General features: G+C 46.5%; 1 protein-coding gene and 1 long non-coding RNA gene across 3 annotated transcripts; both read right to left on the bottom strand.

Moving 5' to 3' along the window:
* Positions 1-59,625: 59,625 nt before the first annotated feature.
* ANKRD10 (ankyrin repeat domain 10) lies at positions 59,626-92,383 on the bottom strand. Of its 2 annotated transcripts, none has more exons than XM_082675508.1 (6): positions 92,144-92,383; positions 88,565-88,717; positions 84,739-84,830; positions 73,028-73,263; positions 64,393-64,633; positions 59,626-61,242 (listed from the first exon to the last, which is right to left on the bottom strand). In XM_082675508.1, exons 1-6 carry the CDS (start codon positions 92,351-92,353, stop codon positions 60,783-60,785), a joined length of 1,392 nt encoding a protein of 463 aa, XP_082531634.1. In that variant the 5' UTR covers positions 92,354-92,383; the 3' UTR covers positions 59,626-60,782. The 2 variants fall into 2 exon arrangements, with proteins under 2 accessions (XP_082531634.1, XP_082531633.1); XM_082675507.1 differs by having other exon boundaries at positions 59,626-61,258; positions 64,544-64,633.
* Positions 92,384-102,775: 10,392 nt separating this feature from the next.
* Positions 102,776-116,585, bottom strand: LOC309836027. Its single transcript, XR_014298085.1, has 4 exons — positions 116,345-116,585; positions 112,868-112,969; positions 111,903-111,998; positions 102,776-102,991 (listed from the first exon to the last, which is right to left on the bottom strand). It is a non-coding gene; the product is annotated as an uncharacterized lncRNA (long non-coding RNA).
* Between the last annotated feature and the right edge of the window lie 10,489 nt (positions 116,586-127,074).

Below are 127,074 nucleotides of genomic sequence, written 5' to 3'. Positions count from 1 at the left end.
TTCACTACTGTGAATAAAGCTGCAATGAACATGGAGGTGCAGATATCTTTTTGAGATACTGGCTTCATTTCCTTCACATATATGCCCAGGAGTGGAATTGCTGGATCATATGGTAGTTCTATTTTTTAATTTTTTGAGGAAACTCCATATTGTTTTCCATAAGGGCTGTACCAGTTTACATTCCCACCAACAGTACACAAGGATTCCCTTTACTCCACACCCAAGCTACCATTTATCATTTGTATTTTTGAGAATAGCCATCCTAACAGGTGTGAGGTTGTATCTCATTGTGGTTTTAATTTGCATTTCCTGGATGATTAGTGATGTCGAGTACCTTTTCCCGGATGATTTCCCAGATGATTAATGACGTCAATGTACCTGTTGGACATTTCTGTGTCTTCATTGGGAAAATGCCCAATTGAGGTCCTTTGCCCATTTTAAAATTAGGTTATTTGTCTTTTGCTATTGAGCTGTAGGATTTCCTTGTGTATTTCCTTATCATATATAGGGTTTGCAAATATAGTCTCCCATTCTTTAGATTGCCTTTTCATTTTGTTGTTTATTTCCCTTGCTGTGCAAAAACTTTTTAGTTTGGTGTAGTCCCATTTGTTTATTTTTACTTTTGTTTCCTGTGATTTTGGTGTCATATCTAAAAAATTATTACCAAGACCAATGTCAAGGAGTTATGCACTCTCTGTGTTCTTTTAGTAGTTACTCTAGACTTTTCACCTACATACCTAGCAAGTCCTGAAATTAACTTTTTTGCCCTCCTCCCCAACAATATAAAGATCAATTTATATACATTGTTGTCCGGTATTTCAGTATTATTTTTCCTCACAAATCAGACATTACCATGATTGTTTTATAGAGCCAGTATTTGTTTACTGTCTTTGCTTATCACACTCCTGCATCTCAGACGTTCTCTTTGGGATTTTTTTTCCTTCCTTAAATTCTGACTTTAGGGATTTCCTTTAATGAGAATATGTAAGTGGTTTGCTCTTTCCAGTTGAGTCTAAGAATACTGAAAGTACATTTGACTCTCAATTTCATAAGGCAGTTACTCAGGGCAGAGAATTCTAGAGTGGCAGATTTTGCTCTCAACTCCTGGAGACAGGCTTCCTGACTTTTGTTTTTCTTTTTTTTTTTTTTTTGCGATACGCGGGCCTCTCACTGTTGTGGCCTCTCCTGCCGCGGAGCACAGGCTCCGGACGCGCAGGCTCAGCGGTCATGGCTCACGGGCCCAGCCGCTCCGCGGCATGTGGGATCCTTCCGGACCAGGGCACAAACCCGCGTCCCCTGCATCGGCAGGCGGACTCTCAACCGCTGCGCCACCAGGGACAGGCTTCCTGACTTTTGGCTTCTCTTGCTGCTGCACAGACATCAATCCTGTGTCTAACTGCCCTTCCTCTGTGGTGATCTATCTTTCCCTTCTGGCAGCTTTTAAGGTCTTTTTTTCTTTTGAATTCTGCAAGTTTACTTTTGTCTGTCCAGTTTTGTTTTCTAATTTTTCTTAGGATCCACCTAGCTTCATTGATCTGAATATTGGTAGCTTTGAACAGAATTAAAAATAGTTAATATCTATTATCTTTTCTAATTTATCTCATCCCTGTTCTCCTTGTTATAGCCATCTGGACCTCCAGTTACGTACGCATCATAATTCTCATTCTATTCTTCATTCTCTTCATCTCACTACGAAGTATATTTTCTTTCTTTGTCTCTACACATTACACTCTTTGGCTCTATCTTCCAAGTAATGAATTCTCTCTACAGTAATATCTAATCTATTTATTCTGTACATTAATTTCTAATTTCACTAACATTTTTCATTTCTAAAACTTCTACTTGGTTATTTAAAATTTTTCCTTGTTCTTTGATCCTCTTATTGAGATTCTTTTATTTTCAAATCATTTTAAACAGTTATTTTATAATGTTTGTGTGATATTGCTAATCTCTGAAGTCTTTGAGGATTTTATTTTGCTGTCTGTAATTCTCAGTTCTGGTACCTTGTTTCCTTCTCATTTTATTTATTTATTTACTTACTTACTTCTTTTTACTGTGGGACAGCTAATCTGTTTGGAATTTTACCTGTAGAAATTCTTGAGGCCTCAGTTGAAGGTGAGCTCCTCCATTGAGGAGTTGCTTTTTCCTCTGCCAACACGCTCACAACCTGGAAACCAAGTAAAATTAACATCCCAGCTTGTGGGTTTTCAAACCATGCAACTAGGAGAAATTCACACCACAAACACACATGAAAGCTGGCTTGTGTTTTCAAATCTCCCCCCTTCACACAGCACCAAGGTGAAGAAAGACAACTTTCCCTGTTGTCCTGTTCTGCAGGGCAAATTTATTTCTCATTCTAGCTTTTTGAGAACGGACTACTGGCTTTCCCACTGGGCTGGGTTCTGGGCCACAGCGAGACCTGAGAAAGGTCGGGGAGTTCTGCCCCAGAATGTGTTCCCCCTGCACCTTGGGTCCCACACAGCCCTCTGGGAAGAAGCCAGGACTCCAGGGTTTGGCCTAAGGGGAAAGACGTTTTTCTCACTGGCAAGGATTTCTGCTTTCTTTTAGGTTTTGGCCTCTGTGGATTTTTTTTTCAATCTCATGCCATCTCAGCAATGCATTTAATAAATATTTTTTTAACATATTAATCACTTCAATCTGAGGGTGTTCAGGATATCTAGCCTGCCGTATTGCTGGTGATAGAAGCCTTTTATCAAATCCCTCTGCCCAGTAAACATTGAGTTACTGGAGACCAGGAACCATGACTGACACATTTTTCTATCCTGGGACCTGCCACCATTGCTGTATGCACAGAAGTGTTATTTGAATGAATACCAAAGACAGTCATTTCAAGTTCAAGTAATTGGCTTGAAATTCTAAGTACCATCAAGGCAGTTTTTCTCCTGAAAACTTTTTTTTTTTTCGGCCGTGCCTCGTGGCTTATGGGATCTTAGTTCCCCGACCAGGGATCAAACCTGGGTCCCCCGCAGTGAAAGCGCTGAGTCCCACTGGACCGCCAGGGAACTCCCCCTGAAAACTCTTAAGGCTGTAACTAAACACCACAATATGGATTAGAGAATTCCTTGGGAAGTTGGCTATCCACACGAATGTTCTCTTTTAATCAAATTAACTGGGAAGTTGCCCAATTGTATTTTAATTTGGGTCACATGAGTTCGATACAATAGGCCAGCAGAGGGGTCTGTGTTGCAGACAAATTGCACAATTATGGGGATCAGGTTGCAAAGGTTTAGAAAAATATTTTCAGCATAAAATTTTGCAGCTTCTGCTGCTTTCCAATGACGTTTCACATTCCCTCGCTGGTATCGATGTTTGCCAAGATCACTGGATTATCTCACTGCCCCCTCCTTCCTCACTCAGGATGCATCTTCTCAGTCAGCTTCTTGGGGTGCGTGGCCCATGCACTGTGGTGAACACAGGCTGCAAAGAAGGCGTGTTCCTGCCTCTGTGTCCTCCCAGTCAGAGACTCACGCTAATCAATGCAATGGAGTAAGAGATAAACCACAGTAGAAGCAGCATCGGGCAGGCAGTAGCACAGAGGGTGAGGCACTGTTTTGGAGCAGCTGGGACCGTTTTCCTGGAGAGGAGGCTGCTGGGTGGAGAACAGAATGGAGGAGAAGGTAAGGGGTGTGGGTCAGGGGCAGGAAGCAGTATGTGACCCTGTCGCCCGGGGTCGGAGTCCCAGGCTGCCCTCCTGTTATGGGCAAAGCTTCATAAAGCCCCTGCGGGCTCAGATTTTAATGCCTCCACCCACCCCGCCCAAGACTCTCAATGTTTATTGCTGCCGGCACTGTGCTCACCGGCCCTTCCAAGGTGACCCCTGACCAGATGGCCTTGCTCCCCGTCCCCACTCTTCCGAGGTGACGCCCCCAATGCCTTTGCCTCACCTCTGCCTCCCTCCCTCCCTCTCTTTCTTAATGTTCTACAGGATTTTCATTTGTTCTTTACCATAGCTCTCTTCCTATAGGAACTAAGTTGAAGTTTAACTTTTTTTTTTTTTTTTTTTGCCGTGCTGCATAGCACGCAGGATCTTAGTTCCCTGACCTGGGATAGAACCTGTGCCCCCTGCAGTGGACGCGCGGAGTCCTAACCACTGGACCGCCAGGGAAGTCCCTGAAATTTAACATTTTAACTAAATGCAAACTTGAAGCGCCATGGTCTCGATTTAGAGACGTGAGTGATAACATCGAATACAAACCAAGAGAAAACACAGCCGGAATAGCCAGAACACAACGCCTGTCCCTCAGGAGCACCTTCTCATGTGGTTATTTATTCTTCCTCTTTCTTCAACGGGCATTTCTTGCATTCTGAATTGAAATACAGGCTGAATATATTTTTTATTAATTCCTTTACTAGTTCAGTCAACTCCAAAGTGCATTGTGACCCCCAGGAGCTGCCCAAAATTGTAGCATACTTATAATTTATTTTATGTTATCCTTTAAAATTTTCTAGTTTTAGGGACTTCCCTGGCGGTCCAGTGGTTAGGACTCTGAGCTCTCACTGCTGAGGGCCCGGATTCAATCCCTGGTCGGGGAACTAAGATCCCGCAAGCCACGTGGCTCGGCCACAAAAAAAAAAAAAAAAAAAAATTATCTTTTTTGGGGCTTCCCTGGTGGCGCAGTGGTTGAGAGCCCGCCTGCCGATGCAGGGTACGCGGGTTCGTGCCCCGGTCCGGGAAGATCCCACATGCCGCGGAGCGGCTGGGCCCGTAAGCCGTGGCCGCTGAGCCTGCGCGTCCGGAGCCTGCGCTCCGCAACGGGAGAGGCCACAGCAGTGAGAGGCCCGCGTACCGCAAAAAAAAAAATTCTATTTTTATGTTTTATAATATATATTAGCATGTTTCACGTAACTTATAGATATGCATAGACTGAGGTGCATGCTCCAGCATCATTTGTTAATGGGGTGAGCAATGAAGACAATTTGGAGAACAGTGGTTTAATGCTTTTCTCAAGCAAAATGCTTCTGGTTTTAAAGCATATTCTCCCAGGCTTCCTCATCTACTGCGAGTTCTGCTACCATGAGATTTAAAGAGTGGAACATCTAAGTGATAAGAGTCTTGCTGTCTTTCTGAATTTGTTTTCCACCGCCAAGAACTTCTGAGCTGCTTTGTAAAGATGGAGGTTCCTGGCAGGTGGCGAGGGAGATGCCCCAAGAAAAGTATGAATTGGCAGCTCCTCCGTCAAATCACATTAGAGAAGCTCAGACTGGGGTGGGCTCCAAGTGGCTTTCCTGCCCCCCAGACCTTAGGGCTGAAGCTTCTCTGTTTTGCTGCTTCGTTCTGCCTCATTTGAAAACCTCATAAATGCCTATACTATCGGTTCATAGACTCAGAGGTTTTAAAATCCCACCTCTACTTAAAAAAAAAAAAATGAAATTCTGTTCTTCTTTGCCAGTTCAGTGAGAAATACACGACCACATTTGACACGTTTGATTTCAAGCTTGATTTCTTCTTTTGTTGTTTTTTTAAAATTTAAATTAACTGTTTTCTTTTTAAAAACCTTTGTGTCTTTTAAGCCTGATTTCTGTATTTTGCATACTTGCTTCATGATTCAAAATTAATATCACGGCCCCTGCTGTTATATTCTAGTGTTGGTAATCTAGGTTTTTCATTCTATTTAAAGAGTAATGTGATTGTGTGTGATAAAGTATCTTCTCAAGTTCCAGAAAGGGTTAATGAGATTCTCTTCATCATTTTAAAATGTACTTAAAACAGAGATGTCTGCTTAAGGCCGTCTCCCTGCTGTTCCATGGAAAAGACATTTTGGAATCTAGACCCTTTGATAATTTGTGGTTTAAGATTTGTATCAAATGAGGAAAATGTAGTTCCTTAGTCCAGGTGCCTTTCGAACACAGGTCATTCCTAAGTAAGTTTTTTGGTCTTTCAAACATAGCTTGAATGTTGCCAGGTTTTATCTGACGAGTAATCAAGTGTGGCCCTGAAGGCCCTAGGCATAGACCCTAAGGCACGTGTGACCCCTCGGTGCCCCTGCCCCCTTGCCCCGCCTCCCTGGTCCCCACCCACCCCCTTGCAGACATCTAGGGGGACCAGCACACCTCTGGGAATCTCTCCTCCTACCGTCTTGCTGGGTCCTTCTTCAGTGAAGTTGGTGCAGTTTTCAGTCAACCAACAGATGCTCACCAGACCCAGACATAGGGGCCCAACCCTTGGGTAAGAGTGAGTTCTCCGACAGTGGGGCTCCAGCCAAGGAAAAGCTGACTCAGCAGCAGCATAACTGGCCAGACTGCGAGTCCTCCAGCAGACCCACCAGGAGGTGGGCTTCCGGGCAGTCGCCTTTCTGCAAAGAATCGCAGCATGGTGTCCGAGACAGCCCGGCGGGGTTCCTCACCAGAGACTTGGCGTTTTCATCTGAAAATGGGGAGAGTGGATACTATCACCTGCCCCGCTTAATCTGATGGGGTTATTGTGAAAACCAAATAAAGAAATGGGAGCAAATACCTGCACTTTGTAAGTTGCAAAGCTTATCCGCTCAAGTTATTGCTCCGCGTCTAGGTGGACTCCTCTCCCAGCCCCTCCCTGTCAACCCAATGCTGGCTGGCTTGGGTGGCACCTCATCTTGGGTGTTTATGAAGCCGACCTACCCAGGGCTCTCACCTCCTTACTCTCTCCTAGTTTTTCCCGACGCCCCGAGCAGGGACCTCCAGGTTCCTGGTCACCATGTGGTTTCCACCCACACCTCCCAGCAGTGCACTCCCTCGTCCCTCCCAGCCCTCCCCTCTCTCCCCCATGAAAAAACTCATCATTCTCAATATCTTTTCCTTATGGTCTTACTTTCAGATTTTTCATCCAAAGAGCTCATTTAGATGCAATGGATTTCTAGATCAGTGAGGAGACACCTTTGAACTTGGGGGAGAGGATCTGACCTTTCAGTGACCTCCAGATGACCCTGCATCGGCTGCATTAGCCCTTGGATTTCAAGTGTCCCCTGGATCCACAGTTAGCAAAATCCTGTGTAGCCAGAATCCTATTTAGGATTTAGTTTGCTAAATCCTGGTTTGCTAAATCCTTCGCTAGAATTCTATTTTAACGAGCTCCAAGAAACTTCCCAGGTACTTCTCTGAAGGCACCCTCCTCTGAGGGGGGCGGGAGGTGGTAAGGGGGTGTAATCGGCAGACAGGGCGAGTGCCTTGTGTGCGAGACCTGTAGGGTGCGCTTCCTGACTGTCCCACAGCATCACTTCCAAACACAGTCTCAAGGAAATAATCAGACGTGTCTGGAAAAATTGACATAGGAAGATATACATGGCAGATTTAGTTGTAATTTAGGTTACTATTTATAATTATTTTAGATAAAAGTTATAAACAACCGAATTATTTAGTAATAGGAAAATGATGTAAATATGTATGCTTGGCTGGATAGTGGGAACACAGTGCAGCCATTGAGAATTTCTGTTTGGAGAACACTTAAAGGATGAAAAAAATGACAAAACATTATATAAACATTTTTGTTCCAAGATGAAACTTTCTGTTTGTGTGTCTTTCTCTCCTTTCTCCTGAAGACCAGTTTAAATGACCAAAGAAACATGAAAATAAAATTTTAACTATCGTACGTACAAGTGACCCTAAAGCAAAAAAACGTGTGAGAGCTTAACCTCCCCCCTCCCACCTTGAGGGTGGACAGGACTTAGCCACTTGCTTCCACACAACAGAGTCTGGAAACGGGACAAAGGTAACTTCACAGTGAAGACGTCCTATACCCCAGTATGACATGGGGAGAAAGAAGGCGCCTTCCATATTCTTCCAGAAAACCCATAACCCTCGTCTAAACACAATGAAAACAGAGAAACCCACGCTAAGGGACACTCTACAAATTCCTGTCACCAAACTGCTCACCAAACTGTCAAGATCGCAAGAGACAAAGGAAGACTGCAGACCTGCACAGACCAGAGGACACCTAGGGGCTATGGTGACCAGATGGCAGTGTGGGGTCCTGGACCGGATCCTGACACAGAAAAAGGTTGTTCACAGAAAAACTGGTGAGATCCAAATGAAACCTAGAACTTAGTTAACAGTAAGGTACCAACATTAAGCTCCTAATTTTGACAAATGTACCATAGTTATGTTAGAGAAACTGGGGGAGGGGTATATGGGACTCGCCTATCTTTGCAACTCTTTCTGCGAATCTAAAATTATTCCAGGAGTTCCCTGGTGGTGCAGTGGTTAAGAATCCGTCTGTCAATGCAGGGGTCACCGGTTCGAGCCCTGGTCCGGGAAGATCCCACATACCGTGGAGCAACTAAGCCCGTGCGCCACAGCTACTGAGCCTGCGCTCTAGAGCCCGCGAGTCACAACCACTGAGCCCGTGTGCCGTAACTACCGAAGCCCGTGCGTCTAGAGCCTGTGCTCCACAACAAGGAAGCCATCGCAATGAGAAGCCCACGCACCGCAATGAAGAGTAGCCCCCGCTCTCTGCAACTAGAGAAAGCCTGCATGCAGCAGTGAAGGCCCAATGCAGCCAAAAAAATTAATTAATTAATTAATTAAAGTAAATAAAAATATTTTCCAAAATAATAAATTGCTTAAAAATGTAAATCTTAATTTAAGACAACATTGAATTCATTTTATTTATTTATTGTTTTAAAAAATTTGTTTGGCCAAGCCGCGGCTTGTGGTATCTTAGTTCCCCAACCAGGGATCGAACCTGGGTCGCCTGCAGTGAAAGTGCTGAGTCCTAACCTCTGGACCACCAGGGCATTCCCAAACATTGAATTCAGAATAAAAAGAATTACACAAGTTAAAGTGTGGTGCTTTATAATTATAATGGGAGCAATATCTGATGAAGATATAACAGTTGTCAATAAAGCAAAAACACAGCATCTCCCTTGCCCTTCTCCTGGGTCAGTGGCAAGGATCGGCTGGTGTGACTAGTGCATTTGGTGACGCTGGGGGCTGAGAATTCAGTGGCTCAACCAGCAAGTTTGGCAGGACTGGGCTGGGGAGGGCGTCTGTGTGGTTGGCCCGGCAGTCTTGATGCCAAATACGTGGTCTGAATGGCCAGAAGTTTTGCCTTATAGGCAACTGAGCAAATAGGTAAATGCATTGTGGATAAGCAGAGCCATGTTCCAAACACTTGGAAGATTACGAATATGGAAAGGGGGAAGCTTGAATGATCTCTGTTGTATTGAATTAGAATTAGTCATGTCCATAGGAACTCACGGCCTCTAATATGTATCGATAGGGAAATCGATACAGATGTGCGTGTTCATGCATATATGTTTCCTAGTTCTGCCCACTAAAGGGCTTAGAAGCAATGGCAGTCCAGTGGCAATGAGCACACACAGCACCCAGATCTTGGTTTCTAATACCATTGTCCACTGAAAGGAACTGGGGCTTCCAGAAAAATGGCTGATTCCAGCCTGCACAGGGAAAATACAGCTGAGCCTGGAATGCCTTGGGTCAGAAAGTAAGAAAGATGTTGGGAACGCGTCAAAACAACACAGGAGCCATCTTGAAGGAGCTTCTGTGGGCCAAGTCCAAGCATCAAAATAAATAAGGATCATAAGAGATTATGACCCACTGAATAGTAAGAATCCATGGATCCCTTCTGACATAAATAAATAAATGAGTAAGTATATAAATAAATGTCAACCAGTAGAAGTAGAATGAGTGATGGAATTAGAAAATCAACATTTGGCATTCGTCGTGGTAATACTTCAGGCAAGATTCATCACTGACGTGGAAGAGGATAGATACATCATTTCAGAGTATCTACCCCCAAGCTGTTACCTTCACAGCAGAGCAGCCTGGCAACCTCTTAACCAAGGGATGGAAGTTAATTTCACTAGCAATGAGACAAATTGACACAGGCAACCCTGAAGAGCAGCATTAGTGAAGTAGGTCTAATTGCTATATATCAAACTTTGCATCTTGAAACGAAATACACCTTCCTTTTTAGTGTCTAGTGCTTGTGTTATATATTAGTTATATATTAGTCCACAAAGAAAACGCCAGTAGAATAAGTATAGTTGATGATTGTTTATTTCTGTGAACAGATGCAGTTTTGAATAAATGGGTTTTAATATCAGTGCTATCAACCAATTTGGGCCCCTTAAGCTGGTGGGCTACAAGCATTTTTTAGCTTCAGAGTATTTTGTCTCTGAAATAATGCAGAGATGGGCAGCCCTGTGTTTATCCAAAAGCCACTTTCTTTCAAGTGCTGTTCAGATGTCCAGGGGCGCACAGTGTCAGATTGCTCGCAGAAGATGCCTCATTACATTCCATGCCCTTGTGCTGGCTAAGTGGAGGGTCATTAGTTTTCATTTTCACTTGTGTGTTGGTGTTTCTTTTGTGAATGTCGTGAGTGTTTTAAAAGTGTATTTGCTGGTTCTTCTTAACATTTAAAAAATACAGTATCTATAATATTTTTATAAAAGGTAAACGTCTACTTTGTCATTTTCTATTTTTAGTTGCCTACAAAATATTACTAATTAATATATATGTTACTTTTATAATGAGAAACAATAATTATGTTTTTAAGTCATTTTCTTAACCTTCTGTAAGTTCGTCCATTACAAGGTGAGGCTGCAGGAACCTTGAGGGATGGGGGTTGGGATGATTTGAACAGTAAGTTCAGTGAGTGAGAAGGTTATTCTTGTCGATGGTAGAGGGAGGGGCCGTCTTTTCGACCCTTAGAGGCCAGACTCCTCCACAGCCATGGTCCTCGCAGCTTCTGAAGGACGTGTTGCTTGCTCTCCACCGGGAGGGATGCTCTCAGGTGAGTCTGAGAGCCGGCGGGAGGCCTCAGATCTGTGATCGAATATTGCCTGTTCCAGGCTTTCAAAATGGGTTAAGAATCAATTGAGAGTTACTCTTATGGGAAAAGGTTAATAGAAATTTTAATGAAAAATTTGACTTTGACGGGATTGGAACTCAGTGGCTTTGAAGTTTGAAACAAAGCCTTTTCCCGTAAGACTGTGGAGTCTCAGGTCAGTTGCTGTCCAAACTGTCACGTGAGAAAGCGCCCCAGGAGGCACCAGGTTGGTCCCTGGATGCCGGCAATCATACTGAGCACGACGGGGTTGGGGGCAGGGGATTAAGGGCTGTGTGCCCTGGAAACCAGAGGACACTTCGTACACGGTCATATCCGGAGACTTCCCAAAGGTCGGCTCCATAGGAGAATTTCCCAAACGCTGGACTCAGCATCACAGCCCAGCCGGGCTCCATGCCGCCGCATCAATGCCCTTCCTTCCGGAAGTGCTCTTTTCTGCTCACATCTCCCTGCCTGGGGGCCTGGACAGCAGCCCACAGCCCCGTGGGGACAGCACAGCCTCCTCCGGCCGCTGGGGCCTCGTCAGCCCCACGCGCCCGCCTGCAGAGCCGGGGCTCTGCCACACCCTGGTGGGCCTCCCATCGCTGGAGAGAAACACACAGCTGATTCCTTTTTTGCATGACCCCAATTTCAGCATCCCCCTGCCACTTTGCAGTTGCCTCCCTCTAGGATGTCCTGGGAGAAAGGAGGGCTCTCACCCCACCTGAGTCAGCACTGTCAGCCACAGCTGCCTCTGCTGTGCCATGCACACGCCGTGTCCTCACCCGACGGGCCTGCGCACCCCTGCGCATCTCACCCTGCCTCAGCATCTGGTCTCACCCCCACCTGCGTGGGCCCTCTCCCCCACACCTTGCTGACGAGTCCTGAATTACAGGCTGCAGAACTTGGGGGCTTCTTGCTTTAGAGAACCAGGCGGTGATGCTGGCGGCGGCACAGGAGGGTCCACGTGTGCTCTGGGCGGGTCAGCCTCCCAGGCTTGGCCTGTGTCCGGGAGGCAAGCTGCCTGGAGGGAACCAGGAGTCTTGGTTGACCTGAGGGCTCAGAGGGGTTCAGGGGCTTAGAACAGGAGCAAGGAAAGGTGAGAGGCACTAAGCACAAAGGTACAGGGGCCCAGCGGGGCCTTCGGTGGTGGGGCCTCAGCAGAGCACAGAACACTGACCTCTGCTTGGAAGCTAACTCCCCGGGGGTGCACAGGGAGTGAGGTGCTGCTGAGACAGAGAGGCTCGGGGAAAGGCCGCTTGTGGAAGCCTCCTGAGCCTGGTCTGCCCACACCAAGGTGGTGGGGAAATGAGAGGTGTGGACGATGCTGTGTTGCCCCTGGACCTGCAGGCGGTGGTGGGCAGCCACTGCTGGGGACGGTCCTTTTCCCTGGGCACTGGGTTAGTTGCGGACACTTGGGGAGGAGCCAAGGAGGGGATTCAGGGGGAGAGGGACTTTTTAAAAAAATTTATTTAAATTTAGTTTTGGCTGTGTTGGGTCTTCGTTGCTGTGTGCGGGTTTTCTCTAGTTGCAGCGAGCAGGGGCTACTCTTCATTGTGGTGCGCAGGCTTCTCATTGTGGTGACTTCTCTTGTTGCAGAGCACAGGCTCTAGGCGCGCGGGCTTCAGTAGTTGTGGCTCGCGGGCTTAGTTGCTCCATGGCATGTGGGATCTTCCTGGACCAGGGCTTGAACTCGTGTCCCCTGCATTGGCAGGTGGATTCCTAACCACTGCACCACCAGGAAAGTCCGTACTATTTGATTTCAAACACTAAAATATTTTATAGGCAAGTCTATTCTTTTCACTTTTACCCCAACATTTCTTTATTTATTTCATACAAGTCTTTGATTTTTAACTCTTTATTAAAAAGTGCCTATTTTCTATTTCTGCGTATGTCAAAATATACTTTTCCTTCCTTTGACCTGGGCTTACTTTCTCCATTTATATTTAACTAAATTTGATCTCTTTCTCTCCTCTAATAAGATACATTTGTCTCAGTTTAAAATTGCCAATTCAATTTTTTTTTTCTGATATTTTTTCTTTCACATCTTCCTCTGTAGGAAGTTTTTGTTTTTTACCTGTGTCTTCTTAGGATTCTATCTCTTTGGAGAAAGAGCCCTTTTGAGGTGCTTGTTTCAGTCCCCCCTTCACAGTTGAGGGGTTCTTTCATGGTGGTTAAGAGGGTGGGATTTAGAATTCTTCAGCCCTGCTCCCAGAGCACATGAGGGGATGGGGGCAGAGGGGCCGTGTGCTGGGCGTGGTGGTGAGATGTGCAGTCTCTGAGTGGAAATCGGGGTTATGAGTCCCCAGGGTACCCCAGACCAAGACAGCCCTGCAGTCATGAAGAGGACGTGCTCTTAGAATAGATGCAACTGTGAGATTCAGAAATCAGGTTTGGAGTTATTGTAGAAAATTCTTCAGAATACTTCTTAACATCAAAATGCGGTAGACACCCAAATTACATCTGGAACTGGAGGTGGGTACAGCAGAAGATAGTGGTCCACAGCTCCAATCGGCACGTTTTTAAAGACTGAAATATCCAGCACTCAGATAAAGAGGCCCTTTCCAAAAAAGGTAAGTTGGTTTAAAATTTTCCCTAGAAAAACTTAGGTATACATTTCAAAAGCCAAAAACTACGCTCATCACTTCACTCAGCAGCTCCGTATCAGACATTTATCTCAATAATAATAACAGCCAGTGTTTATGGAGGCCTGTGAGCGCTGTTGGGATTGCTTTACGTGTATTTGTTAATTTAATTGAAAAGAAACACCGTGAGGTAGAAATTTTTATTACCCCCATTTCCTGGTGAGGAAACAGAAGCCCAGAGCAGCCGGGCACTGGAAAGAAGTAACGGGTCAGGGTGCCCGAACATGATGGAGTGTGGAAAGTGGGAAACTTCTGAGGCTCCAGCGTCACGTGTCTGTGGGTGGGACCGCAGTGAGTGGGAGTCACTTCCTCCTGGCTGTGCGCCAGCGCCTGACGGGTGGGCACATGAGCAGAAGCTGTGGCCGGCCTAGCCGTGTGTCCTTGGCCTGTAATGAAATGCAGACTCCCTGTCAGACGTGGTCCATGAAGTGCTTTCTGGTTCTCGTGGTTGAATCAGAGACAACATTTATACACTGAAGATTTTCCCTAGGGGATTCGTGAATTCAGTTGTCACCGAATGGGGATGTTCTTTTGTTTTTGTTTGCTTTTCATTTAAAACCTTGCTCCGAAGTGTTAGTTTTCTGCCGCCAGCTCTAATTTTACAAAAAAGATTTACTGGTTTGCAGCAAAATTTTGGATCTTCAGTTAACTGACTGGCCCAAGGCCGCCAGTTCCTAGCAGAGGCTGAGGAATAGACATCCGGGATCTGATTCTGAGTGTCATGCTTTATTCACTGAGGAGTGAGCTCTATTTTAAAAAGGTGTTTTTCTTTAATAGCACTTTAAAGTGCATATTTGCCCTGAGGACAACAGAGAGTTAAAGCTTAACGAGCCGTTCAGCTCCGGCATAATAACAGGGAGAATTTCAGAAAGAAACCAGCCATCATGCATGTTCTGGGTTTGCTTCCGCCTCCGTTGTTAGTCTGAGGACAGTGTCTGCCTTCTGCTCCCAGATTCCCAGCTCAGGGCACCTGTCAGTGTCAAGCGGTGACTCTTCAAGGTGCCCCTTGGCCCAGAGACATACCTGGCAACCCTGTTTATTAAGTGGTAGCGTCCAAACAAGTATTTGTATCCTCACAAGCAGGTAATTGTTTGAAAAAATAGTACACATGCATCAAAATTAAAAACAATATTTCAGTCATCCTTCCATAAGAACAATTCCCAGCTAATGGGCGAGCACACCTAGTCGTTACCCCTCAGCTTCTCTGTCCTTGGGGAACCACCACCCTCATTATCGTGGGGCGCTGCCACCCCCATTTCCTGGTCCACGTTGATTTTTGCCTGGTCCTTGCTTCTTAGCACAGCAGCTGAAGGAAACCCAGCTCCACAAAGGCACGGAGCTGCTCTCTGATGTGAAGTTGTGGACTCCTTCAAGCTCGTTGTTCCCCGGAACATTACTGAGTATCCTTGGAGGTATAAAGCATCCCGTGCCGCACTGGGGGTTGTGGTGCCCCCAGGGTTCCTTGGCACACAGCCTGGGAACCACTGGCATAAGCTCAGTTTCAAATTTGCAGCCACTGATTCAGGAAATGTACAGGCGTGAAATCGGCCCCAGGAAGTCTCCTTGTCCGATATTCTGTGACTGTAAAAAATTTGTGTATTTGTGAAAAACACTTCTCAGTGGCAACAGAGGTCAGTCAAAATTCTTCACTCCTTCCTTTGTATGAGCGCACATAATGTGAGTTACTCTTCCAGGCCTTCCTTTTGGGTGAAGAAGGCCAAGTAAGAATGAAAACAATATTCTGAGCGTCTTCTTCCTTTTTCTTCTTTTTTTGGCTGCGCTGCACGGCTTGTGGGATCTTAGTTCCCCAACCAGGGGTTGAACCTGGGCCACAGCAGTGAAAGAGCAGAGTCCTAACCACTGGACGGCCAGGGAATTCCCTATTCTGAGCTTCTTAGCTGCATTTTCCTGTGTCTAGCTGGTCCTGAAAATCATCCTCCAGTTTTCTTCCTTTTCTGAAGATGGCTCAGGCCCAGCGACGGGACCTGACAACTAAACCCCGACAGTGAGAACTGGACAAGACAGGAGGAGTCTAGGACCCCAGGCTGGGCAGTGAGCATGAGAGTGTCCCCTACACTAATGACAGGTCAGTCTTCCCCGAGTTCTCGAGAGCACCGTGACCAAGTTCCTATGCCTGTTGATATGGTGGGAAGTTATCAAGCGGTAAAGGAAATGGACTCTATAGAAAGCCCTATTCATATTTTTCTTGACTGAAAATGCAAATGGGCCCCTGAGGGACTAAAGTTCCCGGAGCTGCAAAGATTTGATCATGTGTAGAAGACGGTCTATGTGAAAAAAAATACCTGAATTCCTCGCCTGGGTTTTATAAAAGGAGATTCAGACAGACAGGGCTCCCTCTCTCATATTCTCACTTGGGGAAAGAATTGATATTATTTAAATGAATGAAGCCTCAACTGGTTATAAATCTCTCTTAATCCATGTCCTTAATTTGAACTTTGTATTATTCACCAGATTTTTTAGCCTTTTTCAATTTTAGAAACCCTTCCTCTAATGGCCCAATGCTCCGTGATCTTGTATAAGTGTTTCTGCCCCCTTCCCCCAAGCTGGGAATTCAGAGCTCACCAGTGTGAGCGAGAAGGAGATTAATCTACGTACACGTGTGGCACATCCCTTCTGCAAGGCACATATTCACGGTGGTGCCCAAATGCGAGATGACGAATGCATTTCCATGAAACCCCATTTAGTACGTGACCCATGATGTTGGCAAAGATGGAGAGGGAAGAAAACATCTCAAGTTAAACCCAAAGGCAATGGCCAATTATATACAAAGGGATTCTCTTTAAACTGTTCTTAAAATGAACTTTTTTTTTTTTTCGGTTTGCAGGCCTCTCACTGTTGTGGCCTCTCCCATTGCTCTGGACGCGCAGGCTCAGCGGCCATGGCTCACGGGCCCAGCCGCTCCGCGGCACGTGGGATCCTCTCGGACCGGGGCACGAACCCGTGTCCCCTGCATGGGCAGGCGGACTCTCAACCACTGCGCCACCAGGGAAGCCCGGAAGTGACCCTCTTTCTGGCTTTCTACATCCCCAAGCAGAAACCAGAATAACATTATAGTTTTGGAATCTGTTCCTGCTCTTGAGTGGATCGTGTAGACTGAACATGAGATCTAGTCATATTTACATGGACGTCGAGTTTATTTATTTTAATGGCTGTACAGCATTCCATGTTATGGTCATGCGACTATTTATCTTTTTTTCTATTACAACTGCGCTTGTATGCATTTCTTTGTGTAAACTCTGAGTGTTGGTTGGAGTAGATCTCAGTGGACTGATTGCTCGGTTTTAGGACAAAAGCATTTTTATTTCACTACCGTCTGCAACTCCCTGCCCAAAGCGGTTCCTCACGTTTATACTCCCACCAGCGGCGTGAAAGTTCTTTCGAACCATGTTCTTGCTAACAGTTAATATGGTCAGGCCCCAAATCGTTTGCTAAAATCTGATGGAATGATATCCTGTCATTTTACTTTTCCATCCCTGATTACTAGTGAGATTAGGCATCTGTTCAGATTTTTATTGGCCTTTCAGAATTTTTCTTTCTACCAGCCTGGGTGCTAAAAAGGTGCCTTTTATACACAGAATATCTCTAGAAAGACATACAAAACATTAATATGGGTGCTGGAGGAGGGGGCTAGGGGCTGGAGTCAGACAGGAGACTCTTTAATGCACCCCTTTCTGATTTTCTTAAAACATCATGTGCATGAACTGCTATTTCAGGGAGTCCATTAGTACTTTAAAACAGCGATAAGTGAGAATCAGACATTCGCACACAGTCCCCTCAGTAAGAAGACGCAGGCTCGGGGAGAGGGTCCTGTCCGTCCCTACAGGAGGAGCGCGTGACCAGCAGAGAACAGAGTCTGTGGAAGCAGATGTAGCAAGAGCCAAGGGCCAGCGTTCAGTGCCTGGGGTGGCGCCCCTCCACCTTCCTCTGAGGCCAGTCCCCTTCTTTTTTCTTCTCATTCTCTCCTTTCTTTCCTTTTCCCTTCTGTTTAGATCTTTTTAGCCTCAAAATAAATCCCAGTCTTTTTTTTTTAAGTAACAACAAACATTTATTGAGCACTTATGTGCCAGGGAGGTTTCTTTTTTTGGCCTCGTACCTTGTGGGATCTCAGATCCCCGACCAGGGATCGAACTCAGGGCATGGCAAAGAAAGCCCAGAATCCCAACCACTGGGCCGCCGGGGAACTCCCAACACATCCCACTGTGATTTAAGCTGGCCTGAGTTCCTGTTGCTCATGGTAAAAGTACTGGACTGTTACATCACACTGGGAGACAGGAGAGTGAGGCCTGGCATCACCAGGCCTGGGTCCCAGCCCCGGCTGTCCACTTCCTAGAGGTGTCACTGTCACCTTTCTGCCTCACTGATGGATAGTATTTCATTGTATGCATCCATCCTCCCATAGATGGGCCTTTGGGTAACTTCCAGGTTTACTATTACAAACAAAGCTATTGTGAACATTTCAGCACATGTCTTTGCTGGGCACGTGTCTATCTGTTGGCTATAAATCAGAAATAGATTCGCTTGTTTTAGGGGAGGCGTTTGTTTAGCTTTGTAGAGACCGCAGTGCACATTCTGAGAGTCGTTTCACCAACCTGGGCTCCACCAGCAGCGCGAGAGTTCCAGCGATCCGTGTTCTCAACAACACTTGGTGTTGTCCCTCTTTTCATGTTGGTGTCGGGCTTACTGCATTTTTAAAGAGTTGCTGGCCTGGAAGTTTACAGCAAGAAAATGTGAGCGATGCTCACCCAGCTCTTGCCCCGGGGATGAGGGTGTCAGGAAAGTGACCGGCAAGAGAGGGGCTTTGCCGGCAGGAATGAGCCTCTGGGAAAATGGCATTTCTAGCCACAAATTAGCAAATCGGCGTCACTGTTTTATGGTCTTGGTTAACGTGACCTTGTCCTGAGGGCTCAGCTGCCCACAGTGAGCGCCTGGCTCATGGGAAGAATCAGTGTTTCCAGAAATCAGAACAGAGGTTGCCTCTGGCGGTGGGATGCATGATGGACCAGGAGGGTGTGTGACGGAAATTTTCTGGTGCTAAGAATGTTGTAGATCTTGTCCTGGTGAGTCTACATGGAAAAAAATCATCGAGCTGTACCCGTAAGATTAGTACACTCTGCGGATTATACTGTGTGTATGTAGACCCCTGTTAAAAAAAAAGAAAGTAACTAAGTTCCTTCTCTTCCTCTATTGGACAAAGGAAGAGCTCTGTCAGCCTGGCCCCTGTGATTTTGACCAAGGAAAGGCAATGTGGCATCAGGACAGAGAGGAGATGGCCTGCCAGCTCTGTCTGGGAGAGGGGACAGGCCTGCATGGAAGGTTCTTCCTCTGAGCCGGTGGGAAACCCAGCTAATGCTAAGGGTCGTCAGAGGACCAGGCGTCGAGGGGAAAATACAAGTCTGTTTTCCCACATGTCAGTAGAAGGAAAAAGTTAAGGAAAAGGTGTTACCTTCAAATTTACAATGCTGGGTTTGCCAGTAGAAGAAAACCTAGTTGCTCAGCCAGACTTAGAAAAATATTATTTGGTCCCTGAGTGAAAACAGATGCTGTTTCCCATTACGCCCTCGGGCATCCACCAGCAGCAAGGCTACGTGCCTGATCAGATGCACGAGACTAGCGAAAACGAAAGGAATTCCCACTTCATCATCTCCACCTTCTTCATCACTTGTCGCATCTGCCTGGTGACAAGTGGGCAGGGAGACTGTTCTCCCACTCAAGTGTATCTCCTTGTGCGGTTTCTCTCGTCCTCCCATCACGGCTGGACACGCAGGGACTGTGCATCCCCACTCACCTCTCCTGGCCCCTCGGAGCGGGATTCCAGGGAAGGACTTTCTTTTTCATCGGGTCTAGGGTTTGGGCTGCTGGTTGACTGATTGCTTCCTCGGCCCCCACTGATTGAATTTTTCCAGCTTTAGAAAGTGGCGTTTGCCTCCTGGCCCAGGCAAACAATAATTTAGGCTGCGAACACAGGTCAGCATATGACAATTGAATCCTTTCAGGCACCTGTGGGGCTTCCTGTGTGGCCAGCCCTTGGCTAAGCTGCAAGCGGGCTGAGTATCTGGCCTCAGCCCGCCCATCGCCCTCGGTTCTCTGTACCTGCCCCCCTTCTTCCTTCCAGGATCTCCTACCTGCAGCCGTGCCAGCTCACGCTGTCATTCACCATCATGTGGACTCGGTCACACCTGCTAAAGGATCTTCAGCCAGGACTGGATTTCTCTGACACCTTAAGCAGCTGCTCCATGGTAAGCCACAGGACAAATAGTACTCGCTCTGTTTTCACAGCCTGAGATATTATTTTGCTTGATTTATGGGGAATGAGACTCAAGGAAGATGTTGGTCTTTTCAGATGTTGCTAAGTGCACGCTGATGCCCTTGGGGTCAGGAGGGAGCTCGGGCCCTGCTCGGCTCTCACAGCCCAGCAGGGTTCACAGGGCCTGGCAGCTGCCGGGACGGAGCAAAGAGGTGAAGGAGGGCAGGGAGTGCATCGGCGCGGGGGACCCCCAACCTGGACTGGCTCTGGGCCGTGCCAGTGGCCCTTTAGTCCCTGCCAGGGCTCAATGCCCAGTGGATCGCTGGCGTCTCTCTGAAGCGACGAGTTCACAAGGCAGCCCACCGGAGCATCACTGCCTAGCAGAACTGGCCACATTCTCTGTCTGCTCTTTGCAGTGTGGTCACCTTTGCCCACTGAGCGCTTGAGATATGGCTCGTGAAATACATTTTAATTTCATTTACCTTCCATTAATTTGCTGTTTTATTTAAATAACCACGTGTGGTTCTAGCTACTACATTGGACAGCACGGCTTTGGCAAGTGAGGAGAAAATCATCCGGACATCTACTGATATTTATTTTCATCTAACACAGAAACTAACTTCGCCAGCACCTAATATTCAGAGCGGCCCTGGGGCTCTCGCTTAGTTGGCCTCTGGGGGGGTCACTGCCGCAAGCTGTGCGGGGACCTGGCCGGGAGGTCCCAGTCAGAGGGTGACCGTGGCGCCTTAGTGGCTTGTTCAGAATCTCATAAGTAGCCTAGGTGTGTGCCTCTTTTACTGGATTTGCAAATTATCTGGTTTTAAGAAAAACTAATCATTACAAAGTGGAACCTTGATTTAGAAAGGGTCCTGTGCAGAATCACAGGTTGACGGTCACATTGATGAAACAGATAGGACAGAGGGGACACTTTTTTTAAAAAAATTATTTATTTATTTAGCTTGACTGTGCTGGGTCTTAGTTGCGGCACACAGGCTTCTCAGTTGCGGCATGCATGCAGGATCTAGTTCCCCGACCAGGGATCGAACACGGGCCCCCTGCATTGGGAGCACGGAGTCTTACGCACTGGACCACCAGGGAAGTCCCCAGAGGGGACACATCTGCTCCAGCACGGCATGGTGTGTGGAGGCCTCTGCAGGTCTAACTGGATCCCTGCTCCTGTCTGACAAGGCCACAGGATTCAGAGCGACCAAGACTGTGAGTCACAGATTTACCTTCCCCATCATCCAGGATAACCCTCCCCGAACTGTAAGTCGTGTCTTAAAATATTGGCTAATAATAGTATAAAGTCACCGAGATGAGAGAGACACTAGGGAATCAAACACATGAAAATGAAGACAATTTCTTTTTTTTTTTCTTTACCGTTTTAAAGATCCTAAATATAATATATTATAAAATTTCACTAAATGTTTGAAAAATTTGCAGAAGCCTCTTTGGAGCTTGCAAATTTAGCAGCAATTTTAGTCAAACACCATGGAGGAAGTACTTCCATCTGTGGTTCAAAGAGCCGAAATACAAAGCAAGTAATGGGGCAGCAGCGCAGAAACGCATGCCTTTGCCCCGGGCGCTGTGGGAGCGAGTGGGAAGCATCCCGAGACTGAAAGGAAGTGGGTTAGAGCGCGGTACACAGCGAGGGGGGATCTCCTATCCAGGCAGATAAAAGCATAGAGGCTCCTTTTTAGCGTCTTATTTTAAAATGATTTCAGATTTACAGAAAATTTGTAAAACTAGTACAGAGAGCTCCCCTATACCCTTCACCTAGTTCCCCTGATGTTAACGGTACAGTGATGGACACCAGGACAGCGACCCTGACACGTGCTGTTCACCAGTCAGTAGATCTTCTCTGCGTTTCTCCTGTTTTCCAGCCGATGGCCTTTTCCCAGCAGGATCCCATCCGGACCCCACATGGCGTTGAGTGTGAGATCTCCCTGCCAACTCCCATTTGGGAGTGTTCCTCGGTCTTTCATGACCTGGACACTTTGGAAGAGTCTTGGACAGGTATTTTTTAGGCTGTGTCTCCCTTTGGGTTTGTCTGATACTTTCTCAGGTGTTAGGAGTGCCTCGGAGGGCACGTTGGGGTGTCTGTCCGCCACTCACCCAGGGTCCGCAAGGTCCAAACATCTCGCTACTGCAGATGTTAACCACCACCTCCTCACTAAGGTCTGTTTGCCAGGTGTCCCCTGAAAAGTGCTGTTGCTTCTTTTGTAACTAACAAGTGTCTGGGAGACACTTGGAGGCTGCACATGTCTTTGGTGTCTAGGTATCCAGTACTCATGACATCTGCTGTATTCTTCTCCAAAACTAAACTGAAAAGAGATCTATTTTCCACTGTGTATCTATAGAAAGATGTGTCATAGAACATATATTCTTTTTTAATTTTTTTTAGTTTAGTTTATTTATTTATTTTTGGCTGTGTTGGGTCTTTGTTGCTGTGCACGGGCTTTTCGCTAGTTGCGGCGAGTGGGGGCTACTCTTTGTTGCGGTGCACGGGCTTCTCATTGCAGTGGCTTCTCGTTACGGAGCATGGGCTCTAGACACGTGGGTTTCCGTAGTTGTGGCACGTGGGCTCAGTAGTTGTGGCTCGCGGGATGTAGAGCATAGGGTCAGTAGTTGTGGCACACAGGCTTAGCTGCTCTGCTGCATGTGGGATCTTCCCGGACCAGGGATCGAACCCATGTCCCCTGCATTGGCAGGCGGATTCTTAACCACTGCACAACCAGGGAAGCCTGGAACATATATTCTTAATAGTAACTGGCTATTTTATTAAGGTAAAAAAATTTTAGTGGAAAAACTGTAACCAATCTCATTGACTGAAGCAGAAAAGGAAAGGATCTGGATAATAGTTATTACAACACATGTGAGACTCATTCACTGTATCTGCATAAGTGAGTTACAACAATCAGACTCTTGTAGCCAGAGGCCTCCAAGTGCTGCAGATGCCACCAACACACTTATGCTGATTTAGAAATGAAAACATAAAAGAATGTTTATACTGCTTTGTAATGAGGTGGGGAATGAATACTTTTTTGTACCAGAATTATTCTGGTTAAATTGTAGCAGGATAATTAAAAGTGTTGAACTTAAAGATGAATTATACAATTTTCTGTTACAAAACCACAACATAGCTGTTCAAACTTTGTGACCTGCCATTGGGAAAAAATAATGGCTGTCAGAAGGATGATTCTTAGCAGATATTTTAAAAATAATAACCATCACTGTTAATTTGTACCTTAAAAAAAAAGGTGATTTTTTAAAAAAATGACTAAGAAAATTACAGCTTTTTGAAAGAAACTTGAGAGAAGTTTTGAAAACAGATGGACTAAAATTTTTATTGTTGCCCAAAATGCTGAGTGTCATCTATTAAAATGCTGCTGTCTGCATACTTAAAAAAATAGACTTTATTTTCTATCTTATTTGACAATCTTCCCCAAAATGGTGGGTTGTAATTCCATATGCTATAAGATGTTAATATGCAGTGACTTACGATTAATTTGGGAGAACAACTAATTGACATCATGGAAGATGGAAATTTACTAGCTGAATTTCAAACAAAAATGTTTGCATAATTGGTGGATAAGATTGAAAAATGAGTAACATGATTTAGTAAGTCAATTATTCATTATTGTTTGGGTTTGTGCTTCGTTGAGGAGTATGTTTTACAAGTTTGAGAGCCATTAAAATCAAGTATCAAAGTAAACGACTTAGACCTTCAAATGCTGTATCAGAAAATGTTAAACTAAGAGTCTCAAAAAGAGTGAAGTGTGTTCAATCACATCACTCTCCACTAAAAATACTATTATGTATTACAACACAATACAAAAAAATTTTATTATGTACTATATATGTATTATTTTATTACAATTTTTTTTTGTCGCTTTGTCACAGCTTACCCTTCACCCTCCCCATATCCTCAAGTCCATTCTCTAGTAGGTCTGTGTCTTTATTCCTGTCTTACCCCTAGGTTCTTCATGACATTTTTTTTTTCTTAAATTCCATATATATGTGTTAGCATACGGTATTTGTCTCTCTCTTTCTGACTTACTTCACTCTGTATGACAGACTCTAGGTCTAACCACCTCATTACAAATAGCTCAGTTTCGTTTCTTTTTATGGCTGAGTAATATTCCATTGTATATATGTGCCACGTCTTCTTTATCCATTCATCCGATGATGGACACTTAGGTTGTTTTCATCTCTGGGCTATTGTAAATAGAGCTGCAATGAACATTTTGATACATGACTCTTTTTGAATTATGGTTTTCTCAGGGTATATGCCCAGTAGTGGGATTGCTTGGTCATATGATAGTTCTATTTGTAGTTTTTTAAGGAACCTCCATACTGTTCTCCATAGTGGCTGTACCAATTCACATTCCCACCAGCAGTGCAAGAGTGTTCCCTTTTCTCCACACCCTCTCCAGCATTTATTGTTTCTAGATTTTTTGATGATGGCCATTCTGACTGGTGTGAGATGATATCTCATTGTAGTTTTGATTTGTATTTCTCTAATGATTAGTGATGTTGAGCATTCTTTCACATGTTTGTTGGCAGTCTGTATATCTTCTTTGGAGAAATGTCTATTTAGGTCTTCTGCCCATTTTTGGATTGGGTTGTTAGTTTTTTTGTTATTAAGCTGCATGAGCTGCTTATAAATTTTGGAGATTAATCCTTTGTCAGTTGCTCCATTTGCAAATATTTTCTCCCATTCTGAGGGTTGTCTTTTGGTCTTGTTTATGGTTTCCTTTGCTGTGCAAAAGCTTTGAAGTTTCATTAGGTCCCATTTGTTTATTTTTGTTTTTATATCCATTTCTCTAGGAGATGGGTCAAAAAGGATCTTGCTGTGATTTATGTCATAGAGTGTTCTGCCTATGTTTTCCTCTAAGAGTTTTATGGTGTCTGGCCTTACATTTAGGTCTTTAATCCATTTTGAGCTTATTTTTGTGTATGGTGTTAGGGAGTGATCTAATCTCATACTTTTACATGTACCTATCCAGTTTTCCCAGCACCACTTATTGAAGAGGCTGTCCTTTCTCCACTGTACATTCCTGCCTCCCTTATCAAAGATAAGGTGACCATATGTGCGTGGGTTTATCTCTGGGCTTTCTATCCTGTTCCATTGATCTATATTTCTGTTTTTGTGCCAGTACCATACTGTCTTGATTACTGTAGCTTTGTAGTATAGTCTGAAGTCAGGGAGTCTGATTCCTCCAGCTCTGTTTTTCGTTCTCAAGATTGCTTTGGCTATTCGGGGTCTTTTGTGTTTCCATACAAATTGTGAAATTTTTTGTTCTAGTTCTGTGAAAAATGTCAGTGGTAGTTTGATAGGGATTGCATTGAATCTGTAGATTGCTTTGGGTAGTAGAGTCATTTTCACAATGTTGATTCTTCCAATCCAAGAACATGGTATATCTCTCCATCTATTTGTATCATCTTTAATTTCTTTCATCAGTGTCTTATAATTTTCTGCATACAGGTCTTTTGTCTCCTTAGGTAGGTTTATTCCTAGATATTTTATTCTTTATGTTGCAATGGTAAATGGGAGTGTTTTCTTGATTTCACTTTCAGATTTTTCATCATTAGTGTATAGGAATGCCAGAGATTTCTGTGCATTAATTTTGTATCCTGCTACTTTTCCAAATTCATTGATTAGCTCTAGTAGTTTTCTGGTAGCATCTTTAGGATTCTCTATGTATAGTATCATGCCATCTGCAAACAGTGACAGCTTTACTTCTTCTTTTCCGATTTGGATTCCTTTTATTTCCTTTTCTTCTCTGATTGCTGTGACTAAAACTTCCAAAACTATGTTGAATAAGAGTGGTGAGAGTGGGCAACCTTGTCTTGTTCCTGATCTTAGTGGAAATGGTTTCAGTTTTTCACCATTGAGGATGTTGGCTGTGGGTTTGTCATATATGGCCTTTATTATGTTGAGGAAAGTTCCCTCTATGCCTACTTTCTGCAGGGTTTTTATCATAAATGGGTGTTGAATTTTGCCGAAAGCTTTCTCTGCATCTATTGAGATGATCATATGGTTTTTCTCTTTCAATTTGTTAATATGGTGTTCCACGTTGATTGATTTGCATATATTGAAGAATCCTTGCATTCCTGGAAAAAACCCCACTTGATCATGGTGTATGATCCGTTTAATGTGCTGTTGGATTCTGTTTGCTAGTATTTTGTTGAGGATTTTTGCGTCTATGTTCATCAGTGATATTGGCCTGTAGTTTTCTTTCCTTGTGACATCCTTGTCTGGTTTTGGTATCAGGATGATGGTGGCCTCGTAGAATGAGTTTGGGAGTGTTCCTCCCACTGCTATATTTTGGAAGAGTTTGAGAAGGATAGGTGTTAACTCTTCTCTAAATGTTTGATAGAATTCGCCTGTGAAGCCATCTGGTCCCGGGCTTTTGTTTGTTGGAAGAATTTTAATCACAGTTTCAATTTCAGTGCTTGTGATTGGTCTGTTCATATTTTCTATTTCTTCCTGATTCAGTCTTGGCAGGTTGTGCATTTCTAAGAATTTGTCCATTTCTTCCAGGTTGTCCATTTTATTGGCATAGAGTTGCTTGTAGTAATCTCTCATGATCTTTTGTATTTCGGCAGTGTCACTTGTTACTTCTCCTTTTTCATTTCTAATTCTATTGATTTGAGTCTTCTCCCTTTTTTTCTTGTTGAGTCTGGCTAAGGGTTTATCAATTTTGTTTATCTTCTCAAAGAACCAGCTTTTAGTTTTATTGATCTTTGCTACAGTTTCCTTCATTTCTTTTTCATTTATTTCTGATCTGATTTTTATGATTTCTTTCCTTCTGCTAACTTTGGGGTTTTTTTGTTCTTCTTTCTCTAATTGCTTTAGGTGCAAGGTTAGGTTGTTTATTCGAGATGTTTCCTGTTTCTTAAGGTAGGATTGTATTGCTATAAACTCCCCTCTTAGAACTCTTTTGCTGCATCCCATAGATTTTGGGTCGTCGTGTCTCCATTGTCATTTGTTTCTAGGTATTTTTTAATTTCCTCTTTGATTTCTTCAGTGATCACTTCGTTATTAAGTAGTGTATTGTTTAGCCTCCATGTGTTTGTATTTTTTACAGATCTTTTCCTGTAATTGATATGTAGTCTCACAGCGTTGTGGTCAGAAAGGATACTTGATATGATTTCAATTTTCTTAAATTTACCAAGGCTTGATTTGTGACCCAAGATATGATCTATCCTGGAGAATGTTCCATGAGCACTTGAGAAAAATGTGTATTCTGTTGTTTTTGGATGGAATGTCCTATAAATATCAATTAAGTCCATCTTGTTTAATGTATCATTTAAAGCTTGTGTTTCCTTATTTATTTTCATTTTGGATGATCTGTCCATTGGTGAAAGTGGGGTGTTAAAGTCTCCTACTATGAATGTGTTACTGTCGATTTCCCCTTTTATGGCTGTTAGTATTTGCCTTATGTATTGAGGTGCTCCTATGTTGGGTGCATAAATATTTACAATTGTTATATCTTCTTCTTGGATCGATCCCTTGATTGTTATGTAGTGTCCTTCTTTGTCTCTTCTAATAGTCTTTATTTTAAAGTCTATTTTGTCTGATATGAGAATTGCTACTCCAGCTTTCTTTTGGTTTCCATTTGCATGAAATATCTTTTTCCATCCCCTTACTTTCAGTCTGTATGTTTCTCTAGGTCTGAAGTGGGTCTCTTGTAGACAGCAAATATATGGGTCTTGTTTTTGTATCCATTCAGCCAATCTGTGTCTTTTGGTGGGAGTATTTAGTCCATTGACATTTAAGGTAATTGTCGATATGTATGTTCCTATTCCCATTTTCTTAATTGTTTTGGGTTCGTTATTGTAGGTCTTTTCCTTCTCTTGTGTTTCTTGCCTAGAGAAGTTCCTTTAGTAGTTGTTGTAGAGCGGGTTTGGTGGTGCTGAACTCTCTCAGCTTTTGCTTGTCTTAATTTTAGGTTTTAATTTCTCCATCAAATCTGAATGGGATCCTTGCTGGGTAGAGTAATCTTGGTTCCAGGTTTTTCTCCTTCATCACTTTAAATATGTCCTGCCATTCCCTTCTGGCTTGCAGAGTTTCTGCTGAAAGATCAGCTGTTAACCTTATGGGGATTCCCTTGTGTGTTATCTGTTGTTTTTCCCTTGCTGCTTTTAATATGTTTTTTTTGTACTTAATTTTTGACAGTTTGATTAATATGTCTTGGTGTATTTCTCCTTGGATTTATCCTGTATGGGACTCTCTGTGCTTCCTGGACTTGGTTAACTATTTCCTTTCCCATATTCAGGAAGTTTTCAACTATAATCTCTTCAAATATTTTCTCAGTCACTTTCTTTTTCTCTTTTTCTTCTGGAACCCCTATAATTCGAATGTTGGTGCGTTTAATGTTGTCCCAGAGGTCTCTGAGACTGTCCTCAGTTCTTTTCATTCTTTTTTCTTTATTCTGCTCTGCAGTAGTTATTTCCACTATTTTATCTTCTAGGTCACTTATCCGTTGTTCTGCCTCAGGTATTCTGCTATTGATCCCATCTAGAGTATTTTTAATTTCATTTATTGTGTTGTTCATCGTTGTTTGTTTCATCTTTAGTTCTTCTAGGTCCTTGTTAAATGTTTCTTGCATTTTGTCTATTCTATTTCCAAGATTTTGGATCATCTTTACTATCATTATTCTGAATTCTTTTTCAGGTAGACTGCTTATTTCCTCTTCATTTGTTCGGTCTGGTGGGTTTTTATCTTGCTCCTTCATCTGCTGTGTGTTTTTCTGTCTTCTCATTTTGCTTATCTTACTGTGTTTGGGGTCTCCTTTTTGCAGGCTGCAGGTTCGTAGTTCCCGTTGTTTTGGGTGTCTGTCCCTAAGGTTGGTTCAGTGGGTTGTGTAGGCTTCCTGGTGGAGGGGACTAGTGCCTGTGTTCTGGTGGATGAGGCTGGATCTTGTCTTTCTGGTGGGCAGGTCCACGTCTGGTGGTGTGTTTTGGGGTGTCTGTGGACTTATTATGATTTTAGGCAGCCTCTCTGCTAATGGGTGGGGTTGTGTTCCTGTCTAGCTAGTTGTTTGGCATGGGGTGTCCAGCACTGTAGCTTGCTGGTCGTTGAGTGGAGCTGGGTCTTGGCATTGAGACGGAGATCTCTGTGAGATTTTCGCCGTTTGATATTACGTGGAGCTGGCAGGTCTCTGGTGGACCAATGTCCTGAACTTGGCTCTCCCACCTCAGAGGCACAGCCCTGATGCCTGGCCGGAGCACCAAGAGCCTGTTATCCACATGGCTCAGAATAAAAGGGAGAAAGAAAAGAAAGAAAGAAAGAGAGAGAGAGAGAGAGAGAGAGACACACAGAGAGAGAGAGAGAGAGAGAGAGAGAGACAGAGCAGGAGGGAGGGAGGGAGGGACGAAGGGAGGAAGGAAGGGAGGAAAGGGAGGAAGGAAGGGAGGAAAGGAAGGAAGGAAGGAAGAGAAAGAAAGAAAGCGATAAAATAAACTAGTTATTAAAATAAACAATTATTTTAAAATATTAAAAATAAAAAAAAGAAAGAAGAGAGCAACCAAACCACAAAACAAATCCACCAATGATAACAAGCACTAAAAACTATACTAAAAAAAGAAAACAGACAGACAGAACACTAGGACAAATGGTAAAAGGAAAGCTATGTAGACAAAATCACACACAGAAGCATACACATACACACTCAGAAAAAGGGAAAAAATATATATATCTTTGCTCCCAAAGTCCACCTCCTCAATTTGGGATGATTCGTTTTCTATTCAGGTATTTCACAGATGCAGGGTACATCAAGTTGATTGTGGAGCTTTAATCCGCTGCTTCTGAGGCTGCTGGGAGGGATTTCCCTTTCTCTTCTTTGTTCTCACAGCTCCCGGGGCTCAGCTTTGGATTTGGCCCTGCCTCTGCATGTAGGTCGCTGGAGGGCGTCTGTTCTTTGCTTAGACAGGACAGGGTTAAAGGAGCCGCTGACTCGGGGGCTCTGGCTCTCTCAGGCCGTGGGGAGGGAGGGGCATGGAGGGCGGGGCAGAGGCCGCCGTGACGTCGCGCCGCCGTGACGTCGCGCCGCCGTGACGTCGCGCCGCCGTGACGTCGCGCCGCCGTGACGTCGCGCCGCCGTGACGTCGCGCCGCCGTGACGTCGCGCCAGCCTGAGGCGCGCCGTGCGTTCTCCCGGGGGAGGTGACCCTGCATCCCGGGACCCTGGCAGTGGCGGGCCGCACAGGCTCCCCGGAAGGGGGTGGTGGATAGTGACCTGTGCTCGCACACAGGCTTCCTTGTGGCGGCAGCAGCAGCCTTAGCGTCTCATGCCCGTCTCTGGGGTCCGGGCTTTTAGCCGCGGCTCGCGCCCGTCTCTGGAGCTCCTTTAAGCAGCGCTCTCAATCCCCTCTCCTCGTGCACCAGGAAACAAAGAGGTAAGAAAAAGTCTCTTGCCTCTTCAGCAGGTCCAGACTTTTCCCCGGACTCCCTCCCGGCTAGGCGTGGCGCACTAACCCCCTGCAGGCTGTGTTCACGCCGCCTACCCCAGTCCGCTTCCTGCGCTCCGACCGAAGCCCGAGCCTCAGCTCCCAGCCCCGCCCGCCCCGGCGTGTGAGCAGACAAGCCCCTCGGGCTGGTGAGTGCTGGTCGGCACCGATCCTCTGTGTGGGAATCTCTCCGCTTTGCCTTCTGCACCCATTGCTGTGCTCTCCTCCGCGGCTTCGAAGCTTCTCCCCCCCTCCGCCACCCGCAGTCTCCGCCCGCGAAGGGGCTCCTAGTGTGTGGAAACCTCTCCTCCTTCACAGCTCCCTCCCACTGGTGTAGGTACCGTCCCTATCCTTTTGTCTCTGTTTATTTTTTCTTTTGCCCTACCCAGGTACGTGGGGGGGTTTCTTGCCTTTTGGGAGGTCTGCGGTCTTCTGCCAGCCTTCAGTAGGTGTTCAGTAGGAGTTGTTCCACGTGTAGATGTATTTCTGGTGTATCTGTGGGGAGGAAGGTGATCTCCGCGTTTTACTCTTCCACCGTCTTTCCGGCTTTTTTTTTTTTTTTTTGCGATACGCAGATCTCTCACCGTTGTGGCCTCTCCCACTGCGGAGCACAGGCTCCGGACACGCAGGCTCAGCGGCCATGGCTCACGGGCCCAGCCGCTCCGCGGCATGTGGGATCTTCCCGGACCGGGGCACGAACCCGTGTCCCCTGCATCGGCAGGCAGACTCTCAACCACTGTGCCACCAGGGAAGCCCAATGTATTATTTTAGGGAGGATAAAAAGGTTTGCCGTACCATAAATCAATAAAATAACCCACAATTATTTTAGAGCATTATTCGTTTAATCTTTAACTCAGCCTTTAAGCATGTTTATTGTTGTGTAGGTTTTAAAATATAGGTAATATGTTAGCACGGCCATGCTTATATATGGTTTAAAAATACATAATTATGTAAGGAGAGTTTGCTTAGCTGTTTTCACTTTTGGGGATGTGAGATCAAAAGTATTTTTAGACCACAGCTCTGAATCCAGGATGGCTTGAACCTCAGAGCAAATGTTTTATATGTGTTACTTCATTCAATTCTCACAACAAGAAGAGGTGAGTCTTCTTTGTGAAGTGATAGTTGTCCCCAGGTTTTAGTTCAGGAAATGGGAGGCTGAGAGAATGTAGGAAGTAAACGTGTGGTTTAAAGTCAGGAAGGGATTTGCCAGAACTGAGAACCAGCCTCGTGTGTCTTCCCCCCCGCGCTCTGACTCGGCGTGAGTCTGTCCACAGGCGCCACGGAGTTTCTAAAATGGGCTTCCCCTCAGTGTGGAGGCTGAAACCGTGAAATCATCTCTCATCCTCACGGGCACCTTTGTTGATGCCCTGTGTGCTGTGTCCAATAGATGTGGAACCGGGGATCTGAATATCAGGACGTGTAAATATTCACCAAGGACAGTGGTGAAATTAACTGTCTGCCTGTGCCCCGAGAGAATCAGCGGTGTGCTAATCTGTGTATGAGGTCGTTCGGTGCCCATGTGCGACGACACTATTATGCTTAACTTCCGCTTTCATTTGGGGAGCCCCTGCACACACGCTGGCTCATCGCATTATCACAAGAACGCTTTAGACAGGTATTATTTACCCCACTTTTCCTTGTGTGCAGGTGGGAGCGGGCAGCGCGCTGGGGACTGAGCGAGGACCAGCCTCGTGGGGCGCCGTGGCCACTCCAGGAGCATGAGAGCGCCGGCGTTTACACCAATGAAGTTGGGGGGGGGGGCGGAAAGAGGTGATTCTGAGTCCCCATTTTGCAGAGAATTGACTGAGGCTCCGAAGGGGAAGTTAAATGACTTTCTCAGGGTCACACAACTTGTAAGTGTGCCCCAAAATCCATTCTGAATCTACTGTATCTTTCTGTCTGTTACTAAACGCTTCGTTCAGTGGTTCTTACCAGGGGAGGTTCTGCCTCCGAGGGGATCTGTGGGGACGTTTTTGGTTGTCGCAGTGATTGCTGATATTTAGTGGGCAAGGGCCAGGAATGGTGAAGGTTCTGTAAAGTGCAGGGGGTCCCACACAGTAAGAAGTGTCTTATGGCTGCCCAACTTTGGTTTTACGACGTGTTTGTCGTTATCTGGACGCAGAATGTAGCACCACATTGAGGTGCAGAGCTGGACAGCCATGGAGGGGTGCCCATCCTTGTCCCGTGGTTCATGGTCAGGTACCAGGACTTCCCAGGGAAGGGATGCCGGGGCCCAAACTGCTGGGGAAGTGGGTGGAAAGCTCTGTGTATATTTCCTCTTCCACATTCTCCTTGGAGAATTTGTTTTTTGGAAGTATTTGTTCATTACCTCTTCGTCCACATGCAAAACACTTTTAAAAAGCCATCATGGTGTCTCGGGATGTTTTGTAATCAGACGCCTCTGGTTCTAATGCTGGTCTTCCCCCTTTGGGGCAAGTTCCTAAACCTCTCTGGGCCTCGGTTTCTTTGTAAAATTGAGTAGAATCGCAGCCTCACTTGGTCGTCCAGGAAACCAAACGAGGCAGAGCCTGTGCCTAAAGCACGCGGACCACTCGTGCCCCGTCCGCTCCCTTCCTTCCTTTTTCTGCTACACGAGGAGTTCAGTTTGCCTCCTGTAACGTATCCCTCATTTAAACAGAAGAAGTGTTTTCATCATCGAGAATGTCTTTCTTTCTGCAGTTGTTCTTGTTCAAAACAAACAAAAATAAGTAAATGCATGGCTGCTATTCTGAGCATCGCAAGGACTGTGGCCTACTTTGAGATTCTAACACACATCTCTCCGCAGGTGCACAGACACACCTGCCCATGCACTTTTACAGGTAAGCCTGGCTCCACCTAGAGAGGCAGGGTGGGCGTGGCTCCAGAGGACGCCTGAAGGCTGCCCTGAGTGGTGCTGAGCTGGGGCTGCACCGAGACCTGGCGTGGAACCGGGCCCCAGGGCACAGGCAGGACGGCCTTTGGGCCGACCGGCTGCGGGCCCGCGGCGTGGAGAGACAGGCCGCTCACAGACGGACAAAGCTTTCAACTGCACCCGCAAGCACCCGCAAGTGCCCACACTGCCACCTTGATTGCCAGGGCCGACCCCCGTTGTCCTGTCCTCCCCTGTTACTGAAGCATCTTCTGGGGCAAAGAGGAAGCTACTGTGGTCAGGGTGTGTGAGAAGCTAGCACCTTCATTGTCAGTTTCACCACTAAAAGACCTCATTAAGTCAAGCATTTGAGAGTGACCAAGTGGAATTATTAACTTTGGGGATTTCCAGTTTGGTCTGCATTAGACCATGACCAGAGACATTCACGCCAATGACAAGCCAAGAGCTTGAGTTTTCCCTCTTAAACGTTACTTTTAGGCAGAAGCCATGATGCTCTTTCCACGGAACTGTTACACGATACTGTGCAAACTGCAGGAGTTTTCCAAGTGAACACTTGAAAGCAGTGGTGCCTGGTGGGTTGGGATTGCTTGGACAGAGAAACAAAAGAAAATGTGTCCTAAAAATAAAGCCTGGATAGGGAACCTGATTTTCCACCTGGAGGTCACCAAAAAGCATGGTTACGAATCTGTATTGGTTTTTCAAGGTCTTTCCAGGGAAAGAAATGGAGGAGGGAGGTGAGCTTTTGCTTCAGGCGGCATCAGAGTCCTTGCTTCTCTTTTGTCCCGGGTCTTGCTATGATCCCTGCAAGTTTTCACTGGTGGTTTACAGCCCAGACTGCCTGGCCCTCGGGGGGACGCTGAGCTGATGCGATCTGCAGGCAGGACCCGCGCATGGACGGCGCTATCTTGCCCTGGTCACACTCACACACAAGGTGAGCCTGAGAAAACAGCCAGGAGAGAGAAGGGTGTGCTTCCTCATGCAGCGTGACCCCCGGAGAGGCAGCGAAGGGTCCTGGGTGAACAGACGTCACCTGCAGGGCTGGGATGAAAACTCCTGACTTTTAGTCCCAGTGGGGAACTGGGGGTAATCAAACCAAATCCTGTTCTGCCCTTTTCCGATGTTGCAGAGTTGTGGCAGGTCATATGACCCAGCAATGGCCCTTCGGCGATGACCGTGGCCAGAGGGATGGCTGAGCAATGGCTTGGAGGGAACCCGGGCTCCCCCTGCCCAAGCGCAGGGAGCACAGTGTTGTTTATACAAGCAAAAATGACGGCAATAATCTAACACCTGTCAGTGGACTGCTTCAAGAAACGTTGCTGCAACCGAACAATAGAATATATAAAACCATTTCATAGAATGAGGATGCTCTATATGTACTGAAATGAAACCACTTCCAATATATAAAGTAACGAAACAAAAGTACCATGAGGAAGTTTGATTCCTATGCTCTCGTTTGTGTAAAATAGGTTGCACTCGTGTATATTGGGTATGGAGTTGAATATACTTTTACGCAGATGATGCAGTACGTAATACTTGAGATGTCAAAAAACCAGTAACAGAGCTTGTCTCTGAATAAAAGAAACACGAGCCTGAGGAACAGAGGTGATATCAGTGCTCTTAACTACATATGCAAAGAATGTCACAAAAATAAAAGAGTAAAGCAATGGAAAACTTCTCATTTTTCCTTTCGACCATGTTTACTAACTACCCCACAGCTTACCCTGCGTTAGCTGATGGGATGGGACAAAGAGTAAGACACCAGGTTTAGAGCGAGCATCGGGCCAGGAGGCGAGGTTGAGGCCTGGGTGGAAGGGCTTCCCCGTGCAGCCGGGAACCCAGTGCGGTGCAGCATCGGCCCTGGGACGCGGCTCCAGGGGGAGGCTGTGCAGGTCCCTGCTCCCGTGGGCTGTTGGGAAGCCCTGGGCTGGCTGGCTGGCTCTGCGTCCATGGGGTCCTCACCTCGGGGTCCTGGCGTCCATCGGGTCGCCTTAGGGATCAACTGGCTGGCAGGTGAGGAAACAGGCTCAGAGACATTGAGTGATGTGCCCAAGGTCACACAGCCGGCTGATCAGAGACTGGGATACGGGCCCCCGTCGCCGTGTCCGCGGCTGAAACAGCACACGCACGCTTCTCTGATTCTGTGGTCGGGAGGCTGGGCACGGCTTTGCGGGGCCTGACCATGCTGGCCTCTGCCTGCAGTTTCTGTCTCCTTTCCCAGCCTCAAACCTCCTACCACCCTGATCCTTCTTCTTTCATGCCCCTCGAGTTGCTCCTGTAGTGCTGCTGGGTCCTTTGTGTAGTAACAACGTGATTCTTTCACAAGCAGACGTGTTTTTACAGTGCTGCTCAATAGCCCACCTCCTGCATGGGACTTTCCATCGATTCCTGTTGGGAAGTCTTCAGGGTGCCTTACAGATAAGTGACCTTTTCAAAAACATCGCAAAAGACAGAAGGACTAGTGAACGTATTGCTTTGGGGCCCTTCTGTGCCCTTGTTAAAAAGAGAGGAAAGAGCTTCATTTCTGAGCATCCCAGGTCCTTTTCCTGTGGCCACAAGGGTGCAAATCTATCCGTTTTGATTTACTTAAGGAACGGTGTTGCTCTAGGAAATGACACAATAGCATTCCAGAAACAACCGGTCACAGATCCTTCGGGAAAGCGACGTCCTTCCATCCATCTAAGCTGCACTTGAGGTTCTCAAGGCAGGGGAGGGAATGAAACGAAAACAAGGAAGCCCATCTACACCGGAGCATTTCCATAGGCAAGCTACACCAAAGATGCGTGGCATTCTCACTCCCCAAGTGACAAAGCTTGGGCACACAGACAGCAGACATACAGATAGCAGGGCCCACCAAGCTCCCGTTCTCTCGAGGTGGCCTTTACATCAGCCTGGCTCCCGAACGACCTTCACCGATTTACCTAATCCCTCTGCAGCTTCATCCCGGCGGCACACTGGGAACAAGGACCCGTTGGAAAGGTGGAGGGCAGGCTGCTGTCCCCTGGGACATGCCTGTGTTGTGTGTGACCTTGCTCTGATGGGACCTCCACGTTTCAGGGTCTCCCCAGTGTCGTAGGCTCAGAACATCAGTAGTTATTACAGGAGACAAGGAACTGATGTCAAATGAGCTCCGCCAAATCTGAGGTCACGGTATTAGTCTACAGCAAAACTAAATCCAGTGGGCAAAATGCAAGTGTTTGCGGATCCTATGTTCCCTCCTGTCTCCATGCCAGACGGGGTGGCTTTTGACAACAGGAGTCTGTTTCTCGCAGTTCTGGAGGCTAGAAGTCCAAGACGAGGTGCCGGCCGATTCCATGTCTGGTGAAGGCCGGCTTCCCGGTCCATAGACGGCTGTCTCTGGCTGTGACCTCACATGGCAGAAGAGGGGAGGGACTGTCTGGGGTCTCTTTTAAAAGGGCACAAGTCCCATTCATGGGGGCTCCACCCTCATGACCTCATCACCTCCCAAGGGCCCACGTCCTGACACCATCGCATTGGGGATTAGGTTCCAACATATGCATTTGAGGGGACACGTACTCAGTCTACGGCAGCTCCTTAAAGGCAGGTCTATGCGTGGAGACCAGGCACAATCCGCGGGCTGCCTGGAGCATTGGACGGAGCCGGGCGGGGCTGGGCGGTGGACAGCGGTAGTGGTTGTGGTCCAGCTATAAGAACGGGGCCCCCACTGGCCTGGCAGGGAGGTACCACCGCGCACTTCGCACGTTGTGGTGCCCCCAGGGCGGCCCCTGACTGCTGGCCTGTGACTCTCCCGCAGGGCAGGATGCGTCCAGCTGACTCCTGCGAGCTTCCACACGTTTGTGTGCTTGTCCTCCAGGCAGGGTGATCTCCATGACTTTTCCTTAGAGGTTCACCAGCTACGTATGTATCACCGTAGACACACAGCGTTTGGTTTTGTCGTTTTGGACCCCTGTACAAATGGAACTGCACGTTATGTATTCTCCCACGATGCCTCTTGCTCAGGACACATCATGTTAAATTTGCACAGCTTTGTCTCATTCTTTACGACAACTGCATAGTATTTTTTTATGTGACGCACCACAACTTACTTATCCGTTTACTCCTGATGGATCGATGCCCAGCCCTTCCCTCCCACCAGCGGCTGGTGTTGCCTGCCTTCTGATGGTGAAGTGGTAGCTCAGCTGGTTTTAAATTCTCTCCATTGCTAGTGAGGTGGAGACCTCCACGTACGTTTATGGGCCATTTGTGATTCCTTCTCTGCACACTGTCCGATAGTGTTTTCTGAATATTTTTCTATGAGGTTATTTGTGCTTTTCTTGTCTGTGTGTGTGAATTCTCTGCATATTCTGAATAGTAACTGTTTGTGAGGTACATGTGTTGCCAGCATCTTTTCCTAATCCGGGCTTGTCTTTTTATCTTTTTTTTTGGTTCAAACAAAATTTTTTTTTTTTATGGTGGTAAGAACTACCCTCTTAACAAATTTGAAGTGTACAATACAGTATTGGCAACTATGGGCATCATTTTGTAGAGCAGATGTCTAGCGCTTACTCATCTTGATGGTAGCTTTTGATGAGTAGAAGTTTTTAATTTTAACATAGTTCAGCTTATCAGTTTTGTTCATGATTGTGCGTGTCTTCAGATGCAAATGCACCCCATGGTTGTAGAGTCTTTTTATTATCTTGTAAAAGTTTTACAGTTCTTTTTCGTATTTCAGTCTTTAATCCACGTGGAATTGATTTTTTAATATGGTGTGAAATAGGGATATGACATCATTTTCCTCTGTGTTTAATGTATTGCCAGGGTTCTACTCATTAAATGGTACTTACTATTATCAAATAGGGCACACCTGCGCCAACACAACTCTGTCTCAGGTATGAAGGGGCTTGGTTCTTGGCTCCCTTTGCTGTCCTGCTGTCTCTGTGTGTCCTCTTGCCCACCCCACGCTGTACTAGCCACTCAGCTCCCTGAGTTGACCTCCTCCTGGGAGGGTACCTGCCCCAACCTTGCTTTTCTTCCACACAGTCTCAGCTACACTGGGTCCTTCATTTTTCCATATAAATTTGAGAATCAGCTTTTCAAGTTCCATAAGAAATAAAGCTCGTTGTGATTTAAGTGAAATTCTATTGAATCTACAAGTCTGTTTTTACTTTTTTATTGTTATTTTCTAAACATTTCCCCTCAAAAACAGTATTCCAGTTCCATGTAGAAAACTGGAAAACCCAGTAAAACAAAAACAAAGAAAATCACTAAAGCAAATCTCAGCACTAGAGATAAGCACTGCTACCATTTTAATATGCCATTTTATCATCTTTTTACATACAGTCTATTATATACAAAATACCTATTGAATACATGTATACGTATACAGAACATATATAAATATAACACTTATCTATATATACAGAATATTTATATATGCTGCAGACCACATATTATCAACCCCCAGTGCCCACTTTTTTCTCTTCTCTGGACGCAGGACGCTCTGTCTAGTCGCCCTGGGCCAAGCAGACGTCTTGCCGTGTCCTCTCCTGCGTAGGACCTTGCAGGCAGAAACACTGCAGAGGCAGGGCTGGAATGCCCTTCATTCCATAGACGCTGCTTCCCTGCATTGCTGCCCTTGTGGAAGTGTCCTGAGGAGCCTGACGTGTGCACCCCGGGGTGGGATGCGGTTTGGAAGACAGACTCTGAACTTGACAAATGGCAAAGGAATCTTAACCACTTGGTTTTGCCTTATTTCCCTACTTAGGTATCCAAAGAAGTGATATTTGATAAAAACCCATGTCTAAATAAGACAAAAATAGCTCTTTTGACAAGTACAAAATGAAAATTCTAAATGTTGATACAGCATGCTTTTTCACTGAGTTGTGAACACTTTTTTCCCTCTTAATTGGCCATAGAATGATGGGATGTACCGTGTAGACCGTGGATGGGCTGGTACAGTCCACCGGCATTAGCACTAGGGTCAGTTCCTATGGGGCGTGATCCATCCGCCTAGTCGCCTGGTTCACAGCAGGTGAACAAATGGAAACCCTTTCCTCCCTCCCATAACTGGGAATCGGCTGTGGTTCTGTTTTGACTCTGACATGAGTTATCAGCGACTCCCCCGAATTATCACGTCCAGATTGAGGTTTGGTGTTGTGTTTTAAGTACCATGTGTGTTATCAAAGATGCACCCTGAACTCCCCTTGCCTTCTTTGGGATGGGAGTTCAGTGGACATCACCAGGTGGCCAGGAAGGTGATATAGAGGGTGCTGCTGCCCCCTGCTGGTGGAGGTGGACATTGCCAACCATCAAAGCAAAGGCAACCAGAGTTTCCCGTCCCAGGGTTATCTTTTTCCCACAAGCCACACAGCTAATTTGATGCAGAATCTGGGATTTTCCTGTAACATTGAAGTAAAAACCACCTGGGTACACAACTCCAAAGCAATGGTGGCATTGCTACTAGAGTTAAGCTATTCTCAAGCAGAATTTATTTTTTTCCTACTGCTCACCAGGTATTAAATATTTTTGGTGAAATTTTGCTTTTCCTGGACACTGGACAGTGTAACTATTTCAAATGTATTATTTTGTTATATACTGTGTATTCACTTTTATTAGAGTATTTTTTAAACATGTACTATGGCTACCTTTTAAAAGAATCATTTAAGTTTTTTTTTAGTCTGCCTTATATTTTGTACCAATTTTTAGTAGTACATTTGCTCTGTCGATAGGAATTTTATATACATTTATTCTAATTTGTTTCACGTTGTGGCTTGCTTTTTATTTATTGGTATTTCCTGAAATACAATTCCCAGGTTGGCTTTTAATGGTACGTGAAGCATTTGTAAATTTACTAGTAAATTTGTTGTGTTTACTTGTGCCCTATTTAACAAGACTTCAAACACAATATATTTATGTTTGGCTCTATGGCTTTCCATTTTTCTTCTTCAGGTTTAAATCACTGTGATTTAAACAGTATCATCCCGACTGGACTCTAATGCCCAGTATAGCTTTATGTAGGTTTGCTCCTGTCATAACCCTTGAAAATAGCGTTCCAGACATAAATGATAAAAAAATGCTTAAGATTTTGTTTTTCAAAAATGTCCTTGTTGGGTTAGGAGCCCATATTCTGGGTATGGGTGGACGGGCCTGCCTCTCCGCCTGCTGCCCCGTGGGGTTACGATGGGGAGGTGATGTGTCGCCTGAGTATGGCGCTGTAAATGACCTTTGCGGATCAAGGGCTTTGGGGGCTGCCTCTCTGCAGCAGATGGCCACTTCCTGCCACTTTCCCTAGGGAAATCCTCGGAAATAAGGAATTATTGTCTCCAAGAGATTGTTCAATTCAGAGATAAATACATACTGGACTGGGAACACAGGCGTGCAAAGGGCCTCCACATCCCAGGGACCTGCTCTGGTTTCTCTGAAGTGTGAGGTGTGCAGACCCGTGGGAGCGCTTTCTGGCTCAGAGTTCCCGCTACTGAATGTTCTAGCCACTTCCCACCCGCAGGGGACGGCACGGGTGGACCCTGCTGGACCCTGGAACAGGGCTTCCCCTTCTGCCAGTTGGTCTCTGCATATGGTTGAACCGGTTCGTGTAAATCAGAGACCAGCGAAAGCCAGTTTGGGGAGAGATGGAGAATCCAGCAAATGGGGAGAGAGGCGGAGACTGAACCCTGAGCGCTGTGTTCTCAGCAGCGTCTGGTTGCAGGGGCTTCCCGAGGCTCCGGTGCGCCCCAGCGTTTGTGTCACCAGCCAGCCCTGTACGAAACGTCATTGCTGCCTCGTCTTGCCTCCGGGGGCCTGAGCTTGCCTCCAGTTCTGACAACCCCAGTACACGAATGGATACAGTGACTGAGGCTTGTCTGACGCTAAAGAAACGTGCCTTGTGCAAGAAATCAGGTCGTTTAAACATCGTCAGCTCCCACTATTAGATATCAAGGGTTATTTTCATAATGGATGATCATTTATTATAATTTGAAAAACTAAACATCAAACCCCCAATGAATTGACTCTGATATTAATGCAGTAGCATCATTGGGTGGGGAATATTCTGGAACCTTGGGCTGTTTGCTTTTTGTTTAACACAAGAAAGCAGCTGAAGGAGTACGGTCTTATTCGGAAGATGGGCCGGCCAGCAAAGGGAGCAGAAACAAGGAGGTTCAGAGTCCAGCCAGTGTGTCCTGTCCAGGTTCCCTGGGCGTGATCCCCCTCCTCTGGACAATCTCCCCTGACAACCCCACCACCCGTCCTGGGAGCGCTCATCCCCCGTGGACCCTGTACTCCCCCCTCGTGGCACAGAATCATAATTCCCTGTTTACTCGTGTGTCCCAGAAGCAGGGTGAGCTGCTGGAGGTTAGGGGACTCTGTGCGCCCTTCGCCCTGCCAGCCCGCACCCGTGGGGGCTGAGAGCAGAAGGAAGCCTGGCTTTGTGCAGCCCTCCGTCCTGGCCATCTCCGTTCTCTGTTAAATATATCCACATCCTCAACACAACCGTGTGGGTCACTCACACACCCACTGGGTAGTCGGGCCGTGCGTGGCTCGGGGCCAGACCCTGCAGCAGGCGCCTGGCCCCAGTTCACACATCTGGGGCGGCCCGAGGCGCCCAGGCCACAGGCCTCTTTGTCACTTCCAGACCTCCCTAGGAGCTTTTCGTTTGAACTTCCACCAGCTTCCAGGGTTTCTTTACGAGCAGCTCGGGTTTCTGACAATGCTTTCAGAAATGTGATGAGTAATTACCACGCTACCATACATTCTGCGCTGTTCTGAGAGGAGAAGCCTCAGAACAGCCTGAATGGTTTATTCAAGGCCCCGTCCAGCCCCAGGCTGAGGCCAGGATGGTGCCCAGGAGTCTGAACTGTACAAATCAGGGTTCTCTGGGAAGCAGAACCAGCAGGATTTATACACACACAGAGACTTGTTACCAGGAGTTGGAGAGGGAGGCAGGGCACCAGGGCAGATCCTCCGAAGCCCTCATGGTCATGACCAACCGTTGATTTGCATGTTCGGTCTGGGGGTTTGATTTGTTGGTGGTGAATTCCACAATGTGGTGTTTATTGGTTAATCCACTTAAAGGGGGATGACCCCCAAATCCTGAGACTAGGTTAGGACCACCACCTGCGACAGGCTGATTATGACTAGTGGGGACGGAGGCTAGCGTCGCTGGAACGGTGTAACCCACCAGAACTTGTGGTGGGGGGTGGCCGCCCTTCCGCCCGGCACCCCGCTGCACACCCACGTGCCGGAAAAGGGCACCCAGGCCCCGCTCCCCCGGCCCCGCACGTCCGCAAGTCCTCACGTCCCCGCCTCCTGGGCCTCCTGGGGAGAAGCCGTCCTTCCTCCTGGGGCCCCCAACAGCCTGGCCTGAGGACAGCCGAACCAGAGCCGTGGGCGTCGTCCCGGGAGGAAGACCCAGGGCAACGGGCTGCGGTGCGTCCCTCTGTCCCCCAACCCAGGGGCATCTGGGGCCGGAGGGGAGGGCGGGCGTCGAGGGCAGAAACTCAGACCAGCACAGGGGCCAGGACTCCGGGCCGGAGCAGCCAGCAGGCCCGACTGGAGGAAACCGAGTCCACACAACAGCATTCGCTCGGAGGGTCCTGGTCCTGGCCCAGATGCTCACAGCAGGGGAACGGGGAGGGGCTGGTGACCTGACCTCCTCCTCACATCACATCTGGGACTCTCCCGAGGGACGGCGACACGGACAGCCTCAGCACACAGATTTTGTAAACTCGTGACCTGAATTGGATTGACTGTGACCAAAGGTCTAAGTGTCTCAAATGTAAACGGTAATGGATGGGCTGCTGTCTGAGGTGCAGGAATTTGAGGGCTTCTTTCTCACGGCCTCTCCATAACTGCCTGGTCCCAAATCTCTCTTGGCTCTATTTCTTTTTCTTTTGTTTTTGTTTTTGCGGTACGCAGGCCTCTCACTGTTGTGGCCTCTCCCGTTGTGGAGCACAGGCTCCGGACGCGCAGGCTCAGCGGCCATGGCTCACGGGCCCAGCCGCTCCGCGGCACGTGGGATCTTCCCGGACCGGGGCACGAACCCGTGTCCCCTGCATCGGCAGGCAGACTCTCAACCACTGCGCCACCAGGGAAGCCCTTCTTTTCCTTTTTCTTTATGGCCATGCGGTGTGTGGGATCGTAGTTCCCGGACCAGGGATCAAACCCGTGCCCCTGCATTGGAACGCGGCTTCTTAACCACTGGACTGCCAGGGAAGTCCCTTAGCTCTGTTTATTTACATCAGGGCATTGGGTCCCTCATTAAAACACGGTGATTATTGGACTTAGGTTGCGTTTTCCTAATTTAAAAGACCTGGATCCATCAGCTGTCCAGTCTGTCTCCTGTGGCTTGGAGTCCCCCCTCCCTACCGCCTGGTTCCCCCCAGGTAGAAGCCGGCCAAGCCCTCAAGTCCTGAAGGCCAACTCCTCCCGGCCCCCTGCCCGTCTGCACTCGCACCACGTGGCCCTTTCTGTCTGAGGTCCCCCACGTCCCTGGGGAGTTAGTGTGAGTGACAGCTGCCCTCCCCTCCACGTGCTCTGCAACCGCGCTGCCTGACTTTGGTCCCTTCCTTCCACAAACGCAGCCTTGCACGCACATGGCCCCTCTGCCCCCTGGTTTGATGGGACACTCCTCCCGTCCGGCCCTCCTGGACCTTTCGGCAGCTCTGGGCCCCGCCGGGCGCACCTTGCCTCCTGAAAGCTCACTCCCCGTGTCCACAGCCAGCGCATGGTGCTCCTCCGACGTGCCTGCCCAGTCTTAGCGCCTTCTGCCCAGGCGCCTCTTCCTCTGGCCTCCTTTACATTCTCCTTCCTTTCCTAGCCTCGCTAGGTGAACTCACCCATTCCCATTGTCACCTAGAATCTGACCACGTCTCAATCCATATACCTTCTTAGGTCTTCTTGAGTCTCAGGCTGAAACGCCCATTTACTCACCATCAACTAGATATGTATTTTTCTATTTTATTGGAGTGGAGTTGATTTACAATGCTGTGTTAGTTTCAGGTGTACAGCAAAGTGAATCTGTTACACATATACATGCATCCACTCTTTTTTTAGATTCTCTTCCCATATAGATCATTACAGGGTACTGAGTAGAGTTCCCCGTGCTCTACAGGGAGGTCCTTATTAGTTATCTCTTTTACATATAGCAGTGTTCAACTAGATATTTCCACACGGCTGTGTTATGGGTTCAGTTGTGTTCCCCCTGAAAGAGGCTGCAGCCCTAACCCCTGCTACTTGTGCATGTGACCTTATTTGGAAATAGAGTCTTTGAAGATGACCCAGTTAGGATGAGATCATTAGGGTGGGCCATGGTCCCATATTTCTGTGTTCCTATAAAAAGGGGAAATTTGGGCCCAGAGACAGGTACACACGCCCAGGGAGAACAGCATGTGAAGATGAGACAGAGATTTCTGAGCCGAGGAGAGGGGCCTGGAACAGACCCTTCCCTCACAGTCTGCACGGAGTACCAGCCCTCTGGCACCTTTGTTTCAGACTTCCGGCCTCCAGAAATGGGAGACGATCTTTCTGTTTTCTAAGCCTCCAGGTTTGTGGTATTTGGTTCTGTTGGCCCCAGGAAACAGGCAGTAATAACTAATGCTCACATGGTGCTTTCCAGGAGCCAAGCACCTTTTAAGGATGTTCCAAGCATTAACTAATTTAATTCTACACCAATCCGTGAAGCAGATACTGATTCCCCCATTTCACAGCTGGGAAGATTGAGGCGCGAGCCCCGGCTGTGTGGGTCCCCAGAGCCTGTGCCGTAGCCCTTCCGCTCTCCCTCTGACGCTCCAGACCACCCTGTCCAGGTGGCTCTGAGCTCCCGCCTTCTCATGCCCCCTCCCCACCACTGCCTGGGAGATGAGTCAGGTGACATAGCCCTCAGTTTCACAGGAAGGGCATCTGCACTCAGCTCTTCACTAAAAGGCCCGAATCCACCACTATCACAGCTGGACTTGGATGTTAGAACTCTCAGTGGTGTGGAAGTTAGGTCGACGGTTCAGGTGAAAGAGAGACGCAGTCCGAGAAAAGGCCATAAAAGCCTGAACGAAGGCGGCCTCGTGGGATGGAGGGGAGGGGGGTTCCGGAATCATGCAGGATTATCATCGCTGTGACATGGTGAGTGGCTTGAGGGAGGGGGTCAAGGGCACGCACATCCTCCAGCTTCAGGAGCTGGTCCGTGGGGTCCCCATTGCCAGGACAGGGGACAGGAGGATGACTGGGTTTGAGAACCTTCTAGAAGGCTGATGAATATTTGGAGCTGAAGCTCAGGAAGGGGTTTGGGCTGGTAACCAGAATTCAGAATCCTAAGCAGTGTTCGCAGACGCAGGGTAAAGTGTCCAGGGAAGACGCTGCCTGACTTGTTACCCCTCCTCTTAGCTTCTCCGCCGGCGTGCAGAGGGGCAGGCAGCTCGTAGGGACGGCGATGCTGGCCACTGCCTCCGTCGAGCAGCCCCACCAGCACTGAGAGCCTGTGGAGGGGCCCCTGGCACACGGTGGCGTGGGCGCCCCACTTTTCCATCTAGAGAAGGGGAGGGGGCTTACAGGCCAGGGGTGGTGAAGTTGGCTGTTGCCCAGCTACTTAAGAAGAAAGAAGATTTCTCCTCCATGCTGGGCGGGTGATGCCCCTCCAGATGGGACCAGGGATGCTCCCTCTACCCCTGGCCGCCCTTCTGCCCTTGGATTCATGCTCATGCCCGCAGGGGCCCCTGTTATGAGTCTCTGAGGCCAGCAAGTCCATCCCGCTTTCAGGACACTTCCACAGAGGCACTGCCCCTTCTCCGGACCCTCCCTGCCTTGGGCCGCTTCCTGGAGCCTCCAGGCTTCCGCTGGACAGACTCTGATGGTCGGAAGAGGCTCCCTGGGTGCACCTGGGCACTCTGCTCTGCCCAGCCTCCCAGATGGGGCAGGTAGAGGCTGCGCCCGGTCCTGGGTCCCCCGGCTCCGCTCCAGTCTTCACTCCAGCCGAGTGTAAGGTCCTGCTCGCTCCTTGACCTGTGACTAAGTCAAACATTTCTCAGATGCTGCTTGTGACTTTACTGAGGAAAGAATATTCCTTCTGTGAGCAGCTTCCTGACCTCGCGCTGAGGCAACAACGGGACCTACTGGGACCCTGAGGAGGACGGCGCTTTTTGCTGCTCTGTCTGGGGATCCGTCAACATCGCACAAGAACTGCACCACCTTGGTTCTGTTTTCACATTTTCATCGAATCGCAGCACGTGTGAAAGGCGCAGACCACCGTTGTATGGCTTGAGAACAGCAGCCAGGGGACTCGCCTGTGAAGCCATCATCCTGGTATAGATGTAGAACATGTCCCCAGGAGCCCCCTGTGCATCCTCCCCGTCACTCAGATTAGATTAAAAAGAAAACAAAATGAACCTGAACTATATTATTTTTATGAGACAGTCAAAAGAGTAGTCAAGAAAGAAAGGAACAGGCAAACGCTAAACAAAGAGGAGAGGCCAAGTGGAATTCAAGGTCCTGTTAAGGTGACAGGACACGCACGATGGCAGCCTCGGGTGTGGATCGCTGGAGGAGGGCTTAGGGACAGGACTGTGCACCAAGGTGGGACAGTGTCTTGGGCACCACGGGGGACTCTCGGTGGCTGCCGACCACAGGACTGTGCTTTCTCCAAGTTTTGAAAAGGTGGGAGAGGGCGGGTTATGGGGCCCAGGGGGACAGAGTCAGTGGGAGGGGTCACCGAGAGGGGGCAACCCGAGGCAGACCCACAGGCAGGGGCTGCGGGATCAAGGTGGGGCCGCCACCCCCCGAGGCCCACCCAGGCCGGGCGCAGAGCCTGGAGGCCGTCCATGGTGGGTCACTTCCACGGAAGGGAGCGGGGCCGGGGGGGCTGGACGGATGCTGCATCCACCCATCCGCTGGGCTAAGGGGTATGTCGCGAAGTTAAAAAGAATGGTCCACTTAAGAAAGGAAACAGTCAGTGCACCAAGCCAGACACATCAGGCAAAAGCCCCACAAATCCAGGGAGAATCTGTAAAATCCCAATCCCAGGGGGAAGCTGTTACCCCTCTCTCAGAACCTGACCAGTCGAGAAGGAAATAAACGGACATTCAGGATTCAAAGAAGAATCAACGAGCCAGGGTCTGTGTGAGCGCACATGTGTGTGTATGTGTGTGAGATATTCTCTTGTGAAAATAGAAATTTCCCAATTTCTTTGATATCAAAGGAGTTTTTCATAAATTGTGAAAAGTAGAGTTCTTACAGACCACACTAATCTGGAAATGAATAATAAGAGGCCAAACTATTTATCCACTTGGAAATTTGAAAAACACTTTAGGAAATGATTCCCAGATCAAAAGGCAAATAACTTCTAAGTGACTAGTTATGTAGAAATCTGTAAAGGGAGTATATTTCATCTTAAAACCTTTAAGATGAACCTAAAGTCATAATTAGAAGAAATTTTGTAGCTTTACCCATAATTACTTTTATTGTTGAGCAGGAAACGTTTGAAATGAACAAGTTAAGCATTCACTATTAGAAACCAGAAAAAGAATGAATAAAAGAGAATAAGAAGGATAAAATTGAGAGTGACTAAATTAATAGAGTACCAAAAAAACCCTGGACTAATAATACCAAAAGCTGGTTATTTAAAAAAATATATATTTGGGAAAGACAAGTTCCTGGCAAGCCTGACTTTTAGGAAAACCGAGAGGGAATATACAATCGAATTTAGGAGTCAGAACAGGGATGCAACGGCGAGAGATGCAAGAGACGAAAAGAACTGTAAAAGCTACCTGTACAATTTTTTTGTCAATACATTTGAAAATATGGATGAAATTAATGACTCTGTGGAAAAATTCACCCGCGGAGTGGGAGTGAGCCCAGGTAGATAGCCTGATAACCACATAATCCCGCGAAAAGCATAGCAAAGACTCACCACCAAAAGAAGGTGAAAAGCTGCCCAAGTCAGACGATTTTTCAAGTGATTTTACCAGATGTACAGGGAACATGTAACCCCTGTTTACACAAACTGTTCTAGGACAGAGAAGACTCGAGTACCAGTCATTTCATAAAAGCTTCACAAACCACTTAATAAAGATCCCCCCATACACAGTAGAGACGTTCCTTCCTCATGACAAGCAAACACCCCAAGTAAGTCATGAGCAGACTGAACCCAGCAGTGACACGTTAAGAACTCAGACTGCGGTCAAGAGGGGTTTATTCCAGAGCGTGGGGACTGCTTCCCCCCTGAGAGGTCTATCAACACAGCTTATCACATCCCACGTTCCAGAGAAGAGAACTCAGGGGATTTTATCACTGCACGACCAAAACGCAGCTGAGAACATCAGATTTCCTAATCACAAGCTTGGTGTAAATAGAAATAGAATAGAATTTCAAGACTGTAACAAAAAGTGTCTTCCAGAAACCAACAACAAACACGACCTTAAATGAGGAAATACTGAAGGTGTTAAAGGCAGAAACCATTTAGAAATGCCCATTCATGTAATATCGCTTCAGACATGTCAATCAAAGCAACAAAGCAATAAAACTGAGTATACAAATATTGCCAAAGAAAAGACAAACTATCGTTACTCTCATTTTTAAATAATGGCTAAAAATTAACTTTATTTTTACCAGATTTATTGAGGTATAATTGGTATATAAAAAACTGGACATATTAATGTATATAATTTGGTGAGCTTGGACATATGTATAGACTCCTGTCACCATCACCACGGCCAAGGAAATGAACACATCCATCACCGTGGAAAGTTTCCGTGTTTCAGTTTTGTGTCTTTTGTGGTGATGACATTTAACAGGGGAGCTACCCTCCTCGCAGATTTTTAAGTGCACGATACCTTTTTTTTTTAAGACGGAAGTGCTGAATTTTATTTTATTTTATTATTGTTTTAATAAATTTATTTATTTATTTTTGGCTGCGTTGAGTCTTCGTTGCTGCGCGTGGGCTTTCTCTAGTTGCGGTGAGCGGGGGCTACTCCTTGTTGCGGTGCGCGGGCTTCTCATTGTGGTGTCTTCTCTTGTTGCAGAGCATGGGCTCTAGGCATGTTGTCTTCAGTAGTTGTGGCACGTGGGCTCAGTAGTTGTGGCACATGGGCTTAGTTGCTCCGTGGCACGAGGGATCTTCTCGGACCAGGGCTCAAACCCGTGTCCCCTGCATTGGCAGGTGGATTCTTAACCACTGAGCCACCAGGGAAGCCCCACAATACCTTCTTGTTACCTTTCGGCACAAACTGTACAACAGATCTCTGGAACTACTCATCTGGTGTAACTGTAACTTTACACCCATGGCGGCCCCGCCCCCTCCCCCATAACCGCTGTTCTGTTGTCTGTGTCTATTTCAGGTGCATCTCAGCAGAGGAACATGCGGCTCTTATCTGGTGGCGGGTTTATCTCACTCAGCATAACATCCTCCAGGTCCGTCCACATTTCTGCCAATGGTAGGAGTTCCTTCTTTTGCAAGGCTGAATAATATTCCATTGCATATATATGCCAGATTTTCTTTTTCCATTCACTTGTCAATGGACACTTGGTTGTCTCCATACCTTGGCTCTTGTAAATAGTGCTGCAATGCACATTGGAATGCAGACAGCTCTTCGAGATACTCATTTCAATTTTTTTGAATATATACCCAGAAGTGAGCTTGCTGGATCGTACTGTAGCTCTAGTTTTAAGTTTCTGAGGAACCCCTACACTGTTTCCATAGTGGCTGCACCGTTTTACATTCCCACCAACAGAGTACAAGGGTTCCAATTTCTCCACAACCTTGCCAACACTTAAAAAAAATACTAACAAAAATACTCATCTTAACAATGTGAGGTGGTGTCTTATTAAAGTGTTGAATTGCATTTCCCTGATGATTAGCAAAAAAAAAAAGAGCACCTTTTCACATACCTGTTGGCCATTACTATATTTCCCTTGGAGAAAAGTCTATTCAGATCCTTTGCCCATTTTATTTTTTATTCACTTAAAATTTATTTACAACTTAATTTGAAAACAACTTTTCAAGCATGGTAAGTTCTGGGGATGCAAAGTCAAGGAGTTTTTAGACTCACAGTGGATACAAGTAAGTAAACAGTGTGACAGTGCTGTTGTATCTACAAGAGCAACCCAAATAAAATGGAGAGATGCAAATAAAATTTACCTAAAATATTTGTACATTTTTTCCTGTGATTAGATTCCCTACCTCTACCTTCTACATGTACACAGAGTATAATGTATGTTATCAACAACAAAATTATGGGCTCACTCACAAAGTCCCATTTTTAGAATGCATCTATACATGTAATACAAAATTAGAAAAAACAATTCTCTTTTGTGTAATGTGAGACAAGCAGAAAGCAGTCCTGATAGGTTATTTTTATGTGTTGCTACTTTCATCTCACTCTTTTTTTTTTTTTTTTTTTTTGCGGTACGCGGGCCTCTCACTGTTGTGGCCTCTCCCATTGCGGAGCACAGGCTCCGGACGCACAGGTTCAGCAACCGTGGCTCACGGGCCCAGCTGCTCCGCGGCATGTGGATCCTCCCGGACCGGGGCATGAACCCATGTCCCCTGCTTCAGCAGGCGGACTCGCAACCACTGCGCCACCAGGGAAGCCCCCTTTTATTTCTTTTTCTTATCTGATTGCTATGGCTAAATCTTCTGAAACTATGTTGAATAACAGTGGTGATAGTGGGCAACCTTGTCTTGTTCCTGATCTTAGTGGAAATGGTTTCAGTTTTTCACCATTGAGGATGATGTTGGCTGTGGGTTTGTCATATATGGCCTTTATTATGTTGAGGTAAGTTCCCTCTATGCCTACTTTCTGGAAGGTTTTTTTTTTATCATAAATGGGTGTTGAATTTTGTCAGAAGCTTTCTCTGCATCTATTGAAATGATCATATGGTCTTTCTCCTTCAATTTGTTAATTTGGTGTATCACATTGATTGATTTGCGTATATTGAAGAATCCTTGCTTTCCTGGGATAAACCCCACTTGATCATGGTGTATGATCCTTTTAATGTGCTGTTGGATTCTGTTTGCTAGTATTTTGTTGAAGATTTTTGCATCTATGTTCATCAGTGATATTGGTCTATAGTTTTCTTTCTTTGTGACATCTTTGTCTGGTTTTGGTATCAGGGTGATGGTGGCCTTGTAGAATGAGTTTGGGAGTGTTCCTCCTTCTGCTATATTTTGGAAGAGTTTGAGAAGAATAGGTGTTAACTCTTCTCTAAATGTTTGATAGAATTCGCCTGTGAAGCCATCTGGTCCTGGGCTTTTGTTTGTTGGAAGATTTTTAATCACAGTTTCAATTTCAGTGCTTGTGATTGGTCTGTTCATGTTTTCTATTTCTTCCTGGTTCAGTCTTGGAATGTTGTGCATTTCTAAGAATTTGTCCATTTCTTCCAGGTTGTCCATTTTATTGGCATAGAGTTGCTTGTAGTAATCTCTCATGATCCTTTGTATTTCTGCAGTGTCACTTGTTAACTTCTCTGTTTTCATTTCTAATTCTATGATTTGAGTCTTCTCCATTTTTTTCTTGATGAGTCTGGCTAATAGTTAATCAACTTTGTTTATCTTCTCAAAGAACCAGCTTTTAGTTTTAATGATCTTTGCTACAGTTTCCTTCATTTCTTTTTCATTTATTTCTGATCTGATCTTTATGATTTCTTTCCTTCTGCTAACTTTTGGGGGTTTTTTGTTCTTCTTTCTCTAATTGTTTTAGGTGTAAGCTTAGGTTGTTTATTTGAGATGCTTCTTGTTTCTTAAGATAGGATTGTATTGCTATAAATTTCCCTCTTAGAACTTCTTTTGCTGCATCCCATAGGTTTTGGGTCATCATGTTTTCATTGTCATTTGTTTCTAGGTATTTTTTGATTTTCTCTCTGATTTATTCAGTGATCTCTTGGTTATTAAGTAGTGTATTGTTTAGCGTCCATGTGTTTGTACTTTTTACAGATTTTTTCCTGTAATTGATATCTAGTCTCATAGCGTTGTGGTCAGAAAAAATACTTGATACGATTTCAATTTTCTTAAATTTACCAAGGCTTGATTTGTGACCCAAGATATGATCTATCCTGGAGAATGTTCCATGAGCGCTTGAGAAGAAAGTGTATTCTGTTGTTTTTGGATAGAATGTCCTATCAATATCAATTAAGTCCATTTTGTTTAATGTGTCATTTAAAGCTTTTGTTTCCTTATTTATTTTCATTTTGGATGATCTGTCCTTTGGTGAAAGTGGGATGTTAAAGTCCCCTACTATTCTTGTGTTACTGTCAATTTCCCTATTTATGGTTGTTAGTATTTGCCTTATGTATTGAGGTGCTCCTATGTTGGGTGCATAAATATTTACAATTGTTATATCTTCTTCTTGGATTGATAATTATGTAGTGTCCTTTGTCTCTTGTAATAGTCTTTGTTTTAAAGTCTATTTTGTCTGATATGAGAATTGCTACTCCAGCTTTCTTTTGATTTCCATTTGCATGGAGTATCTTTTTCCATCCCCTCACTTTCAGTCTGTATGTGTCCCTAGATCTGAAGTGGGTCTCTTGTAGACAGCATATATATGGGTCTTGTTTTTGTATCCATTCAGCCAGTCTACGTCTTTTGTTTGGAGCTTTTAATATATTTACATTTAAGGTAATTATCAATATGTATGTTCCTATTCCCATTTTCTTAATTGTTTTGGGTTTGTTATTGTAGGTCTTTTCCTTTTTTTGTGTTTCCTGCTTAGAGAAGTTTCTTTAGCATTTGTTATAAAGCTGGTTTGGTTGTGCTGAATTCTCTTAGCTTTTGCTTGTCTGTAAAGGTTTTAATTTCTCCGTTGAATGTGAATGAGATCCTTGCTGTGTAGGGTAATCTTGGTTGTAGGTTCTTCCCTTTCACCACTTTAAATATGTCCTGCCACTCCCTTCTGGCTTGCAGAGTTTCTGCTGAAAGATCAGCTGTTAACCTTATAGGGATTCCCTTGTATGTTATTTGTTGTTTTTCCCTTGCTGCTTTTAATATTTTTTCTTTGTATTTAATTTTTGATAGTGTCTTGGTGTGCTTCTCCTTGGATTTATCTTGTATGGGACTCTCTGCACTTCCTGGACTTGATTAACTATTTCCTTTCCCATATTAGGGAAGTTTTCAACTATAATCTCTTCAAATATTTTCTCAGTCCCTTTCTTTTTCTCTTTTTTCTCAGGGACCCCTATAATTCAAATGTTGGTGCGTTTAATGTTGTCCCAGAGGTCTCTGAGACTGTCCTCAATTCTTTTCATTCTTTTTTCTTTACTCTGCTCTGCAGTTGTTATTTCCACTATTTTATCTTCCAGGTCACTTATCTGTTCTTCTGCCTCAGTTATTTTGCTATTGATCCCTTCTAGAGAATTTTTAATTTCGTTTATTGTGTTGTTCATTATTATTTATTTGCTTTTTAGTTCTTCTAGGTCCTTTTTAAATTTTTCTTGTATTTTCTCCATTCTATTTCCAAGATTTTGGATCATCTTTACTATCATTATTCTGAATTCTTTTTCAGGTAGACTGCCTATTTCCTATTCATTTGTTCGGTCTGGTGGGTTTTTATCTTGCTCCTTCATCTGCCGTGTGTTTTTCTGTCTTCTCATTTTGCTTATCTTACTGTGTTTGGGGTCTCCTTTTTGCAGGCTGCAGGTTCGTAGTTCCCGTTGTTTTGGGTGTCTGTCCCTAAGGTTGGTTCAGTGGGTTGTGTAGGCTTCCTGGTAGAGGGGACTAGTGCCTGTGTTCTGGTGGATGAGGCTGGATCTTGTCTTTCTGGTGGGCAGGTCCACGTCTGGTGGTGTGTTTTGGGGTGTCTGTGGACTTATTATGATTTTAGGCAGCCTCTCTGCTAATGGGTGGGGTTGTGTTCCTGTCTAGCTAGTTGTTTGGCATGGGGTGTCCAGCACTGTAGCTTGCTGGTCGTTGAGTGGAGCTGGGTCTTGGCATTGAGACGGAGATCTCTGTGAGATTTTCGCCGTTTGATATTACGTGGAGCTGGGAGGTCTCTGGTGGACCAATGTCCTGAACTTGGCTCTCCCACCTCAGAGGCACAGCCCTGATGCCTGGCCGGAGCACCAAGAGCCTGTTATCCACATGGCTCAGAATAAAAGGGAGAAAGAAAAAGAAAGAAAGAAAGAAAGAGAGACAGAGAGAGAGAGACAGAGAGAGAGAGCGAGAGCGAGCAGGAGGGAGGGAGGGAGGAAGGGAGGAAGGAAGGGAGGGAAGGAAGGAAGGAAGGAAGAGAAAGAAAGAAAGCGATAAAATAAAATAAAATAGTTATTAAAATAAACAATTATTTAAAAATATTAAAAATAAAAAAAAATATTAAAAATAAAAAAAAGAAGAGAGCAACCAAACCACAAAACAAATCCACCAATGATAACAAGCACTAAAAACTATACTAAAAAAAGAAAAAAGACAGACAGAACACTAGGACAAATGGTAAAAGGAAAGCTATGTAGACAAAATCACACACAGAAGCATACACATACACACTCAGAAAAAGGGAAAAAAAAATATGTCTTTGCTCCCAAAGTCCACCTCCTCAATTTGGGATGATTGGTTGTCTATTCATGTATTCCCCAGATGCAGGTACATCAAGTTGATTGTGGAGCTTTAATCCGCTGCTTCTGAGGCTGCTGGGAGGGATTTCCCTTTCTCTTCTTTGTTCTCACAGCTCCCGGGGCTCAGCTTTGGATTTGGCCCTGCCTCTGCGTGTAGGTCGCTGAGGGCATCTGTTCTTCGCTCAGACAGGACGGGGTTAAAGGAGCCGCTGCTTCGGGGAGGGAGGGGCGCGGAGTGTGGGGCGGGCCTGCGGCGTCAGAGGCCGGCGTGACGTCGCGCCGGCGTGACGTTGCACCAGCCTGAGGCGCGCTGTGCGTTCTCCCGGGGGAGGTGACCCTGCATCCCGGGACCCTGGCAGTGGCGGGCCGCACAGGCTCCCCGGAAGGGGGTGGTGGATAGTGACCTGTGCTCGCACACAGGCTTCCTTGTGGCGGCAGCAGCAGCCTTAGCGTCTCATGCCCGTCTCTGGGGTCCGCGCTGTTAGCTGCGGCTCGCGCCCATCTCTGGAGCTCATTTAGGCGGCGCTCTGAATCCCCTCTCCTCGCGCACCCCAAAACAATGATCTCTTGTGTCTTCGGCAGGTCCAGACTTCTCCCTGGACTCCCTCCCGGCCAGCTGTGGCGCACTAACCCCCTGCAGGTTGTGTTCACGCCGCCAACCCCGGTCCTCTCCCTGCGCTCCAACCGAAGCCCGAGCCTTAGCTCCCAGTCCCGCCCGCCCCCGCAGGTGAGCAGACAAGCCTCTCGGCCTGGTGAGTGCTAGTCGGCACCGATCCTCTGTGCGGGAATCTCCCCGCTTTGCCCTCTGCACCCCTGTTGCTGTGCTCTCCTCCGCGGCGCCGAAGCTTTCCCCCTCCGCCACCCGCAGTCTCCGCCCGAGAAGGGGCTCCAAGTGTATTGAAACCTTTCCTCCTTCACGGCTCCCTCCCGCTGGTGCAGGTCCCGGCCCTATTCTTGTCTCTGTTTATTCTTTTTTCTTTTGCCCTACCCAGGTAGGTGGGGGGTTTCTTGCCTGTTGGGAGGTCTGAGGTCTTCTGCCAGCGTTCAGTAGGTGTTCTGTAGGAGTTGTTCCACGTGTAGATGTATTTCTGGTGTATCTGTGGGGAGGAAGGTGATCTCCGCGTCTTACTCTTCTGCCATCTTGAATCCCCTTCCTTTGCCCATTTTAAAATCAGGTTATTTGTTTTTTTGCTATTGAGTTGAAGGAGTTCCTGACATATTTTGGGAATTATCCCCATATCGGATACGTGGTTTGCCAATATATTCTCCCATTCCATAGGTTGTCTTTGCACTTGGTTGGTTGTTTCAGTAGGTGTGTAGATTTTTAGGTAGATGCAGTGACCCTTGTCTGTTTTTGCTTTTGTGCCTGCGCCTTTAGTGTCATATCCGAGAAATCACTGCTGAGACCAATGTCAAGAAGTTTTTCTCCATGTTTCCTTCTAGTTTTATGGTTTCAGATCTTACATTTAAGTCTCTAATCCATTTTGAGTTAATTTTTATGTATGGTATAAAATATGACTACAAAATTTAAAAGCCTTAACCAGGACTTCCCTGGTGGCGCGGTGGTTGAGAGTCCGCCTGCCGATGCAGGGGACACAGGTTCGTGCCCTGGTCCAGGAGGATCCCACGTGCCGCGGAGCGGCTGGGCCCGTGGGCCATGGCCGCTGGGCCTGTGCGTCCGGAGCCTGTGCTCTGCAATGGGAGAGACCGCGGCAGTGGGAGGCCCGCGTACCGCAAAAAAAAAAAAAAAAAAAAAGCCTTAACCAAAGAAGTATTCGACTAGGAACCTTCAGCAAGATAACTGGGTATGAGACAAATTTATGCAAAAAATTCTTTCATATTTACAGTATTGTTAGGAAATTAAAGGCCACACCCGGCCTGGGGGGGGTGGCCTGGCCCAGTTTCACCCCCTCATCAGCCAGCACCGGCAATCGCCCCACCACTGGCTGCACTTATGCCCCCATCCGGAGCCTGTCCCTCCTCCCCCGAGGGTTTGCTGCCTGGATCACCCTGGCCCTTCACTCTGCTCGGGCTGTTTCACTGTTCACGGTGACTATACCGTCTTGTCCCCGCGGTGCCTGACTAGCCAACGCCATCACCTCCATCAGAACTGCCCCCCGCCCCCACCACCCCCCTCCTCAGCTTAAATCCCAGCCACTCCAACCGCTGCTTTGTCCAGCTGGCTCAGCTGAACTGTAACGCGGTTCAGCTCAAAGTCAACTCGGCCCTTCTGCCCAGGATCACCTATGGCTGCAGCCACAGGTTGGGATGCCAGTGTCTCTTGGAAACCACCTGCCCAAGCTGGGGGCTCACAGTTCACCAGAAACGAGCACCATCAGGGGACCCACCCCTTCTCACGTGCTCACCTGGGCCTCCAGCCTTCCCTCCTGTATCTTCCTTCTTCAAACTCTCTCTTGATGTCACGTCTGCTTCTCCCTACAGCCTACTTCCTGGCTCCTCTTTTCAGGAAAACTCTTCAGAAAGGTTTCTACGTTTCTGTCTCCAATTAGTCTTCCTCCATTCTCTGTTGCTCTCAGTTTAAAAAATTCAATCTACAGAAAGGCCTAAAGAGCAATTCAAAGAACCCTGTCTAGATCCCAGCATTTATCCCTCAGTTGCTGAGGTCTCATCGGCCCAAACGCTAACGGCACAGTTGATCCAGCAGTTCTCAAACTGGGATGAGCAGACTCCCCGGGACCCGGGGACCATTTCAGGGACCCAAGAGGTCACAGCTATGTTATCAAGATGTGAGTTGCTTTCTCCTGTGTTGACATTTGCACTGTGGCTCAGAAGCAACGGTGAAGCCTCAGCAACGACTGTCCTGACTACCACTATGTTCTTCACTGCTGTGCAGTTAAAAAAGGCCAATTTCACTTAAAAATGTCCTTGATGAAGCAAAAAATACATATTACATCTCAACCACTGAGTACATGTCCTGTGATGAAATGGAAAGCACGTGGAACAAAGTACAATATTGCCTCCAGGGAAAGCACTTGCCTGGGTGGTTGTGTTACAATGTAACCAGTTGCTTTCTTTCTAGAAACATCATTTTTATTTAAAAATAATTGACAATGGTTATTAAGACTTTATATGACTTTTTATGTTTGGCAGATGTGATTTAAAAGAAGATTAACCAAGTGAGCCTGTCACTTCAAGGAAAACAAATGACAGTATATGTGGCGAATGAAGTCAGCTTCGGACTTTTATAGTTAGTGATATTAATGAGTTTTTCTAAATATTAAATGAAATGTTTCAACATCTGGAAGGTCTGCGGACCTCAGTTAAAGAATATTTTCTGGAATTCCCTGGCGGTCCAGTGGTTAGGACTCCGTGCTTCCACTGCAAGGGGCAGGGGTTCGATCCCTGGTCGGGGAACTAAGATCCCACTAGCTGTGCAGTGTAGCCAAAAAAAAAAAAAAAAGGAAGATTAAAAAAAAAGAATATTTTCCAGATAGCTAAGGCATGATGTTATAAAATCATGCATGATTAGCCGTCCATTCAAAGTACAAGATAAACAGATTTAATGTAACTGAGTACAAGAAATTCATCCATATGGTTTCTGATTCAACATTGAACCTTTATGAAACCATTGCTGTAGAAACCACCTCTGCAGAGTTTTGCTTTTGTATCTGATGCCCATGATCAACTGCAAAGGCTATTAAAATACCTCTCCTTTCTCAGTTACTACATACTTCCACACATTGACAGAGACCTTTCTCTCACAAGTGTTTTACAGTTTCCAGTGTAGAGGTCTAGAACACCTTTTAAGACATACTCCTAGGTATTTTATGGTTTTGATGTTACTGTAAGTGGACTTATTTATTTCACTTTCCAGCTGCTTGCCACTAGTATTTAATACAAGCACCTAAAAGGCTCTTCAGACCAAATGTTAAGAACCAGTGAACTACCGTGAGAGTTCAGCATGAAATGAATTTTGGTAAGTTGAGCAGAGCAAAATTTGAGCTTATTCTTGGTCAACGTCAAAATGATGTCTGCAGTTTTTAAAAGTATTAGAACATTTGTTTTCTTCTTAAAGTCCTAATTTAAAAAATTCTTCCCCAATTATATATGAAGTAGACAGAATAACGAACCTTCACGTACCCAATGTTGATATCAGCTCAGCCCAGATCTTGTTTGAGTTTCGTCCCATTCACTCTCCAGTCCTACATTATTCTGAAGCAAATTCCAGGCAAGACAGAATTCCAGCGTAACAATCTTATGTATTTCTAAGCACTTTATGTCAGTGACTTTGAACCACAATGTATCATGCACCCACTGAATTACAGAGGTTGCCGAAATATAGATTCTATGCAATATTCTTATCCCCAAGAAGCAGTCATATTCTCCCCAATTCCATGGCTAACCAAATGTTCTGACCTTTAGCGTATTTTAAGAGATTCATTTAATGTTTTCCAGCAAATATTAGTTCACCAGGAAGCCTCTGAGATACCTTCAAATACAGTCCACGCAGGGAATGAGAGAACGGCATTAGGTTTCCTCTGTCTTGAAACTCAGCCACTTGGGTGGCTTCATGATCAGTCCCTTAAAAAGGTTTCCGAGGTCACCTGCGTCCGGGCGTGATGACTGACCCTGCACGGGAGAAGGCGGGGGTGACACGGCAGATGTTCTGACTTCTGCTCTCAGCACAGAGTAATTTTTGTGACAATTCCAAAGGCTCGTGCTCCTTCACTTGGTCTAGCAGGTTTTTCCATCACGTACAAAAATAAACGTTTTAAATAACATACTAGGCATGCCAGAATGGCTATTCTGTTGCCGTTATTAACTCTAATTTATATACTTAAAAGGCTTACATTTATTAATACGTGCCGGCCCAAAGAAGTTTAGGAAACTATGGTTGTGGTCTTTCTTTTATGAAAATAAGCATGCAGGGACAATACTGTTAGCTGACAGCAATTTATACCTCCCCCTACCCCCAAGAGAGATCCAGTGAGAGTGTTCATAAAATTAGAGCATGTGAACGAACCAAAAGCGGTGAAAAGGACTACATGGGAGGATCAGAAGAGTAGATGGAATCTTACAAGCAAAATGAAAGGCAGCAGTAGAAGTCGACCTCTCCAGTTCCTCCCACGGACCACCCTCACGCAGGGAAGCATACCCAGAGACACATCGGGCGTGAGCGTTTGTTTATTCCATGTGTAAAGGACAATTTAAAAACAAAATGTTAGTAACACTCTGAGAACATTGGTTTTGTTCATCTGACACATCCTCTATCTTCACCAATTTTTATTACAAAAATCAGAAAAGTAAAAATTCATGACAATATTTGCACAGTGTAACCACTAGTTGCCTAAACAAAAGCTAATTTCTATAAAACCATAAACTTAATGCAGCTTTATTAAGAGAGATTCAAAATTCCCTCAGTTAACTGGATATACATAGTGGTATATATTTTAAAGCAGAAAACCCCAAAAAACAAAAACAAGGAAAAAAGAAAATATATGTCAAAAGAATCAGTTAAATAGTTTGACCTGACAGTCCCCTACAAAGAGTAACTTCCACTACATATAGGGGAAACCATTATCTGTGGTAAAAATCCTAGAGTCCAAGTAGGAAATGTGGAATAAAAACACATCAAATCAGAAGTCAGTCCCAGGCTGCAGGTGCTTTCAGTGAAATCCAGGGCAGTGAGCTACACCATTAAAGAAGGGACCACTCATGTCCCCAAACCAATACGTGTGTCTACAAGTAAGACCTTCACCACACGGCACGTAGCAAAGTTATCAATGAAAAGACTTTGAAAAAGACAAACGTTCTTTTCTTCATACAAATCACTGCAAGAAATCTTTGTAAGGCTGTACCTTGCATAGGGAAAGAGTTGTCTTCTGTCAAAAATTCTACTGGAAAGAGTAAAAGCAAGCTCTTCAAAATGATGCCCGCGTGCAAAGGGGTAAATTACTAGGCACCTCATTCACTGTCTGCAATCTATCCTGATCAGATACGATTTAATTTGACGGAAGGAAAAATGGCGATTTACGGTGATGGTATTCAAGAGAAAATATTGAGATTGGCAGCAGAAAAATTAAATTTCAAAAGTGCACCCTGAGAGAGGCCCCCACTGTCCCACGGAGAGACACGTGTGTGCTAAATAAGCCTACCTGCGCTCATGCTAGGACTCAGCGAGAACCTGCCGAGTAGAGTGCACTTTCTCAGAAAGCTGAAGTGTAAGAAAATAGTACAAGTTGTGGCATTCCTTCAGGTTGACGCTACACTAGCATTCGGAGTTGGTTAGCAGGAGGCCTCATGTGTCCAAGCGGCGGCCTCGGCCCTAAGAGCCGTGGAACAGGTGCATGGTGCCCAGGACGGCGCTGTCGTGCCCCTCCTCCAGCTTCACGGAGTTGGAGTGCTCTATCACACTGCTCGGCTCAGGGATGCTTTCGGCAGTGTCTCCAAACCCGTGGTAGTGTCCGTAGTGCAGGTTCTCCCCGATATCTTCCACCCAGGAAGGCCTGCTGGCTATGCAGCTACTTGGACTCCCGTTCAGGTGCAGAGAGCCGCACATCTCGGGGTTAACGCTCGTGCCCTTTTCTGGCTCTTCAGTCCCATTAACACAGGGAGAACCCTGGCTACTCGGAAACGGCGGTCCTGGAACTAGTCCACCGCCAATTCCATTAGGTCCTGTCAAGCACTGGTCACTCCTGCTCTCCATCCCACTGAGCTGTGTCGTGGAAGGGAAGTCCAAATGTCCATTGATGAGACATCCATTTGTCAGTGTATTCGATACGGAGCTACTGTTTTTCGTATCTGCATTAAGAAATACACCTGTCACCAAAATTCAGAACCAGAGGGGAGGAGACAGTATAAAATGCTTCATTCCTGCTACTGTTTTAAAGGATTTATTTAGTTTCCTTTCTTTAAACAAACCAGTTCCTCTTGCAAGGCAAAAAACGGTGCATAAGTGATTTAAAAGTAAAACACAACAGAAGCGTTTGCCTGGTAAGATAGGAAACATTTATAGATTTCATTAGTGCTGGGGAACCAAATGAAAGAACTTCAGCTGACAAACATACCGCATGAAAAACACCACCAGCACTGAACTGTTCTCAGTTTAAGACTACTTTGGAGAGCAGTTTTAAAAATCGTCACGTGTGAAAAAGTCCATCAGAACTGAACGTGTTCCCACAAAGGGTTAAAATAAACCAAAAACTTCTCCAGCTTTTAAGAAATTAAAAAAAAAAAAAAGAAAGAAAGAAAAGCAGTTGATGAAGTATGTGAATTAAGGAGGCTCCCGGGACAAAGTCTGACAGCGTCACAGGAGGCTCCTCAGAGCGCTTCCTCCAAGCCAGGGACGCGCACACAGGAATAGGAACAGGGAGCGCTTTCCTCAGCAACACTCGAATCCCACAGCACTTCTGCAAAGTGCCACACAGCACTGTGAGACTGCAGGAAGAACCATGAACCCTAATGATTCCATGCATACAGTCTTGGGCCAAGAGCACAGTTCTGAAGAGTTTCTTCTGAGTTCAGCAATTACAGTGACTATGATCTCCAAGGTTCCACTTTCAAAAACCATAATCTGCACATATAGACATCTGTTAAGAGGGAGATGTCTTATGGGAAAAAAATGTCAATCACAAAACGTTTGGACACATGGGAATAGGCAATTACAAGGTATTTTCTGTATAGTGAAACTCAAGAATTAATATTCATGTTCACAGGAATTCACAGAACAGTACAGAGAATGATCTAAAATTATGACTTGCTTAATGATGTTAAAATTTACCCCAATGTTCTGCACTATTCAAGTAAAGTGTGACATTAAATACAGAAGCACTGACTCTGTAACCTCTAGAATGAGGACACACAGGTGTGTGTCCCATGACCCTAACACCCCGCACACTATGACCCCCGACTGGCACCCAGACATAGGTTTCTGTGTGTCCTGAAAATCTTTCTGATGACAAAAAAAATCACATCTTGTTCAATGAACAAAAACATCTTCTAAACATTCTATTAATCATCAATTTTCTGGCAGTTTAAGTGACACAGTTTAACAGCCGCTATAAATTCTTCAGCGGATTATGGATTATTTCTTTTCAAATTGAACGACAGATTTTCTATTTAGTTAAACTTAAGGCTGGAGAACAAGTGTTTCAAGAACTAAACATGAGGTAAAATTAAAAATAAAACAAGTTATTCCCAGGGAAATATTTATTTACTTTTTCCCCAAAATAAACAGCTATTCCTGGGTAATAAAACTCATGAGTAGGATGTTGACCTTGATAGTTAATAAGACAACTATACTACTACTAACAAAGATAGAAACTATATTTTTAGGTGACTGGGCCTCAGAAATCCGAGTTAACTAGACTGATGCTTTTTTGTTTAATGGTCACTGCATGTGTATCTCTCTTCTCTGGTGCCCAGCTAAAGTAAATTAGCTCCATTATGCATTCTCAAAATCAAGGCTAGTTGTAACCCCATGTCATTATGAAACATCTAGTAAAACTGAGCATGAGAGCAGCAAACCTCCCAGAGACTGGCTACGACCTACGGCTGCTTGGTCAGACCCGCACCTGCCGACGGTCTGCAGGACCGCCCAGGGCCGCCCATACACTCTGTTCCAACGTGCCTTCCAGGACTCGCCTCTTGCACCCCAACCCCTCGCCCACCTACTGCAAGTGACCGCTAGCAATTCCATACCTTTTGTTTATTCAGTCAGTGTTACAAACGAAGTGATGAAAAACATGGGGAATGCTTACTTGGCACCTATCGTATGGGATGAGTTGAGTTTAAACATGGGCCTTTTCAACGTTAGGTTCTTTAAATGTATTATCCAATCAGTTTCCCTTGGAAAATCTACCCATTTAAGTATTTGGCAAAATGGTGACTCCATCCGTAACAATTCTGTAGCTTCTAGAAAGATGTACACATTTTCTTTTCATCTTAGTGAACAAAAATGATTTTTTTCATGTACCTCTGGGAAACAATATATATAATCTTTTATCCCCAGTAAAGAATTTAGCATACAGATATAATAAAACTTTAAAAAAACCAGTATCTATTTCCAAATATATTAACATATTAAGAGAATGGCTAAAATGTTTTCATGGTCACCTAGATAAAAGAATGGTAGAGGGCTTCCCTGGTGGCGCAGTGGTTGAGAGTCCGCCTGCCGATGCAGGGGACACGGGTTCGTGCCCCGGTCCGGGAGGATCCCATGTGCCGCGGAGCGGCTGGGCCAGTGAGCCATGGCCGCTGAGCCTGCGCGTCCGGAGCCTGTGCTCCGCAACGGGAGAGGCTACAACAGTGAGAGGCCCACGTACCGCAAAAGAAAAAAAGAATGGTAGAAAAAAGCATTAGCTAAATGGCTAAATCTTTAAATAGTAAAAGAAACAAAGCCCTTACTTTTTAAAAACCAAAAATGACTATCAAGTGTTTTACTATACCACCAATTTTAGTGAAGAAGTGTGTTCTGTGAGACACAGTGCTCAGCATCTTAGCAGATTCAGAGTGAGCGCCACACAGACCAAAGCAACCAGGAATGCTGAGTTAGAGATTTCACAGTGGCCTGACTGGTTAGAAGTCAAAACCACAACATCTACTAGTTCTCAGTGTTTACAGCCAGACATTCCTTTTGCTGTTTATCGCTTCGAAATTACTAGCAATAGATGTTCGTTTGGTAGAGTCACCCCAAGGTCCTCTGTCAGAAAATGAAAAACGTGAAACCTCATTAAAACTAAACAAGGCACATTGAGCAAGTCTCAAATCAAAATAGGAAGATTGCACTTATACTTCTCGTATCCATAAAATGCACCAAAACACTTCTCCTTATAGCTACAAACTTGTCCAAGATATGCAGATTATAGCATAACGTTCTTTAAAACACTGGGCAAAGTGCAAAAACTGCTTGCGCGAACGCATGTTAGAAATAACACGCATACTGGTTCTTGCAACGGCAGGGGGTCTGCATTGCTGAAACAGTATAGATTTCTATTTCTTTCGGTCCAACAGAACCACCCTCCTGCTGTTTGGTGTCTTCGACCATTGGACCGCTGCTGTGGCTAACAGGAAACTGTCCACTCCCACCTGTTACAAACTCTCTATCGACGTGCATGCTGTCAGCATCGTCTTCCGCCTCGCCATTCAGGAGCGGCATGGGGTCATCCGAGCTTTGAGCTGCACAGAAAACAAAGGCAATTTTAGGTTCCCTACACCAAAGCAGAGGACTTTAACACAGATGCTTCTCATTCCTTGTTGTCTGAGCACTGGAGGCTCCAAAACTGTCAGGTAACTTTACAATCTACGGATTATTAATGGACTTGGCACACTACCAAGAAACGTACTTTTCCCCAACAGAAAACAATTCCTCAAATGTGCAGTTTCGATGAAAAGTCATGGCATTTCAGATACCTACTTGAGATTTACTTGTCGGCATAAATTTTCATTTAGGGCTGTTATTTAGACAATGTAAAGCAGTTATACAACTCAGAGACATTTCTAGCTAGTTTTAAAGATTCAGGACACTCTACGTTATGCCCCCACATGTTCCTTCAGTTGTTTTTCATAAAGAAATGACAATTCTTGAACAACATAAAAACCATTAAAACGGTCCTCAAATTTTAAAAAAAGTTAACTTATTTCATTAACAGAAAATAAAGTAAAAGCCGAGATCAAGACGGGTTTGTCCAGTACCACCCGAGAGCAGCTCTGGCCCTCTGCACCAAGATGCAACGCAACTGGAAACACCCACTAAACGTCTGGGTTCCAAGACATTTGGAAAGGACGCTACGCACGCACCTTTCTTATGAGACTCCCACTCCCGCATCTTGGAGTCATGTGCACACTTGGCCAGTCCTCCAGGGGTCACATACCCTGTGCAGCAATGCCTCCTGCGCCCCCGGGGCAGCCTACTTCTCGGGAGCAGCCACTCTCATGCAGCGTATGGCTCACCAGTCTTAAGCAGCACGCATTTTTACAAAATTGGATCCAAAGAAAATCACTTGCATGCCTCGCCTTTATTCACTTACCATGGCATGAATGCATCCCATCAAGTAAATTCAAAAGGATCTTTCAAGTTGAATAATAACCCACTGTATGCCTGGATTACAGTTCACCCACCACCCAGCTCCCCACTGCGGTGTGGGTGGCTCGTTTTCTTTCCCATCATGAATATACCATAACTAACATCCCTATAAACGCACCTTTGCATACACTTCTGGTTCTTTTCCAAAATAAACTAGAATGATTTCTGGGTCAGAGGGTATATACAACAAATAAGTAACAACTTTCAGTGTAATTTCTTTCAAATAAACATTTAAAAACAGAGAGACCTGAACTGTGCAGCTTCAATTACTTCTAATTTTGGACACACACGAGTCATCTTCAATATAGGAATGAGCATATCAGTTCCAGAGTATTCTCCAAACGGTTGAAACAGTTTTAAATGAAAAAAAGTCTTAATAAAAGAGAAACACAAATTCTCAATGATCAGTATATGGAAGAAACAGAGCCGTGTAATTTGTGCAGTTGAGGAAAAATCTGCACAGGTATGAAGCCAAAAGCACCCTACAGACGGAGGTGATTTAAAGCCAGAGGCAACAACTGAGGACTTCAGTCTTGTGAAGCTTTTCTTAATCCTCCACAGGCCCCAAGTCAGTGATAGGCTAGGCTCCATCTTTGCTATGAAACAAGGTACTTTCAAAAAGTCAGTGGTAAACAGGACGTCTTAGAAAATGGGGGTGGGGGTGGGGGGCTGGGAGAGGGATGTTCCAGGTACTGGTTGACAGAAGCCTCGCAACCTTCAGTGCTCGGTCAGTCACCGCGGAGATGAGGGGCCTGCAGTAGCAAGGCCCACGTTTGATGAGCCAGACCAGGCAGTTTACTGAGAACCAGTGCAGGTTATCGGGGCAAAGCCACAGACGTCCTCATACAAAAGGTCAGACTTCACTGGGGATACGGTGCAGATAGCTTTATGTAGCCATACTCATAACGCCTGGTTTTGTTCTGGAATTCGGGGCGCGTGTTCCTTGGGGAAAGTGACATCTAGGTTACAGCGGCAGTTTCAGATCTCTGAAAAGCAGGTTTTAAAAAGAAAGCTGACAGGTGAGACACGAGGACCCCCCTCCTCCCCCAAAAGTGCAACAAGAAAACAGCTTCATGAAGGCAGGGAATGTGTCTCTTCACTCCCCAAGCCCAGTGCCTGGCACTGTTCCATCGATGAATGATGCCCAGGCTCTAGCCAGAAAAGGCACACACACAGAAAGCAAGCAAAACTATTAAGAGTAACGAGAGTAGTCATCTCAGGTCAGACTAGCTATAAAATGAAAAAGGACAGGAGGGCAGACCTGCCACTAGGGGGCCAGACGAGCTGATGGCAAAGGGAGGGATTTTCAAAATAAAAGCGGGTATAGAGGAGTGGGCACAATACCACCTTGAAGCAGAGACTGATCCCTTAACCAGAGGCCTACGCAGTGCACTAGGGACGCTATCCTTCTACACGTGTCTTTTGTTCATGCAGGTAGCTGCTCACCAATAGAGCGGGATAACAACGAAACACACCAAAGCTTTCAGATTCTAGTAAAGAAAACTCTTGAACGTGGGAGGCATATGCTAATACAGACAGCCTAGAATTTAATTACCCTCTCCGTAGATATGCAGTCTTTGCAAGGCGTTTTTCCCATACAGTCTCCATCTGCTGGGATGTGCAGCCACCTGGCTGCTAACCTAGATGCCTAGAACCCTGGGTGATGTATTTTATACCGACACCTTCATGTCTTTATTTCTAGCACCTGGAAACGGGAAGGGCTGAAACAGCTCAACGGGAGCACTGAGGTGGTAATCATTTACCTTTTAAAACTGCACTATAAGCCATGAAATTAAAATTGGCCTTTCAGAATTTTGACGGACACTGCATCTGGACTCGACTCCTTTCTCCACAGCCACGGAGCACGCCACCTGCGGCCTTTTCTCCCAATACACGTATCGTCATTGCCAAAGGAACTACCGAAATATTCCAGGCCGCGTCTGAGAAAAGTGGCTTGTAGACATCTCAGAAAAAAAATTTTCTTCCAAAAGTATCCATTTTGATTCTATTTGCTTTAGAAAAGCAGCACTTTCCCTTCCCATTTTCCTATTCCAGTTAAAAGGAAAAATTACCGAACATTGGTTAAAAGCGTCCTTATCTTTTACTTTGACTGCCAAAGGAGGTATTTGTTGACTAGACATGACTTCAATACACGTTAGACGATGCGTATTTAAGACAGAAAATCACCTAGGATTGGCTCAAAATAAACCCTCCCAGTTTTCTTCCCCCAGAGGTGGAGTCATGACCAGGTGTTAACCACTGCCTAAGAAGCCACTCATCCTTGACCTTGGGGCCAGTAAAGATGCTCCACTCGGGAAGGTGCCCAGGGCAACACAGAAACCCGCATCTGAATTTTCATCTAAGACTTGAAAAAAACTCCTAAAGCCAGATACCAGTGAGATTCTAAAACTAAACAACTTCTGATCAAGGAGTTTTAAAACATAGGAAAAGCCTTCCTTAACTTTTAAAGACAGGGAGGGTCTGCAGCATTCCAGAAACGGTACCATCAAGGAAGCTTATTTCCGTGCCGGCTGTGGGTCAGCTTAGGAAGACGTGCCCTCACTGTACAAGCGGCACGCCGCTCATGCCAAGATGCAGAACATGCACACAACAGGATTTTGACTGCCAGGCGCACTTACAAGGCACATCTAGGGCTCGTGAGAAACGCCTCAGCAGACTTAACTTTTAAGGCAAGGAAATCTCTTACGAGGCAAAAACCAGTCTACACAGTCCTGTGCTTTAAGATGTGAACACTTAGTTAGGTAACAGGGCGCCACTACCTAGACACAACCCACACAGCTGACACCATGCGATGTGCGAACACTGTCAAGCACTTTCACTCAGCGTGTCAAGTGCAGCCTGGGGCCAGGGGACCGACTAGTGGCTCACGGTCCTCTGTGCCTCTTGAGGGGGCCAGTGCGGGAAATCCTACGTGCTGACCCACAACCAAGGTTACCTCACACCCCTCTGGCCTTCCCACTGAACTGGGAGCTCTGACCATTGGGGAACCCTGTTCTCCATGAAACGAGCCAGGAAGGAAATGTTTCCTTAGTGGTTTCCCTGCATTACTAATTACAACTGTTCTCTTCTACTATACAGTACATTTTACCCAGATAACTACCTTCGCAAAGAAAGGTCCTGTTAAAATCACACCACCACATAAAGCCACTAGGAAGGTGGTTCTACCACACGGTGACCTTCCGTGGGACTCCTGCCATGGCCCCAACTGCAGCAGACTGGGGGTGGGGAGATTCAAGAAGGCAGGTTAGTGAAGGTGCCAAGGACACGGAGAAGCAGTGACAGTTGTGGAAACACTAACGAGGGATCTGGGGTTCTGCTAAGAGAACACGGAAGGGAAGGTGCATGTGACACAGACCACCCGGAACAAAGCGTGCCAGGACCTGGCCCTGGCTGATTCCCGCTGCAGCTGCCACAGTGTGCAGAGGACGAGGTGCATGAGGTTTGCTGAGCTCAAGACTAACACAGAAAATCACCTGGTTCTTAAATGTCATTCATTCAGACTGTATTTATAAAATGCTGTGTCTTTGGGGACTGAGATAAAACAATCATTTGTTACTGCAATACAATTAGGAATGTTCTCTGGTCAAATTTTTAAAAGTAAATACAGCCATTTACTGCAAGTTTGAGAACACTAAAGATACATGAGAAGTTACTGAAGTCTTCTGTGTATGTCACATACATGGAACTACATTACCAATTTGATTTCTATCATCTGAAGTTTTAAGTCATTAGCTAACCTGTATCACTTAACAAGCTCGTTAAGCCACACCCATCCTCCTTTCTCTTTTTAAGCCTGGTCAAAACGAACAATTCGGAGCAGAAAGTGGAGGGAGATTCTCTATGTTAAATTCATCCTGGGGATCATCTGCTGAGCAACTTCCTACTGCTGACTTGAAGCTAAGTCATGCTGTACTTTTCCTAAACGGTGTTTTCTATTAAATACCTAACACGTGGCATATGAGATGCTAAGCTCAGTAATACACCTATTTGACTAAAACAAAACCGTGAAGTCAACACGTGAGGTCTGGTACCACCACAGCCTCCTACTGATGGCAACTGTTAACCCCAAATAAAACTGTAGGTTCCTGGGTCAGTCTGTAACTCACACTGCCTCTCCCCAGTGAACACTCTGGAGCTGCACCCCAACAATTATGGATTAAAAACAAGATGAAAAGTTTCTCTCATGGATGGGAGTGGCATTCTTCTCTATCCTGGATCACTGATAATTGGGACAAGTTTTCCAGGAATACATTTGTGAATAATTGCAGTTACTCCTGAAGATTAACTAGAATGCTAACAGACCTAACACAAATTTTACTGAGCAGCTGCAGCTGAAGTCCCGAGGTCCACCTGTCATTCCATCCTGAGCAAATGGTTGGTAAACAGGGAGGAAAAGAAAACACAACCAACCCCAAACCTAGTTATATACTGATACTTCCTTGCACCATCCTAAGTGAACAAAATCCATACCGGGGAAAATACTACCCCAAACTACTTTTCATTTATATCAACCACCCACATAGCTTTGGATTTTATTTCACCTTCGAGAGGTCGTAGCCACAACTATCACATCTGTGTTCTGACCAGAGTGCATTCTGATACTGGTGTGAATGACCACATGAAAGGCATTTAAAGTATGTCTGTAGTAAAACTTGCTTCCAAGGACAGTCTGTATTTGAGCAGAACAAATTATCACTGCATTACATTCTCTTACATCAATAAGGTTTCCATGGGAAAAATTACTCCGATTACCTTAAAATATCTGAGAACAGTTTATTGAGAGAGATCCTACTCTCTATGGAGAGGAGTAGGTTAACTTTCACATTCGTGATTCCAAACTTAAAAAAGTTAAGAGTCAATTTTACAGGACACATACATCTTTAAGAGTTGGCTTAGCCAGAAAAATTTCTGGAAGTGATTGCTTTTGTGAATATATATTCCACACTAAAAACATCAATATGTGTAGTTATTAAATTCTAGTAAGACAGAATAGACTAAGTTTATTGATAAGGTCCACGCTATGCATTTATGTTGCCAAGATATTATTCCAGGCATCTTTTTTTAAAACAGCAAACTTAAATTGCGCCCCCCCAAAAGATTTAAAATTTCTCTAAATACTTTTACATGTGAAGTTATTCAAAGATGTATTTTATATGCATATGTTACACAAGGGGGTAAACACGTATTTTTTTACTCTGGCATAAGAACTAAAAACTTATCTACAAAATGAGTAATTCAGAATGAGCAAAACCTCAAGCTCACACATTTATACAGCAAATCAAAACAAGATGTCAGAAATTAAATGAAAATGAACTAAAGCAACATACAAAAAAAAAAAAAAACAAAAACCCACACACATACCAAAAAACCCCAGTCACAGAATGTAAATAACTATACAGCTATTGAAGCCAACTATTATTTCACTTAGAAAATTCAGGCAGTTGGAAAGAAAAACCTTGTTTTAGTAACTGAGGATTACTGCCCCAATACCCCATTCATAGTATGTTATGGCAAAAAGAAAAAAGAGAAACCTTCTCCCAGAGAAAAGAAAAAGGAGTGCAGTGGCAAGGGTGGGACGAAGGCCCATCTGTTCTGCAGGCGCATCCACACATATGCACAATTCTGAGTGACGTGTGGGCTGAACCTCAGGGGCCAGTAGCCATGCGAGGGCCCGGAAACAGGAGCTGAGAAGTCAGGCGCACGTGCTGAGGGTGAGAAGACCCCCGCTCTCTCCACGTGCACTGGAGCAGCACTGAGGCTTAGGTGTGCGTAATCATCCCCTGCAAACTCAAACGCCAGGCTACAACCCCATTTTCTTCTCAACTGGCATCCTCGACCTGAGCACTAAGGGATGGGCTCTTTGGGAAAGCTGCACTGTGAGTTTCATGTGCAAAACACCAATCTCTAACTCAGTCAGCCAAGATGAATCCCTGTCTAGAGGAGAATAAAATCTCCCAAATACCTGCATGATTATTCAAGCCCTATTTGTGCACCCCCAGGGTCTAGGAAACAAGTTCTTAAGTTTTAGGAATCCTTGGAAAGGCTTGAAAGAGATACTTCAATAAGAAGATGCTGGCCAATTCAACCCAACTTAAAACCTGATGAGACTAGTTTAAAACTCTTTAGGTACATTTGAGTCTTCTTAGAATGTTAAGTGACATCCTTTTTAAAAAACTAAACAGAATTTAAGATTTATCCTATACACTAACATGATATGGACACCCGTCCAATTCTTGCATGAGGTCGTAGAGTGAAGCTAACAATACCATCCCAAAATTATTAACCAGGCATTAAACAAAACAAGGAATATTTTTTGAAGTTTAGACATACCTTCAGGTTGTGCATGTGATTTTTATACCTTTCTAAAATCTATTAGGCCCGTAACTTACAAAAGCTATGAATCTGAGAAACTATTACTTTTAAGTTCATACATTCATTTCTATAGAAAAGTCACATAATCACAAGTTTTTATACTGACCAACATTTTAAAAGTTGTGAAGGAGATGATACAATTTTACTGACTCTGTAGGAGAAATGTTTTTGTTTGGATAGACTCCAGTTACACAAAAGAGGCACAGCACTGGGAAGAGGATAAAGCTGACACATTAAAGTCAACTGAAACTAGCCACTCAGGTTTTGCTCAGATTATACATGTATAGTTGTTGTTTTTTTAAAGCCAAAGGGCACAACTTTGTAGTTATCTCTGGCAAAGTTATCTGAGTGCATAATTTCACCATGATTACTTTTAACCGTCATCTCTAAACTTCCCTTTCCATGTAAGTCTGCTAAATATTCCTGCCAAGCTAGTAATTCTTAATCTTTTCCCCCTAAATGGAAGGGAGAGTTTTTTCCTCAACCGTAAGGAGTGACTAGCTGACTCTGCTTATTTACAAACCCCGAAACCATCTAAAGATAAAAAGGTGGAAGAACACTTAAAACTAAAGTAACTTACCTTAGAGACTTAAGTCCTCAATGTCAAAGTGGCACACCAGGCCTTGCTGTGACAAACACACACCACACTGTGTCCAATGCAAACATCTACCTTCCCAGATGTGAAATTATATTTTACTATCAGACCAACAATTGTTGTAAGCCCAGGAAAATTCACAGGAAAAAAAAAATGAGGCACGGGGGCAGATTTTTTTTTTAATAGTTGTATTTCAAACAGGAACAACAAACGAGAAAAATCTAATTCATGGCAGGTAAACCTGGGTGTGCAGAAAGTTATATACACACATTTACACTTCAGCTGTCAACACTGCCCTCTCATATCCTCCCCTTTCGTTAAATGGCCAATCTTCAAAGTGGCAACACAGGAAAAACTCCTCCATCACTGCACCAGAGTCCTCCGGGCACAGTACCCCTACGTGAAGGAGTCGTCTCGAAGGTGCTTTCAGCCATAAAAAAGAAAACATGTTAAAGAAAGGAAACAAGTTTGCTCTTTCCCACCCACAAAGTGGTCTCACCTGTGGTTCTAGCTTTCTTTACTCCAAAGGGTTCCGAATCTTCCAAGCATCTCTTGCGATTTGTTCCCACACTAATGTGATTAGGAAATACATTCGGATGGCCCCCATTGAAGGGGCCACCGTTATAGAAAGGATTCAGATGACAATTCTGGAGGTTCAAGAGAAACTGGGTACACTCTTGGAAACCCTGGGTTTGAGCAATGTCTGCTGCCGTCAGGCCACTGGCATTTCTCAGGCTGTACGACACAAAAACACTGAATTACATCCCATTACCATTTGCATCTGGTCTCTGTTCCTGCTGAACTGACTAACTATCTGCAGGTGATATGAAAGAGCATACAGATTTACAGCAAGTCTGAATTAAAGAAGGGGTTACTCATCCTAGCTCTGTAACTAACTTCTCTCTTATGCACATTTGATTACTAAGCAAGATTTGGGAGATAGTAATTTAAAAATCAATATACTAAACTTTAAAAAAAAGGCATCTTCCTATTTAACTTCTCAAAATCATTTTTTATGTTAGTCTGAAGAATATAAATTTATGCTAACTTCAGACTTAACCTGAAACTGAATTCTATATTATCTGCACTTAATTTTAATAATCCATTCCTTTAGCTCGAGTAAAATCATAACAAACAAACATGTACTGAATTGTCCATGGCATTTATAACAATTGGCTTCCTAACAACAAAGGCAACTGGCTTAACGACAAGCCAGAATTTGTGCTAACATGTGACACTATAAGTGGAAGTTTAGAAGGATGTCCTGAGACTAATTTATCATCAGACTGGAGATCTGAAAAGCTGAATTTTTTGGCCTTAGGAAAACTTGCAGAAGTTCAGAGCATTTGAGTGGGTGTTTCCTTCTAATACTGTCCTAGGAACTCATCCCCCTAGGCTGAGTCCTACCATCAGAAAGAATCAACATCATCCTGCGTGGCTAATAACATTAACAAGTAACGGTCCGACGTCCTCTGCATTAGCTAAGAGTCAGACTAAATCAGAAGTGGTGGCAGAATATAAATGAAAGCTCTAAATAAGATGAATACGAAAGAACCAGTTGAAATTGTAAATCTTAATTAGGAAACAATAAAAACTGAGGGAACAAAAGCAACTCCACGTTTAAGTTCCCCTGGAAGACAAGAAAATACACTGCTCTGTGAAATACATCTGTAAAAAGCAAGACAGGTTGTTAGCTGCACACTGATCCACTGAAACTGGAGAAGCACTGAAGGGCCGAGGCAGTACCACACCTCCCAGCGAGCTCTGCCACAGACAGTGCAGCTGTGACCAAACACAGGCCTCGTCTTGTTCCCGAAAGAACAGGGCACAACCCTGGACGCTTTTTCCCTAGATTAACGTGAATGAAAAAAAAAAGCCATTTCAGGGAGAAAACTACAGAATCAGGGACAAATAAGGATTTTCCATTTTAAACATAACAATAAGCCCTGTATTCCTATTTCCAGCCATCATACGCAGAAGGTTCCAAACTCAGAAATGAAAAATCTGTATACTTTTGGACAATCACTAAATATGTTCCCACTTTTAAAAGCATGAGATAAAGAAATGTATCATACATTCTGAAGAAAGGCAAAAGCCCAAACTCAATCTGATCAAATATAAAAGAGACAAAACTTGAAAATCCCCAAAACCAACAATATTTTCTTAAAAATATAAGGCAGCCGTGTGCAGGGCTACTGAGAACTAAAACTGACATTTTTATTTGATTTCATGGCTATGACTTCTGATAAACATTATTCTAAAATTTCACAATATTTTGATATATGAATTAAATAGAGAGGAAACATCAAAGTTTGGGTAGAGTGAGTTACATTAGTTATGTGTATAGAAAATGATCAGATACTTGATTTTTAATATCAACATGTTATAGAAATTTAACATTCAAGCAAGTGTAAAACTGGATAATTTTTTTAAATGGTGTATTACATTTTCAGAAGATATCATGAGTGAATGGTCCAAAAAGGTCTACTCTATCAAGAATGTGAACAGAATAAGTAGCTGCAATAAAACTTAAAAAAAAATTTAACTCTACACAATTTGAAAAGACAAAGACCCAGAACATAAGCAAAGTTTAAAAAATGATCATTTCTACCGATAAATATGCACTTGCTCTCCAAAAATTAAAGAATACAGAAATGAGAAGCTGCTGCTTAAAATCAGGACAAATAACGCTGACAGTAAAGATTACTCCTCAGTGGATGATAAAATAAAGAACAGCACACAGATTTTTTAAATGGCATTTACCACCCTAAATGCCAGTTCACTGAAGAAAGCTGAGATGCTCAGGGAGCATGCCAACTTTTCTAAGTCACTGAAAACAAGAACATCCAAACTACGCTCAATTCTCTTACTCTTAATTCAGAAACTGAACAGTAGACTGAATCTGAGTTAGAATAGCAAGTTTACTGTTCTTCCAAGGAAATACAGCCTTAAAGAGAAAGAGCAAGTGCGCGCCAATATCCGGAGGCCACAGAGACTGTAAATGTCTGAGTGGGAGCGCCTGCCTGCACCTGAGAACACAGGCAGCGTCTCCTGCCCGTCTCCAACTACCACAAGTGGTCCCAACACGTGCACATCACTCGGCTTGGACAAAGCCAATCAGATTTCCAGGTGGTGTGAAGTATTATCTTCAAAACTCGAAAGAACAGTCACTAGAGTCAACTCATGCTATGTACTCATGTGTGGACCAAGCAAGTAAGAACAACCACAAGCCGAACTGAACTTCAACTGGTTCCTCATATAACTCTGAGGGATCCAAAGAGAGATCCAAAGGGGAGTTCGAAACATTCCAGAAAATGTATGGACAGATATCAGAATCTGGGACGTAAGGTAACTGGAAAAATTACCTGGGAGATTATAATTTTGGCACTATCCCTACAGTAGTATTATTAGAAACAGGAACATACAGTATCCCTTCTCCACTTCTGGTGAAACTACAGAAGTTTTCAACTATATTATTTCTCAGTTACTAAGGACTGAATGTAACATTCAGTTTAACAGTGTTACGTTCCTCTAAAGCAGAAAGATCCGTTAATACCTGACCCTGGAACAGGCCAGCAGAACCGCCCACTTCCCTCTCCTACCTTCGAACGTTTTCCTTCCCATCTCCTTTCCTACATACCCACACTCATTCCTCCTTTCTTTACCTGTAGTTTAACACGCTAATTCTGCTCTGCTCATATTTAAAACCTTGCAAGTGGCTCTGCAATCGTATGGTGCACAAAAACTGGGTGGAAAGGAATGACTGGGATCACCAATCCGGGGCAGGCACTTTTTCTGTAAAGGGCTGGACAGCAAAAACATTAAGCTCTACGGGCCACAGTCTCCGTTCTCTCGTTTTAGCCTGAAAGCAGCCTTAGATGATGTGTGAACACAGCATTGGCTATGTTCTAATAAACCTTTAGTTACTGGCACTGAAATCTGAATTTCATATATTTTAACGTGTCATGAAATATTATCCTTTTGATTTTTGTTCAACCCTTTAAAAACGTAAAAATCATTCTTAGTTTATGGGCCATACAAAAACAAACAATGGGCTGGACCAACTGAGTAACATTTAACCAATAGATGATACTGGTAACTAGTCCTCTACTCTTTTTTAAAAAATTTTATTTTATAGAAGTATGTTGATTTACAATGTTAATTTCTGCTGTACAGCAAAGTGATTCAGTTATACATATATATACACACACACACACACACATTCTTTTTTATATTCTTTTCCTTTATGTTTCATCACAGAATGTTGAAGATAGTTCCCTGTGCTATACAGTAGGACCCTGTCGTTTATCCATTCTATACACAACAGTTTCAACTGCTAACCCCAAGCTCCCAATCCTTCTCTCCCCTGTTCCCCCTCGCCCTTGGCAACCACAAGTCTGATCTCTATGTCTGTGAGTCTGTTCCTGTTTCATAAAAGTTCATTTGTGTCATATTTTAGATTCCACGTGTAAGTGATATCACATGGTATTTGTCTTTCTCTTTCTGACTAGTCCTCTACTCTAAATAACAGATACCTATGGGTTCCTGAAAACTGTCTCTCTGGTAATTTTCTGCACTATTCAATTCAAACAAAAAAATAACTTTTTAGAAGTTGCCAAATCTGTTAAATCACAAAATGTTAAATATCAAGAGAATATCTAAAGGTAAACTTTAGAAGAATGTAAATTAAAAGACCTTGAGAGAGCACGCAGAAGAAATAATCATTCCTACTCCATCTGAGTGTTTTCTGTTAAAAGTTCTAAGTGTCTTACGACTGAATTAGGCGACGTGCTTAATATGAATGAGGCGGAAACTGTCTTTACAGGTCTGAATTCCTCAAGTCACTTCTTAATAAGCAGAAAGGGTTTTCAAACGTATTACACAGAGGCTGAAAATCACGTGGGTTTCTAGGTGAAGAGCAGCATAAAGAATAGTTATGCGGTATAGTTCTTAAAACACTTTAACAAAACAGGCTCAGGCCTTTAAATGCATTTTTAAATATATGCTCTCCTATTTGTTAAGCATGTTTCAATTTTAACGTTTTAAGAGTTGAAACAGTTATCCTGGTTAAAATGTATCATCAATTTATTAAGCCTTCAGCTCTATTTAGTGTTACAAGTTTAAGCAGATATTCAACCTAAGCAACCTTCCATGATTTTCCTAAAATCCAATGGGAGCTGGGCACATGAATGTGATTTAGGATTTTACAGGTTCTATGATAATTTCACATTTGAATTTGGTCTTTTCTTCTGTTACAGTACTTTTAAAACAGTCAAGCCTTCACTCTTCAATCCCGAGGTATTCACTGCGGGTGTGATATGGCCACACTGCACTCTCTGCTGGCTACTCCTACCAACCCGAAGTGAGGGGCTGCTAAAGACAAAGTTAATCTGAACTGTGGTCTTCACACACTAGTCCAAATGGAAATTTTCAGTATCTGGAAGATACTGTTCAAAATTACTCTCAAAAACTGTATTTTGTATGAGAATTGGGGCACTAATGAAAGTGTACACGATATTTTTAGACTAAGTCTTTAAAAAACACACATGAATTTTGTGCCTTTGGTTTACTGCACTCGGGCAGATGACGCCTCATCTAAAATGTACCTCTGTCCATTTCTGACAGCAAGAAGCCCCATGGGGGACGTGCTGTGAGGTTGTTCTAAAGCTCCAGTTCACCTTTCTGGTCCCCTCTGGCATCCGTTTGAAAAATCTTTGTAAATGGGCAGAGATTTAAAAAAATCAGACACCAGTCAACTTGATGTCCAAACTGGGTCTAGTCTGTTGAAGTTTTAAAGCTGACTTTCTTTAAGAGTTGACATGATCAGATTCTTAGACTAGTAAAAATCAACTTGCTCCAGTTTGTCACGGAAGCTATGACAACCTTCACCGAGACTATGAAAAGTCACTTTGGGCAGGCTACCCATTTTCTCCCAGTAGTTCCTAGTGTTCTTTCAAAATTGCAATATGAAAACATGGGAAAGCATAGATTAATATTTACTGTGAATTATTTATCCTGCTGAATAACTGGCAAAATAAACTTTTTTAAAACTTTACTAAAGTTAAAACATAAAGGCTCATATACTGTATTTTCTGTAATAAAATTCTGAATAGAATGTTAAGACTTATTATACCTAAGAGTGTCTCCCCAAAGAACTTTAAAACAAAACTCCACTCGGCCGCCAGCTAATCCCCCATCTATTTTCCACTTATAGTGTCACAACGTCAGAATATGAGAAGCCGTTCTAATAAGTTTTTCTTTTTTTTTTTTAATTTGCAAAACCACGGATCAGGAAGTATCTGAAATATACTTTTCAGAATCTGAGTTGTCACATCACCTTCAGGATGTTTTCTTTTTTGTTAATGCCATGTGACAATAAAAGATGACCACAATTTTCATATAAAGAATATTTCTGTTAAAATTCTGATCTCAACTTAACTATTGTTAGTTTACAAGTAAATAGGTAGATATCATAAATTAGGGTAAGCAAAGCATGCAAATCTAAAGAATCTATATCTGAACTCCTAGATTAGCATTAAAACCAATCACCGCAACAAATACCTCAACAGTATGCCTCGAGTGGAGAAAGGAAGCCATACTGAACATTCAATGCCACAACTGTAAGGTTTTCGGAGAAGCACCTGTGGCAGTTTCAGCAGTTTCTATATGGAATGCTCCCCCTTTCTAGGATTACTTGAAAAAATCAAGTCAATTCGAATTACGTAGCTGTAAAACATTGACATGTGTAGTTTTTACAGATTCAGAATCTTCTGTGTGATTTAAAACGGGCAATGGTTCATAAAACAGGAAACTTAAATAATAAGGGATCACATATTTGCAGGCAACATTTTGATTAAAAATACATATACATACATGAGGTGCAGAAGCACATTTACTGAGCGTAAGCCATTGTCATGTGACCACCTTGACCAAGAGCTATTGCTCTAAAACACTGCCTTTTCAATTACTTCTAGTAATTTTTAGCATGAAGCCAATTTAATTATGTCAGTTATTTCAACAAAAGTTTAACAGTATGGACTAAAAACCATTAACTCACGATTCTGGTTACTTTAAAATTTGGTATGCTGTATCTCAAATACATTAGTAACTATTCCTAGATGGAAATAAGCAAATACATGGAATCATTAAAAAAAAAAAAAAAGATAAAAAAACATTACTAAATGTCCATTTGTACAGACAAAACATTACAAACATCTAAAATTTCTTCAGTAAAAGGAAAACGTGTATTTTTAACCCTTTGGTATCCAAACTCTTAAATACGTAATTATGAAGACTTTCTTAAATATATTCTTCAGGTAACAATAGGAAGAAACTATTTTTTAAAGTTTCTACTTGAATAAATTTGGTGCCAAGTTTTCAATTCAAGTTCAACATTACTGAGGACAGTTTTATGTTGCAACTGAACCCCAGCTATGTTTGCATACATTAAAATATAACAGCATCATTCAAAGAGTCTGATGAAATATTTAACCTGCTCCCACTATAATTTAGCAAAGGAAAAGACATTTGAATTTAGAAATCATTGGTTTTACTTGAAAGCACTATATAAAAGCAGTGCTTAAACAAATATTAAAACCTATATATTATTCAGGCTGTTATGAAAAACAATCAAAATTCTAAACTGAATTTGTCAACAACTCTAGAATACTGTCAGCCTGCTATCTATCTGCTCCTTTCCAGCAGGCAGAACTTCATCAGCTATCTCGGGAAGTAATTCCTCCACCTTGCCTGCAACAGTTTAATAAAAGGAAAAATGAGCCAGGAAATTGCAAGATCAGACAAGACTGCTGTAGTGACAAGTAGGTCAGGGAGGGAACACTAGGCCAGGACTGGAATGCACAGGATCCAAGATCAGAAACCACTAATTCAGAGTTACACTGCTAATAAATTTCATGGTTGGACTATTATTCTGAAGGGCAAATAGGTGAACAAATGAAAAGAAACCACAAACTTCAAACATGAATAAATGTCTAATGAAGTTTGCCAAGGGCAAAAGCTGCAAAACAACTTCCGACACTAATATTACATATGCTCATCACATGATTTGCCCTAATGAAAATTTTGCTTCTAGACAGAGCTCTACGGGTAAGCAAATAAAGGTGGGTCATAAACATGGACCAAACTAAACCAACTCCATTTCAATTAAGAATTTTTAAAAGTTCAGCAAAATACTTTTTCCTGCAACATTCAAAAGCCTATTATGACCACTTCTGTTACTAAAGCCAACTGTGTCTATTTTCTAAATTAGGCAAGAAAGATTTTTTCAGAGTGAATCACTGAACTTGCTTATATATAAGGTTATAGATGCTTCTCCAGCTATCTGATGATCATAGTTAAGCTCCTCTTGGGATGAAAATAATTAAGTTAAAATATATGTAACCCACTGGAAGATCTGGTTACCACAGAATCAATGGCTTCTACAGAAATGCTCTCCTACAAAAAGCTATGGGACTTTGCCACAACATAAACACTGGCACCTGGTATAATGTGGTATTAAAATGGACTAGCAAATTGGCCTTAGATGCAAGCAATTCTGAATCTCTAAATCCCACTAAATCCCTTTATTTCTACTCTGAGGCATTAAAAAAAAATCTACTTTTATATCTGGTTGATATGGAAACATTCTCCACTACATCTCTCAAGAAAATACAGACAAAAATAACCAAAATCAGTCAGTGCCAAAATACTAAAAGGAAAGATAATTCAAGGCTAGAAATGTGTACATTACAGAGTTGTTTGTAAAAGGTCTTTTTAAAAAAATTTATTTATATATATATAAATTTTTCTTTTGTAAAAGTAAATGCAACACATAAACATTCAGGATTGATCCCAATCTTTTGGAGTCAGGGAGGAAACGTTTGATTGAATCACCATGCAGGTTACATTCATCTTCCACTGGCATGACTAGAGCCCCCAAGTCACCTGAACAGAACAGTGCCCAGCTGGCCTGTGGGAACACAAATAGGCTCTCTTGCTTCTCCTCATTGGTCACATAAAAGGTGGTCTTAATTATCAGTAGACAGCAAATTTTCAAGAGTCCTTCTCTGAAATCACATTAAAACTTAATTTTATATTGTCACTTATTTGATCATCCAAAAGAAAACTAAGGCAACAACTTTTCCATGTTACTGTATGTCCTTCCTCCAATCAAAAACCCTTTGTGTGTAGCAAGTAGCATTCCAACCCTGGCTGCAGTGAAGAACTGAACTGCATATAAGCGAAGTTAAGGATGACGACAGTTTAACTTACTTAATAAAAACTCCCTACTTGAGAAAAAAATGAGAGTGAGAAGCGTCTGTAGAGGTTTAGATCATTTAAAGTATACAAGCATTCAGTCTGGTCACAGAACTGACACTTAATCCTGTGTGTTTTTTATTTTTAGATGTAAACGGTGGCAAGTAACAATGACAATCATATAAGGAGAAACAAAACCTCACATGAAAAAGAAAACTTGGCACCAAAACTCAAGATGTAAAATAAGAGAAGAAAAAGAAACTCCATCAACATACTCACGTGTGGTGCTAGAAAATGTGCTACGATGCACAGCAGCTGACATGCGTTATCTTACAGATGCAGCCTACATTGACAAGTAGGTTATGTAACAAACCATTCTAGCCACAGATGCCTGGTACGCTTGCCCTCACCATCATCTACCCCATGACCAAAAAAGCAGCAACTTCAGATTTTGGCCACTTTACGTAGCAAATATATAAAAAGCAAAGTAGGAATTAACAACAAAATTATTAATTACCACCAAGTGTGATAAAATACTGATACAAGACAGCTTTTAATCTGGTCACGGAAAAAGGAAAAATTTCCACCAACTCCTAAACACTATAGCATGTAATATTAAAATTAATAATCTGGCTCACTTTGAACTGGGAACAAAATAAGTTAACTTCAAGTAAGTAAATTAATTCTGGGCCTCTTGATGACCTTAAAAGAAAAAGGCATTTTTATTTGCTAGGACTACACTTTACCATATGAGCACCATAACAGGAAACAAATAAAAGAGATCTAAGTACCATAATTTGGGGGAATCAAACTATCATTTGTTGGTAGACTAAACGTGTTAAACTATAAAAATGTGCAGAATAGATATTAAAAAGCAATGTACAATTTAGCTTACTGGCGAAACTGACATTTTATCTAGATGTTAAAACTAAATAACCACATATACAATAGCAATAAATAATGATTACTTGTGCTCTATCTCCAGGCCAAAGACATATAATTTTAAAAATTGCTTTTGGCTAGGTGGCTCAGGCTAAATATTTCTTCTAAAAAATATCTGAAAGTTCAGTCAAGGGAAATCACCATATGCAGGGTCTTGAGGGAGTGGCTCTTATACTGAGAAGGAAAAACAAACTGGCACTCGAGGCCATGCTCAGTCACACTTGGTGGGAAAGAGACACTCGAGGGTCCTGTAACAAGGACAGAATTGTAAATAAAATGATCTCATTTTAAAAAGACACCTATTAAAAAAAGGATATAGCGCAAGAAAGATATTTATTGGTTCAAAGGATTAAACTATCCATTAAAGTGAATAAAACTAACATCTTAGTAATAAAATGCTCAGGACCAATTAGAGTACTGTTTAGAAAGATACGTCACTGAAAAGATCAACTTCTAATTATTCATTATTTCAATAAATGACAATTAAGGAATTTAATCAATTATTTTACGACTCTGTATTTTATAATCAAAGCTTCTGTTGTTAAAATTAAAGATTTAAGTTTTAAATCTAAAAAACAGCTAAGAAAACTGCATCTACAACGTTGCTTTAAAGCAATGCAATGAGAATCATCTTGATGTTTTCTAAACTGTGTAATATATATTCATATTATCAATTGTTTTTACGTTACCTTAAATTATAACTACATATGAAGTCACAAGGTTCCCTGCAATGTAACAGTTAACACAGGTCATATTTATAACACTAAATGGCTACATAAGTAAATGATCCAAGCCCAAACTAATGTCTAATCTTAACAATAATACTTAATGAAACAGAAGCTAAGATACTAAGAGCCTAATGATAGCCCTTGGTATCAGACAGGCCTTTCATTAACCTATATGGTTCTGCTGTCCAGGATCTGTTTTCAATATTTATTATAATACAGAGTCAAAACAATGAAGTGGAAACCAAAGGGTTAAACTAAGTCATTTTTGTGGGTTTTATTTCTCCCAAAGTCTAAATTTTCATATTTCCAATTAGAATAAAGTGGTTTGTAATTAATTTTTATGAAATATTCAAGACACTCAAGGTAAAACAAAAAAGCTGATATTATCATAGTTATTTTGGTTATTACAGCTCTATAGCTTACACTCAATATTTAAGGGTGAAAACCGCATCCATTTTGTTAATGCTGTGAACTGCAGAAGAAAAATTTTTACAATGAATCTTCAAGAGAAAGTTAATACAAATGAATTAAATACTGAAATAAACGTATAATGCCATGGCTAGCTAATGATTTGCATACAAGATCACATTTTAAAATTAATACACTTAAATGTTAATATTGTTCTCTCAAGCTAGAAATTAGCCAGTTGATGTAAACTGGGCTAAAACAAGGATATTCTAAAATAATGCCATCAGTATCAAAAACTCAGTGAGTTTTTAATAAGTCTTTAATGTGTACAGTTCCATTTTACAAGGAATTATAAAATCACTGAACAATCATAACAGGTTTTAAAACATAAGATGTTCTCATATCTGCTAAAAGATGAGGAAACCATCTTTTTAGCAAAATTAAGAAAAGCTAACTGTCTGCAATAATTTTTTTGAGCCAGAGAGGCCTGAAAAGATATTCTAATCCAATTCGAGGCACTCATTCTGAAATTAAAACTTGGCAAAGTTTGAAGACTTGCCCACAGTGACACAATTAGTCAATGGTAAAGTCAACAATGCCAGGCTCCAAATTTAATGAGTTAACTGTTCCTTCCACCCTAATATACTCTCTCTCTCACGGCAAGAACGCTGAGGCTGCTGGGATTCAGCCCCTTCTGCTAGTGGTCAGCTCAACTCACACAACAACTTGCTCACTAACGCCAACTGATCTAAAAAGCAAAACTCTACTACCAATATTGAAAACAAAGCTCAGAACTTTTGCTTGCTCTAAATCCTGTCTCTAAACACGACACCCTTGACCACATCTTTGGTTGGCAAGAATAAATGAAGATGCTTACTCGGCATGAGCCCCGTTAGCCACCAGGGCACTAATGCAGTCCAGGCTCCCAGAGCGAGCCGCCTTGTGAATAGGAGTCTCGCCCTCACAGTCCTGAAACAACAAAAAGGAAAGCATTAAGATCCATACAAGACTTCCACATTCTAAAGTTAATTAACAAAGGCCACGTACCATCTCATTCCTCTGAAATAGAATTAAGGTGAGCCAGATCTGAAGCAAAACACAAAGAAATGTAGACATGAAGAGAAAATAAAAGCAGACCAAGGAAGGAGCACGTTCTCCTGAATTCTTAGGTCAAGAACAAAAAAATCATGGGGCCTCTCCAACCATGACAGCACGTACACTCTAGGTGGCAATTTAGAAATAATTTTTATGATGGATCACAGCACAGATGCATATAACACCCAAAATTATTATCCTCAGACCAAAAAATAGTAATCAAGGCCTAATAGCTAACGTCTGGTCTAGTCCACCCACGTTCACCTGTGTCCACCACAGGAGAGCCTGAGTCGATACACACCAGTGCCTCCCCCTGGATTTTTTATCTCGAGCCTGAATTAGGACTATACTTTAGACAAGACAGCTAAGGTTAAAGGATCAAGAAAAAAATGGGAAGGGAGAACATAGGGTCAAACACAGGCAGCTCTGTATACAACTCAGCCTGTTCTGTGATAGGGGACTTTGTTCAAGGACTTTTAGAAAGGATGCATCAGAACCTGACTGACCCTTCAGGAAACAATGTTGAAGGAGGCATAGGAAATGAGCAGACTCGGGGAAATGACTCTGAAGCCTCATACAAAAAAAAGAATTACTTTACACTGTATGAATGGACCAAAAAAAAATGTGAAACACAATTTCATTCATAGGCTCTCAGGTAAAAAAACAGGTAAAGAAAGATACAGCGATTAAGAGAAGGAAGTTGTTTCCATTAGAAAAACTGATTTAGGACTTTCTGCCTCAGAAATGCCAACTGACTAAGCAGCAACAGTTCCTGAATCACTCACATCCCATCATCACTGAATGCGAACTTGGCAGTAGAAAACTACACATAATTAAGGGATAAAGACATAAAGCAGGAGTGGGGCAATGGTGCACAGTGCATGGCACTTGGAAATATTAACTCACGGCGGGGGAAACTGAGGTGAGGACTAAACTAGAAAGGAGTGGTAGAGCATTTCACAGAAAAATATAATATGAAAGACTCAACCACTTACTGGAGGGAAAAGTTATGTATAAGCTCAAAAGTGATGTAAAGTTCCCAACAGAATAGTCCCAATTTTGAAGAAAGAAACAAAATCATGAGGCTATACAAGGAACTATCTAGTGAAATCAGACTTAAAAACCAAAAGAAAAACCTACCCTATTGTCTGAAAAGAGGAGGGAAGGGAGAGAGGAGGTACATAATAAGGACAAATAAAAATTACGTACACGTATTGCCAGGAAAAGTAGAACTAAGATTTAGGTGAGATTTTGACAAACACCACAAAAACTCAAGAAAACCAAAAAGGATTTTAAAAGCTATCTTTGGTACAAGAAGAAAAATGTTTTCTATACTATTTCAAGAACAGGGTGGGATAGCAATAGATGCCAGAGAAAAAAGCAAAACTACCCTGCTCCTGTTTTGTGTTATACGAGGAGACTATTTAAGCTGGGAAGGGCAGAATAAACACTATTTAAAGAAAACTGCAACCAAGAGAATGAGAGTAAAGAGCCATTTTAAGGTTACTCACATCTCAAGTTCAGACCAGTCATATTTCAAAAATACCAATAGTCTGTAATATGATTCTAGAACTATTGCTGGCAAACTCTGAGTCATAAAGGACAGGGGGAAAGGTGCCAGAAATCTGAAAACGGACAAGTCACCTTGAATTTTAATTAAAACAATCTTACTTCTAATCTAGTTACAAGGAACTAAAGGCAATACCAAATGCCAGCCCCATTCTAGAAGGGTCACTAAAGAGATGACGTACAAGAAGTGACAGCCACGGGCAGCCACCACTTAAAATCTAACTTCACTTCCTCTCTGGGTAAACTTAGAACACCGAGCCTCCAGACAGCACATCTGAGCTTCAGTAACCCCTCATGCCAACCTTAGATATGGCAGAGAAAGTCTCTATTAAACTTGAGGAAAAGGAACTTAGAATGGTAAGAAACTAACATGCCAAAAGAAAAAAAGGTATGCTAAGGTTCAAAAAATTATAGGCACGCAAACAATAAGAAAAACCTGTGTCTAGTTGCATAAGTTTATGTGGGAAATGAGAAAAACTGTCCACCTTGAGATGAGCCAACAGAAAGCCTACTGGGGCCTCAGGGTCAGTGAGTGCCTGTCGCAGCAGTCCAAACCGACAGCCGAGACTCGGACGGGCCGAAGCTCCGCACGTGAGACCACGGCTAACCAAGGCCCTTCCGGGAGCAGTGCCAAGACACTTAAGAAACCCAAGCGATACCCTCGTACATGAGAGGACGTGGGGATGCTGAGCCAGGTGGGCTGTTTAAACACAAGAGGAGAGCTGTAAGGAGAGTGGGATCTGGGGACTCTTGCCCTGGGAGCAGAGTTGAGGAGGGATTTCCACGTGGTGCTGTCTCGAGCAGCTGGGGGAAGGAGGAGAGTCTCAAACTTTTTACCTGTGGAAAATACTGAGCTGCTATAAATCATTACATGAAAAGGGGGCTTCTGGGTTTAAAAAGATTTGAAAAGCAGCGTTACACAATTTCTTTAGCTCTCTCTAAATGTTATGTAACAATTTAATGAAAATCATCATATAGAAAATTTATACTTAAAACTCCACATGAATACTAAATATTACTTACTGCTACTCATGGGCTATCCGTATTCTATTGACAGGGAGATTGAGTTACAACCAGTAAACCACTTGTCCAAAGCCAGAGAGATGAGGAAGCAGGGCGTGCCCCTTCTACCAGGAGAAAAGGGGGTGGGGGGAGAATCCACGAGCAGGAAGGAGACTAGTGGGGACAGGCGACGCCTAGCACCACAATGGTACAGAGTCGCCCACTTGTAACTCCTGAATTCACGGACCAAAGCAACAAAGCAGTAGAGGAGCACGCGTGAAAGAAGGAAGAGTGGAGGGTAGCAGGTGACCCAAAGAGCTGTCCCACGTCCAGCTTGCAGCTTAGTAACAGAAACAGGCCTAAAATCCAGGGTTCTCCTCACGCGCCCTTCCCACCCAGTCTCTTAAAGAGAACAAACTGCCCCCTTATCCCTCACCACCCCCCCTTCTCACTGACCCTTGTTTTAAACCACTGCTAGAACACCCTTCCTCAATTCGGTGTCCAGGAGTCACTGCCTACAGGACACCTGGCTACTTCTCTGCGTCTGACCATCATCCCCACCCCGTACCTGGAGACAACTCGTGCTGCTCAACCTACTAATGCTACCTGAACCACACAGATGACTGCAGATGACTTAACTGCCATTCTCTTGCTGGAACAGATGTGTTCTCACAATTATCTGTGGAAAGGGAGCTAAGGCAGCTGTGAGCAGAGGAGCCAGGAAACCGAGGCTCAAGGCCAGGCTCCTTCACTCACCAGCTGTGACCTTGGGCAACTCACCGTGGGGCACAATAAGTCACATACAGGCGAAAGCACTCTGAACACAAGACATTGCTATGTGACGGGCCAATTATCCACAAATAACTTCATAAACGTAAGTTCCAGTTAGCCCACAGGTAAAGATATCAAACTCTAATTAACGCCTCAATTTAAAACTCAACACCATGTAATTAGAACTGGAAGAAGGAAACAAAAACCAAACACGTCAATCATGGGCACTCCCTTACCGACCGCGTCAATCATGGGCGCTCCCTTACCGGTTTGTTAATGCTGGCTCCTGCTTGGATCAACCAGACGAGGCACTGAGGATGTCCCCCAAAAGCGGCGATGTGGGCTGGGGTCTGTGCATAACGGGTGGTGGAGACATCCAGTGTGGCTCCAGCTCTCACTAACTGTATTAAGCACTCCAACTTGGAGAACAGCAGGAGGGGGATGAAACAGGCATACACGTCAGTATACTATTAAACGTTACACAGATAATCTAAATTCTGTAATGGAGATGAGTGGCATTTCTTGTTAAACTTTTTTTCTGTTTAAGAAAACAAAGTTAAGTCATTCCTTCCCAGTATCATACAAATTTTAAAAGCCTTATTTAAAAGAACATTTTCCCTCGTCCTTGTAAAACAAAGTTGGTACACGGGAATAGAAAGTCGAAACAACTGACACTATACAAGTTTAAATATTTTGTTTTTCCTACAACTGAAAAAGCCCAAATCAATAAAATACTGTAAATCAACTATACCTCTGTGTTTAAAAAAGCCAAAGTCAGAAAAGACTAGATTGCATATTCACAGACTTTTGTCAGAACTAAGCTTTGCCACTTGCACGCTCTATTCTAAAGAAGAAAACCGTTAAAGTGATTGGTCGGTAAACCCTTCCCGGGCAAAGAGAATTTTCTGCAGCCTGCACTGGCCGCACTGGCTGAATACGATTGAGGCCCAGCTCCAGATCAGCTCCTTAGGGAGAAGATGTGTGGAGCCAGGGAGAGGGCAGCGCTTCGGCTTTTCATACTGTTTGTACAGACCGCTCCCTCCCATCGAAGATAAAAAGGCCTAGAGCACAGGTGAGCTGTGCCCCTAGCAGGTGACTAAAACAAAAAGGCACAGGAGTCAGGACAGGACTGTGCAGCCAGGCATCGGTACCATACTAGCTTCTGGAAGAACCAGCACACTCAACAAATATTTAGCAAGTGCCTCCCGTGTGCCAAGCACGGCGGGAGAAGGCCTGCTGTCCTCAAAGGTTTACACTGCTCCGCCCAGCATGTCCTCAGGGTCCCGTTTCCCTCCCAAAGCACAATGCAGCTGGAGAAAAAGCTCTTACTGCCAACAATTCTCCTCCTGAGAACAGACCTCAAGCGAAGAACAGCTACACTCGGGTCTCACTCCGTGTCTCTTATCCTCTTTCAGCAATTTAAGCCTTTCTCTGTAAAGGACAGATCACTGCCATCAACGTTTGTGAGATGAACGCTCACAGTTGGTGGTACACTGATTTTTAAAACATGACCTGTCCTCCAGGAGTCAGAATCTGAGGGTAACGGCTGATAAAGAGGTACCACTTTGGTATATTTTTATCTATCGCCTTTATCGATGTACTGAGCGAAAAATGACGGCCGATCCTAGTGATAAGGTGAGCAGGTCTCAAGCCCAACAAAAATGAAACAAGGATGAAAATCGCTTGGCACGCCAGAAGCGGTTAGTCTTAACATCAACCGAGAGCTCCCTGGACTTAAAATTTGTTACCTGTGGGTTGGATGTGGAAAACCCGGTTTGGAATTCTGTACAGATACCGTTCAGTGCGACAGCTGGTAAAGGCAAGGCGTGATCAGAGTTCCTGAATAACGTTCAGTCCTCCGGGAGCGGGCAAGCCTCACAAGGGTGAGGACCCTTGTGCAGAGCTGGCACGTCGCTGGGAACGCGGCCTGAGGGCTGGGAGGGGTTCACAGCGCGGAACGCTCGCTCGGCTGGCTGTCGCCCAGGCTGAGCACAGCGAACGCGTCCAGGCCCACAAACGGAGGGAAGCTGTGGGCAGGGTGCGGGGGCACAGGACCGGGAGCCTGCGCTCAGCCTTTTCGCACAGACCGAACGATACTTTCTGCGGCCCCTTCTGTGTCCAAGACTCTCCGCTCACTGCGATTAACGACAACTGAACACCCTGAAGTAAAGGCCTCTGGGTGCAGCTTCTGGTCTCCGGGGTTCACCTACCGCTCGCCTTCTACGGAAGCAGAGACTCCGTGAATTCTCACCGTAAGATACACAGGCGTGAAACCGACCGCTCTAAGCGCTCTCGGCTACTGTGAATCCCGGAGAGGCCCGAAGCAGCCTCGGACTGGGACACAGTCTAAGTAACCACTTGTCACGAGGCCGACGCACTTCACAGGACGTACCGGATGGTCCTACTGGGCGTCCTTCTCACCCAGGGTCGGGAGGATCGGGATCCCGAGGGGAGCCGTGCCTCTGCCTCTTACGAGGGCGCCTGTCCCCAGGACACACAGGCACAGGCGATGCTGGGAAGCAACGCTCTGAGCGTTACCTGCAGCTTACTGTAACAGTGCACACGCGCCCTCGGCGGGGAGACCACCCCTCGGCCCGGGGCGAAGGGCGGCAGGGAGGGCGCCTTCCGCCTTGCGCGTCGAGGCTGCTTCCCCGAGGGCGCTCGCTCTCGGCGCCGGGTACCGAGGGGAGCAGCGCTGCGGGGCGCGCCGCGGGCTGTCGCCCAGCCCCTCACCGCGGCCGTCGCGACTCCCTCGCACTCCCTTCGCTAACGTAAACCCGGCTTCACTTCGCGAGCGCGCTCAGCCCCTGCGTCGCCGCACCTCGAGCAAAGCGAAGCGGCCGCGTCAGGTGCAGAAAGGTAACTAGCCACAACACAACCATTTCACCCAAGACGGGAACACGTCTCACCACCACCCTGCCTGTGTCTCCGCAAAAGCGCGTCCTGACTTCAACCCAACCCCATCCTGTCAGGGCGAAGGCCCCGAACGGGGGTCTCCACGTCTTCGTCACGAAAGCCACCCTGGACAACAGCACCGTGCACCTCCCTCTGCGGCCACCGCTCCCAGCGAACAACCCCCTTTACCGCACGGATGAGGAAAACGCTGCCGCAGCTCCTCAGAACTCAGAGCAGCACGCTGCCCTTCCAGTCTCGTGACACTTCAAACACCACAGGTTCGCCTAAGCCGGGCGAGCCGAGTCCCCAGCGCACGGACGACATTCCACACGGAAGCCCCCCGCAGCTCGGTCCGAGCGTCACCTTGCCCCGACCCAGCCGTCGGGGGGCGCCGACGGGCTGACCACGGAAACCCTCTAACGCGACCTTCGGGCCGCGGCGGCCTCACGCCCGGGCGTCCCCGTCGGAGGGGCGTCAGGAGGCCCCGCGGCCTTCCTCACAGAGGTTTTCCTCAGAGGGGCTCCGGACTCTCGCGCGCCGCCCCGCGGACCGCGTCTCCGCACCTCGACCCGAGCCGGCCGCCGCGGGAGGCCCGGCCCTCGGCACCGCCGGCGGCGAGGAGCCCTCACCCGCCCGGGCGGCGCCTCCGGGAAGCCGCCGGCGTTCGAAGCTTACGCCGCCGCACATGCGCCCCGGGCCCCTCCGGCCGCCGCCGCCGCCGCCGGGCCCTCTTCCGCCCGCGCTCCCGGCACGCCCCGCGCGCCCCTCTGGGCCCAGACCGTCCGCGCCGCCGCACATGCGCCCCGGCCCCTCGGGGCGCCTTGGCGGCCGAGCCAGCTGGCGCCCCGCGTTCCCGACACGCCCCGCGCCCCCCACGCCTCGGCCCCCGCCTTCTCCGACACCCCACGGCAAAACCGCGGAAGATGGCGCCTTAAAGCGCCCGCGCCCACCTTGCCGAAGTGCGCGGCCCAGTGCACGGGCGTCCAGCCGTAGAAGGAGTCCTCGGCGGCCAGGTGGGCGCGTGGCGTGTGCTGCAGCAGCGAGCAGAGCGCGGCCAGGTCCCCGTCGCGGCAGGCGCGGTGCAGCGGGAAGCGGAGCGACAGCAGCTCCTCGCTGGAGAAGCCCGCCTCCACGCCCGCGCCCGCTCCCGCCGCCGACATGGTCCGTCACCGGAGAGCGCGGGCTGGCGAGCAGAGAAGACACGCCAGTCAGGACCCGAGAGGCCGCCGCCGCCGTCCGAGCACAAAGGAGCGAGGGCAGCACCGCCGCCGCGTCCCGCCGGCTGCCGAGCAGAGCGCGCACAGGGGCGGGGCGGGGCGGGGCCTGCGGCGCCAGGACTGGGGCTGGCGCCGGGAGACGCCGGGCCAGGAGGCGGGGCCTGGGCCGTCGGGGGCGGAGACCGGGGCCGTGGGGCGGGGCCTACTCCTGGAGCGGCGGGGGGGGGGCGGGGGACCGGGCCAGGAGCAGGGGGCGGGGTAAGGCGGGGTGTAGGGCAGGGGACTGTGCCAGGCCGTTCCCGGTGCCCTGCAGGCGGCGTGGGCTCTGCGCCGCGCCTCCTGTCCAGACCCCAGGCCCGACAGTGTCCTGATCCCCCTTGATAAAAAGCTCCGGGAGGCGCAGGTTTGGGGTTTGGGCCCGGCCCTCTGAGGTTTTGGCGGCGCAGCTCCAATTCGCTCAATTAATCAGGCGGGGCGTCTGCGGGGACCTGAGGGCAGTTCCCGCGCTTTCTGTCCTGCTTGTCTGGCGAGGTGGGCTGCACGTTTTCGAGAACCCATGGCAAAAACACTGAGAAACATGGCAGCATGCAAGGAAATACTAAATTCTCTTTCAATGATCGAGGATCACAGATTTTTTTTTTAAGCTATTCTTTTCTGATTATCAGTAATTTCACTGTCAAGGGATACCCACTATTAACGTTTATGGCTGTTTCCTTACAGTACTTTTGTAACCTTATGGTCTGTTTCACTTGTATAGATTCGTTTTCCTTGTGTATATTGCTTTCCTTTTTTCTTTTGCAAAATTCTAAATCACTGTAATTCAGCTTTAAGTAGGTAACCAGATGTCTGGGAAGATATTGATGCATACGGTAGCACATTGCAGCATTGGTTAATAAAACAAGAAATTAGAAACCTAACGCCTAGCAAAGGGAAATTGTTAATTTATGGTATGAATATGCAACACGGTCATCTACTCATCACACAACAAATGTGGGTTGAGTACAATAGTGGATGAAACACTGGGAAATGCTCCAGACACAGCAAAGGAGAAAATGTAGCGGGTATCTCACCTTAGTGAGCAAGTACTCATGGATGCGAAGTGTGAACGAGACTTAGAATCTGTCTCCCATCAGTTAGATGAGGCAAGAAAGGAAATTTCAGTAATTCGAGCAATACTTTTTTGTTTGGACCAAAAAGGTAGAAGTATGCTATAAACCCATTTCGAGCTTGGTCCACTCCAGAATTCAATTATTTTTCTTTGTAAACACCATGATGCTTTTAATCTAATTATCTCTTTAAGAGGTATACCTGGGACTTCCCTGGTGGCGCAGTGGTTAAGAATCCGCCTGCCAATGCGGGGGACACGGGCCCGAGCCCTGGTCGGGGAAGATCCCACATGCCGCAGAGCAACTAAGCCCCTGCACCACAATTACTGAAGCCTGCGCACCCCAGAGCCCGTGTGCCGCAACTACTGAGCCCGCGTGCTGCAACTACTGAAGCCCGCGCACCTACAGCCCATGCTTGGCAAGGAGAAGGCACTGCAATGAGAAGCCCGCACACTGCAACGAAGCGTAGCCCCTGCTCGCCAAAACTATAGAGAAAGCCCGCACACAGCAACGAAGACCCAAAGCAGCCAAAAATTTTTTTTCAAATAATAAAATAATAAATAAAATTTAAAAATTAAAAAAAAAAGATATATACCTGGGCGATGACTTCCACCCTTCCTAGGAAAGAGGCAGCCCATTTTGCAGACGGACATAAGCACACCTTGTCATCCATAATAATGAGAGGGGAGTAATATTCCTTACCCTACCTTCTGCGAATGATGAAGCCGAGGCAGAGATAGGCCAAGGAACTTACTCAGGGACAAGCTGCCTGCCTGTGGCAGAGCTTAGAATAATATCCAGACCAGTTTCCAACCCACAGTTAGATTTTTTTTAACCTTGAGATTTATTTTGCATAAAGAGTCCTAAGGTCTCAGAAAACAAAGCAGGTTACAGTGATAGGGTACTTAGAGTTCATCCTTCCTCAGCTAAGATGACTTTCCAGTTTCTCAGGGCTACTTGGACCATATACATATTGAAGTAGCTATCTAGAAATAGATTAATATGATGACCTCTAAAATATGCTGCATGGTAATTGTGGGTATGAGAATGATAAAGGGCAGTCTAGGGAGTACTGCTACAGTCAACAGTCCAATTGCTTGGTCCCAGGTTTTGCCCAACTCTTGTAATTATTACTAATTACAGATTTTCTTTAGGACTGTTGTTTTTAAAGAGCTCTAGGGAAAAAGAGTGCCTTCATGACTCACATCCTTTGTTTCTTATTAGATAAAGCAACCATAAATAAATGACAAAGATTCTCTCCTTGACCGAGCTCTACTCAGGATCCCCTGAGTTTCAATGAGGCCTCAACTTTTGGACTTGAGTCTTCATCTCAGCATTGTCCAATTCTAGCAAGAATCCTGCCAAGTTGGTTTGGCTAGAATCCCCTGGCCCCCATTTCTGCTAACCCTCCAAATCTAGTTGGGTTCTTCGCCCTCCAACCACCCCCAGATGACTGCTCACCCTGGCTTGCCTTCAGCCAGAGTCCTCTTAGGTCGGTTTAGCCAGAACCCCGGATGTTTAGTTGACCCTAATGGCTCCTCTTAGTAACTCTCCATCCACCGACACCCACCCTGCTCCTTGGCTGTGAGTTCCCGCTTGCCCGTGTGGCATTCAGAGTTCAGTCTGAGCTCTTTCCTCTACTGCAAGAAAAAAACAAGGTCTCACCAGTCCCACTGCAGGGGTCCCAACACCCATATGAGGCCCCCTCTTGGATCAAGTCCGCCTTTCCATGCTTTAACAAGTGTCTCCGAATAATGTCGTCTTTAACAGCGTGAAATAATTTTTTTCTTTAATGTAAGCAAACTTGGGTATTTGAAGATATGATTCAAATACATGATGGAAAAGAGAAAGATTCAAAACTCAATATATGTATTAGAAACAAAACCCAACTCAAGCCTGCCTTTATGATTGGCATTGTGTTTTCCAAAAAAGGATTGTGTGGTGAGGAATTGCTCACGTGGGCAGCACTCAGTGGAAGGAAGCTCCCGTGAGAAATGCACAGAGGGGTCCACACACTTGGTGGATGGCGGCGGGACTCTTCTGAGCGCGGGGAGGAGGGTCCACTCTGATGGTGCCCTCAGCCTGGCCTAAAAGCGGGACCAGAGCCCAACTGTTCTGTTCTCTCTGCTGCCCCTTCTCCCCGCCCCTACATCTCCCACCACGCCGCTGAATCCATCTGCGAAGAAGGCAAATCTGCTTAAAATTGGACGTAAGAGTCTGGGTCCACTTGGGCTACCGTCAAAAATACTGCAGACCAGATGGCTCAAACAACAGAAACGTGTTTCTCACAGCTCTGGAGGTCCGTGATCAGGGGGCCAGCTCTGTGGGTTCTGGGGAGGCCTGTCCTCCTGGTTCACAGTTGCCTTCTCTTGTCCTCACGCTGTGGACAGGGGGGCCCGTTAAACCCTCAGTGCAAATTTGCTGAGTGGTGATGTGAAATGCAGGCTAGACTCAGATCCGTTGGCCACTGCTTTTCAGAAAGAGAGACACGCCCTGGACCAGGGATCTTGGCCATAACCAACTTTAAGTTTCTGGAATCCTACTGCTTGTCCTGTCTTACTTATATCTTGTTAGAAAAGTGATGAGCACAAACGTTCTTAAAATGAAATAGAAACAGAAGGTCTGCGCTCCCTTCAGAAGCAGACTGTGAAAGCGGAACCATGGGGACGGAGGGTGAAGGTTTGCAGAAGGGAAAGGAAACAGCGGGCTGGCCGGCCAGCGCCCAGAGATGGGGGCAGCCGGGTTGCGCTGCTGCTGAGCAGGGTCCTGCTGGCCGCTGAGGATGACCGCTCGCGCCTCCTGACCCCATGACCTTTAACTTGGCAACCACACAGGCTGTTAAAATGTCTTAGCTGATTCCTTCATTTCCCAGTGTTATCACTGGAGAGAAAAGCCCCAGTGAGTCATGGCTAATATTAAACGTGCCCGGCTGTCCCCGTGGGCGGGGTTGGTGGCCCCCCTGTGGAGCAGGTTGGGAAGTCCCTGAGGCCGGCCTTCCAGGCAGAACCACAGCCTTTGGGCGGAAGCTGCTGACAGCTGCTCGCTGGACCAGACCCAGGCACCTGGTGTAATGGATGTTTGTCACGTCTTCCTCGCCCATCCTGACACTCCCACTGTTGAATTTATTCTTTAAGAATGTTCCAGAAACAAGAGCATGTAGCCAGACAGGAATCTCTGTTACCGAGGAGAGTATAATCCTAGCCCCCTGAGGAAATAACGGGAGTTAGGTTGTCAAATTAAAAGTACTCTTGCCCAGGAGGCCAGGTGGGAGCAAAAAGCTCTAGTCACTTGGTCCCAAGGTGGTCTCTACCTGGAAGACCAACACGTGGGTGCCTCTTTCATCCTGCTTCCCTGGAGCCCTGCACCCCGTTCCTGGGAGCATGGGGGGGAGGGGGAGGGAGGCCCGAGCAGCGGTGGCCCCGGGCACTGTGGCTAGTACTCCAGCCCTTCGCCCTTTCTCTGTGTCTGTGGGCGAGGACGCGTGAAGAAAGTATATTAACGGGTCTCCTTGCTGGGGGAGCATTTCTCAGCCAGTTGGCTTCATCTCCTCATTCATTAAAGAAGATAAACGTTACCCGAGCTTGGCAAAAGGGTCTTTGTCAGTGGAGGTTGTGGATGTGAAAGCGTTTTCAGATTGAGAAGATCTAGGTTACTAACTGTTCTCCAAAGTACCTTTATTATTTTCCCCACCGCCAGCAATTTATAAACATTTCAGTTACCAAGTCTTCCTGGTATGAGGTATTACCTACTGCTAGATGTTTTGTTTCTCTTGAAGACTAAATTACAGTGTCCAGGCCCCTGGGGGTCTTGTTGTCAGAAACTGGAGCCACTCAGAATGTGCGCCAGCTGCCCTGAGTGTCCCCTCGGAGCTTGCCTGTCTCCCGGGCACTGCTGTCCTAGGGCTGCTGGTGTGACAGCACACTGACCAGTGGCTGAGAGACACTGCCCTTCCCTGGCCCCTTCATCCCAAATGTAGGGTGGGCCCTTGCTCTTAGCTCCTCAAAGCACAGCAGAGAGCAGGCTGTCGCCTCCGTGGATGAGGGACGAGAAGAGAGGTGAATCCAAGAGCTCACACCACGCTCAAAAATCTAGTTCCTGTGGATCATACAGAAATGTGAAAGCAAAAGTGAAAATGGCTCAGAAGGAAACAGCAGACCATCTTTACGGCGTTAGAGTAGTGAAGGATCTCTTAACAAGACTCATGAAGCAACCCATAACAAGAAAAGGACAGCTCTGACTATATTATAATTGCTAACTTCATTTTGACAAAAGGCACCGAAAACAAGGTGAAAGATAAGTGGCAGACCAGAGGAAATAGTTTGCAAGTCTTTCAACAAATAAAGCATTCGTATTCAGCATAAAGAGTCTACAAAGGAACGAGAAAAGGTGAACAACAAAAGAAAGCAGGCAGAGGATGTGAAAAGGCAGTTCACTGAAAGGAAGTGTGCGTATCCAGTAAGCCAGTGATCAGGGGTTTCTCCTGCCCTGCTGCATGGATCACCACCGTCAACAGGTGAGCTGGCTCAGTAACGCTAGCGTGACGCTCTGCCTTGGGACAACAGCTCTCTTCCCCATGCGTACCTTTTCAGCCACTGCTCATCCCTCTGTTTCCTTTCATAACCTAACTTCAAAGCATTTGCCTAGTTATTGCTTCAGGTTCCCTCCTCAGCCCATTCCAGCTGGGTGTCAGCCCCCAGGACCCCCTGGAATAGCCCTGGTCAAGCTCAGCACACACCTTCCTGTTGGCCAAGCCTGTGATCAATCCTCCATCCTAATCTTACCTACTTGGGCGCTCAGCGGGTTGGCCCTCAGCACCTTTTCCAATCACCCTGATCTCCTGGCTTCCGTGACTCTCCAGCTCTTCTGTTCCACCTCCAGATATTCAACAACCCCAGACCTGGGTCCTAGACCTTTTGTTCCTCTCCATACTTCCTTCCTAGGCAACGTCATCCCATCCCATGCCTTCCTATACTGTTTATGTCTTATGATCCTTAAGTTCACATCTTCAGCCCTGACCTCTCCCTCAGCCCTGTCTTATAAATTCAGTTCCCATCTGCATTTGGATCTCTGCTAGGCGTCTCCACGGATGCCCCAGATGAGATGCTCGGGTCGCCCCAGACCTGCTACCCCTGCTCACCCCCACTGGGTTCTCTGCAGTGGCTCACGTCCAGCACCAGGGTCAACACTCTCCACTCCCACACATGCCCTCACGTGGGTCCTGGTGGCCCTGCCTCCAGGGGCCCCCCTCCCTTCCTCTTCCCCTCCTACCACCCAAGCCATACTCTCTCACTTAAACCAGTGTGACAGCCTCTCCGCTTTTCCTGCCCAGCAGCCAGATGATCTTTTCAAGATGTAAATCTAACAACAGCACTGCCTTAAAACCCGCCAGTACCTTTTCCTTGAATTTAAAATCCAAATGGCACAGACTTGGAATGTTAAATTGTATTTAATTTATTTAAATTTGAAATCTCAAACTTGATTCAGTTATTGGGAAAATGCTGAGTATTTTTAAACAACCTGAAAACAACTTGGTTACGGGTAGCTTCTCTTTCGACTACAACTATCCTGAAATCTAAAGGCAGATCAGATATTCCCAGTGAAAACCAAATTCTACAACTGAGATGCGCTGCAAGTGCAAAGTGCACCCTGAACTGTAAAAACTTAGTAAAAGAATATAAAATATCTCACTAATAACTTTTAATATTGGGTACATATTAAAGTTATACTATTTTGGACACATCGGGTTAAATAAAATAGATTATTCAAGCTGGTTTCACCTGTTGATTTTAGTGTGGCTAGTGGAAGATTTTAAACTACATATATGTACCCTGCATTTTGTGCCTGTCGGTCAGCTCTGGCAGGTTGGAAGCTAATCTAGCAATAAATCAACGGAACTAGCTGAGGATACTTTTCTACTGAGGGAAGACTACCGGTTCCTTTGGTTAAGCACCAGTCTTGACCGAAGGCCCATTTTCTTCTTTGGAAAACTGTCTGTTCAGAGCCTTTGCCCATTTTTACCGGGTTATTTGTCTTTCTATTATTGAGCTGTAATAGATCTTTTTATTTATTTATTTTTAAATTTTTTATTTTACATAGGAGTATAGTTGATTAACAATATTGTGTTAGTTTCAGGTGTACAGCAAAGTGATTCAGTTATACATATACAAGTGTCTATACTTTTTCAAATTCCTTTCCCATTTAGGTTAGTACAGAATACTGAGCAGAGTTCCTTGTGCTATACAGTAGGTCCTTGCTGGTTATCTATTTTAAATATAGTAGTGTGTATATGTTAAGCCCAATCTTCCAATTTATCCCTCCCCCCCAATAGATCTTTTTATATTCTAGATACAAGTCCCTTATCAGATAGATGATTACAACAAATTTCTCCTATTCTGCGGGCTCTCTTATTTTTTTCATGATGTAGCTGTAGATATACATTTTAAGGTATTCTTTTTTTTTATTGTGGTTAGAAAAACCATAACATTGAATTTACCATCTTAACCATTTTTAAGTGTACATCTCTGTAGCGTTAAGCATGTTTACATTGTTGGACAGCAGGTCTCCAGAGAACAGGAGCTCAGCTCTCTGCCGGGGACCCAATGTGCTGACTCAGCTGTTTTGGATGCTGTCGCTTAGACTGGGGACACTTTTGTGTGGTCAAAATATTAAATCATTACACTTTCAGGATTTGGAAACTGTTGTACCTAGAGGAGTTATAAAGTTCAGAGGTGGACCAGGGGAAGGTCAAAGTCAAGCATCTCGTTAACCTACAGAAGGTCATGAAAAGGACTTGTAATATCTCGTCTTACCTGGGGACAGCAGGGCTGTATAAATTGATTACATCTATACATCCTGATTGGCAAAGAGCGATGGTCATGATTTTAGAACATTTAGTGAGAAGACCCTGGCCTCTGGATTAGAAGGCCTGCTAAGGTATTGTGTCCACCACAGGCCATGTGATGATGTCACTTAACGTCTCAAGTGGAGGTGACACCTCCCTCTCAAGCACTGTGGTGAGGGTTCAATGGCATTGTGTGCATGGAAACAATTCACAAAATACTCTAAGACTGTTGGCGAGGCATTCTGGGCAGAACTGTGTCCCCTCGAAATTCACATGTTGAAGCCCTAACACCCAGGAACTCAGAATATGGCTATATCCAAAGATGGGCTCTTAAAAGGATGAGTAAGTTAAAAATGAGGCCATTAGGGTGGGCCCTAATGCATTCTGACTGGTGTCCTCTAAGAAGAGATTTGGACACACACAGAGGAAACACCTTGTGAGGACACAGGGAGAAGACGGCTGTCTGCACGCCAAGGAGAGAGGCCTCAGGAGGAACCAATGCTGCCCTTGATCTTGGACTTCCAGACTGCAGGCTGGGAGACAATAAATTTCTGTGGTTTAAGGCACCCCATCAGTGGTACATTGTTATGGCAGCCCAAGCAAACTAATACTAGAGTCAAGTAGAAAAAAAAACAGAAGTAACGACTCTGAAACATCCATTTATTGATAGGGAGCTGCAGAATGATGCCATAGAAATAGGAGAGGCTGGAAATCAGAGCTATTTGTTTCCTGCTCGGCCACCGAGTTACTTGGTGACTCGCGAGTCTTAGGACCTCTCTGCGCCTCAGCTTCCTCGTCTGGGGTCTCGGGGTTGGATTAAAGGCCTCATTCTCTGATTCCAATCCCCCAGTCCTCTATTTTACAGTCATATTGGTGACATCAGGGAACGAGGGGAGAAGGATTTTGTCTGTCCTGAGAAGTGTGCACAGCCGGCAATTACAAATAAGATGGTTTAGTTTGATCCAATCTCCAGCTGCCTTTATAAGTGGGGTTTTAGAACAAACACCAATCCATTGCCAGGTCTGCACCTCAGAACAGAAGTTCTCTCTCCTTGGTTGTTTCTAAGGCAGGATTCACGACCTTCTCCAGACCCACCTCTCTGGAGAAATGGGGGCAATCTCACATTTTAACCCAAATATCACTTTCCAGCCTGCTCACCTCCATGTGCTGAGCTCATCCACAACCAGAACCAGTTTGGATAAGAAGCCATGGAAGACATGCTGACAGTTGCTGAACGAAATTTTTCATCTTCTCCCAGAAAATGCTGGTGGGCCAAATCCTCTGCAGCTAAAACACTGATGGTGCAAAGTCAGGGCCAGCCCCTAGAGCACGTCCATCTCTCTGTGCCACAGCCAACGTCATTCTGATAAACCAGAATTCCAGTGCAGTGAAAATTACTTGAAAGTGGGTCATTCCTGGGGATTGGAAGGCTTTCTTCTCTGTAGAGATCTTGGTTTCACTCAGGGATCAGGTGCAAAATACTTAAGCACCCTCAGGGTCGGACCGTGGCCACGCGGCCACGGGGAGGTAGGATGTCAGCCCCGCCTCTGTGAGGGCCAAACCACGTGGCTCCCTGGACAGCTGGTTCAGCTCCTCACGACAGAAGCCCAGTGTGCGCTTTCTGAGCCTTCACAGAGCAATGGAACGTACTCTGTGTGTCTGCGTACTTTGTACACGTGCTTGTGTGCCTTGCACGATGCTGCGGCAGGAGGGGGCATGGAAGGGATGGCTGGCAGGACTTCATAGGCTCTGGTTCTTCACGGACAGATCGGACAGACGTGATAGTTAATTTTATGTGTCCACTTGACTGGACCACAGGGTGCCCAGATACTTGGTCAAACATTATTCTGGGTGTTTCTATGAGGTTGTTTCTGGATGAGATTCACATTTAAATCAGTGGGCTGAGTAAAGCAGATTGCCCTCCCCGATGTAGGTGGGCCTGATCTGAGCAGTTGAAGGCCTGAACAGAACAAAAGTCTGACCCTTCCCCAAGTAAGAGGGAACTCCTCTTGCCAGATGGCCTTCCAACTGGGACCTCAGCCTTTTCCTGCCTTTGGACTTGAACTGAAACATCAGCTCTTCCTGGGTCTCCAGACTGTCAGGCTTCAGACTCAGACTGGAACCGCACCATCTGTTCTCTTGGGTCCAGATGGCCAACTGCAGCTCTCAGGACTGGTCGGCCTCCGTAATCACGTGACGCAATTCTTCACAATTATTGTACAATCACTCTTTCTGTATTTATATGCACATCCTGTTGGTTCTGTTTCTCTGGAGGACACTGGCGACTGCACAACCTCTGAGGTTGTTTTTCTCAGAGCTCGTCCTGGTAGACAATAGAAACTTTGGACACATTATTCAGGCTCAATTAGATTTTAATTTCTTTTTTTGTTTAAGGAAAAAAAACACACTGCCTCTAACTTAATAGTTAAATAGGTTCATTTTATTTGGCACTCCTTGAATAAAACGATTCTCCTTCACACAGAACGGTTAGTAATTCTATTTTGTTTTTCTGCCTGGAGGCGGCGGGTGAGTGAGCAGTCCTGGTTTCTCAGGCTAGGTTCTGCATCCCCTTGTGGTTTTTGCCTCCCTCGAACAAACTTTTACACTTCTTTCTTCTTTGCTGGAGAGAATTTCCTGTTTGGAAAGAGGAGATTTTCTTGAGAAATTCTAGGTGTCCCTATGAGCCTGCATTGCCTCCCTGCATAGGCTCCCACGGTTCACTCACCCCTGTGAGCCCCAGTGAGGCTGGGGAGTGCGGGACCAGGGGCAGCGCTGATCCCCTCTTTTGTGGTCCTTGACTCAGAACAAATGCCTTCCTAGGGCCGCTTGAGGTGTGGCCATCCCACAGGTCCGGGTGGGCGGGTATGTGTGCAGACCGTGGGCTCAGCACTCAGCTAACATCACCTCGTTCAATCCCCTGCACCCCAATGAGACGGGTGCTCTGAATACCTCACTTTGAGGACGAAGATGCTGTGCCTTAGGATGTGCCCAAGGTTACCCCAAGGTCACAGAACTCACTGGGGGCCCGATGGAGATTTGAACCCAGCTTGGGGCGCTCTAAATCCTGCACTCTCAACTGTTACCCAGCCCCACCAGCTGGGAGTCAGAACAGCACCTTAGTGAGTCCTTCTCAGTTTCCCCAGAGGAGCCAGGGGACTGGAAGGACACGGGAGAGGTGGGCATCCAGTGGGGGAAGGAGGCCGGCCGGGGAGTTCTGAGTTTAAGGTGCTGGGCGTCACCCTGGTCGGGCTCAGAGGATGTTAAAGGTGTAAGACAGGGCTTCCCTGGTGGCGCAGTGGTTGAGAATCTGCCTGCCAATGCAGGGGACATGGGTTCGAGCCCTGGTCTGGGAGGATCCCACATGCCGTGGAGCAACTAGGCCTGCGAGCCACAACTACTGAGCCTGCGCATCTGGAGCCTGCGCTCCGCAACAAGAGAGGCCACGATAGTGAGAGGCCCGCGCGCCGCCATGAAGAGTGGCCCCCGCTTGCCACAACTAGAGAAAGCCCTCTCACAGAAACGAAGACCCAACACAGCAAAAATAAATAAATTAATTAATAAACTCCTACCCCTGCCCAAAAATAAAAAAAAAGACGCAGGACAGAGCCCCAGGTGACCCGGACGTGTTTGCATGGAGGGAAGTGGGGCGCGTGGGCTGAGGGGAGACGTTCAGTGAGCCAGGAAGGGAAAGAGCCGGCAGGGAGGTGGGGGGCGCCCCAGACGAGCTCTGGCCCCAAAGTCCAAGGCGGGGAGGCCCCACTTCAGAGCAGCTGGGCCTGTGCCTGGCGACACCTTGAACCCCTGGGAGGTCCCAGCGCCGAGCCTGGAACCCCGTTCCTAGGGGCGTTGAACCGAGGACAGGATGGAGGCCCTGCTGTCTGAGGATGATGGGGGCCTGGGGGAGCAGCCGATGGGAAGCGTCAGGACCCAGAGGCTCCCACAGGCTGGGCCGCTGAGGCCCCCTGAGCCTCCCCAAGGCCCTGGGACGAGAGCTCGGCGAGGGCGGGGCCCTGGGTCGGGCTTGGAGGTGGTAAACGCCGGGAACTGAGACAGTGCCTGGCGTGAGGCAGGTGCTCGGGGCTCGTCAGGTGAGGCCGGTTGCGGGTGACAGGTGCGCTGGAGGAGTGGCCTGGAGCCTTCACGCGGCTGCCAAGTCTACCTCGGAGAGGCCGGGGGGACAGGAGGCCAGCCTAGGGGAGAGGCTGATAGGAAGGCTCCGGTGACAAGTGTGGGCCCAGGGCAGGAGGCACGGGGGAATGCGGGGACCGACTTCAGCGGTGAGGGGGTCGTAGCTGGAGAGGCCTGGGGGGTGGGGAAGCGGGGTCCCAGGCGGGGTGGGGGGCGCCTGCAGAGGAGGGCGCATCCGACAGGCCACACGGGGCCTCCCTGGGCCCGGTCACGGGGGCAGGAGACCACCGCACGTGGCTGTGTCGTGGGGCCCCGCATCCCAGTTCTTCCTGGGAAAGAGGCACGGCCTCGCTCGTCTCAGCGGGAAGGGAGGCGATGCCCGCAGGTGCCCCAGGACTCCTGCAACGCGCACGTGGTGGGCCAGGAGACCCCTGCGCGCCCACGCTGGTGCCCCCGGGACGGCGCGGCCTGCTCCTCCAGAGCTGCTCTCAGGGCACGCGGGGCCCTCGAGTGGACGCCTTATGTCCCTTCTCAACAGGGAAGAGAATCCCAGCACAAGGACTCGTCCTCCACACTTATCCATCGCCGGGTGGCCCCCAGTTCCCTTTACCTAAAGCCTTCTGAAGACTTGCAGTGATTTTTTCCAGAGCTGCTAGGCTTTTAATCTGATAAAGTATTTCTTGGTCCTCTTCTGTAGGAAAAATTAAGCACAATGATCAAGATCAAGAATTACACACAGGGCTTCCCTGGTGGCGCAGTGGTTGAGAGTCCGCCTGCCGATGCAGGGGAACGCGGGTTCGTGCCCTGGTCCGGGAAGATCCCACGTGCCGCGGAGCGGCTGGGCCCGTGAGCCATGGCCGCTGAGCCTGCGCGTCCGGAGCCTGTGCTCCGCAACGGGAGAGGCCACAGCAGTGAGAGGCCCGCGTACCGCAAAAAAACCAAAAAGCTGACTTGGGCTGTGGGAGGAAGTAGGAGGTGGTCAAGCAGTAACTGCAGGTAAAAGGTCCCCAGGGGAGGTGACACTATGTAGCTCAGGCTCCATTCTGTTGGCACTTTCTCATGGCTGGAAGGTCTGCATTTCATGAAACTTTAAAAAAGCCCAAGTGGGAATTAGGTATCCTCTTGGTGCTCTAAGTCCTGTGTAAGGTCTGTGTCATCTCTCCCAACGATCACAACCGAAACCTCCGCAGAGTTCACATAGGAACGACCTGAGGCTTTGGAGAAGAGAGCAGGTGTGGAAACATTACCCATGACGGGATGAATTTCATGTGTCTGTGTTTGTTTCTCTCCTGGCTTTGCCCCAAGGCTCAGCCTCAGTGGTGGTGAGATGCTGTGTCATGAGAACCAAAACTCAGATAGAAATCCATCATCCTGGCCGTAGGAAACAGGCTAGGAGTCCCTGGGAGCAGAGAGTGCCTGAGGGAATTCAGGAGGGGAGAACGCAGGAAAAGTGGATTTCCTAATTCTATGTACGGAACCCCGCAAGTCCCAGCCTCATCCTCGAACTTGTATATACACAAGACACTCAAACCACCAGAGCAAACACTTTGAGAAGTGAAAGATTTGTGGGACTTCCCTGGTGATCCAATGGTTAAGACTCCGAGCTTCCACTGCAGGGAGCACGGGTTCAATCCCTGGTTGGGGAACTAAGACCCCGCATGCTACGGGGCCAAAAAAATAAAAAAGTGACAGATTGAACCACCACCCACGCACGGCAAGACAAAATATACCATGTGAACCTAATCAGGTGGAATGATGGCTAAAATAAAAACATCAATGGTTCTCCAGAGGATTAAATCAAAACAACATAATATTAACAATGTCTAGGTTTGATACCCGACATATAGGGACCAGGAAAATATCACCTTGTTGTCACAAACAGCACATTGTTAGGATGGGAACAGTGTTCTTGGTAGCTTTCTGTAACCTCAAAGTAAGAAAAAGTTCCGAAGCATGCTCATTCTACACTGTGAAGTTGTTCCATTACCTGAGTTTCCTGTCTGAACCTGCTATTTTTACTCTACCCCGTGGTGCACTGCCTCCTTACATGTATGTGAATTATAAGCTCATCTCTGGCGGTGCTTTTGGCTGAGGAAACCACGTGTAGCTTGGTTGAGGCTGTTTCTTCAAAGTAGTTTTGCATTTGTTTCTACCAAGTGTCTCAGCAGTGTCAATGCCAGGGCTCTAAAGCTATGTTTCCCAGCTTGACCAGAACATGCTGAAAGGACCAATTCAAGCCATAACCCCCCCCCCAAGCCTGTGTTTATAAACTTTCAGGCAACATCAAAAGACAATTGACCAACTGGGAGAAAATGTTTGCAACGTACATCACAGACAGAGACCAATATCCCTCATGTATAAAGAATTCTTAAAAACGAAGGTATAGAAGAATGAGAAAAAGATGTCAACGGATAATTCACAAAAATATATAAAAATGACCCATGAACATGAGATGTTCCCACTCATTTATACTTAGAGAAATGTGAATTTAAACAACTCCGAAGTACCATTTCTCACCTGTCAGGTTGGCAGAGATGGAAATGTCTGATGATTTACTCTGCAGCCCAGGCTGTGGGGAAATAGGTTCTCGCATATGTTGCTGGTGGGGACACAAACCGGCACAGCCTCCTGTGGGCTGTTTGGTGGTTCAGACACAACCACACACGCACTACACTCATCTTTTGACTCAGCAATCCACTGTCGCTATCTATCCTGAAGATACCATTCCAACAAAATGAAAACACACACGCCTCAGTTATCCATCTCGACACTGTTTGCAAAATATTGGAAATAAGCTGAAAGCCCATGCACAGCGGGATGGTTGAATAAACTGTATTAACATCCACACAGTGGGGAGCTATGCGACTGTAAAAAAAAATCATGAGGACGCTTTCTACAAACTAACATGGAGCGCTTTACAGTATATATTGTTAGGTTAAAAGAAGGAAAGTACAAAATATCTACAGTGTGCTACCTTTCATGTAAGAAAGGAGAGGTTATGAGAAAACATACATGATCATAGCTCAATAAAGTGGCTTAAAAAACACTGGATAAGAAGATATATGCTATGATGGTATTATGCTAAGTGAAGTAAGTCAGACTGAGAAAAACAAGTACTTTATGATGTCATTTATATGTCGAATCTAAAAAACAAAACAGAATGAAAATAGACTCATAGATACAGAGGACAAATGGGGGGTTGCCATAGGAGAGGGGTGTGGAGGATGGCAAAATAGGGGATTAAGGGGCACAAACCCCTCGTTATAAAATAAATAAGCCACAGGGCTGTAATATGCAGCATAAGGGATATGGTCAATAATACTGTAATAACTGTTTAGGGACAGATGGTTAATAGACTTGTCCTGATGATTGTTTCATAATGTACTCAAATGTCAAATCACTATGTAATACACTTGAAACTAACATAATATTGCATGTCAACTGTATTTCAATTAAAAAAGAAAACATACAATATAAAACAGTAAACAGAATAAGCTTGTACCCAAAAAGGAGCATTTTCATGCACCTGCTCATTTGTGTCCAAGACAATACAGGAAGGACAAGCCAGGAAGGAGTGAGGCTGCTTAACTACAGGAGGCAGGAGGGGACGGGTGGAAAGCAGGGGGCGGGGTGGAGCGAGACTTCCCAGTGTCCTACGTTTTCTGTTAGAACCAGTGTCACGTTTCACACACTCCAGAATAAATAAGTGAGATCAACCATGATGGAGAGGGACCCAAAATGGAATACAAACCCCAGATGGAACATTATAGGTAAATAAGAGAACCGCATGGAAGGGGATGGGAAGAAAGGAACCAGTAAGGAACTTTGGAAAGCAGTGCATGACGGTATACTGTAAGGCTGGGAACAAAAGTCTGTACACAGCTCTTGTCTGATAGGAAATTTGTTTTTCACAGGGGTGGGTATACGCTAGGAAGTCAGCAACTATTTCCTGTGATTCTAGGACTGAGCAAGGGGGTCAGCTCTTGTGACATCTGAGAGCCAGGTTTCTGGCTCAGTTCAAAGGAGAGGATGAAGCTCAGAATTGCCCGGTGGTACAGGCCTGGGGTCAGCGGGCTCATCTGAACAGATGGATGTAGGATAGATGGATCTGTACGCACAGAAATCTTCCTGGCTCTGTCCGTTGGAAGGGCCTGGAAACGATGACACACCAGGAGCAGTGAACACTCCCAGCCCCAGATCTTGACTTCTAACTACCATTCTCCAATACAAGAGACCAGTGCTCTTTGGAGACATGGCTGGTCCCAGGGCTGGGCCAGGGAAAGTGAGGGAGGGGCCTGGAGTTTCTTGTGTTGCCAGAAAGCTAGAAAGTACTCAGAAGCGATGGCAGCATGCCAAGCCCCCAAGAACCAAATCTGAGAGTCCGAGAGACTAAATATTAGTGGTTTGTTACCCACTATCAGTATCAACTATCAGTAAGTTCACACTGATGTAAACACACAATGGAATAAACAAGTAAATAAAGGGAGGAGAAAAAACAGTTCTTCCTTACAATAGAATTCTAACCAATAAATGTAGAAGGAGAGATGACAACAGAAAATCACCTTTTGGCAAATACTACAGGGATAATTTTTGCAGGTAAGAAGGAAAGGATGCTAAATAGGTGAAAATAGGATGAGAAATAAGATATTTTCACAGTCTGAAAGTATCTCGCCACAAGATACAAATTATTTACAAACGCAAAAAATATTAATTTCATTATGGAGAAACCTGGTATTCGCCACCTTAAACAAGTGATGAAGTGAACATCCCTGGTAATGAGATATGTCTGCATCACATCTTTAACATTCTTGACCAAAATGTGTAACCTGGATCTAGTCTTGGGGAAATTTCAGAGAGACTCAAATTGAAAGAGATTCTACGAAAGAACTAGCCAGTTCCCTTCAAGGTCATGAAGGGCAAAGATAGACTAGGGAACTTCCCAGATTGGAGGAGGCTAAAGGGACGTGAGAGGTAAATGCAATGTGGAATCCTGGATGGATCCTGGAGCAGTAAAAAAAAAAAAAAAAAAAAAAAAAATTAGTAAGATAATTGGCAAAATTTGAATCAGGTCTGTAGGTTATTCGATAGCATCACATTGATGGTAATGTCCTGGTTTTCGTGATTGTATCTGAGTTGCTTAAGATGTTCACAGCAGGGGATGCCATGTAAAGGGAGCACAGGAAGCTCTCTGTGCACATTTGCAGGTTTTTTATGTCTAAAATGATTTCACAGTGGACACTGTTTTAAATGCTCACATTGTCCTCGTTTTACCCACGCTATTGTTCCCCAGACACGCTGCCGCGCGTGTCTGTACACTCGGGATTATGGGCGCACGCACAGCAGCAGCCCACTTCCATTTATAAATAGCTGGAGACAATCTGCCTGTCGCCGAGAGCACTCTGCAAATAAATACCTTTGCTCAGATGCACCATCATAATCTCTGCTGAGGGTGACAGCCCTCCATCCTGCTCAGCAATTTCCTGCTGCTTCCGCTCCAGCCAGGGGGCTCTTCCATGAGCCTCGGAGACCTCACCTGCACCCAAGGGTCACCCACACCTCCTGCCCAGTGTCACCGCGCCCTTCTTGGAGCTCTCCAACCAGGCTTCTACTGTGACCAAACTAAAATGCTAATAAGGCTTTTATCTCCCCTTGCAAACCTCCAACTACCTCTTTGCACCATCTCCTGTCCTGCCTGGGGGTCAGTTCCCCGTCTACCTATACCCGCTACGGATACAGGGTAATCCCTCACTGAGCAGTGCCTCCTCTTCTCCACCTGAAAAATTCAGGATACAACTGAATCATTTTATTCTCTAGCTGGGAGAGGCGCTGTCTACTTTCACCACACCCAAGCTCTTGCTAATGTAGGAGACCTTCACTAGCTGAATCGCGCTTAAAATAGTCTAAACGATGAAGATGAAAATGCCGCCACGAACACAATGTTCGGGCAACCTTGATCTGCCCTCCACCAATGCAGGACTTTGCTCTCCTGACACCTTTCCTCACGTCCTGCAGCTTTGGGCAGGGGGGCAGGACATGGCTTACAAAGAGGAGGGGCAGTGGCTAAGGGACGGCTCTGCCTGCGTGATGGGGAATCACCAGCGCTGCCTGTGTGCTTCTAAATCCATCACCTGCACCTTGCAAGTGGCCACTACATGCACGCGCTGTTTGCTCGCTCCAGGGTCTGGATGAATCTACTGTGGTCCCAGCAGCTCAAGGAGCTGCACAGGGTGGGGGGGCCCCCAGGCCCTCAGGTCGGTCTCAGGATTGAGGGGCGACCAGGGACGAACACAGCGGGGGTGTGGTCCCCTCTGCAGCCGTCCGCACCGCGCGACGGGTTTGGGAAGTTCATGGTCGCTCTGAGGACCCTGGCGGGCCTGCGCTTCCTCTGATGCAGGCTCTCCCCCTCACTCCTGACCCCGACTCAACCCCTCCCTCGACTTGATCTCAGCCTGTCCCGGGACGTTAGGTCCGTCCTCACTTCCTCCCACTTCTTCAATGAATTCGATGCGTGTGATGCAGAGACGCTGTGTCCCCAGGCCAGTCCAGCTCGCAGCCGGACCTGACTCACCCTGTAACCTCTCCCAGTGTGGGCCCACCACCAAAGACACCCAGCTGTTAATTTATACCCATCAGGCTCTTTGCAGAAGTAACGGAGCGGGACGCACCCAGAGGTGTTAGGAATATTAGCTGGAACTGGAACCCTATTCCTGCCCAATCTTCCAAACACCAGAGGCTGGCTCACTGGAGAGACTGGGGAACAGACTGAAACGCAGGCTCCTGGGCCCTGCCGACGGAGAAGCTCGGGGGGGCCCGGGAATGAGAAGCTGAGCCAGCTCCCCTCCCCCGTGACCTGGTCTCGCCTCCATGGCCCAGCTCGGGACCCAGCCGGGAGCCCCAGGAGCTGTGCCGTGCCCCCTTTCCTGTGCTTGGTCTTCGGGGCAAAGGGAAGCTCTGTTATCCCGCAGGATGCTGGCACTGCAGCCTCAGAGCCTTGGCTCCCTGGTCTTTATTCCAGCAAGTTCATTGGTTGGGGAGACGCTTTTCCCATTCCTTGGGGGCACCCCTGGAGGACACTCTGGGCTCTCCCTGTCCCGCCCACTCCAGGGAGGAGCAATGACCGGAGTAAAAGTCTGGGGAGGAACGGGCAGAACTGCAGCACCCTCCTCGGCTGGGGCGTCCACCTGCCTGCGGGACAGTATGTCTGTCCAGTGGTCCTGGGTCAGACCCACAGGCAGGAAGTGGAGGCTTGGGTCCCTGAGCCCCGACAGAGGCGGGAAATCTGCCCGACCCGGGGGAAGCAAGCTCGCTCTCTAATCATGTGTTCATCCCCAGTGAGGGAGGCGTCTCTGCCTGCATCCTCCTGTCTTCCCACCTCGTCTGAGCTCGGGGCCGGGGGGACCTGCCCGGCTGCATTTACCATTAAAGAAGAGTTCATTTTCTTTCCTGGCAGAGAATTGATCTTCATGTTGCATCGTCTTAGTGTCAGTCCGATAATTAATTTTAATACGGGCTTCTTTGATGAACAGCATGGAAAAAAATGAGGGAAAACATAAATGTACACTCCCGCGAACGTTTTCATCCATACTGTACTTTAAAGCATTAGCTCGGGATGCTAACACAGTTTTCAACTTCTGCTGAAAACGCGCTCTGGCCACCTAGTATGTAAACAGTCAGGCTTCATCTGACCTCCTTGAACCCAGCTGTTTAGCAGATGTTCCATGAGCTATTGGAACTTCCATCTGGATGTAAAATTTCAAGAAAATGCTGAACGTCCCTGCTGCTGAATGTGTTTTCACGCGCTGCGTGTAGATTTCTGCCATGCTGCTCTCTCCTGAGCGAGGGTCAAATGCTCCGTCTTGGGTCTCAGGGTGCTATTTGACTTATCTGTATGCATTTGGACCACATGAAGCTGCACTTTGGGAAAGCACATTGTTTTGTTCACTACTAGCTCTGGGGCCTCGGGCCAGTCCTCTTCCAGACCTTACTTTTATCCCCTGTCGGATGGGGTCGTAGTCACTGCCCTGCTCTCAGAGGTTTAGGTGAGCATCAAATGCGCTGGGTGGTCGAAAGCTCCTATTTCCGTACGTCCCGGGTTCCCACAGTGGCTAAACCCCACCTGCATCCCAAGCACGAGGCCCTTCTTGCACGTGCACCCAGAGACCAGCCGGGATAAAGGGACTTGTCTCTGCCTGTCTAGGTGTGACCTCCCCAGTCTAGGGGAGATTACAGCAGATGTTTGGGACGACTGTTTCATCCACATCTCCATCTGCTTTTGCCCCAGAAGTAGCTGGCCTCAAAGAATGCGACCATGATGGGATTGTGCATATGTACCACAGACCTCTAGGAACACATGTAATTAGGCTTTAAGAAATGTGTACTTGCTTTTTTTCTTTGTCGGAGTCTTTGTCGACGTTGGTGGGAGTCTTTGTGTTTGAAGAAATGATGATTTATTTGGCTCCAACATCTCTTGGACCAGAATTTCATCTTGGAAAAAGCACACAAGGACAGTTAAACCAGCAATGCAAGACCCTACCTACATGCTTCAGCTCTACGCAGACCTAAGGCAGGCGGCGAATGCTGGACTGGACCAGGGACTCAAGGAGCTCCGTGGAGATGGACCTGGTTTCTAAAGAACCTTGTCTCGGTGGGGAGACCACCGCCTCCCTAAATAAGTTCTGAAAACCTGAGATCATCCAGGTACCCTGGACAAGAAACAGGCCCCCGGAGATACGATGCTGGAAACCCGGCCCGGGCGGCGTCGTAATTCTCCTTCCTGCCCCTGCTGCCGTCTGTCCCCTCTCTGAGACTCCTCCCTCTAGCCATCCCCCGGCAGGCAGGCACGAGCATCTTTCCTGATTTCTACCTGATGCGCAGGGTTTCCTTCCTGTACATCCTCTGACCTCTGCCAGGGAGCTTCTAACATAGGCGTCCTGGACTGTGTGTCGGGCAGCCCCGGACCACACTCTGGTTCTGCTCTCACTGGCTGTGCTCTTACACATGTTTCTCTTGAACCTTGGGTTTTCACGTCTGTAAAATGGGGTCTGTGCTTATCTCATCGGGACTTTTACGAGGTTCAAATGAAGCAGGACATGTAGGGAGCACTTAACATGGACTGGGATGGGGTTGAGGCTAAATGAATACATGGCAGCGCTGAGCCCCAGCTGTGAGCCCGGTGGTCACGTGACCGGCCATCCACGCGCTGGGTTTGTATTGACTCAAGCCCTGATTTTCCTGGTTCAGCGTGAAAGTCCCAAGTCCCGGGAGCCCCTCAGTCCCAGCCAAGTTGAAGCTGTCAGCTGGTGCCCCGGTTCCAGCTCACGTGGAGACACACGGAAAGGGGAGAAGCCCGCAAGCACCACAGGAAGCAGAGACTTCGCCCCACACACGGGGCCAGGCTCTCCCAGTTCTGTGGCTCCCTCCCCAGAGAGCCTGAGCCTGGCCAGGGCCTGGCTGTGTGCACCCAGGGGCGCTCTGGGACCCCTGCAGCCGGGGTGGGGGGTACAGGATGTGCGGAGCGTCTGGACCTGCAGCCCTGCTTCTTTCCGACGACCTGGCGGCGGCCCTGATGTCTGGAGCTGTGGACGCCCCCCGGGACCCCGGGGCACAAGCTGGAGGGCCGGCCAGGGCGACCTGAGGGGCGCGGCCTCGTGGTGGGGCTGCTGGGGACACAGGAAAGGACCCCGCGGGGCGGGGTTGGGTTCCCCACCCCCCATCCCCCCACCCCCGGGCTCTGCTCGAGCGGACGCTGCAGCTGCTCTGCAGTACCTCCCCCACCTCGAGCCGGCCTCGGCCCCTTTGCTGGGAGCTACTGTGCAGAAGGACCACCGCTAAGTCCCGAAAACGTCATGGCGTCAGGCTAGACCGGGGGTCATGGGGAAGAGTGGACACTCAAGGGAACCACAAGCATTTACTGAGCACCTACTGTGTACCAGACACGGTCCAGGTGCTGGAGGGTCAGGGACGGCCCAGCCCTGGTCCCTGGTCTCTGTCGCGAGGCATCCAGCCGTCTGTGAGGGCAGGATGAGGTGTGCACAGACCTCCGGCTGTCACAGGGCCCCTACCCGGGGCTGGCGCGGCGGCCAGGCAGGGGACAGGGCTCGGCCGACCAGCGCAGAGAAGCGAGGCCTCCTGCGGTCAGTGTGACGCGCAGGACGCTGGGGTGGCCTCCGGGGACACCGCGCCATGACCCGCAGACATCCTGAGAGGTCCCCGGAGCGGGTGGTGACAGCCCAGCTGCAGCAGGACACACTCCCTGCCGGCGGGCAGGGACAACCTCGGGTGAGAGGGGCCGAAGTCACCCTCAGGGCTGGGGGCTGGGGACGCCCCAAAGGTGGGCAAACCAAGACCAAAAGCTGCCGGAAACTTCCACACCTCTGTAAGTTGTGAGTATAATCGTAGCTGGAAGAACCCTCAGGTAGACATGAGCCGACCAGGTGTGCAAGGTGAGAAAGCTCTGTGGTTTTAAACCTTGTCCTTTTCTACTTAAAATTTTCCTTTTTGAGAAATGAGATATTGAACATGCAATCGGACGATGACCTACATAACATAGAAAACACTCTGGCCGCTGCGTGAGCGCCCTGCAGGGCAGCCAGCTGGCCACCCAGACATCACAGGAAGCTGACGCTGGAGACCAAACACCCACCCGCAGGGATCGGCGCCCCCCTGACGGCCGGCCGGGCCTCATCAGTGACTGATGGCTTCCCGTGCTCCTCCCTGCTTCCAACTCAGGATGCGAGAGAGTCAGACGTGCTCCCCTAACCCATCACACGGAGCCGCTTCTGGTCAGCACCTCCCCCAGGACACCCCTGAGCTGTCCCCCCAGCCCCTCCCCCAGGACACCCCTGAGCTGTCCCCCCCAGCACCTCCCCCAGGACACCCCTGAGCTGTCCCCCCAGCCCCTCCGCCAGGACACCCCTGAGCTGTCCCCCCAGCCCCTCCCCCAGGACACCCCTGAGCTGTCCCCCTAGCCCCTCCCCCAGGACACCCCTGAGCTGTCCCCCCAGCCCCTCCCCCAGGACACCCCTGAGCTGTCCCCCCAGCACCTCCCCCAGAACACCCCTGAGCTGTCCCCCCAGCACATCTCCCAGGACACCCCTGAGCTGTCCCCCCAGCCCCTCCCCCAGGACACCCCTGAGCTGTCCCCCCAGCACATCCCCCAGGACACCCCTGAACCCCCTTTCCCACCATGAGCTCTCCCTGCCCCATCTGCCTGAGTCTCTGCCACACGCCAGTGACGGTGGCTGGCGCTGCGCAGCGAGCTCTGAATCAGCACCTCTGCTGTTCTCATGTGGGTCCCCTTGGCTTATTCCCAGACACAAGGATTTCTCACTTCCAAGGCTCTCCACTTTCTGCCTGGGATGTGAGGGCGGGGCAGGGGCTGCAGTTCCCCTGCAGGGTTAGCTTGCTGAGCCCAGAAAGTCATCAGAAATCCCGGTGACTCCATTGTTTCTGACCTTTTCCCAAAGGTTGTCTGGGGCTCTGGGTGGTGGGTCGCCCGGACGGAGCGGGTGCTGGTGTCGGACTCTAATTCTCCGCTACAGTAACTGTCAGACCCGCCGGGCAAGTGTGAGTCCTCTTCCCAGCCACTCCCTGACCTGGTGGAGCCGGATTCTCCCCGAGAGCTCAGCTGACCACCGTCCGGCCCCAGAGCTGCGCGTCCTAACCAGCAGCATCCTGAAGGGGGTCTCACTCCGCCGCAGCTCAGGCCTGCGCGGGCCGTGGGAACGTGATCCTAGCCTCAAACCAAGTCACCTGGCTCCACCTTGTGCGGCTGCCCCAGCTTATCTGGGACACACCCACCGACGGTCACCCACCCCCTCCAGGCATGGACCGGATGTGTGATAAGAGGAGCCTCCTTACCAAATCCTGTATCCACATCGTCATCCAGATTTCTTAAATTTGCTGGCTGTTCAGTGCCTGAAACTGGGGGGAAAAAACCCAATAGTTTAACAACGTTCCCTGAATTTGCACTGACTTGTCCGTCGGCCGACTGCCTTTTGAGGGGCCGACCACCTGCTCGAGGGGGAGGGGCCCTGCACGGGGCTCCTGGGACTCGGGGCCCGCCGGGAGGGAGGGGTGAGGACGGGTGGCGCGCCGGGCGCTGGAGGTGACACCCGCGCTCCCGGGCCGCGCTCACTGGCGCCGCCCCTCGCGGGGGGAAGGAGCGCCGGGCGGGTGAAGAGGGACCCGCACGTCCTTCCGTAAAAAGCCCACGCGGCTCCCGTATGACCGGCGGGCTGAGGATGTGACGTGCGGAAGGGACACCGTCACGGCCACCTGCCCTGTGCCTCTCTGGACGGGGGGCAGAGGCACTGGCCCCGCCGGCTCCTCTTCCGTAAGCGAGCGATTCCGGGCGGTCCGAGTCCCCTGGGGGAGCTGACCGCCGGAAGCCAGTCCTCCGTGGGGCCCCTGGGCTCCTGGCCGCCGGCTTTCCCGGCCTGGCCGACCTGAAGCAGCCTCGCGGGCCGGGCAGTGGGCGGGGACTGAGTGCCGGCCCCCCGGCAGCACCGCCCAGGGCTCCTCCCCCTCTTCTTAGGGCTGGGTGTCCGGCTCCAGGTCCTGCATTCAAGGTCAGGGTCAGCCCCTTCCTCCAGCCCCTGCGGAGAGCAGAGAGCAGGCAGCCGCCCCCAGGGGCCGGCCGGGCAGGGCCCCCGTCCCTTCGGGGCGCACAGAGCGTTCAGGTGGCGCCTGCAGGCGCTCAAGTTCCAGCACTAAAGCAGTGACGACGCTGATTTTCCAAGTTTTAATGATGGGCAATCTGCATACCGATCGGCTCATCTGCGCGCCCGCGGCTTCGAACAACACAGGAAACCGGCATAAAGAGGGCCGTGCTGTGATGACAATGGCTTCCCAGTGTGCTGACCTCCGTAAACGCAGCAAACAAAAGTACAGTCCTCTTTGGCTGCGACACTAACGAGTCATTACGAACGGGCACAGCTGCTCGTGCAAGCACTTTGTTAAAAATATTCTTCTCATTTTGTGTCTGTCCCCAATTATAGCGGAGCCATTGTGCCAGCCAGCCAGCGAGCGCAAGCAGAATATTTACGTTCTGTGGTCTCGGCCGGTTTGCGGAGCGCACTGTCAAGCGTAGCCGCCTCGCCGTGTGGTGCCTGTTGACGCCTCCTCCCCCTGACATTCTCAGTTTTCCACCCGCCCTGTGCCCGCGTTAGGATAACCGAGCTGGGAAGCCCTTGACGGTCACCTGCGGACGTCTCTGTCTGCACGAGGAGACGGACCGACTTGGGGCTGCGTCAGGAGCGCTTGGGTCAAGCCTGTGTGGGAGCAGCTCCCGCGGGCACCGGGGGCCCGACAGTCGTGAAAGGAACGGGCAGCCGGGGGAACCCAGCGGTGTGGGGTGACCGCACGCCCCCACCTGTCACAGAACCTTCGACACCCCAGCACCCAGAGGATGCCGTCCTTGGTCGGCGCCTCAAAACTCAAAGTTTCTTGCAGGAAAGCAGCTGGAAGCAGTAGCTTCTTTGTGATGAGGTCAGGCAAGGTGACCTCCAGACCCAGGCTGGGCTGGCCCGCCCCCCTGGTAACTCTGGGCCCGGCCTGGGCCACGTCCTGCTCTCAGGGGAGCCGCATGGGCCCTGTGCTGACTCTCCAGGGCCTGCTCGTCCGGCCTGGGAGCTGGGCCGGGGGTCTGTCGGGACCCCTTTCCTCGAGCTCGCCCTTGGTGACCTCTGAGGGGGGCAGGAAGGGGAGGGGGGAGCAGGGGGCCCGGGCTTGCAGCCTCCTGCCAGGAAGAGGGGGTCGGGGGGCCCCACCCCTGTCTGCACCTGCGGGCTCCTCGGCCAGCGAGTCACATCCCAGCAAGGGGGGCGCGTCCACTGTCCCCTTCCTCAACTCAGAGGTCAGGACACAGCAGCCGGAGCCAGGTGGGGCCTGCTTGGGTGGGGTTCGAACCAGCCGCCTGTAAAGGACATTCTGAGACCTGGGGGGAGGCCTGAGTGTGGGCCAGTACTAGCCCTGCACGGGGGTTTTGTTAATTTCGTTAGTGTTTCAATGACACTGTAGGTATGTAAGAGAAAAATGCCTTCATCTTAGCAAGAAGGCGTTTGCATAAAATCATAAGACATCTTGGACGATGCTAAAATACTCCAGTAACAACTAAAGTGTGTGTGTGTTTGTGTGTGTGTGTGTGTGTGTGTGTGTGTGTAAAACAAGATGGCAAAACGTATACGATTGAAACCGGGTGATGGAGTTTCCACGATTCCCCCACTTTTGGGTGAGCTAGAAATTTTCCATAATTAAAAGTTAAAATATATAATGTATGCTACTCTCCCATGGAGTATCGGATCTGAAAAAAGCTTCAAATATAGAACAACGCTTCAACTTGCTCCATTCCCCCAGCAACAAACAGTAAATCTGGGGAGGCATGAAGGGGAGGGACCCCAGGAGAAGGCCATGGCCCGCCTGACTCAGCCCAGGGAGGCACCCGTGTTCTCCCACCCACAGCAACGCCCGTGACTGTACCCGTGGTCATGTTTATTGGCTGGAACTCAGCTCCCTGCCCGCAGCAAAGCAGCAGGACGAAGACGGCCACTCCTGTATTAGCCGCCATGTTCCTCCAGCTGCGGAAGGAGGACGCTCTCCTGAGGTCCCCTCAGATTCTCCCGCGTGGTCTCCAGGACACTGTGGAATGTCCAGGGTGTGTGACATCACGGCAGGAAGCGAGCCTGGTCCTGCCCTGGCTGTATGGGGTGACAGAGAGTTGTGCTCAGGGTCTGTAACTGGGAAGGAGATGGGAGGCTGGCTGGGGCCTTGATCTAGTGGAGATCGCCTCTACTCACACCTGTTTCCTGTTCTGGTTCCTTCTTCAATCCTGGAGATCATTTGGCTATTTCCACAGCTCACCTAGAAGCTTGTTAGAAATGCAGAGCCTGGGACCCAGCTCAGATCTCCTGAATCAGAATCTGCATCTTCACCAGAGCCCTGGAAGATGCATGTGCACAGTGAAATTCTGACCACAGACCATCTTTTTAAGATGCTACTATGGCTCTTGGGGGCGAGGAAAAAGGTCTCTTCCACCCCCTTGGGTCTGAAAGTTAAACTGACAAAGACAGCATACACATTTATTCAATATATTTTACATGAAATGGAAACCTTCGCAAGGAAATGAAGGTCCGAAGAAACAGTTGGACCTGAGTGTTTTCATGCTGTGTTTGATGAAGAATGGAGAGTCGTGGAGGAATGTGGAAGGTCAAGGGGTGGGAGGTTAAGTGTCATGAACAGGGAGACTCAGCAAGTCCTGTTCGTTGGGATTCTTCTTGGGGTCCATTTGTCTTCAGAGATGAGGATGCTCCTTTCTTCTGGGTATGGGGTGGGCCCTGTTTCAGGGAGGGAGGGTAGAGAGGAGCTCAGAAAAAAAATGCTTCTGCCTTTTCCTCAAATTCCTCAGCTTAAGCTATGCAAAACGCCATGGTGCCGTTAGCATTTCCCGAGCCCCATCATTCTCCCATCTGGAACTTTCCCAAGAAGACTCATAGTCCAGAATAGATTGTCCCCTGCACGATGACACAGTCCCTCAGCCCTGCGCATGTCTGTGGAAACAAAACAAACCGAGAAAGGCTAACGGTTAGAATAAGCTTTAAATTCGCGTCCAGAGGACAGTCACTGGACAAGATTCTAGATGTTGGGCTCAAAGCATCTTTAGATGGAGGGAAGGCAGGCAGCCCTGACAGATTTTCCTGGTTTGCAGTGTGAATGTCTCTGATGATGTCATCAGATACTCTGGCGAACTTGAACTGAGTGGCCCCCAGAGAAACAGGCATGGAGGTTGTCCACACGTGAGCTGCTGTGGTGAATTCTCTGAAGTTTTTATCAAATGGTCCAGCTTCAGCTGGCGGAGCTTTAGGAAAAGGGCCGTTTTTATTTTAGTGATTCAAGTTTGAGGGATGGGAAAAAATTGGAAGCATTAGTTTGGAAAGTTGTAGCCAGATATCGGAGGAAATGAGAGGAATTTGGGATCCAGTCCAGTTTTTATTTTTTCCAGCTCTGTCGAGATATAACTGACATAGAACGTTGTATAAGTTTAAGGTGTACAGCATAGTGATTTTATATATGTGTTTAGTCCAGTTTACAGGTAGGTAACAAAACCTTAAAGACAGTAAAGTAATAGAAGTTAATACCCACAGGGGTGTGCTATAGTTTTCCACTGAAACATAATTTTTCTTTCTATAATCACCCCCGTGTCTATCAAAGAAAATCAAAGGAAGGCTAATTTGTTTGCAAGATAAGACTAGTCTCATTAAAATTGGCCCGATTCCTTGCAGAAATACAGCAAGAACAGGGATTTTGAGTTTACCTCCCTGGAACTTTTCACAAGGGATCTCCGATTGGACTGTTAAAAGTCTCTTGAGGCTAGCAAGCGAAGCCAAGGGTCACCATCCAGTTTTGCCTGCAATATCTATAATTTGGGTGAATCCTTTCTTCTAGATGTCCTCCAAACCTTCTGAGTTTCCTGGGCCTGCGAGGAAGTGACTCACCTGGTAAAGTTGCTGGAAACCCTGTAAGAAACTCACAAGGCTTGTTTTCCAAGGATCTGTATTGGCTCCATAAAATGAGCCTCAGTCCCTTAGAGCCGTCCGGCTACATCTGATCGCGTGTATAGCTTGCATCAGTCTCAGCGTACTGAAAGTGACGCTCTTGGCTAGAAGTGCCTGGGGCGCTCACCTGAGCCCATATTACCTGTGGCAAGGACCCCACAGATGGTTTCCCGACTGGAACCGATGTTGCAGCTGGACCGGTCCTTGTGGTTCTTATTATGATCGCAAGATGCACTTCAGCAGAATCCATGAAGGAACTTTAAAAAGACAAAGTTTATTGCTCGCAGGTCCTGGTGGGTACATGGCCACACGTGGTCCCCCTAGGACCGCGCAGTGAGGTTGTGGGTAGAAAGGGAGAGAGACTGAGCACATGTGAACCCGGGGCTCTGCCTTTGTTAGGGTCCAAGGGTGGAGTGCTTGGGGTTTCCTGAGTTCACTCTTTCTTGGTGAATTGAAACATAGGAATCAGGACACAGGACGGGAGAAGCAGGTCACTCACATGGTCAGCTATCCAGGTTACGCGGGACTTTTTAGTAGGGACACTTGATGGGCGGGATGGCCTGGCCCCTTATCTAGTTGTTTAGCTAGTGACTGTGTCATATGGCTGGTAATATGTTTATTTGAGATGAATGTCTTTGAAGTGGATGCCTTGGCAATGAAAATCTCAGTGTCATGCGCTTACATTACAATCAAAAAAGCTTAATGTCAGTCACTTACACTACAGTGTACATTCTCAAATACTACATCCAGTCAGTGCTTTGTAATATAACCAGTAATTCCTACTGTGTCCTGTTACAAGGAGAACAGATTCTTTCTTTCTTAATTTAAAAAATACTTTTTGGTCATGCCAGGCAGCAGGTGGGATCTTAGTTCCCCAACAAGGGATGGAACCCACGGCCCCTGCATTGGAAGCTCAGAGTCTTAACCACTGGACCACCAGGGAAGTCCCAGGAGAACACATTCTTGCTGACCTTATGCAAATAACCAGATTGCCATGAAAATAAGAATACCCACGAAGAGTTTCAAATTCTGGAGAGATCAGGTAGAAAGAAAAGATAAATGATTCAACTCTCTTCACAAAGGTATACTTCATCAAATTACTGTAAGGTATAGATAGCTTAAGAGACAAGAGGAAAAGGTTTCCTTAAATCTGGAAAAACAAAACATTAAAGAACCTGCAGTTTCAAACAAAAAAAGCCATAAAAATCATAACCACTGTTCATCGATTCATTTAGTCCCACGTAATTGATTCTTGTTCTGCTTGATCTTGGGTTAGCAGTTTTATGAATCTGTCAGATTCTCCATTAGTTCTGAAGATTTTTACCCAGTCCAATGGTATGATCTTAAAGTTATTTAAGCAAAGGTCCCTAGGAGCCTGTACTCCCAGAGTACCTGTCCTTCCCACAAGTCTAAAGGATGGTGCTTTTTTGTTCAAGATGAAGAACTTTGGCCTGTAGTTGATTGCAAGAGCATTTGGGAAAATATCAGAGTCAAAACTAGCGGCCTGTGAATGACAAAAGGCTTAAAACGACCACAGTTAGAGATGTGATGAGAGTTTGCAATTGACAAGGTAATCTGGTTGTTCCTGCGGAGTACAACATGTTAAGATAACTGGAATGACTGATAACATTATATTAGGACATACCATGGAAAGCAAGGATATTGACAAATTTCTAGGAACTTCACACAATTTCTGAAACAAACTTTTATCCGTATAAATATAACCGAAGGAAGACTAAGCATCACTTTTTTTTTTTTTTTTGCAGTACGCAGCCCTCTCACTGTTGTGGCCTCTCCCGTTGCGGAGCACAGGCTCTGGACGCGCAGGCTCAGCGGCCATGGCTCACGGGCCCAGCCGCTCCGCGGCACGTGGGATCTTCCCGGACCAGGACTCGAACCCGTGTCCCCTGCATTGGCAGGAGGATTCTTAACCACTGTGCCACCGGGGAAGCCCAGCGCTAAGGCTTTTTTGTGTGTGTGTTCTTCTTTCAGTCTGAGCCATAGGGACCAATAGAACATTTGTTTTAGGGCAAGCTGTCACTAAAAAATCTTTTTAAATATAAAAGCTTTTCCAATTCCAAGTATGTCCTCTAGCCATTGATAATTTAAGACCTCCAGAGATACCTGTTCCAAAATGGGACTCAAAACCAGCGAGCCTTCTGATGGCTTAATCCTGGACGCAAGAGGTGTCCTCACAGAGGCTGCAGGAGATGCAGGCCCCATGATCCAGGTCCCTCCCAAAGAGCGACCTTCTTTATTTCAGGACAGGCAGTGAGAATGGTGTTTGTGAAATCGCCTGTCTCTGGTCGGCCACAGAAGTGAGACGGGCCAGCTAGTCTGTGATGCTGGGCCAGCAGCACTGAGATGGTACTTGCAGGGCTGACAAGGGAAGGAGGGAAGAGGCAACAAGGCGACCAGGGCTGAGAACTGAGTTTAGATGAACACCCCTGAGAGCGGGCACCGTCGGACAGAAATTGCTGCTGTGCGCCCGGCGTCCTGAGGCCCAGCTGATGGCTCATCTGCTGCAGGGGCAGCCCTGACGGCCTGTGCCCCCCCGCAGGTGGAAAACCAGAGAGAGCGTCCTCTCGCGGGATTCCAGCCGAGCTCTCAATACACTAAACGAGAGGGAAGGAGAAGCTGCTTCTGCTTGTGAATCGCAGCAAAGTCTATCCAAACAGGTGCTGGTGTGGCGAAAACCGTAAACTCGCTGGCCTGTGAGCCTGCTTCCAGGACCTATGTCTGTGTCCTTCCCTATGATTCTCCTTCTTACGACAAACGACACAAAAGACAGAGACTAAGGAAAACGATGGCTCTCCTTGGGAGGGAAAATAGCAATAACAACAAGAGTGCTGAAACCCGAATTCATAAGACATTACACTCCAAGGACTAATTACCACAGACGTGTTCTCCTTCTGATTCAGATTTGGAAAGGAAAAGACAAAGGGTGGCTCTTGTCACCCACACTCGACCAGACTCTGAGCAGGAATCCGGGATTCTTACTTTGCCAGGTTTTTCAGATGTCCCACGACCTCAGGGACCGCCTACAGAGTGACGGAGAAGTCCCAGCCCATGCCAAAACTGTTGGGGAGGAAAAAACGTTTCCTCAACCCTCTTAGGAAATGTCACTAAGACCTGCAAACTGAACTATCAAAAGACAGACTAACAGGAGGAAAGGTATGCAATTTTTATCAATATTTATGTGCACGGGAGTCCACAGAAAAGGAGCAATACTCAGGGAAGCAGTTAGCCTTGGGGGCTTAGATACCATTTTAACAAAGGAAAGGGCGTTTGGACATCAGGGGATGATAAATCATGGAGAAGCAACTGGGAAATATTGGTACAGGGCGGAATGAATGGAAGATGACGGCTTGTTCGTTTTAAGATTTTTTTGGATGTGGACCATTTTTAAAATCTTTATTGAATGTGTTACAATATTGCTGCTTTTTTATGTTTTGTTTTTTTGGCTGTGAGGCATGTAGGATCTTAGCTCCCCGACAAGAGATCAAACCCACACCCCCTGCATTGGAAGGCAAAGTCGTAACCACGGGACCACCGGGGAGGTCCCTAGATAAGGGTTTTTATGGTGAAGTCTCCAGTATGATTCTCTACCTCCCACGATAAGAGTGCTGTCCTCTTCCTGGTATGGGGGAGAGAGTTACCTTCACAGAGGAAGATTTATGCCCTGACTTTAGGGACTTAAGGAGAGGCCGGAGAGCTCTTCCTGCATCTGCGGATTCTTGATCGTCTTCAGCTCAAAATAATCCTTCTCCGTAAGTGGCATGTTCTGCTACCCTTCAACCACTGGACAGTATGCCTGTAGGTCACCAGATTCATCAATTAAATACAGCTCTCAAAGCACATTTGCAGTTGTTGTCACTTATGAAAATGTCCAGTGGGTCCATAATTTGGCAACAGCCATATAATCAATTGTTTTAAAACAGAAGTGATGCTTGCTATTATAATGTAAACTGTTCTCTAAATGAAAGAATTAAAGGACTGCAGTTGGAGAAGTGTACGAGCAGCGGTTAACACGCTGCTTCTGGCAAAGACGTGTCCCAGCTTACAGCCTTCTTCCGGGTGTGTGTTGCGGTGTTTAATCAGGCGCGTGCGTGCGCTCAGGTGCTGGGCCGTCGTCCTATCAGCTGGGACGCTGCCCTGTTAACTGCTGAGCTGTGCACTTTCCACTGTGGTTGTGTCTCTCCGAGCTTCTCTTTCTCCTGCTCTTTCTCTGGTCTCCGCAATCTGTATAATTGTCTTCTTACTTTTGTCCTCAGAAAGCTTTAAACAGAGTTGCTGGGAAAGATGAACTGTGTCAGTCACCAAGTTCTGATGCTTCACGGATTAACTGTAGGGACTGGTTATGTGGATGCTGTAAAGGCAGGAAGGGACCTGGGTCTTGCACGGAGGCCACGTGGGCCGTGGCCAGTGGCCTTTACTACCTGGGGAGGGTCCACGGGAGGCGAGTCCGAGCAGACCAGCCCTGCGACTGCCCAGCCCGAGGCTGCTGGTGGTGCCAGGCGCTGCATTTGGGGACCCCAACCTTGACCTCAATGGGCCAAAATAGCTCTACATTCCCAGGACCCCTCTACAGGGAATTCTAAGCGTGGGTGAGAAAGGTGAAATGCCCAGGGGAAATGCCACCTCTGCTGAGGAAGCAGCAGGGAGGATTTGCCTGAGTAAGGGGACCCCTGAGAACACCGCTGTATCCATCCATCCATCCATCCATTCGTTCATCTGTTCATTCATTCATCTTCTTTGTCTCCACATGGGCTGCATTATCTGAGAGGATCGTGTTTCAGTGTTGCTGTTAAGGAAATCAGATCGGTTACATATTTCTAATCACAAGACATCAGAGCCTCTGACCCCTCCCTTTTGTTCTCAGCAGCTAATCAGCTAAGAAGCTCAGCTTTGAAACTAGTGGCATAAAATTGCCAAGCAGTTTAAGAAAGCCAAGACTTGCCCAAGTTAGTGCCAGTGTGTTGGCCAAGTTCAATGTGAGGTTTTCAGATTCTGTTTTGAATCGGTCTCTTCCCGTTAACGGAAAAAAAGGCAATAAAAACTGAACAAATTGGTTTTTTCTGCAAAATTGAATATAATACATAGAACACATTTTGAGGCAGCTTCAAAATAAAGGAAAAAAGAAGAAAAGCGTTGGAAGAATTAGGTACTAATTAGCACTAGCGGCACAATCACCAGGGTCAGGTATAAACCTTCTAATATCTGGCCAGAAACATTTCCTATTTAACCCAATTCTTTCTTGTACATCTTTGTGGCTAAATGAGAAAATCATGCATTTAAAAATCACATCACAGTAATGTGATGACCTGGAGCAGAGAGAGGAAGCTGAGACATGGTCACAAATGAATCTTTTTCAAGTTGAAATCAAACACTTAAAACCAATTTTGAATTTTCTAATTTTTTTTTTTTTGCAGTGCGCGGGCCTCTCACCGTTGTGGCCTCTCCCGTTGCAGAGCACAGGCCCCGGACGCTCAGGCTCAGCGGCCACGGCTCACGGGCCAGCCGCTCTGCGGCATGTGGGATCCTCCTGGACCGGGGCACGAACCCGCGTCCCCTGCATCGGCAGGCGGACTCCCAACCACTGTGCCACCAGGGAAGCCCGAATTTTCTAATTTTTTTATCTAGTAGTTCTTGGAGGTAAATAGGCCAAATAATCCCATTTAAATAGACCTTGTCATTAATGTCTGCTCATAGAAGTAGCTTCATTACATTAGTGGCCTAAAGCGGGAGCGCAGAGTTGTTCTGGAGTCTTCAAGTGGTCCAGAGGGTCGATGCAAAGCTGCTTTGCACAAAGTGAGCTGCAAAAATAATTCTGGCCTTTTAGTTTTGATTTCCTTTCTATTGATTTACGCTCGGTACATCTAATTCCAAATCTTATTGATGGCCAAGTCATTCAGCTGAAGTTTTGTGGTGAAGGAACCATTAAGAAAGTGGAGAGGGAAGGTCATACAATTTCCACCTGGATGAGGAGTCGAGGGATAATTTTATTCTGAGATCAAATTCATGCCGAAAGCTTAGCAG

Source organism: Grampus griseus, assembly GCF_964374135.1.
Source record: "Grampus griseus genome assembly, chromosome: 18".
In the NCBI taxonomy this organism is placed as follows: Eukaryota; Metazoa; Chordata; class Mammalia; order Artiodactyla; family Delphinidae; genus Grampus; species Grampus griseus.
Note: the sequence above shows the minus strand (reverse complement) of the source record. Positions and strands in the feature narration are given on the sequence as shown.

Bases quoted from the DNA above. Each gene is read 5' to 3' on its own strand.
- ANKRD10 (XM_082675508.1), bottom strand. From the start codon at position 92,353: ATGTCGGCGGCGGGAGCGGGCGCGGGCGTGGAGGCGGGCTTCTCCAGC. The intron at 88,718-92,143 runs GTGGGCGCGGGC...CTGTTCTCCAAG, and splicing joins GGGCCGCGCACTTCGGCAAG to TTGGAGTGCTTAATACAGTT. The intron at 84,831-88,564 runs GTAAGGGAGCGC...TTGTTGTTTCAG, and splicing joins GAGCCAGCATTAACAAACCG to GACTGTGAGGGCGAGACTCC.